The 130,334-nt window shown below is 34.3% G+C and overlaps 6 protein-coding genes and 1 long non-coding RNA gene across 8 annotated transcripts; 1 reads left to right on the forward strand and 6 right to left on the reverse strand.

The window, feature by feature from the left end:
• Window positions 1–1,408: 1,408 nt before the first annotated feature.
• Cdc45 (cell division cycle protein 45) lies at window positions 1,409–7,180 on the forward strand. The gene is made up of 13 exons (XM_065368552.1): window positions 1,409–1,634; window positions 1,720–1,872; window positions 1,957–2,094; window positions 2,173–2,268; window positions 2,341–2,502; window positions 2,571–2,632; window positions 2,705–2,914; window positions 3,013–3,144; window positions 3,216–3,420; window positions 3,501–3,695; window positions 3,769–3,962; window positions 4,047–4,123; window positions 6,802–7,180. Exons 1-13 carry the CDS (start codon window positions 1,584–1,586, stop codon window positions 6,864–6,866), a joined length of 1,740 nt encoding a protein of 579 aa, XP_065224624.1. The 5' UTR covers window positions 1,409–1,583; the 3' UTR covers window positions 6,867–7,180.
• Window positions 7,181–7,541: 361 nt separating this feature from the next.
• On the reverse strand, window positions 7,542–48,464 carry LOC135848614 (BTB/POZ domain-containing protein KCTD3). The gene is made up of 11 exons (XM_065368551.1): window positions 48,222–48,464; window positions 47,686–47,999; window positions 47,228–47,614; window positions 46,858–47,151; window positions 46,548–46,751; window positions 42,849–42,965; window positions 13,486–13,625; window positions 13,188–13,374; window positions 12,896–12,992; window positions 8,353–8,531; window positions 7,542–8,269 (listed from the first exon to the last, which is right to left on the reverse strand). The coding sequence occupies exons 1-11, from the start codon at window positions 48,275–48,277 to the stop codon at window positions 7,941–7,943; spliced, it is 2,304 nt and encodes a 767-aa protein (XP_065224623.1). The 5' UTR covers window positions 48,278–48,464; the 3' UTR covers window positions 7,542–7,940.
• LOC135848616 (uncharacterized) lies at window positions 13,639–16,982 on the reverse strand. The gene is made up of 2 exons (XM_065368553.1): window positions 14,923–16,982; window positions 13,639–14,793 (listed from the first exon to the last, which is right to left on the reverse strand). Exons 1-2 carry the CDS (start codon window positions 15,022–15,024, stop codon window positions 13,864–13,866), a joined length of 1,032 nt encoding a protein of 343 aa, XP_065224625.1. The 5' UTR covers window positions 15,025–16,982; the 3' UTR covers window positions 13,639–13,863.
• On the reverse strand, window positions 17,804–20,525 carry LOC135848620 (uncharacterized). The gene is made up of 2 exons (XR_010559397.1): window positions 18,329–20,525; window positions 17,804–18,104 (listed from the first exon to the last, which is right to left on the reverse strand). It is a non-coding gene; the product is annotated as an uncharacterized LOC135848620 (long non-coding RNA).
• LOC135848618 (uncharacterized) lies at window positions 21,455–31,642 on the reverse strand. The gene is made up of 4 exons (XM_065368556.1): window positions 30,550–31,642; window positions 29,137–30,468; window positions 22,369–23,520; window positions 21,455–21,785 (listed from the first exon to the last, which is right to left on the reverse strand). The coding sequence occupies exons 1-2, from the start codon at window positions 30,610–30,612 to the stop codon at window positions 29,773–29,775; spliced, it is 759 nt and encodes a 252-aa protein (XP_065224628.1). The 5' UTR covers window positions 30,613–31,642; the 3' UTR covers window positions 21,455–21,785; window positions 22,369–23,520; window positions 29,137–29,772.
• On the reverse strand, window positions 36,075–37,270 carry LOC135848617 (uncharacterized). 2 transcript variants are annotated; one of them, XM_065368555.1, is made up of 3 exons: window positions 36,990–37,234; window positions 36,685–36,898; window positions 36,075–36,573 (listed from the first exon to the last, which is right to left on the reverse strand). In XM_065368555.1, exons 1-3 carry the CDS (start codon window positions 37,047–37,049, stop codon window positions 36,143–36,145), a joined length of 705 nt encoding a protein of 234 aa, XP_065224627.1. In that variant the 5' UTR covers window positions 37,050–37,234; the 3' UTR covers window positions 36,075–36,142. The 2 variants fall into 2 exon arrangements, with proteins under 2 accessions (XP_065224627.1, XP_065224626.1); XM_065368554.1 differs by having other exon boundaries at window positions 36,075–36,898; window positions 36,990–37,270.
• On the reverse strand, window positions 41,715–42,842 carry LOC135848619 (uncharacterized). The gene is made up of 2 exons (XM_065368557.1): window positions 42,377–42,842; window positions 41,715–42,277 (listed from the first exon to the last, which is right to left on the reverse strand). Exons 1-2 carry the CDS (start codon window positions 42,425–42,427, stop codon window positions 41,855–41,857), a joined length of 474 nt encoding a protein of 157 aa, XP_065224629.1. The 5' UTR covers window positions 42,428–42,842; the 3' UTR covers window positions 41,715–41,854.
• Window positions 48,465–130,334: the final 81,870 nt, after the last annotated feature.

The raw sequence follows: 130,334 nt of genomic DNA on the forward strand, positions 1-130,334 counted from the left end.
TGAAAAAATACGTGTTAGAAAATTAAAAATAAAGTAAAAATTGAAACGAATGAGTTAAAAAATTTTCACATTTTTACATTATTTATTTTCGATTTTTTTTTTTCAACTTAATTTCAATTATTTTTTTAAAAAGGTAAATCGCGGTTCCGGCCTGTTAAATGAAGAGGGTCGTGGCAGGGGTGATGTGATGATGCACGACCCTCTTCATTTAACAGGCCGGAACCGCGAAATCTGGCAACAATGCTATCAGGCCCAAATCACGCCAAAGATAATATGCGTTTAAATGGGCCTGATACAATTTTAAACTGTTTTTCGTTAAATAATATTTTTGACAGCGATTTTATGACAATTTTGTTGTATAAGATCGAAAGAGAATAACATTTGCAATCGAATGGTGTACTCATTGTTGAATTTTAGTCAATTTACTATTAATCAACTCGGAATGTGTGTAAAATGATTGTTGGGTGTCCTCTTATTATCACTAATTGCACCGAATATTTTCATTCAAATTATATAAAACTATATATCATTGGAAAGAGGATAAAAAACGCTACATTTTGAAGAATACGAGTTTCCATTAATCTGTCATAGTTTTGAGAAAATCTTCGATTGAAAATTTGCATTCAATTATTTCAAATACGGTAACAAGTGACTCAACACTTATAGTGCTCAAAAGGTAGCATTTTTTATGCTCTTTCCAACGATATATAGATTTGTATAATTTACATGAAAATAATTGCTACAATCAGTGATAATAGCGGACCTTCAACAATTGTTGTACACATTTTCCCTACTTATAAGCTTACTTACGAAGTGAAATTCATAAGTACATATACCATTCGATAGAATAATTAATTTTCTTTCGACCATGCTAAAGAAAATTTTAGTTTAATGTACCCCATAAAAAGAAATTAACGAAAAACGTGAAAAATGTACATTTCGCCATAACAACAATGCGTTATCTGGGCCTGATAATCGTAAAAATGCGGCGTTGCCGTTAGCAGCGGTTCCGGCCTGTTAAATGAAGAGGGTCGTGCCCCTGCAAACTGCAAAGTGCAAATTCGGAGTCAACGAACATGTGTTGCACTCTGGCGGTGAAATGCATGAAACACATGTTATCATGCTGAAAGGGGGACATTTCCATACTCACGCACGCTTACACTCGCGCACACACGACTTGTCGAGATGCGAATGAATGTGATTCTCTGCAAAAAGTCCCCCTTTCAGCAAGTCGATGGTGGCGCCGCCACGAGATGTTAACGCCGAATTTGCAAAAAAAATATTTAAAAATAATGAACTCGCAGAAACGGTTACTTTCATAGTTTCTCGTTACGTTACGTTATTCAGTGCATCTCAAAATTCGCAACCGAGTTGTTGTGAAAATAGGAACACCTCACAGGTGTTTTCGTTTCGTTCGAACTTATGCAGCTTTCGGATGATATTGTAACAATTGATTACAGCGAACTTTCGCGCCAAGTGAAATGAACTTTAATAAAAACGTGAATTATTATCAATAAATCACTCAAGAAAACAACAAGGATCGATTAAATTCTCTATTATGTATTCAGTATCTCCTTCGTAAGATGTACGTTGACAACTTGGTGACTGAATTTTACAACGTTATTCTCAAACAAGTAAGCACTTTCATTATCATATAGCTCGAATATTTTACTCAATTTTTCACTAATTCTCTCATTTCTACTTTTCTTTCACTTCTAGAAAGTCTTAATATTCGTCAATTACGATATCGATGCGATCTGCGCAGCTAAAATACTGCAAGCGATATTCCGCTACGATTCCATTGTTTATACGCTGATACCAGTTAGCACTATTTCGGATCTGATAGTCGCCTATAATGAACATAAGCAAGATGTAAGTTGATCGTTTCTATTAATTATATATTCTAGTACTCAAGATTTCATTCTACAACAGCTGACGGTTTGTTTCACCTTATAGGTTAAATACGTAGTGTTGATCAATTGTGGCGGTACGATAGATATCGTTGAAATTCTCGAACCCGAAGAACACGTAATATTTTTCGTAGCCGATAGCCACAGACCTACGGATGTTTGTAATGTGTACAGTAGTTCGCAGGTAAATTTTATCTTATAATTAACTCTTGTCAAATGACTAGTGTAGTATACTTTCTCTGTGTACGGTTACCGGTTACAGATTCGAATGCTTTGTAAAGCTGGTACCGACGAAGAAGTGCCTAATTTCGAAGATATCTTCAAAGATGACGACGATGACGAAGATGAAGAAAACGAAGTAAGCATCTAAATACACAAACAGGATTATTATTATCGTCGATGAGATTTTTAATACGGTTTATTTGTATAGATTGATGATTCCGATGACGATGGCAACGTCGAAAGTCAAGCTTCGAAACGTGCCAGATTAGACGAACAAACGTTGATGAGAAGACGCGAGAAACGATTATGGGAAGAGAACAGAAAAAGGATATTATTCGAATACGTTCAGTTCTCCTATTACAGTCGTTCTGTAAGAATCCATTGCTGTTTTCTAGAAAGCTCGGTTTCATTCGATTAAAACTTGATTTATGTTTTCAGAGTTCGATTTTAATGTACGAGTTATCGTGGCAGATTCATAGAGATAATATAGATTTATTATGGTACGTTTGAAAGCTTCTATTCGCCACTTCGATCATTTCCAATGCTCATAGAAGTACTTCTGTTTTATTCAGGTGGGGTATTGTAGGCGTTGTCGAACAATTCATCTTAGGCAAAGTAGAAATTCTTCAATATTTGAACGAAATCGAAAGAATATCAGCTCATGTTGGCCGACTGTGTCCTCACGTTCAAGATCACGGTTCTGATATCGCATCTCAATCTCAAAGTTCCAATGCTGGTTCTACCGCTAGTCGGACATCGTTAAGGATAGATTGCGAAAAAGAGTATCCTTTTTATCTCATCGTCATCGTGCTAGATGCTCTACGAGTGTATTTTTTTCAATCACGTTGGGTGTATTGTTTTCCTTATCTTCTGTCAACAGTTTGCAGCTGGCTCTGTATAGGCATTGGACGATCGAATCTAGTCTACGTTACACTATGTTGACTGCAGTTGCTCTGAAATTATGGGCTATCAAAGGAGAGAAACGATTACAGCAGCTTCTTGCCGAAATGGAGTACGTTCAACTCAGCTTCACTTACGTCGTGAATTATTATTTTTTTTTTAATCTCAGTTTCGTTTGCGCAGGTTACCATTGGCCGAAAGTAGGCAACAATACTCAGCGATGGATTTGCATTTAAGAAAAGAATTCCATTCGATGATGGAGAAAATCTCAGTTGCTCGTAACCTGGAACATGTTACTTATCCGTCCTTTACTCTTATACAAGGTTTTAGAACCAAATACCAAGCTGCCGATTATGTTTATTCAATGCTCGCTTTATTATCGAATACTGTGAGATAACCTAATTCTTTACCCATTATGGTGAATTTATCGTTCAAATGATTTCATTCGATGTTCGTTGATTGTTTCAGAGTCGAAGTAAAACCACTTCCGAATGTTTTTACGAAGCTATGGATTGTCTATCTCGGTCGAAAAAAGATCTCTTGGACGAAGGAATAGAAAAATCTAAAAAATTCCTCGGCTATATGTTTCGTCACGTTCAAAACTCTCTCGACATGAGACAAATAATCAGCGCCGGACCTTTCCTTTATTACGTTATTCAAGAAGTAAGCTTCAGATCAACCTGTTCTGCTGTGTTACTCGACGTGTGATTAATTTTTACCTTATTCTATTTTTCAGGGCACACTGAACGCTAAATATTATTCGAATCCAGATTGTTTGTGGGTCTTGGCGAATTTCGTATTGAAAGCTTACGTGGCGTCTTCGCGAAAAAGCAAAACTGCTCGGTTACCTTTGATAGCATCAGCTCCGCTGGAAGAAGGGTATTGTTTAATTGTTGGTGTTCCTCCGGTCGCTGAAACAGCGCCGAGAAGGTATGTGGTGGATTTTATTTGCTATCTTGGTAGAAAATTTTCGTTTTTTTTTAATTTATAATTTTTGATGCATTTTTTTCGCAGTTTATTTGGCAAAGCTTTCGAGCAAGTTGCGGAGAAAACCGGATGTTCTGTAGCTTTAGATTATTTTGATTCCACTGGTAAGATAATATGATGGTCGATTAGGCCTGTGCTTTATTTCAAGTTATGTCTGATTTTCATTCGAACGAATCTCTCTGAATGTTATTTCAATGAAATTAGCTCGAATTCGGCGGTTAGGTTGGAGTTGAGAGGTTTGGTTTGGAATTTTCAATCCACTATGATAAAATATTGATCGACATGAAAAATCAACTCCGCGGAAAATGATTGGATTTGATGAGATTCGGGCATTTCCTTTCCTGGATCCAATTTGACTTAATTAGATCTGGTCAGATCAAAGTTTTGATCAGAATAGATTGATTCACATCTGACCAGATCTGATCAGATCCAGAAATTCTTTGAATTTGATGAGAATGAGATCAGTTCAGACCTGATCAGCTTCCGGGATCAAAAATCGATATTCGAATTCCAAAATTGAAAAATTAGCGATTTTCGGTCTCAAAATGATCGGACATGTTTGAAACAAAAAATCAATTCCAACCTTAAAACTAGACTTTTGGATCTAAAATCGATAAATCGAACCCAAAAAATCGATTTAATTACGATTTTTGATCCCATATTGATATGATCAACCATGTTCGAAATAGAAAATCAATTTCAGCTTTTGAAACAGCCTTTTAGATCAAAAATCGATAATCGAATAATCGATATCGATTCATTTGCGATTTTTGATCTTTAATATTAAACATGTTCGAAACGAAAAATCAATAATTTTAGCCTCAAAATTTTCTTATGATCATAAATCGATTAATCGAACCCAAAAAAATCTATTTAATTGCGATTTTTGATCCCATATAAATATGATCAATCAGGTTCAAAATGGAAAACCAAATTTCATCTTTGAAAACAGCTTTTTCAGATTAAAAATCAATAATTCATCCCAAGAATTAATTCTTTTAGATCGAAAATCGATAATCGAATAATTCGATCAATCGATATCGATTCATTTGCGATTTTTGATCTCTAATATCAAACATGTTTGAAACGAAAAATCAAATATCAATAATTTCAGCCTCAAAAATAGACTTCTAAATCATAAATCGATTAATCGAACCCAAAAATGGATTTAATTGCGATTTTTGACCCCCATATCAATATGAAAAATCAATCAGATTCGAAATGGAAAACCAAATTTCATCTTTGAAAACAGCCTTTTCAGATTAAAAATCGATAATTCCTCCTTTTAGATCGAAAATCGATAGTCGAATAATTCGATTAATCGATATCGATTCATTTGCGATTTTTGATCTCGAATGTTGAACATGTTTGAAACTGAAAATCAATTTTAACCTCAAAAATAGACTTCTGGATCAAAAATCGATTAATCGAACCCAAAAAATCGATTTAATTGCGATTTTTGATCTCATACATATCAATATAATCATCAGGTTCGAAATGGAAAACCAAATTTTATCTTTGAAAACCGCATTTCAGATTGAAAATCGATAATCCCCCCCCCAATTGATTCATTTGCGAGTTTTGATCTAGTGCAATCAATGATGTTCAAAATGAAAAATCAATTCATCTCGAAGTAGACTTCTTGGTCAAAAATCGATTAGTTTCGTGAATCATGAATCATGTTCAGTTTGATATTTTTTAAGTTTATTTTTTGACTATCGATCTTCTAAAATTTAACTCCGATTTTATTTGAAAAAAATTGAGTAAAATTGCATTTTTCCCCTCCCTCCTTTCAAAAACCGATAATTTTGAACATTTGGTATTCAATTTTAAATTTCGATCATGAGAGGTGATCGATCTTTCGAAGCTGATCAGGAGGTCTAAATTTAAGTGACAAAATTCGTGTTTTTTCATATTTTTTTTTACCCTTAAAAATCATTTTAACTCCAAAAAATAAAAATCAACTTTCGGATCAAAAATTGATCTTGATCAAAAATCAATTTACTTTTGCGATTTTCGATCTCATATAATCGATCATGTTGCGGAAATATCTTTTTGTTTTTTATTTAGCAAAAATTGCATTTTTCATCCAAAAATGTGTTTTTTTGAAAGAATTTAGTTTTCGATTTTCGATTTTGATCATAAAGAGTGATCGATCTTTTCAAACCCATCATCATTTTTGTTCTGAAAAAATTTACCCAAATCGCGTTTTTTCTCAAAAATCGATGTTTTGAAAATCTACATTTTCGATGAATCTATTTCGATCTTTGTTATATGTAGATCAATTTTTCAAAGAAGATCAGGAGGCCTAGCTCCCTAGATTTTGTGAGTTTCGACTCCCCAAACACTCCTCAACGATTTCCAGCCACAAAAAACGAATTCTCGTACTTTTTTGAAATTATTTTCAATTTTTTGTCATCTCTAAAATTTTTTAAAATCTAGGAAGCTAAAATTTGGCATGTGCCTTTTGGAGGTGGTGTCCTTGATGCTCTTTCTGGAGACTTCAAACCACGAAACTCTCCTCATTGCTTTCGAGCCACAAAACAGTGGAATTTGGAGTGTTTTTTTGGCAGTTTCTGATTTTTTTTGTCATCTCTGGAGCCCGTCTCACTCCTAAAAATTGATCTCGGAACCTGAAATTCGGCATGTGGAGGGGAGGGTTGTCCAAGTGAAGCAAGAAAAACCCAAATAAGAAAAAAAATCAGACTTTAAATTGTAACGATATACTTTATTTCAATTGTTTATATTTTATTTTCATCGTTCGTTTTGTTTTTCTTTACAGTGATGAAAATACAAACAGTAGACCGACCAAAAATATTCGACGCACTGACCGTATTGTTAAGTTGATGTTTTTAGCATTGATTTTTAGACTAAAATGTACTTACGTGAAATTTTGAATTTTTTTGTTTTGTTCTTTTCAAAGACTTCGTGTTGTATGTATTATTTCTTATTTCTACGCCTACTCTGAAAAGACTTCATTTCGAGTTGTGTTGATTTTCAAAATCGACTCGATTCTGTGTTCTTCGTTGATAACTTGTAAATTTTCTCGTTCAATTATGATTGTATCTTTGTAATTTATTTTTCTGTACTGATGAATTTGAAATTAGCAATTTTTTGTAATGTATTATTTTATTGGATGTATAAAAAATATTTACTTGTAATATTGCTGCTATTATTTTCTTACAATTAGTGATAATAATATTCAATTTGCAAGAATAAGATGCCTATCAAACACTTCGGTCAAAATCACACCGAAAATTCCAACATTTCAATTCGAGCACCTCCTCTTGAATTTGGGTCTTACATTTTAGCAAAATAGCTTTCCGAAACATCTGTTCGCTAAATATCACCAATGTTTCGGTATTTTCAATGAGGAGGTGCAGTATTTGAAAACTTTCATTTTTCATACAACTTTCACATTTTCGGTCCACATCTTGAACTGAACAAAATTCACCTCATTTTACCAAACGCGATCTTCACTCTTGGACACGACGACGAAACGAATCAAAAGAAAACAATACCTTAAAACATAAGCAATATTTATTACAATATTATAATAAACAGGATAAAAAAAATAAATAAAAGCGCGTCTATGGAATATCGACACGTTCCCATAATACTGTGCCATTACTCTGAACGTGCTATAAAAAAAGAAAAACCATACAATGGGGACTGGGAGTGAGAGAACCAGGGAGATACAATAATAAGTAAACCAAAAATAGTATATCCTCGAACACAACAAACAACAACAACAATGAAACAGGAAAAAAAACGTTTAAAATTGGTCAAATTAGGGTATAGAGGTGGTAAGGATAAGGAGATGGGGAGAGAGGGTTAAGAAAAATAGATAATAATAATAATAAGGTATCACATACCATCATCTTCGATTGATTTCAAAGATGGCAAACACGAGGCGAATAATCAAAATAACAATTTACCATCGTTACTAGTTGTTGTTGTTGTCGTCGAATTTGTACCAGAACCAGAGGCCGTAGCAGGTGCGTTCGATGTGGTGCTAGTGGAGGGTGTACTGGTGCTGGATGTCGGTGGTTGAGCGGTGTTGTTATCGGTTTGTTGAACTAGAGACTGGTTGAGGAAAGCCATGTTTGAGGCTTTGATCCGGGCTGCTGAGCCGAGCAGCGTTGGGCAAGGAGATATGCAAGGAGTAGAGCAATGACTGGTGCTGAGATCGCATTGGTCTAGTAGTCTGAGTAATTCTTCGGCGCTAGGTCCTCCTCTGTTTTGCGAGGCTGCGAAATAAGACAAACGATCGTGAGTTGAAGAATAAGATAACGAATATTTCATTCTGAGAAATAAAGAAAAAGGAGCTTACCTTGGTCCTTGGCGCATAAATCTAAAGCTGTGGTTAAATCCCACATTTGAAGAGCTCCGTTACTGTGTCCGGTGAATATGAAACGTCGAGGTCTGGAGCCCATTCTGTTCGATCCGTCGCATTCGTGAACGCAGAAACAGGTGATTGTGATACCGTCTACAGCTCGAATTACGCAAACTCTGCACAAAATCAGATCAACATTTTAATTAAACTTAGGTATAAGTAATCAGAATTTTCTCAAAATGGGATATTCTAGTACATCAATTCGACCAACAAAAAAAAAAATGTAATTTTCGAAATGTCTCAACTTCATATTGATTTCACCATTCAAAAGCACCCCAAAGAACATTTTTTTTTTTTTTTTTTTTGAGCTCCAAGTCATCTCTGGTGGACTCAGCTTCGGCTTTGAAGCTGAAAGGCTCTGGAAATCCCACCTCTAAAATCTATCTTTTAACACCCACATTCATCGCTTATTTCAATGGTCCGAAATTTTTTCACCCCCCCCCCCCCGCTTTTAGGAATTAATATTTTAGAAAAAATATGTACGTACCTCTACCTACTCAAAAAATGTAATAAAAATCCCAAAAAGTAAATATAAAGAGGAAAAGGTATTCCAGGGTACTCTCTCCCCTCCCCTCCCCCAAAGCGTTCGCAATTTTGAGCAATGAGACCGTGTAACTGCTCTAAAATTTCAATCTGACACCCAGTGCAGTAATCCTCCGCCCCCTCTAATGAGAAGTCAAATTTTAAAAAAGTCGAAGGCACTTCAAAAATTTTTTTAAAAATTGATCTCAAATTTTTTGGAGAAGAGATATGTTTGTGTACCATATATTAACAATCTCCATTTTGAAATTTATTTTTCAAATCTTACGTCGATGTTAATTTTTACGTATTTTTAATTGAAAAATCCTACATTTTTGGCAAAATTGCGCTCAAGTTTTACTTGGGGACAAATTAAAAAAAAAATCTTGCTTTGTTCTGTTAAAATTGCTCGAAAGCCCAGCTTTTTACCATCACTGCACAAAAATTCTAGCTTTTTGCTAAAATTTCTAAAAAAGGGTTTTGTTTTTTGACCTACAAAAGAAAGGGGGAAAAGTTTCCAAAACTGCAGAAAAGTACTACTTTTTGATGAATAAAATTGCAAGAAAATCTTGCATTATTTTGCAGAAATTTTCCAGAAAAAAAACCTTGCCTTATTTTGGCGAACATAATTTTCAAAAAAAAAGGTTTTTAATGTTCATCATTTTTTTTTATTTTACGACCAAATTGCACAAAAATCCTGCTTCTTGATGAAAATTAGGTACAATAAATCAAGTTTTTGTTTTGCCAAAATTTCTAAAAAGCCAGAGCGTTTTTTCTTTTTTTTTATTTCTTCAATATTGTGAGAAAAAATTCGTGTTTTTTATCAAAATTTTACAGCAAAAGACAGTTTTTTTTAATAAAATTTTTAAAAAGTGGAGCTTTTTGGAAAAATTGAAAGAAATTTCTCATAATTTTTTATCGAACTTTAAAATTTGTTATTTAGTTACTTACTAATTTGCTTTTTCCAGAATTTTTCTTTTCAATTCTCCAGGAAAATAAAAAAGTTTCAACCCAACTCCAGTTTTTTTTTTTTTTTTTTTAATATAATTTTACAAAACATCGTTTTTTGGAAAAAATTTTAAAAAAGTGCAACTTTTTGACAAAATTTAAAGAAATTTCTCAGTCATAATTTTCGATCAAACTTTAAAATTTTCTTTTTATTTGATTTTTTTAGAATTTTTTTTTTTTTAGTTCTCTTGGAAAATGAAAAAAATAATCCAACCCTGTTTTCCCCCCAAAATTTAACAAAAACACCGTTTTTTTGTGAAAATTCCAAAAAAGTACTTATTTTTTTCCAAAATTGCAAGAAATTCTTCATCATTTACAATCAAACTTAAAAATTTTTCATTCAACTGTTCGCTTTCTCAGAATTTTTTAGCTCTTTTTAAGAATGAAGAAATGTTGAACACCCCCCCCCCCCCCGGTCAAAATTAAATCATTTGGAAAAAAAACTTGATTTCCTCTTCAAAGTTCTGAATTTTGCAATAATTTTCTAGGAGTCCTTTTTTTTTTTTTTTTACCAAAATTGCAACAATAATTTTGCATTTTACAATTTTTTTCCATCAAACTGTGAAAATTTTCATTTATTCTCTACTCGTTCTGAATTTTGATTTTCCTCTTTTTTGTAGCCCTCTTTAAAAATAGAAAACCTCTAATTCAAACAAATGGCATAAATAAAATGTCACCCCGTTCCCTTCCTCTTGAATGAAAAACTTGAAAAAATGTAAAATGTCCCGCAAAAAATCCTGCTTTTGAGTCATTTTGAGCTCTCAATTTGACAAGGCTGCAAAAATGAAAAAAAATCAATTTTAATTCTTCAATTTTTTTCACTACATATTTAGGAGAAATTGAAAACTGAAACCGAAACCGTAATTGAACAAAATCTAAACTGAAAGCTGGAAATAATTACTTTGAGCTTCAGTTTTGATTTTTCAAATTTCATTTTCTCATTTTGGTTTTGTTACTTGAAAAAATTCATTTTTTATAGCTGCAAATTTTTTTTGAAGATTATTTTTTTTTCACCAGTTTTGAAGCCAAAAATCCTGCTTTTAAGTAATTTTGAGCTCTCTATTTGAAAAGGTTGCAAAAATGGAAAAAAAATAATTTTTCAATTTTTCCAATTTTTTTTTTACTATTTAGAAGAAATTGAAAACTGAAACCGAAACCGTAACTAAATAAAATCTAAACTGAAAGCTGGAAATGAATTTACTTTGAGCTTCAGTTTTGATTTTTCAAATATTTTTATTTTCTCATTTTGGTTTTGTTACTTGAAAAAAATCATTTTTTATAGCTGCAAATTTTTTTTTTGAAGATTTTTTTTCAACAGTTTTGAAGCAAAAAATCCTGCTTTTGAGTAATTTTGAGCTCTCAATTTGAAAAGGTTGCAAAAATGAAAAAAAAATTTCAATTTTTCCAATTTTTTTTTACTATTCAGAAGAAATTGAAAACTGAAACCGAAATCGTAACCGAAAAAAAATCTAAACTGAAAGCTGCAAATTATTATTTTGAGCTTTAGTTTTGATTTTTCAAATTTCATTTTCTCATTTGGTTTTGTTACTTGAAAAAATTCATTTTTTATAGCTGCAAATTTTTTTTGAAGATTTTTTTCCAACAGTTTTGAAGCAAAAAATCCTGCTTTTAATTAATTTTGAGGTCTCAATTTGAAAAGATTGCAAAAATGAAAAAAAAATTATTTTTCAATTTTTCCATTTTTTTTTTTTTACTATTTAGAAGAAATTGAAAACTGAAACCGAAATCGTAACTAAATAAAATCTAGACTGAAAGCTGGAAATGAATTTTACTTTGAGCTTCAGTTTTGATTTTTCAAATTTCATATTCTCATTTGGTTTTGTTGCTTGAAAAAAATTCATTTTTTATAGCTGCAAATTTTTTTTGAAGATTCTTTTCCAACAGTTTTGAAGCAAAAAATCCTGCTTTTGAGTAATTTTGAGCTCTCAATTTGAAAAGGTTGCAAAAATGAAAAAAAAAATTTCAATTTTTCCAATTTTTTTTTACTATTTAGAAGAAATTGAAAACTGAAACCGAAACCGTAACTAAATAAAATCTAAACTGAAAGCTGGAAATAATTATTTTGAGCTTTAGTTTTGATTTTTCAAATTTCATATTCACATGCATTTGGATTTGTTACTTGAAAAAATTCATTTTTTATAGCTGCAATTTTTTTTTGAAGATTTTTTCCAACAGTTTTGAAGCAAAAACTCCTGCTTTTAAGTAATTTTGAGGTCTCAATTTGAAAAGGTTGCAAAAATGAAAAAAAAAATTATTTTTCAATTTTTCCATTTTTTTTTTTTTTTTTTTTTTTTACTATTTAGAAGAAAATTGAAAACTGAAACCGAAATCGTAACTAAATAAAATCTAAACTGAAAGCTGGAAATGAATTTACTTTGAGCTTCAGTTTTGATTTTCCAAATTTTATTTTCTCATTTTGGTTTTGTTACTTGAAAAAATTCATTTTTTATAGCTGCAAATTTTTTTTGAAGATTTTTTTCCAACAGTTTTGAAGCAAAAAATCCTGCTTTTAAGTAATTTTGAGGTCTCAATTTAAAAAGGTTGCAAAAATGGAAAAAAAATTATTTTTCAATTTTTCAATTTTTTTTTTTTACTAAGTATTTAGAAGAAATTGAAAACTGAAACCGAAATCGTAACTGAAAAAAAATCTAAATTGAAAGCTGGAAATAATTATTTTGAGCTCAACTTTTCAATTTTGTCGTAAATTCAATTTACCAATAATTGATCCAATTTAAAAAAAAAAAAAAAAAAAAAAAAAAATAAGGTACAAAAAAAGAAGGGGAAAACTGGAGAAAAAATTTAAAAATTCAGTTTCATTTTTCAGTTCTAAATTTTTAATTTTTGCATTCTTTTTTTTTCAACGTGATTTTCATAGTTTCATCACTTTTAGTTTTGTAGCATCGAAATTTTCCAAAAATGATACACAACTAACCTTTTACCATTCGATGCCAATCTCACGTAGAGTTCTGGAGTTTCTGGAATTACTTTTTGAACGAATACTTGTTCGTCGTCTTGTTCTCCAAATGGACCTGAAAGAAAATCAATTCAAATTTCATGAAATACAAGTAAATACATTTTTTTTCCACGTTATTATTACTCTAATTTTTCTCCCACGGGGGCTGCTTTGAATTTCGTTTCACTTCAAAAATTTGATCAAATTCTCTCTATTTTAAAAATGAATATCGAACCCGAATCCAATAATTTTATAAGTAAAAATAACTCACCACAGTCGTTACCAGCAGTATAACTGATACATGGCTCAACCTCTTCCAAAGAGACAATTTTAAACGACGCTACCGGAGTCGATCCAGGTTGAGTCGATATCATTCCGCGGAATCTGGTCACACTCCAGGTACGAACGTGATTATATTCGCAGCAAACAGATACTAAATATTTTTCCGACAGTGTAACCTAATTTTTTTTGTAAAAACAAAACCATATTAATGTAAGGTAGGAAATTACTCCATTATGGATATATACTCGAAAGTAGATTTTATTATAGGCTAATAATCGTATTTGTACCTTGGTGACTGGACTCTGATGCACTGTGAATGTTTGAAAAAGCTGGGGAGCATGGCCGACGGTTTCAGGATGTTGGACTATGACTCGAACTGTACCGGAACTGGTCCCATAAGCTATTTCGATCCAATTACCGCATAAACCTGTGTAAACACGATTAATAAAAATGGAATTAATATTTGGGCAATTTAATATTTTGGAGAGAGAAAAATAATATTTTTTTTTCACAATATTGTACAATGATTCGAATTTCTCATACGAGCATTTTATTCCCTCCCTACCCTTCTATGCAGCCTTTAAAAACGACTCAAAAAACAACAACACCAACAATAAATCGACACAAATTTCATTTTATTTTATAACAATCGTCAATTTATGAACTTAAAATATTGAAAATATACTATATTGAACATCTTCTGGATCTTCACTGGTGACTTTCTCCGAATGTTTTTTCTTTTTCTTTTTTTTCTCACCATCTTCGTGATGTTCGGTATCATTTTTTTTCTTCTTTTTCTCACCATTTTCGTGATGTTCGATATCATTCTTCCTTTTCTTCTCACCATCTTCGTGATGTTCGGTATCATTCTTCTTCTTCTTCTTTTTCTTATCTTCATCTAGGTGATTCGAATTCTTCCCCTTTTTCTTTTTCTTCTTCGCCTCCTGCTCCTGCTCCTCAGCAGCAGCTTTCTTCTTCTTCTTTTTCTTTTTTTTCTTCTTCTGCTGCTCCTCCTCCTCCACCACCACGTGTTCTTCTAGTTCAAGCCCAGCCTCGTGATGAGCACCACCATCAGCTTCGGTATGCCTTTCGGATATATAATGACGATGACGATGCTGATTTTCAACTCTGCCTTGTTCTTCAGATACCTTGGCCACATCGCCCAAGACACCAGAGACCCTTTCCAGCTTATCGACGATGAAACCGCCGGTTTTCGAGATAGCATCCTTGGTCATAGTCATCAATGATTTATGCTTATTTTGCACGTGCTCCAATTTATCGATGGTTCCTCCTCCGATAAACGAGATACCTCGCTGAGTATAGCTGAGCAGTTGATAGGCGATATTGGCCAAGACACCTCCGGCTGCTACTCCGCTGTTGGCTGCAGCTGTAGTGAAATGATTCGCGGCCACGGTCGAGGCATCTTTGACTTGTTTGGCGATACCGTGAAACCCATCGTATTCGAAATCGCTTTCTGGAGTCGCAGTTTTAGCTTTGGCTTGGTTGGATTTTACATCGTTTTCGTCTGCGTTGCTCGGTGCTGTGAGAAATTCGTTGATATCGAAACGTCTGTAGAGGGTTCTCGATATAGATATCTGTATAGAATAGAAGAAAAATATCAGGAAATTAACTACTACGTTCGACTTCCCGCTCTTCCTGTAAGTACAGTTGCAGGCCGGAAGATGATGTAATGATAAATCGATAACGTTGTTTTTTTTACTTACTTCTACTAGTGTGCTGAGAAGAACTATCAACGAGCTTAGTTTATTGAAATACATCTTGAATCCATCGTAATCATCTTTGGAAACGACGAAAGGATTTAGCATCTGAACGCGATGGTCGTCAGAGAATACGCCATTCGCGTACTGCCAGCACTTGTTTAAATAATATTTTATTATTTTGCTACATCGTTAAACGAAACTGTTATTGACGTACGAACCAATAATGCCCACGAGTCGTACATCTTACATATTATTCATAGGAAGCATTGTGTATCTTAAAATTTTACGATCATTATTCTATAGGGTAGTGTCCTGCCAAGCAAACCTAGCGGTATATTGCATCTGTTCTTATGACAAAGAAGACTCGACAAATTTCAAAGGTGATCTGTACATCGCAGGAACATGAATCGTATATTATTATGGTATGGTTTGATACGTATTGAATCAGTTTTTGTTTGCATAGACATGTATGAAACACTTGTGGAAACGTCACTTTTGACAATTCAACTACCTACCTATCTATAAGTCACGTGTCAAATGGAAAAATTCACAGTGCCATAAAAGCAAAATAGTCGATTCGTTTCATTACCATATTGAACGTAAAATTTACTATCATTGCAGCGTTTTTGATTCAAAATATTCTACAGCAATCAATAATAACATATCTAGTGGTATTAATTTTCATTCAGGGAGGGAGGGGGGATTCTTCTCAGAATGCGTTTTTTGAAGGGTTTTACGTGATCTCACAATCAAGGCTGTTTATTTTAACCGATTCACTTGAAATTTGATTAAAAGGTTCGAGGTGGAAGTGCTATACAGGGCAATGACCCATCGTTTTTCAATTTTTTTCCAATTCCAATCATGAGGGCAATGCATCATTGTGAAGTTGCACAAAGATCATTAGGTACATAGACCATTTATAGACCCAAATCTAAGTAAGAGAAATTTAGTGGAAATTGATGAATTTTGATTAGGAGAAAGGGGAGGTAGGTTCGAATAATAGCACAGCGACCTAGTTCACATTTTATAATTGAATGGAACAGCGAAAACGTTCAAAGGTAACGCACAGAATTTCGTTAAATCAAATAAATCCACCATTAAGACAAAATACATCCACTTCCACGTCAAATATTCTGCAAAATTCACAAGTGCAAACCAAAATGTGAAAGTTTTCAAAAATTACACCACTTGAATAAAAATATCCCCACATTGGTAAAATTTAGCGAACGAAAAAAATCGAAAATCTATTTTGACAAAAAGTAACACCCAAATTCAAGAGGAAGTGTTGGAACAAAAATTGGCTAATTTTGACCCAATCAATCGAGGATACATTTTTCAACGTTTAATTGATGACCTCTACCGACATGCAAAATATTAAAAAAAATCGGCGACCCGCATTCGTGCCTATAAATTATTTTGACATGGAATGATCCTGAATTTTTCCCCCCAGATCGATGATTATATTGAAATAGGAAATTGGGGAGGGGGGGGGGGTCAATGAGGTCGTTTCAGGTGCCAAATCAAGAAATTAAGCTGATATTATTTTGTATTCGACTCTCCCAAAAGAATAAACCAGTCCATATATCATGCCAAGGTCATGCCACACAATTTCTTCAATTTTCAAAAATGTTTGGGGTCAGTGGTTGAGGCGTGGGGGGCGAATCAAAAAAAAAGTTGATATTCGTATTCTTCACTTACATGAGAACCTAGTATGAACCGTATGTCACACGATTTTTTAAATTTTCAGGAAATTTGGGCTATCAATTTGGGTGGGGAGGGGGGGTGTGTTGATGGGACCGAATTTAAAAAATGAGTTGAAGCCCATTCTTACTCATCACTCCCAAAAGCCTAATAAAGTAATAAACCATAAAATATCATATCATGCGACGTTTTTTTTCAATTTTTAGACAATTTGGAGGGTCAAGGGGAGCAGTGGAGGGGTTGAATCAAAAATATGATTTGCAAAATAATGACTTGAGGTCAAGTTTCCAAATTACAACACATACATCATGTGACATGTCGTATCATACGTTTTCTAGAGCGCAGAATAGAATTTATACGAATTTTACCCTTCCAACCCCCTCTCTCCCTCCCTCCCTCCCTCCCTCCCGGGGATTGGTACACCAATCTCCATGAAAATTGAAAAAATCGTCTGACATATGGTTTATTAGGCTTTTGGGAGAGCTGAATACGAATATCGACTTATTTTTTTGGTTTGAACCCTCCAATGAGCCCCTCTCCCTGCTGGCTTCCCGAATTTCAGGAAAATTGAAAAATTCGTGTGGCATTCAGTTTATGAGTTCTTTTTTTTTGGGGGGGGGGGGAATTAAAAATACCTATTTACATAATACAAAATTTGATCTCCATATGATATTTGTTGCTCTACTTTGTTATTCATAATCGATTTCGAGCTTTGATTTGAAATAAGGCCTGAAATTATTTTAGATTGTAAATTTTTTTTTTGTTTTTAAATAACATCAACAAAAAGAACATTTTACTGATTTTCTGCGCCACTTTTTTTTTTTTTGAAATATAATAACTTTTTCTCACAATTCAAATAATTTTTACAACAGATATTTTATAATAATAATAATAATAATAAAAAAAAAAAACGCTTCAGATTTCATCAATTTGATTATCATCATAAAATTAATTTTGAGAGTCGTTTTAATTTTTTCAACACTCGCAGGTCTACTTGAGGGGTGAATAAAATAACCAAACAATCGCCTAATCTTGGAACACGATATTCTGGGGAATAAAATTATAATTTAGATTGGTCTTATACAACGAATCAAATTGATGCGTTCACGTGTAGGTAACTGAAAACTGAATAAATAATTTATTGAAATACTGTGAAATACTGAAATGTTCAAAGACACGAGAGTAATTTCTTATTTTTTTATTCATAAAAAACATCAAAAATATGATACAAACATAGCAAGTAGGTACCTTACAATATGATGAGTTACAAAAAAATATAAAATTTTAAATTAATGCACACTTACTAAACAGAAACAGATACTTTTTTTAAATACACGTATGACACATCAAATTGCTTTTCGTTAACATCATTGAATAATGCTTTGGAAAACAAGTCAATTTCAATTCTTCTAATAAATTGTAGATTGTAGATGTTAAATAGTATTAACGGATGTTCCAGTTTCGGCGGTTTGATAGAATAGTCTCTGAAATTAGATAATTATGCATTAGGGTGAACCGCGGAAAAAAAGTATCACACATTTGCACCAAATTCACAGGGATGGTGCGCCTTTTGAGTTGAAAAGCCGCCAGAAAAAATAAGACCACAGAATGGCGGAGTCATAGGTCTCAAAGTAAGGGCATTTTCGAAAAAAAAATTGTGTTTTTTGATCAAGTATGTACAAACAAGAGAGCAATAAATCGCACTTACCTCATAATGCAGAATCATTCCAATAAATAGGAACGAGGTTAGCGTCGAAAAACAGTTATAGAAGAACATGAACCCTGGTCGTCTTTTCAGTTCAATCAACATCTTCACCCACCAGGGCCACGATTGATAACGCCAAAACGGATGATTTATATAATGATCTTTCACAAATGGTGCAATGAATAAAAGTATCCCCAAAACAAACGTCCCTAAAGCCAAGTAGAACACGCGATCTAAGTACTGAACACTATATAAATTACTCGTATCCATATTTTATGTAATGCAAAATTTTGTTTTTATACAACCTTAAACACCTAAGTTTCACTTCGAATGCAACGATTTTAATACCAACCAACACCCAAGAACATTAACGCATATGCCACTGCATAATGCATACTCGTAAGCACGATAAGCTATTATCAGTTTGGAAAAATTCGCCGATAAGGTCTAATTAAGGAGACTTGTTCACAACAAACTAGTCATAAAATTAGAAACATTTTTATTTTTACAACAATACACACTTGCAATGCACGTTTATACATATATAGACTGCCCGCGACATTACGCAGCCCACGATATTTCACTGACTATTCAACTGCGGATGAATTTCAGTTGGGATTTTACCGCCAATTTTCAAAAATTTGGTGATACTGCGAAGCACATCTCTGGATGGAGGTTTCAACAACATGTACATGGTCTTAAATGAAGCACATAGGATGTCTCTTTACTCCCCACAGTGGGCCACAGCCCCCCCCAAAAACGGCGATAATTCGGATTCAGCCCTCATCGATGTGCAATACGTCGAATAATACGTTTTCGAGGTCGTGGAATTCGAATCTGAACTTATTTTTTTTGTAGGGGTGGGGGGTGAGGCGTGGGGAGCGGGAAAATTTCAAATGTTGCTTATATTATCGTGTAATATATCGATTAATATGTTTTCGAGGTCGTAGAGTTCGAATCTGGCGTTATTTTTTTGGTAGAGGTGGAGGGTGAAGCGCGGGGAGGGGGGATTCCAAATTTTGCTTATATTATTGTGTAATATGTCGATTGATATGTTTTCGAGGTCGTAGAATTCGAATCTGCACTTCTTTTTTTGTAGGGGTGGGGGGTGAGGCGCGGAGAGGGTGAAAATTTCAAATTTTGCTTATATTATTGTGTAATATATCGATTAATATGCTTTCGAAGTCGTAGAGTTCGAATACGGAGTTATTTTTTTGGTAGGGATTAAAAGTGAGGCGTGGAGAGGTGAAAAATTCCAAATTTTGATGCCGTTTGTAATGTTTATGAGGTTGTTTATATCGTTGATTTGAAAACATCATTTTATATCTCAAATAATGTATTTCAATCAGAATTGAATCGAGTACCTATATCATGTTTCGATCATAAAATTGCGATATATCCGCAATTGTGAAGAAAATTGATGTATTTTTAATAGAAAAATGAACCTGCAGAGCAATGGGGCAATTTCGGGCAAAAAATCGCTAAAACATAGTATACACTACTCCCAAATACACATCACTATGCAGAAGAGAACACACGATATTTCGCGATTATATGAATTTTGTTACAAAATGTGTTCTGATTTTGTGTAAAAAACTGTAAACTTTAAAAATCAGTGGTATAAGAAAACATCAAAAATTAAATTTTGAATTTTTCACTTCCCCACGCCTCACCCCCACCCCTACAAAAAAAAATAAGTGCAGATTCGAATTCTACGACCTCTAAAACATATCAATCGACATATTACACAATAATACAAGCAAAATTTGAAATCCCCCCTCCCCGCGCCTCACCCTCCAACTCTACCAAAAAAAATAACGCCAGATTCGAACTCTACGACCTCGAAAACATATTAATCGATATATTACACGATAATATAAGCAACAGTTGACATTTTCCCGCTCCCCACGCCTCACCCCCCACCCCTACAAAAAAAATAAGTTCAGATTCGAATTCCACGACCCCGAAAACGTATTATTCGACGTATTGCACATCGATGAGGGTTGAATCCGAATTATTGCCGTTTTTGGGGGGTCTGTGGCCCACTGTGCCCCCTCAAAATTTCATTCATTTAGCTTGAAACCGAGCATCATGATGAAATAGGGAAACTTAGTTTCTAAACGAATCTCCTATTTATATTTTGCTGGTTCGTTCTAGATAATTCTATTTTCAAGAAAACCCTTCCTTCATACCCCCCCCCCCCCCCCTCCTCAGCAATGATGGTACCTACATAAAGGCCTCCAAAATTTAAAAAAAAAAATAAACAAATTGGTATTTTAAAAAAAAAGATCTCCTTTCAGAGTTCTTCTAAATGACAACTCTTTGAGAAAAACCCTCCTTACGTGTCTGATCCTGATGGAAAGTGATCAATTGCTGAAATCAAAACCATGGTCTCCCTGAGCAACAATTTCGGATAGTTTAAATCATTAAGTCAAAATAAAACTTGAAAAATCAAGGAAAATTAATAAAATAACTATGAAAATAATTGGGGGGAGCAAATCGAAAATAATAAATAGTGTCTGATGAATAAGATGGACCAAATCCAAGGATTAAAATTTTTTTTAAAAAAAGGTAAAAACATGTTTATTTTTATCTTTTTTTGATACATGGAGCACTCTACTTTTGTCATCATTCAGAGGGATCGAAAATATTCAAGAGTATATTTTCAAATGTAAATGGACTAAATCTAAGGATTAAAAACTAAAAAAAACGTGAAAATTACAGTTATTAATTTTGATTTTAAGTTTTGAACTCTTGACCCAAAATGAGCTCCAGAAGGGAAGGTTCCAAATTTGGAATTTTAAAATTGTGATGTAATGTAAGAGTTAAAATCTGAGTATGTGAGTTTACTGGTTTTCCTTTTGACTGCAATTTTAGTACCTTCGGACCCAAAAAATATGATTTGAAACGATTTTTAGCAGTTCCGAAATTTAAAACGAATTTGAAAAGTACGTATGTTTTAAACTCTTCTATAGAGTCTCCAACAACATTTCAGGAAATTTTAGTTTTCCTAAAAAAAAAAAAAAAAACACCAAAATCTGTTTGAATAAACTTAGGTACTTAGGTACCGACATATGAACATAAGTATTCAATCGACTCAGCATAAATGTATAAGAGATAAGACAAGAATAATATTATAATTCGGGTTTATTATGCGATTATTTTTTAAAATGATGAAATACATCATAAATATGATTAGATAAACATACAAAGTAGGTACCTATGTACAATCTACATAAATAGGTAAATAATTATTTACACTTATTTAAGTAGGTTTCAAAAAAAATATGTTCAAATTCAATAATCAAACTGGTTCTTTTTTTTAGGGGTAGATACAAATTTACAAAAGCACTAGATACTCAGTGGTTAATCTGCGCCGGGAAATCAGACTTCATCACGATGTCATAAAAAGCTCAAGAGCAACGGATGTTCCATTTCTTGAATTTTTGTAGACCATATTCTGAAATTACAGATAACATAAGTAATTAACGACTACACGAATAATTAAACGAGTAAAATTTGAATTTCAGTATCAAAAAGTTTGTTTTTCAAAAACGCCTTGTGAAAAAATAATCACATTTCAAATTTCAATTCGGTTTTCAAGACATATCTTAACCACCACGGAACCAATCCATTAAAATTTTGGATTTAAAGTTGAAATGCATTTCTAAAAAAATCATTTTAATTTCGGGGCCCTTAAAATAAAAATTCGTCGTTCTGTACCACGTTTTTCTGTAGTTTAAAGTATCAGATTAAAAAAAATCAGCTTTCCAGCATTAATAGGACCGAATAAGTATTTAATGAACTTTTTTCGTCTTCCCCTTTATGTAAAATGTAGAAGAGCCAAAGTAGTAAAAAGAGAAACTTCACTCGATTTTCGATATCACCAATTTATGTTTTTCGACGTTTTTCAAATGTCTTTTTCTCAAGCACTTTTCGTTATTCAGAGCTCCATACTCGTATACAAATGCATTATTTAGGTAAGTCGAATGAAAAAGAATCGAGTATATGTACAAGTCGTGTAGAATAATCATTACACTTACCTGGTACTTCTGAATTAGAACCATGAAATTTAATAAGGACACCATTGACAAACCCACGAAGAAAAGCAAAATTGGCTTCTGCGGCAGCGATAACATTCGAATTCCAATTTTTTGAAGATTTTGTACATACGAAGCGATCGTTGATGGATTCACATGCGGAGAAGGTTTAAAATTCTTTTTCAGCTCTTCCACAAAAATGAGGTACAATCCAGCGCAAAACGCCATAAGGGCCACATAGTACATTTGATTCAATTCCTCACGTTTATACAAAGGATACATATTTGAATTTGTTTTCACACGAAAATAAACTTCAAAGTTTCACTTCGAATGTAACAAGTCAATCTACGAGTAAATTACTGACATTCAGGAACCTTTATAAATTCAACTGCATATTATAACGAGTTGCTATCAGTTCGGGGAATAAAAATCACAGATAAGGTTTAATTAATAGCAAAAACAAATCGGCAATAAAAACTTCGTTATCGTTATGGAGTTGGAAACAATTTTATTTTTACACACACAACACATTTATTAAACCTACACAGATTACAAAAACAAAATATGAACTGATAATGTACGCGCATATATTCCTCCTAAGACCTCTACGTACACTTCGCGATTTTTTTTTAAAAATTTAATGCACTGATACACCCACACGAACTACGAGTATTAAATTCATCTCTGGTCATTCTGCTGCCTGAAACTCTCCTGACTCCTTAACTCGATCGACGAAAATTTCGGTATCGAAGGCAAATTCTCGGTGAAATAATTAAACGCCTTATCCGCCATCGCCAAACCCTCCGCACCCAGTTTCTTGGCACCTTTTAAATTACTCGCCACGAGATCATGACCGGTCACCAATAAATCAGCTGCTTGTTTAACGCCACTTTTCAACATATCCGTAGCTAAACCACCAACAGACGATCCGACTGAACTGGCAGCGAAAGTGATATGATCCAGGGCAGATGCTCCTAGATCTTTGGTTTGATCTAAAAGGCTAGTAAATGCATCCGGACACGGAGGACACGAGTCTTCGTACATGTCTGGTATCCAATCGACGAATTTCCCGTTACCGCTACCTTTGTTTTTGTATTTGCCACCGCCGCCGCTATCGTTTGTTCCTTCGTAGGAGGCTGGTAAGGTGTGGATTTTCTGTAGGAGAGAAAAACAAATACCAAAACGGATGATCATATTAATCATAACGCGGATTTCCGTATTTTACTATTACGTAAGGGCCCAGAGTATAAGGAATTTCCACCGTTTGTAGGTATGATGATTTTTCTCAGGAAGACAGACGTGGCTGCAAACAGAGGCGCCAGACCGTGACAATTGTCACTTTTAATGCTCGTTTGGGTTCGTTTAGTATACCGGAACAAATCAGTGGTATTGTTTTAGTGTGTCTAATAAAACAACAAACTGCAGGTGACCAGAAGTTAGGTACCTACATGTAGTTTACCAATACCAAAATTTACCTTTTTCCAAATTCAAGCAATAAAACATCAAAAGTCATTTCGAATCATTTCAAAAACTCAATTTTTTGAAAACATTTTCAAATGATCAAAATAGATTTCATATAATGATAAAAATCTAAAAATCTGCAGAAATTGTCCCACTTGAGAGGAAAGGGAGATCTCAATTAGTTCGAGTTAAAATTTTTTAGGGTCAGTAAAATATTCTAATTTCGATGATAGTCTGGAAAAATTTCAAAAAAATCAAAACCCTAAAAAACAGAAAAAATTAATCAAAAATCAAAAAAAAAAATACGCCATTTGGCAAGAAAAACACGAGAATTTTCGTCAATTTTGATTGAAAAGTATAGGAATTTTTGACAAGTTTAAAAAAGCAGAAATTTTTAAAGATTCTGATAAAAAAAAAGCAAACATTTTCTGATAACTTTGGAGGAAAAAAAAAATCGTTGGCGAAAAAAGTAGGATTTTTTGGAATTTTAGCAATTTAGATGGAAAAGCTAAATATGTAGGAGTTTTTTTTTGGAAGTTTTTGGCAAAAAAGAAAGCATTTTAGGATATTATGACAAAAAAGCTAAAATTTTATCAATTTTTGTCAAAAAACGAAATAAAAATTGTAAGTTTTTGGCAAAAAAAACACTGATTTTTTTGGGGAATTTTAAAACAAAAAGCAGGAATTTTTGGAAATTTTGGTAAAAAGATGAGAGTTTTTGGCAATTTTGGCAGAAGACTGGAATTTTCGCCAATTTTTGGCAAAAAATGAAGACTTTTTGGTAATTACAACAAAAAAAAAAACAAGAAGTGTTCACGATTTTGGCAGATAAAGTAGGAGTTTTTGGCAATTTTGGCAGAAAGGAAAAATTATTTGGCAATTTTGGAAATAATAGTAGGATTTTTTTGAAAGTTTGGCGACTAGAAGAAAAAAGACTTGGCGGTTATTAGCAGAAAAATTAGGACTTTTTGGTAAATTATGACAAAAAAGTCAAAATTGTTTACGATTTTGGCAGAGAAAGTACCTACCAATTTTTGGAAAATCTGTCAAAAAGCTAAGTTTTTTGCAATTTAAGCAAAAAACAATAATTTTTGATCATTCTGACAAGCAATTTCGCCAAAAAAAACACACTTTTTTTGAAAAGTTTTGGAACAAAAGCAGAAATTTTTGGAAATTTTGACAAAAAAGTAGAAGTTTTTGCCAAAAAAAAAAAAACATAAGATTTTGGCTTTTTGGCAAAAGCAGGGAATGTTTGCAGTCGACCAAAAGATCAAAATCAAGGGCAATTTTGACAAAAAAAGCTAGGTACACTATTTTGCTGATTATAAAGTTTTTTCCAATTTGAAACAAAATTGTTTTTAGTGGGGAGGGGGAGGGGGGGTATTAACATGAAGCGAAAATTTCTCACAATTTTGACAGAAAAATCAAAAATGTTTGATGGTAGATTGATAGAATTTTTTTGACGATTTTGGTTGAAAAATATGAGTTTTTTTTTTTTAGCAATTGAAGGGCTCAGTTCCAAGTCGGCCTAAGTCCATTTTTTCCGTTTCGAGAAAAACGCAAATAACTGTTTTTCTCGCCCTTCCGCTTCAATAATGAATGATGTGATTATATGGTTGTGAAGCTTGATCTTTCTGCTTTAAAGTACCGTATTGGTATTTTTTTAATTTTGCGTATTTTCAGCTCCAGAGCGCGTCAAAGAGTCAGAAAAAGTGGACTTAGGCCACTTTGGAATTATCTGATGTTAAAAATTTCGAAAAAGAGCTGAAAAAATGCGTTTTTTCAAAAAAAAATTCACGAATTATTAATTTAATACATTTCTGAAACAATTTCATTCAAAGCACCTTCAAATTTCGTCTATTCTGAAAAAAAAAAAATGAGTAAAATAATCGTTTTTTTTCTCCCGAGCCGGCAAAACAGCGCTCCTGAGCGAAAAAAGTAACGTCAGGTGTTGGGACAAGGTGGTAAAGGTGTTAACCGACCTGTACCACCAGATGGCGCTGCTAACTCAAAAATGATAAAAATGGACTTAGGCCGACTTGGAACTGGGCCCTTCAATTATTGGTAATTTGGCAAAAAAACAACAATTTTTGGTAATTTTGACAGAAAATTTTGAAAAAAAAAAACAGTTTTTTTGAGAAATGAACCGGCAGAAATTTTTGAGAATTTTGGCTAAAAGGTGGACGTTTTTGCCAATTTTGGCAGTTTTGACCAAAAACCAATCTGGATTTTTTTGGTAATTTTTGACAGAAAAGCAAAAATATTTGACAAGAATTTTTGACAATTTGGGCAGATTGATGGGATTTTTTTGACGATGTTGGTTGAAAAATAGGAGTTTTTTTTGAGAATTTTTGGCAGAAAAAGTAACATTTTTTGGCGGTTTTAACAAAAAAGTAGAAGTTCTGGGCAATTTTAGCAATTTTGACAGGAAGACAAACATTTTTGGCGATTTTGGCGAAAAAAGCAGGAATTATTGAGAACTTTGGCAGAACGTAAAAATGTTTTGCCAATTTTGATTGGGGGGGGGGGAGCAGAAGTTTTTTGGCTATTTCGGAAAATACGCAAGAATTTTTGGAATTTTGCCCAAATGCAGGAAATGTTTTCAACTCAAAAAATTAGAACAAAAGTGGGGGGAAGCAATAAGATCAGCTGGGCCTCTTGACTCCCCTTTCCTTTTCGAATCAACTCGTAAACAAAATTTTGCAATCAGGAACAAACCAAAAAAAAAAAAAAAAGAAATAAAATAAAATAATCAGTAATAATAATAAAAGTTCAAAATTCTTATGATTTTTTGAACACGAAATCAAATTTTTTTTTCGATTTTACGAGCTTTTGAGGCGATTTATTAAAAACTCCACAAGAAAAAAAGTCACGAACTCCCGATCATTTCTCCATAAAATTTCATATTTTTTTAATTTGGGCGTCAATATTCTAGGAATTGATGATTTTCCATTTTTTTTCTCTTATCGAAATATCGATTGATGGGAAACAACTGCAGAATTCCACGAAAAAACAAAAGAGTCGCATAAAAAGTAAACTTTTGGCAGGCAATTTTTTTCTAAATGTTTCAATTGGAGGGGGTGGAGGGAGGGGTTTCAAATTTATTCAAGTCAGCATTTTTTTTGTGTTCAAAGGTACTCATTTTTAAAACAAAGTGCGAAAAAAATGATAGAAAATTCTGAATTTAAAATAATAATTGAAGAATTTTATAATTTGATTTTTAAAAAATGACTTTTCATAATTTTGTTAAAAAAGTGAGAATATAGATCTTCTTGAAAATTTCCACAAAAATCAGATCTTTTGGCAAATTTGGCAGAAATTGCACTATTTTTGGCACCTTTGGCAAGAAGCAGGATTTTCTGACAGTTTTGGTAAGGAAGAAGGGTCATTCCATGTCAATTGGACCAAGAAGTGGTAGGGGGGTTCGGCGATTTTTTTGAAAAGTTTCCTGTGCAAAGACCTTCCGAAGAGATGACCAATGGCGCAACTCGTAGCCCTCTAGCCCGTTTTTAAAGGCAGCCAGGGGGTGTCAAAGTTTTCAGTGAACCAAAAATATCATCCATTTCAGCAGTGGATTACTCGATAAACGTGATACCTACCAAAATGGAACATTTTCCCATAGTTAGGGGTTTTGAAAGGCTTTTTGGTGATATCATAAAAATCAGGGTTGCCACTTTTTTTCGTACAAAAAATTAGCTCAAAAAGTTTCGAAACGTAGTTTTCACATCGTTCCGACTCTCAAAAATTCTGAAAAAAATATATTATGGACAACTTTTCATGCTGAACAACATATTAAAAAATTGGGATGGTAACATGTTGCAATGTTTATTTTAAAAAATTCAAAGTTTGCGAAAAAATGCGATTTTTTGATTTAAAACATGAAAAAAAGTTTTGATAGGTGAAGTTGACCTATTTGACCCCTATTTTTACGTATCTGTTGAAAAAGTTGAAAATACCCTTTCACTCGATGAAATAAACTCCTCAAAAAAAATCAAAATTCGAAAAAATTCAGTTTTCAATTTCAAACGTCAAAAAAAGTTTAAATTTATTCAGTTGTCTTATTTTGACCTCTTTCTGACGTAATTCATGAAAAAGTTGATAATAATTACAATAACAGCAAAAAAATAAAAATTCGTTCATTTTTGGAATTTTTTTGAATTTTAAATTTTTTTTGAGGAGTTCATTTCATCGAGTGAAAGGGTATTTTCAACTTTTTCAACAGATACGTAAAAATAGGGGTCAAATAGGTCAACTTCACCTATCAATGCTTTTTTTCATGTTTTAAATCAAAAAATCGCATTCTTTCGCAAACTTTAAATTTTTTAAAATGAACTTTGCAACATGTTACCATCCCAATTTTTTAATATTATGTTCAGAATAAAAAGTTGTCCATAATATATTTTTTTCAGAATTTTTGAAAGTCGGAACGATGTGAAAACTACGTTTTGAAACATTATGAGCTAATTTTTTGTACGAAAAAAAGTGGCAACAGTGATTTTTATGATATCACCAAAAAGCCTTTCAAAACCCCTAACTATGGGAAAATGTTCCATTTTGGTAGGTATCGCGGTTATCTAGTAATCCAGTGCTGAAATGGAAGATATTTTTGGTTCACTGAAAACTTTGACACCCTTTGGTTGCCTTCAAAAATGGGCTAGAGGGCTGCGATTTGCGCCATTGGTCATCCCTTCAGTAGGTCTTCCCACAGGAAAAATTTCAAAAAAATCGCAGAACCCCCTCACCACTTCTTGGTCCAATTGACGTGGAATGACCCAGAAGAATTTTGTCAAATTTGGGAAAAAATAAAAAAGAGCAAGAAAGCACAACACACAAGCTATCAAAATAAAAGCAGGAAGAACCTCAATAATGAGCCATCTCGAATATGGTTCTTTTGTAAAGTAATTTAAATCATTTTTTTTTTGAATCTTTCGAAAAAAAAATGAAAATAAATGTTACCTAGGTATTTAAGCACCCTTTACATAGGATCATCAAATTTTGCACCAATTTTGACACCATTTCTTCTCAATTTTCAACGATTTGCCGGAGCAATTTCATCTTTACCTACTCGTAATTCCAATCGTTACTCAGTCCGATTAGTCCAAACTTTCGAGCCTCATCATGCGATCATATTTTAGAAAAGACTTTTTTGAAAATTTTTCAATCCTCAACAGCATTCCAGAATCCTGAATTCGCCCCTGACTTCTCAGCCAACGCCTTCATCATCATCATCATCGTCACAAATGTGTTTACTGGGTAGATTATTGACCGAGTACACCCCAGGGTAAAAAAAATTACACTACAGGTACTTACCAGAACACAAACCAGCAAAAGGACCAGCCAAGCCAGCATCTCCACGTACCTTTACGTCAGTTCTGGAGCACAAATCAATCGTCAACCGTCAACTAAACCGTCAATAACGTCAATACATCACACGTGCACAGATTAGTTAAACCTCAGCACCCAAGTTATACGATGGCGATACGCACCAATAACATGGTTTCGTCGTCAATACACCTCTTCTCCAGCATCCAGCACTACCGAGACGAGACTACCTTTCGTCTCCGGCACAGCGGTTCATTTCTTTCGTAATACAAAATATTATCAAGAAAAAAAAAACACTTTTCAAAAGACGACTTTCGATACTATCGATTTCTTCTCAGTTCTCCCTCTCGTATATAACATAATACACCAATTTATACAAAGGTAGGTAGTTATAGCCCTATTATACATATCGTCATCTCACATTGACCTCGTTTCCAGCAGACTTATTGATCCATGACCATCACACGCACTATGCCCTCCGCAGCTGCCATGTCGCCAAATTCGCATAGGTACTCGTACAATGTACCATAAACAAAACAAAACACATGACGTCACATCGCAATCACAAACAATATATCCAAAACCTACCATAATCGATCAATATCTTTATTATTACGAGTACTATTAGCGTAAAAACTTGGAAAAATCAATGCTAGTTATAGGAGGCAAAGCCGAACTTCCCGAGGCTCCGGCAGGCATGAAATCCTTAGCGAAGCTATACATGCTGTTGATGGGAGCATCCGAAGAAGTAGTAATCGTGATACTATGAGCTTTATCAGCATTCGCTTTAGTGCCTCCAGAAAACGATCTTCTATACGTATCCAATCTGCTCATCATCGGTACGATATTATCCAATGATTTCTGAGTACCTCTCGTGATGGCATTCTGCGTACTATCGATCACTCTATCCTGCAGCATGGATACCTGATCCATGCTGGTAGATCCGAGATCAGTACCAGTTTGTACGACTGATTTCAACCCATCTGCGCCAATTTTCGCCAATCCGGCCAAGAACCCAAGGGGTGCTCGAGCTATTCCAGCATTCTGCACGAAAGGTCTTACGTCAAATCGTTCACCAGATGATGTCTTTTGACCAGACGCAGAGGTATCTTTAGAGGTATCCGAGACAACTGCCGATAAAGATGAGACATCTTGCTGCACAGGTGTTGGAGTTGCTGCCACAGGAGGAGGAGTTTCAGATTTAGTTTTGATTTGGCTTTCGTTTACGGTTGTTGTTGTGGTGCCAGTTTCAGCTTCAGCTTCTGAGCTAGTTTTTTCGCTGCTGTCGAACCAACTCCATAACGGGAACGAGTTGCAAGGCTGCAATGAGAGTCCAAAATACGAGTAATTTCGTAGAGGGTGTCAATGGAGTAAAATGAGAGAGTGAAAATCTGTACTCACCGTCCAAAGTAATGTATGCGCCAGAACACCAACAACGATAATCAATGATACTTTAGTATTCATATTTATCTATGTGACAAATTACAATAGGTACGTTAACGTTGAGTTATAGATAGTAGATTTCGAATCAACGTCGAAACCATTTTGTATTCGAGCACCTGTTCAAATACTTATATCGGTTATTATTTCATCGACTTCCAATATTGGTTGTACTCGTACGTAGGTGTAGTTGAATATTACGTATTATATGCAGAGGTGCGTATGTGTGACTATGGTCCTCCGATCGTTCAAAGGGGGTAATTAATCGACGAATGGTATTATAGCACATTAGGTGGAGTCGTTAGTGATCGAAAATTTATTACTTTTGCGTTAAATAATCACAGCAATGTGTTTAACATCACACATTTGGTAGTCATTCGTCACGCAAAAAAACACATAATTCAATTTCACCCTCGGAAAATATCGTTCGAAAAATAATTATCGTTTGGATTTTCACATCGTGAATTTTTTATCGTTAGCAAGACTAATAAATCTCCAGGAAGCAATCGATCTCTTCAACTAGAAAGGAATATTAGATTTTATCATAAAACAAAGATAATAATCAAATCCATAACAATTTGAAAATTTCATCATGTTCATTGTCCTTTTTTTTCATCGTAGCTACAACAACTTGATAACTCTATTCAAAAAAGTATTTCACAGAAAAATAGAAAGCTTATTTCAGGAAAATTTCGACAAAGAAGCAAGAATTGTTCATGGTTCTTGTCAATTTTGGCAAAATAAAACAATTTTTTAATAAATTATGTAGTTTTGGAAAAAAAGATTTTTTTGGAAATTTTGGAAGAAACAGCAGGAGGGTTTTGAAATTGTTGCAGAAAAATGACAGTTTTGGGTCATTTTGGCAGAAACGTACAATTTTTTGGAAATTTTTGGCTGCTGAAAATTCGAATTTTTTAGTTTGACCAAACAGCAGGAATTATTTACGGTTTTGTCAGATTTGTGGAATTTTGTTTAACAATAATTTTCAGGGTGTCTACCAAAATTTAATTCTCAAAAATAGCGACTTTTCGCGACTTTTAGCGACTTTTTTTCAGTTAAAAGTACCCCCCCCCCCCCCAAAAAAAAAAATTCCAACGTAAAAATGTTTTTTTCAACAGTTCCCACACCCAATTTTTCAACAAAAAAAATGGGATTTTTCAATAGTTCCCATGTAACATGAAAAAAAATTTATGAAGAACCTTTTTTAGTTTCCATGTGACATAAATAGTCATCCAAATTTTCGAGCTTTTCTTTTTCCTTTTCCATCTACTTAACTTTCTTCAGTTCTAAAATTTCAATTTCTTCGATTGTTCTTTTTCTAGTCATTTCAACCACTAATTTTTCTTTTTGTTTAAGCGAGAAGTTCATTCTTTCACTTCAAAACTTTGAAAGTTGAATGATATTTTTTCAGAAATTTCGATGTGTAAAAAGAAAAGAAAACAAGCCCGAGCGAAGCGAGGGCAAAAGCTTTTGAAAATTTGACTTTTGAAAAGTAAAAAAACACGTTTTTCTTCCATCACGGGCCCTTTCTTTATTGTCGGACCCTCCAGAATGAGCGAGTCCTAGGTAACTCTCGACGGTCCTGCTCCTCCAGCAATCTAACAATAATTTCCAAAATATTACAATAGGTACATATTTCTAAAAATACACCTACATGGCCCGTACGAACCGAGCCAACTGAGGGCAAAAGCACTGGTAACACAAAAATTCACAATTCTCCAGAAGTGAAAAAATATCATTTTTAATGTGAGAAGTCAATTTTTCTATCATCAAGACTCAACGTTTGGCTAAAGAAAACGAAATAATATGCCCGAGCGAAGCGAGGGCGAAAGCTTTTGAAATTTTGAATTTTTATGATTATTTAAAATGCTAATTTGGCAGCAGCATTAACATTGAATAATAATACGAAAAGTTTTTAAAATTTGAAGTTTGGACAATTTATAGCGACTTTTTGGTATTTTTAGCGAAAATCGCGACCTTTTAGCGACTTTAGCGCTATAGCGACCTGGTAGACATCCTGATTTTGTTTAAAAAGTAAATGGATTTCTTTGGCATAAAAAGAAATATTTTGTGGAAATTCTGTCAAAGAAAAAAAAACTCAACCAGCTCTTGGCAATTTCGGCAAAAAACGTCAATTTTTGGAAATTGTGACAGATGAGAAATTTTTTGAAATTTTAGAAGAAAAACCAGTCCAGTTTTTTTTTTGAAATTGTGGCAGAAAAATAACAGAGTTTGTTAAGTAATTTTGGCAGAAAATCAGAATTTTTGGAGATTTTTGGCTGCAAAAAAATTGGATTTTTTTAGTTTGACAAAAAATCAAAGAAGTTTTTGTCAGATTTGTGGTATTTTGTTTGACAATTTTGGTTAAATAATTGACAAATGACCATTTTTTGGCGATTTTGGCAAAAAGAAATTTTTTGCAAATCTTGGAAACTTTGGTAAAAGCAGGAGCTTTTGCCAATTTCTGCAATCTTGATGAAAACATAATGAATCTTGGCTCTTTTTAGCACAAAAGCAGGAATTTCTTGCTTCTGACAATTTTGGCAGAAAAACTGCTGCAGTTTTTTGTAATAAAACCGCCAGAAACAGCAATTTTTGTCAATTTTATCAAAAAAGAAGAAAATTTGTCAGGTTTGGCAAGAAAAGCTAATTTTATACAATTTTGAAAGAAAAAGCAGGCATTTTTGAAAATTTTATCAGGAAAAGTTTTTAGCAACTTTGTCAGAAAAGCAGGATTTTTTTAGTCACTTTTATACAAAAAAATTGAGACTTTTGGCTAATTTTGGAAAAAAACATTTTGGGAGAAAAAGTAGGAGAAAAAGGAGAAAAATCTGCCAAATTTGACAAAAAATCACATTTTTTTGCAATTTTGAAACAAAATGGAAAATTTTTTGAAAATTCTGTCAGGAAAAGTAAGAGATTTTAGCAATTTTGGCAGAAAAGCAGGATTTTTTTGTTCGCTTTTTGGCAGAAGAATTAAAGACTTTTTGGTAATTTTGGCAAAAAACAGTTTGGCAGAAAAAGTAGGAGTTTTTGGCAATTGGCGATTTTGTAAGAAAGGAAAGTTTTTATAAGAATTTGGTACAAAAAAGTGTGATGTTTTTGGAATTTTTGCCAAAAGGTGGAACTTTTTGGCAGAAATCTTTTGGACAATCTTTGGACCAAGAAATTAAGATTTTTTGATTATTTTGACAAAAAACAAAAGTTTTTACGATACTGGCAAATTGGTGATTTTTTTTTGACCATGTTGGTTAAAAAATAAATGGATTTTGTTGGCAATTTTGGCAGAAAAGCAGGATTTTTTTGTTCATTTTTTGGCAGAAAAATTGAATCTTTTTGCGAATTTTGGCAAAAAAAACTTCGACAGGAAAAAAAGAAGTTTTGGCAATTGGCGATTTTGGCAGATTTTTTTTGACAATCTTGAACCAAAAAAATCAGGTTTTTTGTTCACTTTTTGGCAGAAAAATTTACCCTTTTCGCGAATTTTGGCAAAAAACACGTTGGCAGAAAAAGTAGGAGTTTTTGGCAATTGGCAATTTTGTAAGAAAGGAAACTTTATATGAATTTGGGACAAAAAACTAAAAAGTCTGATGTTTTTGGAACTTTTGCAAGTAGGTGGAACTTTTTGGCAATTTTGGCAGAAAATTTTTTTTCAATCTTGAACCAAAAAAATCAGGTTTTTTGATAATGTTGACAAAAAACAAAAGTTTTTACAATATTGGCACATTGGTGATATTTTTTTGACAATTTTGGTTAAAAAATTTTGTTGGCAATTTTTGGCAATTTTGGCTTGAAACAACAATTTTTGAAAATTTTAGAAAAAAAAAGCCAGATTTTATTGGCAGTTTTGGGAGAAACTGCCGGAAATTTTGGAGTTGTTGGCATAAAAGTGTGAGTTTTTGCCAATTTTGGCAGTTTTTGGCACTTTATTTGCAGTTTTTAGAAAAAAAGTTGAAATTAGGGGCAATTTTGACTGAAAATCAGAAGGTTTTTAAAAGCAAATTTTTCGTAGAAAAAGTACAAATTTTTGCAAATTTTGACAGAAAAGCGAAAATTGTTCACGATTTTGGCAGATTGGTACATAGTACATTTTTTTTTTACAATCTTGGTTAAAAATGTGGGGGAGGGGAGGTTTTGTTGGAAACTTTTGGCAGAAAAAATAGCATTTTTTAGAAATTTTGTCAAAAAAGCTAGAGCTTCTAGAAATTTTGGTCAAAAATAGTTCAATTTTTGAAAATTTTGAAAAAAATTGGATTTTTTGGCAATTTTGAAAGAAAATGCCGAAATATTTGGAAAAGTGGGATTTTTTCCAATTTTGACAGTTCTTGGCAATGTTTTGCAATTTTGGCAAAAAAAATGAAATTGGAGAAAATGTTGGTCGAAAATTACAAACGGTTTTTGTTTTAGCAAATTTTTTGCAGAAAAAGACGTGGACATTTTTGGTAATTTTGTCAGAAAATCGAAAAATTCTGACAACTTTGACAGGAAAAAGCAAGCATTTTTCACAATTTTGGTAAATTTTTAGAATTTTGTTGACGATTTTTGGTTAGGAAATGCGATTTTTCTGGCAATTTGAGTTTGACTCACAAAAATGCAATTTTTACCAAATTGTGTAATTTTTATTGATTTTAATACCTACAAAAAAAGTACGACAGTTTTGCCATAATTCGCTGAAATATCAACACTTTTCGGTAATTATCTATAAGCTTAACACCCTTTTGGTGTTTTTCGACCGTTTTAAACGATTTTTATAACGTGTTTTTGCAATTTTTACCATGTTTTGTCAAATTTTATTAGAATTTCATCTGTTTTTGGTAAATCTCATGGATTTTAATGTATGTTTTAGGGAAACATATGTAGTGAAATATTGACTGTTATAAAAAATTTTCATGACTGGCTGGGCAAAAATAGTCACTTTTGGACCGAAAATTTTTGAAGGTCAATTTCTTCATCCTTAAATCTTTTTTGCATGTTTTGAGCATGTCAAAAACCTACTCTTCCAAAAATAGGTCTCAATCACAAATACATCCTGCTGTTTCTTCAAGTATCCCATGGTAAAAACCAACCATAGGAGAGTAAAATTGATCTAATTGGCTACCTTTAGAGACTGCTACCATCGCGGTATCTCATTTTGTTTACGTATAATTCAACTTTAGAATCGTCGGGTTCCCGTGAAACACCCTGTATTCGCATACTTTTAGGATACGAGTTATCAGCGCCTTTTCAAACCTCCCCCCCCCCAATTTGAACAAAAATATGAAAATGTGGTGTGACTAATCCTTTTCTACTAATTTGAGGAAAGCTGAGGACCGCGTCAGTCTACTCAAATAGTGGTTTTAAGGGATTCTTAATAATGTATTAAAAGTTGCTGAGAATTCCAAAACAGCTCAAAGCCATCATTAATCAATTCGGAAGATTCAAAATAATAAGACAGCCAACATGAAGTTCACTTCACCCTCACCTCAGCAAATCCACCTTGATAATCATTTATCTCAAAACCGAACACACCATTTATTCAATCTACATTATTTTAAATCTAGTAATTACACCACATTTAATACGAGTACAACTGTTGGTCTAAATTAGGAATACTAAGAGTACCAACTCCATCGGCAGTCTTATAAAGCTTCTCTGCAACCCACCCATTCACCGTATCCAATTTATCTCCCAAACTGCCCAAGTAACTCTTCTCGTAGTTTCCCATCGACTGAACGGATTGAGCTCCTTGTTGAATTCCTCCCTTGGTTAAATCTCTCCCTTGTCCCATACCGGACTGCACCTTTGAGTTGAGACTGCTCGATAATTCTTGTCCTTTCTCTTTAGCTTTGCCGATCAAATACTGCCCGTTTTCCAATCCTCTTTGCAAATAGTACGATCCGGTTTCTTGAGCCGATTTCAACATATCCTTTCCTTCTTCGACGCCTTTGCTGAGCATTTCGTTACCTTTCTGAGCGTAGTAGTTGGCGTAGTTGGACGTTTGTTGGGCTAAATAAGATAAATTTTGCGCATCAGGTTGCATCCACGAGGGCACATAGCTCAAAGGATTCAGGCTGATATTTCCGATAGAATTTTGAGCTTTGTTGACTAGATTTTTACCTGCGTCCACGGCTTGTTGGCCGCCTGATTTCATTTGGTCTACAGCGTATTGGCCGTTGGATTGCATCTGGTTCATGGCGTATTGACCATTGGCTTGGGCCTCGTTCATGGCGTAATTCCCGTACTGTTGTCCTTGGGATGATAAATTATTCATGGTCGATTGTCCCTGATTCAGCACCTCTTCATATTGAGCCGGTGTAGGGGCAGCGGACAGCTATAGGTGTAAATTTAATCGTTTTTTTTTATAATCATCGAAACGATGCTCAAGCTCAACGTTGCGTTCAGCAATATGGGCAATCTCTTACCTGGGAAAACAGCGTCGTAGCAGCCAAAATGCACAAAGTAAAACAACGATAACCGCTCATCTTGTGAATTTTAAATTCGCCACAGTCGTACGTGCCGTTATAGAGGTAAATGGTAAAAGTGTCTCTACTCTAAATTCGCGAAATGAGCTATGCTAACGTTATTACTTTCAGTGTCACGACATCTGAATAAATATTTTCCGTAGACGAGCTATTATATGCGTTCGGCGGTGTTGTTTTTTTCCTTCGAGGTTCCCATTTAGGTACAGAGATTATAAATTCATGCGTAAATTTGACGCGTGTCTTAAATGACATATATCGTCGATTAATAATTAAAGAATATACGCACAATCTGGCGTGTAAACAAAAGATCTCTAATCCGCGTATATGCCTATATTGCTGATGTTGCTGTCTATCTATACCTTTACACTTTGATCACTTTTCTCTAAACATGGATTAGGCCTATGCGTAAATGTCATTCGTGGTTTGTTCGATGATGATGGAAAAAACAAGTAGAAAAATACTAAAACATAGCTAAAGGTACGCAGCTTTCCATCCAGATTGGAAAACAAATTTCATATTTTGTTTATTTGGGTCGAGTACAAGGTTTTAAAGTGTACTCGAGTGTCGTGAAGCTTGTCAATAACAGAAATGAGAACACCAAACTGGAATCATAATTCATAACTTGTACATATTTCGAAACAGTTGAGGAGAGTTTCAAATCACTGGAAATTTAGACAACGAGTCGAGAAGGTATTCCTACCAAAACAGAATGGGATGGAGCCGGAGGAGGGTAAAGGGGATACATAAGATGAAAAAAAATGATTCAAGTGGAAGGGCACTGACTTGAAGAAATTCGATTTCAGGTTCAAAAAGAGAAGAAAATTCACAGGGCGTCCAATCTTTCATGGGAACTATTATAGTGTGGCATAATGACAATAGGAATATTTGCAGCCACCCCCCCCCCCTTACCAAAATTATTGGCGAATTTTTGAAAATTAAATTTAAACCAAAAATGAGGGGGAGGGAATCAAAATTTCATCAAATTGATCTAGAAAGCTGACATTTGGGATATATCCTATTTTTGACCAGCCAAATCGATTGGAAACGGTTTCAAATCGTTTTGAGTAGGTAGTTCTGGAACTTCCAGCAGATTTTTAATTTATGAAATTTCCACAAAATTTCGTTAAATTAAATTTTGGCTTTCTAACTGCATTTAATGAAATTTTGTGCAAATTTCAAACTTCAATAATCTACAGGAGCCTCCAAGAATTTTCAAAAAGTCGCTGGAGCCTCCAAAATGACTTAAACTCATCAGCAATCTACTTAAAAACGTATTTAAGTAGAAGTGTAGCATGAATTTTGGATTTTCCACTTTTTTTGAAGACATTTTAAGGAAATTTCAAGTTTCAAAAATCTGCTGGAGGCTCCAGAACTGCTCAAAATGTTTCGAAACAGTTTCCAATCGATTTGGTAGGTCGAAAATAAGGTATATCCAAAATTTGAGCTTTCTAGGTCAATTTAGTAAAATTGCGATTTTTCCCTCATTTTTGGCTTAAAGGTTTTCAAAAATTTGCCAAAAAATCGAAAATTACACTTCAGCACTTGAAATTGCACTTCACACCCATTTGAATCAAAATTGAAATCCATCAAATGTATTTTGTTTACAAGCTCTCGCGGAGGTCCAATAATTTGCGTTTCAACTTTTCAGGGAAGGGAGAGTAGATCTCCCTCGTATTTCACGACTGATTAAATTTCAAAGTTGAACTTTCACTGTGGAAGCTTTAATTTTCACGATGAATATAGAAGTTGAAGGATAGTACTTGACAAGCCTATGAAAAATTCACTAGAGTTCCAGAACATCATAAATCAAAAATAGAAAATCGATTGATTGAAAATACTTAATATCGATTTTGAAGAGATCGACTTCTAAAAAAAACCGTCATTTGGGTCCATTATTTCAAAACAAATACAAAGACAAATGTGAGAAGATTGATTAAGGCATCCATAATATGATCGAAATCGAAAATTGATCGATCAAAAATATCGATTTTGAAAAGTTTGACTTCTCGAAAAACCGTCATTTTTGGTTCATTATTTTCGAACAAAAACAAAGCCAAATTCGAGAAGATTGAGTATAGGGCCTCCATCTGATCGAAATCGAAAATCGAAAAATTAATCGATCAAAAATATCGATTTTGAAAAGATTGACTTTTGATAAAACCGTAATTTCAGTTCATCATTTTCAAACAAAATTTTAAAAAAATGATTTGAGAAGATTTACCTGTAGGAGCCTCCTTGTAATCAAAATCAAAAAATCTATCGATAAAAATTAAAAATATCGATTTCTGAAAAAATTCATCATTTGGGTCCATTATTTCCCAACAAAAACAAAGCCAAATTCGAGAACATCAAGTATAGGGCCTCCATCTGATCGAAATCGAAAATCGAAAAATCAATCAATCAAAAATATCGATTTTGAAAAGATCGGCTTTTGATGAAACTGTAATTTCAGTTCATTACTCCCAAACAAACATAAAGACAGATTTGAGAAGATTGATTAGGGCCTCCATCTGATCGAAATCGAAAAACGATAGTCGATAGATCAAAAATATCGATTTTGAAAAGATCGACTTCTGGAAAACCGTCATTTTGGTTCATGATTTCCAAACAAACATAAAGACAGATTTGAGGAGATTGATTTGGAGCCTCCTTTTGTGATCAAAATCGAAAATCGTAAAATCGATTGACCAAAAGTATCGATTTTGAAAAGATCGACTCCTGAAAAAACCCATATTTTAGGCCATTCTTTCCAAACAAAAATGAAGACAGATTTGATAAGATTGATTAGGGTCTCCACATGATCGAAATCGAAAATCGAAAAATCAATCGATCAAAAATATCGACTTCTACAATGAACCGTAGTTTTGGTTCATTATTTTCAAACAAAAACTCAGCCAAATTTGAGACGATTGATTTGAGTCTTTTTGTAATCAAAATCGAAAATCGAAAAATCGATCGATCAAAAATATCGATTTCGAAAGGATCAAATTCTGAAAAACCCCGTCATTTTGGTTCATTATTTCCAAACAAAAACAAAGACAGATTTGAAAAGATTGATTACAGCCTCCTTCTGATCGAAATCGAAATTCAAAAAAGTCAATCGATCAAAAATAAAAATATCGATTTTTGAAAAACCCCGTCATTTTGGTTCATTTTATTCAAGAAAAACAAAAATACAGATTTGAGAATATTGATTGGAGCCTCTTTCTGATCAAAATCGAAAATTAAAAAACTAATCGATCAAAAATACCGATTTCGAAAAGATCGACTTCTGAAAAAACCCCATCAATTTGGTCCATTATTAATTCTAAACAAAAGCAAAGATAGATTTAAAAAGATTGATTAGGATCTTCATCTATCGAAAATTGAAAAATCAATCGATCAAAAATATCGACTTTCGAAAAAAACCTATTTTGGTCGATTATTTCCAAAAAACAACAATAACGTCAAATTTGAGAAGACCGACCACTCCTTACCTTGAAGGTGCCTTTTAAGGAGTTCGTAAGCCTCCTAGTAAACTTTTATCGCTTTTATCGACAAATAATTTGAAAACCATAGAGCTTAATAATTGCTTATAAACTTGAACCAAAAATGACAGCCGACCTCCATTACTCACCAAGTATTTACAAAGAAAGCCCCAACTCATGTGTCAGTAAACCTCGTAAAATGATACCTAACCTAAAAAATGTTCAATTTTTCGTTCAACCTGAAAAATTGTTGAACTGTCTACGCAAAAAGTGGTTCTCAAAGCAATCGCACTATTTTTACTTCCAACAAAAAAAATAGATTGACTAGAAGCAAAAAAAATGGAAGACCACCCAAAAATACATCACGATTACAAAATTCCAGCTGTTGAATTCAATTTGTCAAATTTTGACAAATTTTAAAAAATTCAAATTTGACAAATCAAAATTTAATCCAACTGAGATAAAAAGCCGGAATTGATTGCTTCAGATCGTCGAAAATTCATTTTAAAAAACCTTCAGAAAAATTCAGTGAGCTTTAAAATTTAATTCACCATTTTCGAGATTATTATTTTCGATCAATTTTGACCAACTCGTAATTTTCAAAAATCTGTGATTTTAAATTCAAGTTTATTCATTTTTTCACAAATTGGTGGTATTAATTTATCATAACTTATTCTTAAATTTGAAACTTTGGAAAATAATACCAATTTCGATTGAAAGGTTCTTGAAAACGTTTGATTCAAATTTCATTAGTGTTAAATTTCATCAAATCCGCTTTTTGAAGTGGCTCAAGACAATTACCTATCGATCCGGAAGGTCAAAGTTAGCATGTGATTTATCAAAAATTTTCCCAAGTTTGAAAACTGAAAGTCAGGACTAGAAAATGAACTATTAGATCCTCTATCGATTTTTTTGGGACTCAATCTGAGATTTTTCATTAGGATAGAAGTAACTATTTTACCAAAAAATTTTTTGAATTCAGACTGAATTTTAAAATGTTAGGAAGTTAAGGAGTCAATTGATATAAAATTGGACTCCACAATCGACATTCTCATCAAACACACACCACTTCTCTTCGCGATTTTTTTTCTTCATTACTAAACATAATTCGCATAAAACCCTTTTCTTATTGCCTTTTGCCGAATTAACGTCAATATTACCAAACACTCGGAATTATCAACATAATAAAAATTCCATCGATGTTTAAAAAAATTTAATGCATTGCATGAACGACACACAACATTAAAAAAATATACCACGATGACACGTTGGAAACGAAAAAATTCATTTATTCCAAACATAAAGCCTTTCCGATGATCAATTCTCGTTCACATCACTCTATTTTCCAGATCCAGCTCCAGCTGCAGCACCAGCTTTCGGAAGATCGAGCAAACTGTTACCATACCCTTTGGTAGATTCTCCGGCAGCTCCCACAGCAGTGGACGCAGATCTCAGACCACCTTGGGCAGCATCGACCAAATAACCAGTTCCAGTTTCGGTGTACGATCTAGCTGCTGTTAATCCGTTGCCAGCCAGATCTAAAGTTGTTCCAAGTCCGTTAATCGATCTGCCGAGTAAATTGGTGAGGAATCCTAAGGACATTCGCAGAGCTTTGTAGGCTAATTGGTATTCTTCGTATTTGATGGCTGCTAATTCGGTGTAAGTGTCTGATAATGCAGTTCCTAGGCTGCTAGCTGCTCCTGTTAGAGTGGTGTCATCGGCTGCAGACACCGTTGGCGATTTTTGACCAGGGAATACGGTCTGGATTTAAAAAAATGATACGATTTTATGCACGAATATGAGAATATTATACTAAATTTGGTACTAATACATCTCAAATTAATGGAATTTGCAACTTACCGCCAAAACAACGGAGAAAGTGATCCATACAATCAATCGTACAATACCCATTTTGAATAAGCAGCAGCGTAACCTCGTCACAATTCGAACCGATCGATTATAAAAATGAAAAACAAATCACGTACACGACACAAACACCACACTCTTTTATGCGAACATCTTCATCTTGGTTGTTGACGTTTTCTTCGCGATATTATCGAATAATTCGACATTAATGACTTATTGTAAATAGAACAAATATCGATCAATCCACCCCATTGCAATTATCATCAAGGATAATAGCTTATAATTCGCGGGTCGATCGATTAAAACAAGAATTTCGCTATATTTATCTTTCAGCTTTTATAGCCGAGGAAATTTCCTTGACGACGTTAGTCGTCGTCCTGGGTAATCCATAATGCCCCAATTTCGAATCGATTGTACAATTTGCGACACGTGATTTGGGTTAATTGCTGATAAACTAGGTACTTACTGGTCTTCGGAGTCAAATAAACAGAAATCGCTGTGATGGGATCATTCGATGGGTCTTTGTAAAGCTCAGTTACTAACAAATCGTTATCCTTCATTCGAAGTGGAAACTTTTGCATATCTATAAAAGAAAAAAAAATAGTGAATAATTATTTTGAGCATAATACATATTTCGATCAAAATGTAAAAAATAATATTCTGTAATCGCATTAATTGAAGTTTAACCTATTGGGGGGGAGGGTCTACATGGTAGGGACCTTAGATGGCGTCCAATCAAAAAACTAAGATCATATTCGCGTTCAGCACCTTCAAAAACATGTAATTTGATATATCACACAATCCACTTTAATTTTTTGGGTTTAGACCTGAATTTGGAGAGGAGGACTTGAAAAGTGATATTTATCTTATGAGGGAGGCATCTCAGCTTTGAGAAAAATTTTCAAATCGGACGAAGCTAAATCGAAAGAACATACAAAAATATGAAATCAGCTAAAATTTCAAGCATCCTAGTGCATTTTTCAATTTTTAGTGAATTTTTGAAAATGTTTGATCCAAAAAAAAAAAAAATGTAAAAATCATAATTTTACCAAATGGACATGAGAAATTGAAATTTGGAATTTATCCTATTTTTAGTTCTCTAAATAGATTTAATGCGGTTTCGAGCTGCTTTGAGCAGTTTTGGAGCTTCCAGCAGATATTTAAAAATTGAAATTTCCAGAAAATTTTACCAAGTGAAATAATTTATTAAAAAGCTGAAATTCACCGATTTATGCTTCGATTTCAACATGTTGAGTTAATGGGAGGTGGTTTCAAACTGTTCCAGAACCTACAGCCACATTTCAAAAATTCAATATGTATTTGCAAAAAGTGTCATAAAAACTATACAAATTGATGACCTACATACAAAGGTATAAACGGGATTGCAAGACTTGTACTCATTTTTTTAAAGTACCTTTAGCAACCAAGAGTAACCAAAAAAGTAAAAAAACGAGAGCAAAACAAAAATTCATAAAAAAAAAAAAAAAAACAAAACAAAAAAACAGAACATCACAAATGGAAATGAAAAGATGAACTACGTATTTTACAACTTTTTAATGAAAAGACAAGACTTTTGGGGAATTCTTAAATGACAACCAAATGAACATTTTTGCAATTTCTGGTAAATAAAAAATAGTAAAAAGTGAACAGTTGACAATTTTAGGAACAAAAAAAAGCATTTTCGCATTTTCTGCCAAAAAAGCGAGACCTCTGGACAATTTTCGAAAAAAAAGATATTTTTTGGGATTTTTTGCAAAAAAAAAAACACGATCATTTTTAACTATTTTGATAAAAAAAGAAATATTCATTATTTTTTTAAACGAGAATTTTTGAAAAATTTTTTGAAAATTATTCGCAAGAAAGTAACAATTTTTGGCAATTAATGTGGCAATCAAAAAATGGTAAAAAGTAAAAATCTGACAGTTTTAGAATAGAAAAAAACATTTTGGCACTTTCTGCCAAAAAAGCAATAATAACTTAAGAGAAAAATGAAATTTTTTGGAATTTTTGCAAAAAAAAAACACGATTATTTTCAACTGTTTTGCTATAAAAAAAGATATTTCAGATTTTTTTTAAAACTAAAAAACAAAAATTTTTGGTAAAAAACTGAATTTTTTGAAAATTATTTCCAAAAAAGTGACACTTTTTGGCAATTTGTGACGATTAAATAAAAACGTATGCAATTCCTTACTAAACAAAAAAACAACAATAAAAAGTGAAAATTTAACAATTTTAGGAACAAAAAAGAATATTTTGGCAATTTTGGCCAAAAAAGCAAAGCTCTAGGACAATTTTTGAGAAAAATAAAATTTTTTGGAATTTTTTGCAAAAAAAACACGACTATTTTCAGCTGTTTTGCTATAAAAAAAAAGGTATTTCAGATTTTTTTAAAACTAAAAAACGAAAATTTTTGACAATTTTTGGAAAAAAACTGAATTTTTCGAAAATTATTTCCAAAAAAGTGGCACTTTTTGGCAATTTGTGACAACTAAATAAAAACGTATGCAATTCCTGACAAAAAAAAAAAAACAGCAATGAAAAATGAAAATTTAACAATTTTAGGAACAAAAAAGCGAAACTTCAGGACAACTTTCGAGAAAAATGATTTTTTTTGGAATTTTTTGCAAAAAAAACACGACTATTTTTAGCTGTTTTTCTATAAAAAAAAGTATTTCAGATTTTTTTTCTAATTAAAAAAACGAGAATTTTTGACAATTTTTGGTAAAAAGCATAATTTTTGAGAATTATTTGCAGAAAAGTGCCACTATTTGGTAATTTAAGAAAAAAGCAATACTATTGGATAATTTTTGAAAAAAAATGTGAAAATCTTTAGCATTTTTGGTGAAAAATTAAGAATTTTTGTCCAAAAGCAAGACTTTGACAATTTTAGAAAAAAGTATAGCAATTTTAAAAAATTACTAGCAAAAAATAATATTTTTTCTGCAATTTTCGGTTTAAAAAGTTATTTTTTTTTGCAACTTTATGACGTTAAAAAACAAGATTTTTTGTTAATTTTTGGCAACTTTCGTTACACAAGCCAGATATTGCAAATTTCGATAAAAAGCGAGAATTTTTGTCAATTTTTGGTAAAAAGCAGCACTATTTTGGCAATTATGGGCAACGAAATGACACTATCGCAGGTTTTGACAAGAAAGTGAAACTTTTTTTCTGTTTGTTCATGAAAGAGTGAAATTTTTGCCATTTTTTTTTTGGCAAAAAAGTAAAACTTTTAGATGATTTTCAAAAAAATGGAAAAAATTGAGACGTTCGGATTTTTTTTGGCAAAAAACGATAACTTTTTATAATTTTTGGCAACAAAACAATTTTTGAAGGAAAAGTGAGATTATGGATACAATATTTTTTTTTTAGAAATCTTTGTCGAAAAAACAAAGTCATTTTTTAAATTTTTACGTAAAAAAGCAAAACTAAAAATCAAGACTTTTTGTTTTTTTGTTGCAAAAAAGCGATAATTTTTAACAAAAAACGAGACCATTCAGTAATTATTTTGACAAAAAGCAAGACTCCGACGATGTCAACAACAAAAAGTGTACAGTTTCGCAAATTATTCACTTGGAATGTGCTTCACTAACAATTTAGTAATATTATCAACATTTTTTATCTCGAGAGGCATGAAAAAATTGAAAACCTGGAATATCAAAATATGGCTGAAGGCACCAGAACTGCTTGAAACTACTTCCAATCGACTCAGGATATTAAAATTAGGATATAGAGTCAATTTTAGCTTCACAACTTTATAAGGTTAAATTTTTCGGAAATTTCAGTATTCAAAAATCTGCTGGAGTTTCTAGAACAGCTCGAAACGATTTGAAACCGTTTCCAATCGATTTGGAGGGTACGAAAATAGGGCACATTAACTAAATTTCAGCTTTCAAGGCCACTTTGATAAAATTTTTGATTTTTTTCCTCACTTTTGGCTCCAAGATTCTTGAAAATTCATCAAAAATTTAAATCTTTAATCGGTTTTAAAATTTTCCTACCAGTTAGAATACTTTTCTCGTTAATTTAGAAGTGGGGAGGTCTTGTGAAAAAAAAATAGTGCAAAATCCAAAGACTAGACTTTCAAAATGACACTATTTTTATCGAACTGATTCTGCTTTTCTTCGAACAAACCTCCAATTTCGACCATCCTAAATTCGATACTCACCAATATAATAAATAGATCCGTTATTACATCCGAGCAATAAAAACGACCCCGCGGTATCGAACGAAGCGATCGGAACAACATCTTGAATCTGCCAATGATGAGTCATCGCATGCCACACACCAATTTTCCCAGTCGGAGACAACGCCACCAATTGACTACCGATAAAGAATAAATATTCCACTCTAACGTGTAAATTGAAAGTACCTGAATAATAAACGAGAGTAAAATCGTTAATACATCGTAATTTTTTCGTTCAAAAATTCACATTCATCGTTGAAATAATCTCGTATAATTTGACTCGTAAACTCACCAATATTGGTACGAGCACCATGCTCGGTTATACCCCATAAACGTATCTGATTACCGTACGAAATGGCCACCATTCTAGTCGAAGATGCGTCAACTGCGCCACTATTTTGACCTACTTTCGAGTTAATGGCTACCCTTTCGATACAGCTTTCTATGTACGGAGACGTGAACACGAGCTGCCATCCGGATGAGTCTTTCAGTCTGTAGCATACGACGAAATGCGCATAAGCTACCACGATCCAGTGATGATGAGCTTTGATTATCTGTACTCTCAACGGATCGGCCCAATTTGATCCTAGATATCAAAACAAAACACATCATTATATGCCACAATATACTTTGAAGATTGTTATTTCGTAATCAAAATATACCTTGGTTACAGCCAAACACTAAATTCACGTCGTTTCTAATCAATTTATTGAGATCAGCCGACGAATTCCTGGTATGTCTTAGATCGAGCGACGCAGCTCGCGAATGTCCATTACTGGAATGTCCGTTACGATTGTTATGATTACGTATGTCGGAATTACGCGAAGACATCGACACCCTCATATCGAGCGACGAATTCCTCGAATGGCATCTTTGGTATCCGTGAGTATGCGGTATAGACGAACTGGTCGAATGAGCTGTTGGTAATCCGGATGGCGAATTAGGCGGTGGAACTGGTTCCGGTATACGTACAATCGAGCCTGGTTTCGTGCCACCGTTTTCGTCCGATTTTGCAGCACTCGATGTACTCGCGTCTTGTATAGGTGGATCTGACACAAATATAAATACACAATTACGAAAAAAGTACCAAACTAGCATCTTTTCTGATACGAATACTCACTCGGAGGTGGTAAATATCCGTAGAAAAGAACATCTCCGCAAGAAGACTGATTCAGATCTTCGCACAGCACTAAACGTTTGACTAAAGGAGCGATTCCATAATACTCGGCTTCGTGTCTCAGTATACGAATATCAACGACGCTTAAATCTATATCTTTTGTCCTAAGATAATTCAATATCACTCCGAATACTTTCGGATCTCTGTCTATAAATATAGCTCCGGTTTCATCTCTCAAGCTCGATATACGACCGCTGAGTAAAGCAGTGAAAAACGAATCCGGTATCCAAGTCAGTGTCTGTCTCGATGTCGAAAACCTATATAGCAGAAAAAAGAAATCAATTCGTCAATTTAGTATTCAACATACACACACAGTCATCGTACTTTGTACACAAGATGACGTAATTATGTTCGGAATACCGAACGTTGATAACTTTGAGCGAATATTTTCGCGACGTGAATCGCAATAATGATACGTTTATGTGGAAATTTAGTTGACTGACATTCGAATATATTTGAATACTAATCACTATACTAACCTCGTTCCTCCGACATTTAGATGGATTATATCGCTGCTGTATAATGGATACATCATTGCTCGAGATGGCCACTGGGCTGTATTAATTAAGCTTCATATCGTTCTTTACCGAATATACGTGGGCAATGTCGAGAAAAATACCTCTAATGAAGAAATTACTTCCGTTTACAAACTGCGAACTTACAATTAAACTGATAGTGATAACTAATTAGTTGTTATAGTTGTTTTCCCCATTGTGATTACGATGAGATGTTTTTCAGCGTCAGCTGATTTCAAAAATGACGTTTGATGCGTTCTTCTGCCGTGTAGTTTGTTTTGGAATGCTCTGTAACTAGCGCTCCATCAGGATTGAAAAAAAATCATTCGATTTTTAATTTTTTTTTCAAATTTTTTTATTTTGCAAAAATAAATTAAATTATTGTTGAATGCTTTTTTCATAATTAATTTTCTCGCCATTTACAATTACAACAATTTTTCTTCATAAATAATTTCCATAGAAATTAGAAATTTATGGATTTGAAACTTGAAAGTTACCAAACATTTTTCTCATAAAAATTTCCTATCATCCCTCAAACTCAAAGTCTCTAATTATGTAACTCTGACAACTGAAGTCCGTGAAAAGAAGTCGAAGTCTGAAATATTAAAAACTGAAAATAGCAACAAAAAATATGAAACTGATTAGTGATTTTTGGTTTTGGATTTGGTTTGGAATAAGGACTTTTGGGTGGCTCATTTTTTTTTTTTTAATAAATTTCTCAGAGCCGAATGCTTGTCTCACGATTTTTTTTTCAATTGAGGCCACAAAATCACCATTTTAAATTTTTTTAAAAAAACGTCTAAATTCATATAGAATTGCGAAAGCAGAAACAATTCTCTCGGAGTCCATGCAATTAGCTTTATGAGGCCAATAAGAACGTAAATTACAAACTTTGAAACGCATAAATAAATAGATTTGATATTTTCGTTACAAACAGGGGTCATATTGTAAAAAAAAACATATTTAGAAAAACTGGTAGAGTGGAAGAGAAGTTTATGGTTCATGGTTCATGTGATTAATAATTTCATTGTTTACTTAGGTACTCTATTAACTGCTTATTAATGATATAAAAATGTACTTTCATATTAGGTATAGGTAGTAACTACGTATTATGAAAAAAAAAGGTAAGTACTACATACCTACAGTGGTTAAAACTTTCAAAAAGGTAGTTATTACTTACTTACTTGAATAGGATGATTTCATCATAATCTACATTTATGTATTTAGGAACTACCTACCCACTTATTATCAAATTCGCTAGAAAATATTTTTAAAAGGTAAAATGTGAAATTAGAGGGTGGAAAACCATGAGTTTATTAGGTAGTGTTTTATTGACTCACCAGTCAGCTAAAATATGTATGTACTCCCCCCACCCCCTTCAATATAATTTTTTTTAGGTAATCAATTTTTTACTGTGACTTTGGAACAAAATACTGAATACGTATTTAAAATACGTGTACCTGAATCTTAAGTTTTTCATGAGTTTATATGCTTATATTATGTAGGTTCTCTTTTGTATGTACAACCACCTCTAATCAGCGAGCCTCTAGCCTACATGCTATATACAACTCATAAAATAAAATTTTAATAACCCCAATTTTGAAGTAGGTAGATACATATCGCACCTCGGGAGTAATAAGGTCACATCTCAAAAAAGTGAAATTTTACAGGAGAGTGATTTTCTTTTTTTTAAAAACTTGATTCATTATTTTTATCAACTTATAATTAATTGTGAGGAATGAATAGCGCCTCATTTTAAAGATCTGGTATCCTACCTTCATTTAGCATAAGAACACTTTGAAAAATAAATTCTTAAAGAGGAAATATTTCAATGTTTGAAAAACATTTTAAGTTATAACCTTTCATTAAAGTTGATGTGGAGGCGAAAGGAAGCGTCAAAAAAAAATTTCATGATAACAAAGTTGTAGAGAATTGAATTTCCAATCGACGTAATGACGTTAGTTTTTTTCTGGAGTGCTTAGTTTTTGAGTTTTTCTCAAAAAACTAAAATTTCATGATACATATTTGCAAATTCATTTTTCTGAGAAGTGATCAATAATTGATCACTTTTCAGAAATTTTTTAAAAATTATTTTAAAAATTTTTTCCATTTGGTACAAACCATTGAAAAATGCACTCCTTGTGACTATTTCTAACTGTCAAACATTCAAAACAATCAAAACTATTTGTTAACACTTTGTATGTACGAAATTCGCTCAAAAAAGGTGGAGTTTTTTGAGATGTAACCTTATAACTCCAAACAACTTGCAATGTTGTTGAGATTTTGAGTTAGGCCATTTGCGTTTTTTACAAGATCTAGATAATGTACCCAACTCAAAGTGTAATTTTTGGTTGAGGGGGGTCATACACCCCTCAAAAATGCAAAAACATCAAAATCAATTTTTTTTGAGATGTGACCTTATTACTCCCGAGGTGCGATATAATGCATCACAAAAAAATTTGATGAATCTGAGACGATCATTATAAAATGAAAATGAAACATCTCTCACAGCCGATGAATTATTCCCAAAAATGTCGATAATTCTATCATAATCCAAAATCCAACTTCTCAACCAATAAATCCACTTCCATTGAAACCACCATCAGTCCTTGTAATAGACACACTTCTCTAGTGGTTGTTCATCTCGATCTATTCTTTATAAATTTTGAAAGGGAAAGTTGGAAACAATGATGATGAATACCTAATTAAAAAATTTTCAAAAACGATGCTGGCATTTGAAAATAAAATTCAATAAGAGAATAGAATATTTCTTTGTCGTGTGAAGCAATAATGTTGTAAAATTTTTAGAAAATTTCCAATTTTGTCCGAGTAAAATGAGCGTGAATTTCCTGGATGATTGTTTTACGGACTTTTCTTAAGAAAAGTGGAGTACTGTATTTGTTGCAATAGTGAGAGTTGGGCCGGGGAGTGACTTTTCTTTACGTTTTGAGGGTCTGGGATCACGATACGCTCATTCCCGCAATTTCAGGTTTCCTTATTGAGGAGCTTGGAATCAAAACTCACTTTTGCCATCGGACAAAGTTTCGAGAAAATTGAGAATAACTGATTTCGCCTAGTGCGTTGATGAAAAAAACGCCGCAAAGTGTGTCGAGCTCTTGAGTAAGACTACTAAATAGGGTTCCATGAGAATTTTTTTTTTCAAGTTGCCATATCGTTGCAGTACATATGGCTATCAAGTTTGGCAAAAGTGAGTTTTGATTCCAAGGTGGGTAATTTTACTTTCTTTTGCAAATATATCGAAAAATAAGCCTCCTAGAAGAAAACTAACGACATGATGTCGATTGGAAATTTAATTCTCTACAATTTTCCTCGACTTAATTTTTCCGTAGAATGCTTCGTTCCGTCTCCATACAGCTTTAAAAGTTTTGAGCGCTGAATTTTTCCAAAAATTATACTTTCTTTTGCAAATATATCGAAATCTAAGCACCCTAGAAAAAAACTAACGACATTATGTCGATTGGAAATTTAATTCTCTACAATTTTCCTCGACCTCATTTTTTTGTAGAGTATTTTGTTCCGCCTCCAGACAGCTTTAAAAGTTTTGAGCGCTCAATACATCCAATTTTTTACCTGCTCAGATGCATAACTTCCAAATTCAAAACTACCATTTTTGCTATTTTCACGATCAGAAAATGTTTCCGAAGTTGCAATTGAATTATTTTGGCTTTGTAGACTGCCATGCGACCTTGAAAATCCAGTTTTTTTTATAGTTTTGATTCCAAGGGCACTTTTTAACACGAAATTGTGAAGAACTGGGGCCGAATTAGGAAAAATGGATTCTGTAGGGTGATAGAGAAATTGAAGAAGTATCCGAATCCGCAAAAAAACGCATATCGATTTTTGGTGTCAAAAGTGAGTTTTGATTCCAAGCTCCTCATATAAGGTTTATATCTATATATATCGATACAGGTATATTTATAAGTTTCAGCACTTTTCAGCGTGATGGTGAATTTTTACATTTTATGACCTGGGACCTGTTCTAATTGATCAAATAAGAGCAAACTTGAGGAATGGGGTTCTTTTAGGACCTAGAATTGACCCCCGAAGTTTCAAGGGTCAACGTTGAAAATTATAGAAAGGTCATTTTTTTGGAGGGGCATATTATGGCCCCAAATGAACGAAAAGGGTCCAAAATCACACCACTGGTCAGTACCTTCATTGTGATCAACATATCTAAATTTCAGCTTTCTAGGTCATCCCTCACCCCATTTTAGGTGAGAAAACCCACATTTTACCGCTATTTTTGACCCCCTCACCCCTAAAATTGACCTAGGTGGTCCAAATTTTCAGCATACAATGATAGGGTGTCTCTTGAGTGCTTTTTGCAGGATTCAACCTTCCAACCCCATTTGACCCCTCCAGGGTCAAAAAAGTGTATTTTTATGTGTTTGACGTTTAGCCAATAGAGGGTCCAAATTTTCAAAGTATAATGAGAGGATGTACCCGAAGTGCCTTTTGCATGTTTCAACCTTCCAACCACATTTGCCCCTCTCCGGGGTCAAAAAAGTGGATTTTTCATCTATTTTACGTGTTTTTTGAAAATTTTGACGTTTATTAGCCAAGCCTACAGCCTGCCCAAATTGACCTAGAGGGTCCAAATTTTCACAGTACAATGGGAGGATGTACCCGATGTGCCTTTTGCAGGTTTCAACCTTCCAATTCTATTTGACCCCTTTCTAGGGTCAAGACAGGTTTGTTACAACATTTTTTGAAGGAGGAAGAAGAGAGTTGGGTGAAGCCCAAGGGGGGTTGTCCCCCCAAATACAGGCGAAGCACAGGAGCGAAGCGAGAGTGCGAGTAGTTCAAGAGCCCTCAATGTTTCTGGCACAAAAATTTGGCTCTTACGTGGCGGCAGACTGCTACGACTTTTTTTAATCTTTTGAGCTTGACTCACTACTCCAAATGGCCGGGCGATGATTTCTAAAGAAAAAGAAAGTAGACCTAAAGATACATATTTGACGAAGAAACCGTTTGGTACTTATGTTTTTTCGTGCCGGAGTAATGTAGATTTAATTAACATTTTCTTTTGTCCCCCCCCCTCCCACACACGATAAGAAATTCTGAACAAATTCAGGGAGGTACCCCATTTATTCTCTAACTACCTATAGGGTAAAAGCTGGTAATATGGGGTTGCTAGTAATACGGGGTACCCGCTTTTTTTGTATTCTGTGGGTGCTATCCAACAGGAAAAAATTTAAGGAGTGTTTTTAAATGATTCTAAGATGATCTGATCAGACCCGGAGGCGATTGGTCACGTGTACTCTTTTTTATTCGTCGGTGGTGACTTTTTCATGCAACCCCAAAACAGATACGTCAAGTTTTTTGAACGTTTTCGCGAAAAATACATATTTTTTTGAAATTTCAAGTAGAGTGTCGGAAAGAGCCATGATTTTACTATCTATTTCATACTTTACTTTTTCAGTGAGTCGTTTTTCTGAATTGAAAAAAAAATAGAACATTTTTGGCGTTAAAATTTTTACATGCTGGTAATATGGGGTACCTTGTTTTTTTTTGCAGATTTTTGACATATTCTGAACCAAAACACTAACAAATGTAAAAATTATGAATAAAAATAATTTTTCCTGTTTGTTTTATTCGTTTATTTTCATTTTTACAAATACTTCATGTTATCTGCCATTTTTTGGTGAATTTTCAACAATTTTTTCGAAAAATAAAAAAATTATGAAAAAAATCATGGGAAACCATGGTTTGTGCGTGAAATAAATGTAAAAACTGGAAACCATTTTTGTTTGGCTTTTCAACGGTCATTTCATTGTAGTTTTTATTGGTACCCCATATTACCTGCATTTTTTCAAAAATGTCGATTTTGAACTTTTTTTTTCAAAAAAAAAATTAAAAATAGTAAAAATGATTTTTAGTGGCCACAATTTTTATCACAGATGAGTAAATATTTGAATTTTCGAATGTCGCAAAAATTTTCATTTTTCATCAATTTCTCTCCATTCAGGAAGAGTTTGAACTTATGTACCCCATATTACCTGCACTTACCCTACATATATTCGTTCACAGAAAAAGTTTATCTCAAACACGCGCTGATGCAGAATTTTTCCCCTGAAAAAAGCGTTTTTTGGACCTCCCGACTGAGAGAGGTGGGGCCGGGGGGGCGAGCCATGTGGCCAAAATTATTTTTTGGAGGTACTAATTATAGCCTGTGAGTTTAATCAAAATCCGAGGTTGAGGGCATTTTGCCTATCTTGATGGGGGAGTATTCTTTTGCGTTTTGGGGATACATTATTCTGTTTTCAAAAATCGCCATTCAGTTCCAATCGAAATTTCAACAGGTAAGCATCATCTTCTTAAGAAAGTTGGCGTCACATTCAATTTTATAATTTTTTCAGACCTGTAAAACCGATTTTATTTTGTCCATCATTTGTGAATAGGTAGGTATAACCCTCTGGTAGTAGAGAAGGGGGTTGGGAGATTTATAACTTCAGCGGTAAATGATCATTAAGAATTGAGGAAAAAACAAACGAGTACCATGAGTTGATATAAAAAAATTAGAAAAAGTATTAAAACTTTATTCAGCGAAAATTAAAAATGTAGGTAATATAATATGTAAAACATAGTATTCGCACAGCACAACTCTTTTGTGATTAAAATTACACTGCTGTTCGTGCATTCCATACTTAAGTTCATAAAATTCTGACTTTCCATACCATTAACATGATGTTTTTTGTGCTCTGTGCAAATTCTGATTAAATAAAACATGAATTTGAAAATTTACTTCTTGTATTTTTAATATTGAGGTGTGGATAACTGGACACACCAAATACCTAAATCTACTGTGCATAACGCTAATTATCCCATTCAATGCCAATACTAGCAAGTCATTTATTTAGTGAGTCGATGCAGAATATTTGTGTAGGATACCAGGACGTGCACATATCGCGAAAAATTCTGGAACAGCAATCCGCACACTCCCAATACAGTCAAATTCTTGGGTGATTGCGTTTGACTTAACAAAATATACACCATTTTTCGTATTTTTACGGATCGATACCAAGGCGTACAGTACACAGCCAACGATACCTCAGCAACCTATTCAAAAAAAAAAAAAAAAAAAAATGTAGGTAATTGTAGGTACATACTTTTGTACGATAACATTGATAACTTTGGAGAAAACTCATTTCATGTCAATTCAACCAAGAAGTGGTAAGAGGGGGGGGGGGTCGGCGATTTTTTTGAAATTTCTCCTGTGGTAAGACCTTCCGAAGGAATGACCGATGACGCAAATCGCAGCCCTCTAGCCCTTTTTTAAAGGCTGCTAGGGGGTGTCAAAGTTTTCAGTGAACTTAAAATACGAGTATCATCCCTTTCAGCAGTGGATTACTCGATAACCGCGGTACCCATCAAAATGAAAATTTTTCCAATGGTTTTAGGAGTTTTGAAAGGATTTTTGTAGTTGATATCATAAAAATCAGTGTTGCCACTTTTTTTCGTAGAAAAAATTAGCTTGAAAAGTTTCAAAATGACCTTTTTTCATGTTTTAAATAAAAAAATCACATTATCTCGCAAACTTTCAATTTTTTTAAAAACGACTTTACGAAATTATGCCGTCCCAATTTTTCAATAAGTATGTTGTTCAGAATGAAACAAAAAGCCTTTAAACACCCCTAACTATGGGAAAAATTCCATTTTGGTAGGTATCGCGGTTATCGAGTATAAACCACTGCTGAAATCGGTGATATTTCAAGTTCACTGAAAACTTTGACACCCCCTAGAGCAGCCTTTAAAAAAGGGCTAAAGGGCTGCGATTTGCGCCGTTGGTCGTCTCTTCGGAAGATCTTTCCACAGGAAAAATTTGAAAAAAATCGCCAACCCCTCCGACCTCCCCTTACCACTTCTTGTCGAATTGACAGAAGGAAAATTTTCTTAAGGGAATTCTCTGAAGTAGGTATCTAAATAAGACTAACACTCGTGAGCTCCGCTTCCCAAACTGCTTCGTGGCCCTAACCTCCAGCTAGTGTCCTCGTTCGCCCATTGCCCCGAAAAAGTTGAAAGTATTTCCCCGGAAGATTCAAATCCTTAAAGAAAAACTTCCAACAATTCGTCCTGCACTAGCCACGTTTACAAATGAAATAGGGTACCTACTTGAAGTTAGTTGTACTTAGGTACGTGTTGCCCGCGTGTTCAGTTGAAGTACTTCAAAAATAGCGTCTTTTTGATTTTTTGGACATTTTAATCACTAAATTTTCATTTTCCCCCCTTTTATGATGGATGACACGTCCATTGGGTCGAGACGAACATTTGAAGAAAAAAATTGAGCGAAATCGATTAGCTTGGAGAGCCAGAGCTAGCGAGACAAACTTTTCTCTCAATATTCTCAGGATTCTTTCAACAAAAGGGTGGTCTGCATGTCATGTGAAATAAAAAAATTAAAAAAAAAACACGTATTCTACTCATTAAGAGAAATAAAAAATTCCTTTACAAAAAGTACCAAAAACCCATGCACTCTTAAGAGATATTCATCACTCAAAATAACTTGCATGCAGCAACGTTGCACTTGCACCGATCAATTTCACACAATTTTGATGACAGTTGGAATGGTATTTATTGATGACCAACGGTAGGTATTTTATTGTTTTAACAACGTGAAAATGTCCTAATCAAATTTGCGATGTTGCCGGAACAAACTGAAGGGTGAAATGGACTCAACTTTTTTGAGGTACCTACTCGTACAATCATACTTAATCGTTTTCAACGAACAATATTAAGGAGTTGAAAAAACATCAAAACATCAAACAACTCACTAATTTGGACAAATTTTTTAAGCTTTATCGCATTTTGAAAATCGATTATTCGGCACCTTCGAGGACTAATGAGTCGATTGATGAGTGGAATTCGAGGGTTTTTTATTTCACATGGCGTGCAAACCATCTTGTTACCGTGGTGTCCAAACGTTGCCCAATCCAGTACAAGATAAGTGCTTCCCCGACGGTAATGATGCACCCAGTGACGCATTTTATATACAGCATCAACGGCATGTCATTCTAAATTTTACAAAAATTAATGTATGCAATATAAATACATATACATCATTAGTAAATGCGGTAGATAAGTAAATCAATGGTTTTGAGAACATGGAATGGTCTGACATGAAGAATTTTAAATTTTACACATCATATTTCTTTCGAAACGCTTTTCGAAAAATTCTGAAAAAAATATATTATGGACAACTGTTCATGTTGAACAACATATTAAAAAATTGGGATGGTAACTTGTCGCAAATAGTACGGGCACCGAAACGAAAATTCCAAAAAGGGTGCAACCGGAAAGATATAAAATTTTTGCGATATATAGTCGAAAGTAGACCTTTCTCCGATCCCGAAACCACCATTACATTTTTTGAGATCGACTTGCAAAACCGGTTCAGGGGTACTCAAAGTTGTGAAAATTGCCTATTTTTTTCCTACCTATTTTGGGCTATTAGTCTTCACAGAAGATAGGTGGGGAAACGATTCTGGGCTTAAAACACTCGTAAAGGACTACTCTTCAAATAGCCACTCATAAAAAACCTCGCTCAGTGATTCTCACCCCTTCAGTGGTTTCCAAAGTGGAAATTCCGAAATTTCTTTTTTCAAGTCGCGTAATCAATCGAGTATTACTCGGAGGGTAATTTCGCAGCTGAAAAATGATCTTAGTAAAAAAGTTTGGGTATCTCATGAGGATTTCAAATATGTGTCGGTTTTTGACCTAGCGTTGATAGGGGTTGAGATAAGAGGGGTTGAAGGGGGAAGAACATGGATTTATGCAATCACAAAAAATTTCTAATTTCGTTTTATACAAGCTTACGCGTTCTCGTTTATTATTCTTAATATTTTGTAATTTCTTACCCCTGTGAGGAAACATTCCACAGAAAGTTTTTGGGGATGTATGAAGAAAGTTTTTGGTAATTTTCAAAACCATAAACTTCCATGGAATGAAGAAAAAGCAATTCAATTCAATTCAATTCAATTTATTCGGTACGTTTATGCCTTTTGGCTTTGTACACAATGTTGTGAATTGTGAGAAAATCGTAAAACTAGACAGCTAAGCAAAGCTTAGCTGCAAAGTGTGCGTAGCTAGCTGCCTTTCAACAGTTATAACCGCTATTACATAACAAAGTAGTGCATAAGTGACTCAACCATATCACAGTAATGAGAAATAATATTTTCAAAACTCTCTTTGCTTCAAAATAATAATTGTTTTTCAATTTTCAGTGTTTTCATATCTTCCAAAGTACAAAATTTCAGAATAATTTCTAAGCTCGTATTGTCTCTAAAATTAAGAAATTTCTAGTTGTTTTTCATAGTTTGCATTGTTTTAAAATTTACAAAAATTTTAAATCAATTTCCCGAATTCCGCATTGCTACAATTTCATAAAGTTTTCAATAAATTTTCAGAATTCACATCGTCTCTAAATAACAAAATTTTAAAAAGCTTTTCAGAATTTTGTATTGCTGCTGAGTTACAAAATTTTAAATCAATTTTTAGAATTCATATTGCATCTAAATGACCAAATTTCATATATTTTTTAAAAATTTCTATTGTCTTTAAATTTACAAAATTATTATTTTTAATTAAAATGAGGGGGTCAGAAGGTTCCAACTCCCGTTTATTTTTGCACCATTATCATGTACCTACTCCGAAGGATTCACCCAGGGTTGGACGTCAACTAAAAGTTTGACATAGTTGACGTCAACTATGTCAAGTCAAAAACCAATAGTTGACATGTCAACTATTTTTGACATGTCAAACTTATATTTATTCAAAAAAAAGTAAAAAACATCAAAAATTCGTCGGATTTATTAAAAAATTGAGTCAAGAAATCATACAATCAAAAAAATATTCAATTTTACATTTTTTTTATTTCATTAATTTATTTTTATGTATTGAACCATGGCCTGGTGCCTGGCTAGACTTTTTTTAAAAATTAATTTTGATTGGCCATGACGCGTAAAGGTACATCACTGGATTCACCTAACCAATATTTCCAACGAAAAATCCGTCACCTACCTATCATACCTCATGTGGATTCGAACCTGGGTCCCTACAATATTCCTATTCCTACCTACATGCCCTAACCACTCGGCTATGAGTAAATGTGGAGGGTTAGGGCATTAAAAGAATATATTTGTTTGGTAAACGCCCCACCAAACCACTCCCACTTGGAATATACAGCAAACAGACAAGGGGTGTAACAGGCTACAATGAGACAGCTGATTTGAAAAGTGGTGACCCGTACGGAAAAATACTATGGCGAACTATAGTATTTTTCCGTACGGGGATGGAATAGACTGGGGGTATAGCAGGGTACAATGAGCGGCAGGTGTTTCAAAAGTCCCCTTTACCATTTTTTAGGATTTAATGCATTAAAATAATGAACTAAAATTGCAATTACTCAGCAACATACCCATCCGAATTGAATGAAAAATAATCTATTCCCCCCGCCTTAATAATTCTCACATTCTTTCCAATACGTATAAAAAACGGTTGGATAGTTTAAGAGAACATTCATTGCCAATGAAATTTCATTTCTCAAAGCGAAACCAATAGTGTGCTACGCACACTAAAAAGGCGTTGAATAAGTAATCATTTTGAAAATATTGATAAAAGTGTTAATGAAGGCTAATTTCAGAAATTTGAAAATGATGGAAATATGTAAGTTGTAGTTGATAAATAACTTTTTCAAACTGACAAGTTTTTAAAATAAGTAGGGAGCGGGACAACCTCATATTTTGAAAAACTTAATATAAATTTCAAGAAACTTTCTGGAAATTTCCGCAAGTTTTCAGAATATTATAAATTTCTGGAAATTTATCATTTTTACTTTATGGAACGTCGTGGTCGATAAGGGAACCATCATTTTTTTCAAAAAGGTGTATTTCAGTCTGAAGTAAGGTAGAGTGGGGTAATTGCAAAGCACTATTTGATTAGTGACACTTTGAGAGGTCGCTGTGAGAAGTCTATTGCACGGATGAAGCTGAAATTTGTACCACTTATACTTCAGGGGGTTCTCTATCAATGGTAAAATTTTGGTAAAATTTGATCCATAAATAGTGGAGAAAATTGCAATTTGAAAATTTGAAAATCGGCTTTTGCATTTACCCCATGTTGGGGTAAATGCAAAAGTGGGCGATATTTTTTTTATTTTCTCATTTTTTTGCATTTTCAACGCACTCACTGTATTCTATGTGTCATTTGCTAACTTTTGATGTATTTGTGGTCTTGATTTGGTAAAAAATTTGATAACTTTTCCACTTCCCCAAAAAATGTTCAGGGGGGTGAAAAATTGTAGAAAAATTATTTTTGTGGCGTCGCTTGACAGGCATCTGTCAAGTGCCAAGTCATAGGCGCAGCTACCAAGCGCATCTGCGCGCGCAGCTAACTATGATGTAGTTTGAGGTGTTATCTATACCTCTAGCCACAGACACAGTCGTTCATTTATTCATTCATTCTGTTTTCTATCTCGCGCGCGATTACCATGTATGTTTTATGTTCCTCTAATAAACATATGTCACACACGCACCTGTCTGACATACAGGGCTTGAAAACCGGATAGATATCACTCCCGGTTTTGGTTTCGGTTTTATGTTTTTTTGAAAAAGTAAAGGTTTTGGTTTTAGTTTAGGTTTTTTAAAATAATATCTCTCTCCTTCCGGTTTTGCTTAAAGGGTTTTATTTCAAAGGAAACATTTTTGGTTTTGGTTTTGGTTTTGGTTTTGGTTTTGGTTTCGGTTTTTTCCTTTTTTCTTCATTTTTTAGAGGGAAGAAGGCCAAGAAAGTGATCACTTTTTCAAATACTTTGTGTATGTGCCTAGAAAACTTCACTTTGGCAGTGCCAAATTTGTCAACTTTTTTAGTTTTCAGGCCTTTTCACCTTTAGCATCAGTTTCTTACTTAATTTTTTACCAAAAATGCAGTATTAATTAGGCTAATTACCTGAAAAATTCCAAAACCGAAACCAATTCAGTTTTCAATCGGTTACGCTCTCAGTTTTGGTTTTGAATTTGGGAAAATAACGCTCCCGGTTTCAATTTTGGTTTTAGTTGTGGGAAAATAATGCTCCTGGTGTCGTATTTGGTTTCGGTTTTGAGCAATTTTAATCGGTTATTGGGGGTTTCAGTTTTGGTTTCGGTTTCGGTTTGCAAGCCCTGCTGACATATCTATTTATTCAAGTCGTAGCTTGATTTCGAGTGAGGCTCAGACCTCACAATTTTTTTCATAATTCGCTAAAATGAACAAAAAATCAACTATTGATCATTTATGATGTTTTTTATGTAAAAAACTCGTCATAGAAATACATTTTTCGTCAAATATATTAGTAAAACGTTAAAAAGGAGCAATAATTTGAAAATTCAGTAAAACTGTTGATCACTTCTCTAACTTGTAACTCATCATGTGACCGTGGAAGTTTATTTTTTTTTGTAATTTCGAACCATTTTCAAGTTATTTAGGGTAAAAAAATATTTGTAGTAAGCGCAAAAATAAAAAATAAATCGCTTTTGCAATTACCCCGAGTCAATTTTTTCTGAGGTAATTGCAAAAACGCAATTTACAGCCAAAATTTTAAAAAAATTTCAAATTGCGATATCTTACCTTAAACTTTAATCCTTCATGACCCTAAATCGTGAAAATTCCAGATAAATAGACAGTTTTTTCTATTTCACATGCATTTTTTAAAAAAAACACCTCTCACTTTACTTATGAGTGGTTTCAACATGCTTTGATAAAAGTGTTTGTCACGGAGAACGGAGCGACAAGTTGAACCCCGCAAGTTGTGACCAGGTGAATATGTCGGTAAAGGTTGTTGCTTCGACGCCCCTAAATTGATATTTGTTAGCATGAGGTCACAATTTTGCAATTACCCCACTCTACCCTAGTATATTACACATCAAGGGAGATAAAATAAAGGATGTTTCAGAGAACATGTGTAACGCCCTTGTGTGGCTCTTTCTTTTAGGGAGTGGGAGGTTCATGTACCCCAATTGTTTTTAGCCAAATTTTTGTAAAAAATGCTGGCTATTGCGGTAGGCCCGACTTTGGATAAAAACGTGGGGGGGGGGGGGTCAAAAATTTTGATAGTTCTCGACGTTTTGAGTTCAAACTAGACGATTCCCGGTGTGTCAGATTTTATATATAGGCATCGCGGCAGGCTTATGAGCCAATTTTTCAAAATTTCAAAATTTTTAAAATTATTTTCAATTTTTGTTCTAATTAACTAATCGAAATTCTAATTGCACAGTCATTGAAATATATAATTTATCTGTATTAAGAAACAGAATAAAAAATTTTTGGAGACAATTTTTTCAAAAAAATTTTAAAATTTTTTGAACTATATTGAATTTTGTGAAAATTGCTTGGTTGTCAAAAAGTCTGAACCACATCAAAATTTTGGTATCAACAGTATTCCCATAGAGCAATAAAATGCAGAAAAATCATTAGTCAAATTTATCATCGTGCATACCCAATTTCAACAGGGCTTTGGGTATGCCGACCAGTACTTCCTATTCTATAGGCCTCATGTTAGTACTACATCTAGCGAACATCTCTGAGAAACATTTGGTGCGCGCAGCTAACTTTGACAAAACTAGTTTGAAACAGGTGGCTCACTTGTTATGTAACTTTAGCCTTTACAAAGTGAGCCAGGCTGGTAAACCTACTGGTTCACTTCTTATGCAAGATTAACCCATACATGGGTTCATAAGTGTGCTGTCGTGAACATATATATATAGATAGATAGATATGAATACACGTACCTAGTACCTTGTGGTGCCCGGGTCTTTTATGGTAATTGTGGTGCCCGCCTACATAGAGGATCATATATATATGTATGATAAAGGTGTTTTAGAGCAGTTTATTTTTTTTAAGGTTTTTAGTCATGGTGGTGCCCGTTATATAAACTTAGTACTTGTGGTGCCTGCCTCAAAAATTTTTTTTTCACCTTAGAGTGCATTTCATCAAATTCTACATCGTTTTATATAAAAAGACCTTGTGGTGCCCGATTTGGGCGCCACAAGCCCAAAACCGGGCACCACAATGACTACGTATACTTAAAACGGGCACCACAATGACTAAGTTTAAATCTATATATATATATGGAACCTACTAGCGTTGCGAGGCCCGGTATATGTCACTGACGACCCGAGGCTCGGGCTTAGAAATATATATAGAAATAAATTGTAAGCTGATTTGTGATGTATTTGTAGGGGGTTATGTTGGTGGCTATTGAGGGGAAAGGAAAATTAATTTTTTTAAAAATGATGTATATCTTATTTTTTACCTACGTTTCGAGACCTAGTATACACTACTGACGCTACGAGGCCCTTGAGGATATCATGCCGACTGTCCGAGTCCCTGCAACGTTGCCGCGTTATTTTACTTACATTATCACGTGCTTTTACAAACTCGTGACAATTCCGGACGGTCCTTGGCTCGGATTTAAAAAATTTTTCTTATTTACATAAAAAAAATTTGTTTTATCATCACGTCGTCTGAAAAATTTGAAATGTCTCTGGTGTATGGAGATACAACTACTTTTGGGGTTATTTAAAGCAGGTAATGAAGTTCTTTTCTGTTGAGTAGAAAATAAATACAAACATAATCGAGGGGATTGGAGAACCAACAAAAATGAGTCTCTCTCTCCAAGGGCAGTTTTGAATCCCAGATACATTTCTTTTTTGCTCATGTTTATTCTCATTTTTTTTTTAAATTTTGCCTCAAAATGTCACAGTTCTTGATTAGAAACTTCGGAAAATCACTGATTTCTTTGAAAATTTGTACCATCTAACATACCTACCAAGGTATAACTAAAAGTCAAAAAGCCAGAATGTTTTCAAAAGTCAGGTCATGCACGTATAGTTCCACGTTTTTTAAAATGTCAGACATGATACATATCAGTAGAATTTTTTGGTATTTTTTGTCCGAATGCGAGACCATTTCGCGTCTTTTTTGGGGGGGGGGGGAGTGAATCTTAAGATAATTCTTGGCAAGAAGTCCAAAGAAGGCGAGAATTTTACGAATTATCTGCAAAAAAGAGGGAATTTTTCGAAAATTTTTGGCAAAAAACGAATCTTTGACAATTTTTGGAAAAAATAAAATGAAGATTTTTTGGAAATTTCAGTAAAAAACATTTTTTATAAATTTTTGGAAAGAAACGAGACCTTTGGAAATTTTGACAGAAGTCGAGACTTTCTGCTATTCTTGGAAATAAAAAATCAACAATTTAGCAAAAAATGAAGATTTTTAGCACTTGTTCTCAAAAAAGTGGGACTATATCGCAACTTTTTGGGTAAAAAACCAAGACTTTTTGATAATTTTTGAGAAAAAAGCGAAACTACTAGTCCCATCAACAAAAGTGGATATGTCATTTTGAACAGGACAGAGGGAAATTGATAGAGGATCTCACAATACACGACCAATTTGAGGTGCTAAAATTCATTTTTTGATTTTTGACGAGTTTTAAAAAATTGATATTTGGGTCAAAAATGGGGGAAAAATCAAAATGTGACTGAAATTCCAAAGGCTAAAATTTGTTCCCCGAGTCAAATCATTCAAGAGCATCCAGCGGATTTTTTAAAAAAATATCTAGGTACCTACATATACTTAACGGAGAAAATTTTGGATTTGATTTGGCACATGTTATTTTAAAAACGTGTGTCTAAATTGATCAAGAAGGTCACAAATAATGTAAGCACGAGTTTATAGTCACTGAATTTTATTTACACTTTGTTTACCAGACCTCGTCTTTTTGATAACTGGAGAATCAGAAAATCCGGCGGAGGCTCCAGAATGATTCGAAACCATTACAAATCACTTCGGAAAGTCGAAAATAGCGTCCTACATAATATAAATTAAATTTCAATTTTTTAGGCAAATTTGTTAAAATTTAGACTTGTTTGCGTTTTTTGGCTCACATTGAATTTTTAAAAATTCATAAAAACAAAAGAAATTTCGACTGATGATATGTTTTGTGGTCCTGTATTGAATTTCCTGTGTCTGGTTCGAAAATTTTTGTGCTAGTTAGGATAAGTACCTCTCCCTTGTTAGGGGACCAAACTTTTCATTCCACAAAATTTCATCAAATGGAGATAGAACGCCGAAATTTACTCTGCAAACTAACTTCAATACGCTATGAAGTCGATTGCAGGTAGATTCCAAGTCATTTTGGAGCCTCCAGCGACTTTTAGAAATTTGAAATTTCGACAAAATTTCATCAAATGGAAATGGAAAGCCGAAATTCAGTCTGCAAACTAATTTCAATACATTATGAAGTCGATTGTAGGTAGATTTCCAGTCGTTTTGGAGCCTCCAGCTACCTTTTGAAACTTGAAATTTCGACAAAGTTTCATAAAATGGAGATGGAAAGCCGAAATTTACTCTGCGCTCTAATTGTAACACCCTCTGAAGACGACATCAGATGGGTTCAAGTCATTGGAGCCGCCAGCGATTTTTTAAAAACTACTGGAGTTTCCAGCAGATTTTTGAAACTTGAAATTTCGACATAACTCCATCAAAATGGAGATGGAAAACCGAAATTTACTCAGCAAACTAATTTTAATACCCTATGAAGTCGATTGCAGGTAGATTTCAAGTCGTTTTGGAGCCTCCAGCGACTTTTTGAAAATTACTGGAACCTTCAGTAGGTTTTTGAAACTTGCATTTTCCAGATAATTTCATCAAATTCACTTTGCACAGTACCTACGTACAAAAATTAATTTGGACAGATTTTGTGGCATTAAAAAAAAAATTTAAAAAAACCAAAGTTATCAAAAAGGCACTCCTAAGCTTCAAAATGGATTGAAACTGCCTGCAATCCACTTCGAAATAATGTCAAAAGTAAGGTGTGAACCGAATTTCATCTTTTTATTTCAAACGGAGGTGGAAACGTGATTAGTATGAAATCGATGCACAAAAAAAATACACCGACTTTAAGACAAAACTGGTTAATACTTTATCGCTCGAGAAGGTCATTAACCAGCACCAATTTCGAGCACGCGTTTTAAGATTATTTGAACAGGTTTTATGGCATTTTTTGGAATATTGAAATTTCTAAAAAGAGCTGGAAGCTTCAAAATCACTTGAAACCACCTGCAGTCGACTTTTTATAGTATTTAAATTGGTTTGCAAAATAAATTTTGGCTTTCCAACTCCATATGATAACATGTTGTGAAAATTTCAAATTCCAAAAATCTGCTGGAGATTCCAATAGTTTTCAAAAGATCGCTGTAGGGTCCAAAATGACTTGAACCCAACTGAAGTCATCTCAGAGGGTGTTAAAATGGGAACGCGGAATAAATTTCGGCTTTCCATCTCCATTTGATGGAATTTTGTCGAAATTTCAAATTTCAAGAAGTCGCTGGAGGCTCCAAAACGACTTGAAATCCGCTGGCAGTCAACTTCGTAGCGCATTAAGATTAGTTTGTCTCCATTTGATGACATTTTTTGGGAATTTCAAGTTTTAAAAAACTACTGGAGGCTCCAGAACCACTCAAAACAGTTTGAAACAGTTTCCAATCGATTTGGCAGATCGAAAATAGTGCATATTCCAAATTTCAGCTATCTAGGACAATTTGGTAAAATTTTGATTTTTACTTGCATTTTTGGCGTACATTTAATTTTTTAAAAATTCATTAAAATTCAAAAAAAGACACTTTAGCACTTGAAATTTTGACAGGTGATCTAGAAGACTGCCTTTGGCAAGAATTTAAACAGTGGAAATTGATACGCTAGAGAGATGGATTATTTGTAATTTTTTCAGATTTTCTTTATTGAATAGATATAGCTTTACCTGTGTACACAAAACGTCAAAACTTGAGCAGCTGAAAATTGAGGATGATGGTTTTTTAAGGTCCTCTTTCCACCAGTTCAAATTTTGTTCCAACCGATGATTATCATGTGGGAGGTTCTCTTGTTACGAGGTCTGATCAGAAAATTCTTAGACATTTGCTCTCACGTTGCGACTTTTATAGTTAGAGAGTCCTGCGAGGTGTCATTAGATAGCTTAAACCTTCCTCTTTCCAACAAGCGGTTTGCGAACAAATTTCATGCAGTGGATTCCCAAAATAATTTGGTTTTTATGAGGTCACCTCAGGGTAGTTTTTCGATTTTTATAACAAGAAGTATAAAAATACAAAAAAAAAGTTTTTAATCGAAAATATCACGAGATTTTTTTATCCGAGACACTCTTATCCTCGTCAGAATACTCCCCCTCCGTTGCGACCCCCTTCTCCCAACGTACGATCTATTTTTCGAAGCACTTGGCGTGTTTGTCAGGTGTGGTGCCACGCATCTGTAAACTGGCGTTTCCGCGGAATCATTTTCACACAAATCCTGGTCATTTCTAAATCGTCCTTGAGAACTTTTTGAACTGTCCCATAGCTCAAATTGAGGGAAGAACTTGATTTTCGAATTGTCGAACGTCTATTTGAACGAATTGAAGTGCCTACTCGAGAAATTTGCTTTGGAGAGCGAGAATTTTGAAGTCGCCCCTTTCCGGCATCATCTGCAATCAAATCACGGCCTTTCGCGAATTTCTGGTACCAAAAATGGACAGTAGCCCTCTTTACTAAATCACTACGGAGCTAAACTCATCATTTCAAGACACTGGGTGAAAGATTTCCTGAGCGAAACACAAAATTGTGCGTGATTAGTAAATCACCATATTTGCTACGAAAAAAAAAATCGAAAAACTCTACTGACACTACCTCAATCAACCGCCTGTACAACGTAAACTAAACATCCAGCAAAGGTCGCCAGTAGCTCGTTGGAAAGAGGAAGGTTTAAGCTATCTAATGACACATCGCGCGACTCGCTAGCTATAAAATTCGCAACGTGAGAGCAATTGTCCAAGAATTTTCTGATCAGACCTCGTAGTTCGACATTTTAGAGGAAAAAGCTAGCCTATGTACACTCTTAAAGTTCGGACTAATAACAGCGTAAAGGTTTTCTTTTCTTTTCTTTTTTTTTTTTTGCTGAAATACAGTGCGAAAAAAAATTGAAAAAAATTCCATGAATTGGCCCTCAGTCCACACACCATAGGAAATTCAAATCTTTTGGCCAACGTGCAGATAAATAGAAAGTTTTATGTAAAAAATACAATTTTTCTGCATGAGGGTGAGAGAAGAGAAATGAGCGAAATTTTTTTAGCTCTCAAATGCTTTCTTAGTATGTATAATCCCAAAAGTACCCTGTAAAAATCCGAGCCAAGAGGAGATTTTTAGTTCCGTCTCAAAAATTTAGAATTTTTAGTATTCTAAAAGTGCAAACAATCAGACAAGCTTTGAAAATTAATTAAGTATGTTAGCTATTTTACGTACTTATTAGGGTGACGAAATTCAGTTTTAGTCAATTAGAAAATTTGAATGTGAGAGAAAATCGAACATGCTAAAATGTAGACCTCAATCCAACTGTTCCAGCTATACCAAAAAATTTCAACAAATCCTCACTCTGCGGCACATTTCACATGAGCATGGCATGGAAACTTGATGAGGTACCTGCCTCCGATTTTTTTGGGACCAAGATTTTAAGAAAAGTTGTCTTAACCCCCTCCCCTCAGTAATCAAAACTTCAGTTGTCCAAACCGACTTCTACATTTTTGGTGAATTTTTAAAAATTCAAAATTGACCATCTTCTGTGTTTAATGTTTTTCTTTTCAAATTCCTACTTCTTCAGCATAAATTACAAAAATCAGTTCCGAAACTAGGTAATATCAATTCCTCCAAACTCAATTTTAACATCTCTCGCCATCCTGTAGTCTCCAGCGTTATTTTCGATTTCTCCGGAATTTTAAAATTTCTCCAGAAATCGAGAAAAATAATTTGAATTTCTAAAAATTGGGCTGTAGCTTATTCTTATGCCCAAGTGAAGCAAGGGCAAAAGCCATCGAAAATTGATAATTTTTCGAAAGTAAAACAACATTAATTTTCAATGTGAGAAGTTTATTTTTTCACCCACTGATTTTTGACACAGAAAAGAACAGGAAAATGATCTATCATTTTTGAAAGATGATGCGAAAAGTTGGTTTTTATGGCTTTAGAATTTTTTGTTTGTCAGGAAATTGTAATATTTTTAAAAATATGAACAAAGTCTGAACGAGGTGAGGGCAAAACCTATCGAAAATCCGCTGTTCATTTTTTTGGGACATAGAAATTGTTTCCGAATTTTTGGTGACGAAAAATAGGATATTTTTTGACAGTTTGACTGCAATGCATTGAAGAGACCTTTGTTGAAAAATTTCAAGTAAAACCACATTATTTTAGAAAAGTCAATTTTTCTACTCTTTAACTTTGGTCACAGAAAGCAAAAGGAAAATGATCTGCACGAGCGGAGCGAAAGAGAAAGCTTTTGAAAATTTATAATTCATGAAGTAAGAACTCGTGGTTTTTGGTAATTCTATGATTTTCCCAGCTTACATAACTTTTACCCAATTTTTCCCAACTCACCCGAATTTCCTGAAAAATTCTCAGCTTTTTCCAATACTTATCTGTTTGGGGGGTGAGACAGCTCCCACTCACCCTCCCATTCGGCACGTCTCTGAATTCCCTTCAGGTTTACAGAGGAGCTAGTTTTCATTACAAAAATCTCAATTTGTTTAAATCTTATTTTTGGTGTCTAATCAGTTAATACTATGACGTAATTTTTCAAAATTTCAACACTTTTCACCAAAAAACCTTCGAAGGTACCATGAAAAATTGAAAATTTTTGAAATATCCCGGAGTCAGGAAGTCATTCCTGAAAACAACGAAAAGAAAAAAAAATCGATTGAAAATGATACAAATTTGAGCCATCACTGCTTTAAACAAATGGCGTATATGTCAAACCAACCCTTCCGCCCCCCACCCGGGAATGAGGTTACATAATTCTGAGTCATTCTAAGGCCTCTAGCATAATTTTCAATTTCTCCAGAAGGCGTGAAAAAATCGGATAGCTAAAAATTGAGTCGTGGCTTATTCTTGACCTACTTAATTAAAGGGGCTAAATCACATTTGAGTCAATTTCCGGGCAGTCCCTCCAGTAGTTTTTTCATCATACGAGTATTATTCTTAATGATATCGAAAATGAAGAATGTTGGTCAAAAACACACGAGGTAATCGTCAGGAAATCCTCAAATGTGGATTAGCCCCTTAATCAGGTCGAGAATTACGTAAGGCGAGGGAGAAACGACACCCTCACGGTGTATTTTAGAATTGCATGATAAATAATATTTTCATTTTATTTTACCTCAACATTTTTCTCTCGTGAATACTTTCGATAAAAAAAATCAAATTGCTGCTCTGAAGCCTTAAACCTTCTTCATGCTCGCAGAGGGACTAGTTTTCATTACAAAACCCCCAATTTGTTTAAATCATTCCTGATGTGTAATCAATTCATGTACGTCATTTTTTTAAATTTCAACTCAAAAAAAAAAAAAACGCAGAAAGTATAATTGGAAATTGAGAAAATTAAGTATCTTGAATTGAGGAAGTCGTTTCTCAAGAAAAAAAAACAGGTTAAAAATAATACAAAGATCCGTTGTCATTTCATAAAATTAATATGAGACATAGACTACACCTTATAGTGAATAGTTAAAACACCAACTCCCATCAACTCCACTCCAGACACAGTTGGGCTGTGTGCATGCGATGTTGCCGATGCATTGGGTCTCGTAACGTTGGTACCATTTAGTGGGTCTCGTATCGTTATATACAAGCAGGGTGGCTCCCTCTACAGAGAGACAGTGCGAACCAAATCTGTATAAGTGGTGGCACTCAACCTAAGATCCGAGTCCCAAACAAAAATTTGGCAAAAAGCATGCCTTAAGGTGTACATGATGAAAATTGTGAAAAACATGGGGAAACGTTCCGAGACCCGGGATCGGGTCTCGGAACGTCGCGTCGGGCCTCGGACCGTCAGTACCATTTCCAGAAACGGGCCAGTATAAGCCGTAGTAAGCCTGTATATATAGATATAGGTTTATAAGTTTCAGCCAACGTTTTATGACCTGGAACCTGTTCAAATTGATCAAATACAGTCAAATTTGGAAAATGGGGGTTTCTCAAAAAGTATATTTGACCCTTGGAGTGGGGGGGGTCAAAGTTGAAAATTACAGAAAGGTCATTTCTTTAGAGGGGCATAATATGGCCCCAAATGGACAAAAAAGATCCAAAAATCGCACCATTGGTCAGTACCTCCATTGTGATCAACATATCCAAATTTCAGCTTCCTAGGTCATCCCCACCCCATTTAAGGTGGGAAAAACCACTTTTTCACCCCATTTTTTGGCCCCCTCACCCCTAAAATTGACCTGGAGCGTCCAAATTTCCTGCATATAATGAAGGGGTGCCCTTTGAGTGATTTTTGCAGGTTTCAACCTTCCAACCCTATTTGACCTCTCCCCAGGGTCAAAAAGTGGATTTTTGGGCTATTTTACGGGTTTTTCGACATTTAGGACAGCCTACAACCCCTCCAAATTGACCTAGAGGGTCCAAATTTTCACAGTACAATTGGAGGATGTACCCAAAGTGCCTTTTGCATGTTTCAACCTTCCAACCCCCCTTGACCCCTCTCCAGGGCCAAAAACGTGAATTTTTGGGCTATTTTACATGTTTTTCAAATTTTGACCGACATTTAGGAAAGCCTACAGCCTCTCCAAATTCACTTAGAGAGTCCAAATTTTCACAGTACAATGGGAGGATGTACCCGAAGTTCCTTTTGCAGGTTTCAACCTTCCAACCCTATTTGACCCCTCTATAGGGTCAAATGTGTTTTTTGACGGTTAGTTAAGCCTATAGCCTCTCCAAATTGACCTACAGGGTCCAAATTTTCTCAGTACAGTGGGAGGATGTACCCGAAGTGCCTTTTGCAGGTTTCAACCTTCCAACCCTATTTGACCCCTCTCCAGGGTCAAATGTGTTTTTCGACGTTTAGGAAAGCCTACAGCCTCTCCAAATTGACCTACAGGGTTCAAATTTTCACAGTACAATGGGAGGATGTACTGGAAGTGCCTTTTACCGGTTTCAACCTTCCAACCCCATTTGACCTGTTTCAGGGTCAATACAGGTGGTAAATATGTCTTACTTCTTACTTAAGGTTTGCTAAGCAAATATATTATAAAATTAACTTTAAGCTGTATTCTTTAATAACGTTCATAAGTAAATTCATTCTCATACAATACAGTCCATAATTTCTTTAGTTATCAACCAAAATTGGTCCTCCGAGCCGGATATAGAATGTCTTCTAGCAGATGGCAATCAACGGTAAATGAGCAGTCATCCGCTCAGCAAGACGATGGTACTGGCGACGATGGAAACTCTCATACAATACAGTCCATAATTTCTTTAGTTATCAACCAACAGGTTTGTTACCATATTTTTTGAAGGAGGAAGAAGAGAGTTGGGCAAAGCCCGAGGGGGTGCTGGGGGGGACGGAGTCCCCCGCGAATACAAGAGGGAAACAGCGGAAAGAGAGAGTTGGGTGAAGCCCAAGGAGGTGCAGGGGTGACGAGGATCCCCCCTTCCCAAATACAGGCGAAGCACACGAGCGCAGCGAGGGTGCGAGTAGTTCAAGTGCCCTTAGTGTTTCTGGCACAAAAATTTGGCTCTTACGTAGCGGCAGACTGCTACGAATTTTTTTTAATTATGAACATTTTCCGGATTCGAGAATTTTGTGAAGGAGGGTTTGAATGCCCGAAATTTCAAAAAATGATTTAATGATGTAATTTTTGTACGTTTTGCCTCCGCATTACCTTCGTTGATTCTAATAACATAGGTAATATGAATGAAAAGTGAGTACAAAAGCACCAACATAAATAACAAAAATCCAATTTTCAAAATTTTGGAGAATTTAACAATCTCCCCCCCCCCCGTTCCTCTCTCTCAGCAGTCTGTCTAGAGTGCTTTATATCCAAAATGCTTTCAATCAGAGTACTCACTTCGACTTCTCAGTCAAAGAATTCTCCAATTCGACAAAATTTTTATAAATGAAAAAATTGGGGCACAGGAGCCCCCTCCCGTCCAAAAGAGGGGTCACACCGAATCAAAATTATTCTTCGGGTCCCGTATTTCTAACTCATAGGATCAAAGAAGTTGATGTGATTACAAAACGTACATAAATAACACAAATCAATGCATAGGTATGTACTTATAGGTATATTCATGAATTGTGAACAAAAGGTGATTTCGAAATGTCAGACAATTCTCAGGTTCCAGCGAGTCATACGATAAGTACTTACATTTTTTCTAAATGTGATTAATTACATACCGATAAGCAGATATACATGAAGAAGACACCATAAGAATAAGTAGTGATGAGATGGCTGGTACCAATTAATTCGACACACCCACTTATGTAATTAATCAAGCTAAAGAAATAAAGAGTTATTTGGATGTTTTTTTCTTTTCTTGAAAAACGGATTCCGTGATTGAACCGTTCACCTTTTCTGTTGAGAATAAGAAAAAAAAACTTACCGAGTAGCTATTTGAAATTCTCTGATAGCCCGTTTTAACGTACATTCGAAAATTCCTCTCCATTCTGGTAATAGTGCAACTTCGGCATCACTGTACTGATTTAAATCACAAGTTCTGGCATGCAAATTGTCCTTCACACAGGTCAACTGGCAACAGCATATGATATTCCAGTACAACATCAGAGCGAAAATCAACCACACCTCGAGTGCCAGGATGGTAAATAAAATGCCCGTGACACCAGTTACCATCATGAAAGACGCGAAGCCGCTGTACTTTTGAACCAGTGGAGGAGCATACGCGTAGTAAGCGTAACTGCTCACTTTATCCTCCTCAAAAAATAATATCACATCGAGAAAAGTGGCCAATAAAAGCACCAAAATACAAACGAAGAAAGATATGAAAGTAATCGAAAACCATTTCTTCACATCGTTGAGAACAGTGCTTTGAACAATTCTTTGATATTTGGTGACCATGAGACTATCGACAAACTCGATCATTGCTTCGATACGATCGCGGTACACATACAAAATGAAAGGATAGCTCAACGTTATCAAATAAATGCTACCAATGGACATAGCGACATTCAGCATGAGTACGAGATCGTTTTTATCACTGTACCACAAATATGACCAACCAAGTACGAACGAAAATAGAAGTTGACCGAAAACCAAACTGTACCAAAAATATTTCACTCTTTTATGAACCTTATCTGTGAAATAAATGTTACCGTTAAAACAATACAGTAAGTAGAGCTGATTCGCCACCGTGCTTCTGTAACCAAAGATATTTTCTGTTCCGAGCGACTGTCTCACAATTTTCTTCAACTCCTGCCATAAAATCATCATTTTCGAATAAATTTTTTAAATCTGTTGAGTATCACGGAAATTATACGAACAACAGGTAAGCAATAATAACTTTCACTGAGTCGATCTAATCGTTTCGGAAACAATAAACTTAATGTAAAGAGTACAAACTTTAAAAATCGATGGTGAAGAGTACCTATACATCCCTGAGGAGTTGAGGAGTAAGAGTGTAAGTAATTTTTTCCCGTCGCCTTTCGTCTCTGACAAAACCCCCACAAAGCGCTTTTGGCCAATCAGCGTTCAGTCAAATTTCATCTATTTCGCCTATTTTCTCCTTCCACGTTTAATCAAAGTCTATCTCTTATGAGAACGTCCCACAGGTTACCTGAAAATAGGAGCAAACCACTTTTTTGCGCAAAAGTAGCCGCGCATCTCTCTTTCTTCCTTTAGTTTTTTTTTTTTTTTTTTTTTTTTTTTTTGTAAAAAGAAGGAAATGTAGGTAAATGGAAGAAATACATAATATTAGTGTCATTCTATCGTTCCAGATATGGCAGAAATTCTTTAGTTCAATAATAGGTATTTCAATAAGAATTTTCATGTTTTCTCGAGGAGCTGAATTTCATTATCACACATTTTATATGTTTTTTTTTTTTTTTTTCATGAGAAATGAGCCTTTGAATTTTAAAAATTCGCCAATTTCAGCACCTGAAATTCGTTTTCTGATGGCGTAGGTATTCTGGCGTATTCGTTTGATTCTTCGGTACCTACGGTTTAAATTTTTTGGGTCAATTGGGATACTTTCCTCGTTGGTGACGAGTTGTCTATAAAGAATATTTGAGTTATGCAAATTTTAAGATTCACTATTGAAATTGGGGAGAAGTTTGAATGCTTTGAAATAATCATCATTGCAAATTGTGTCATTGTACCTATTTTTGAATGTTTGGTGACTCCTTGGTGACTCCTGGTAGAGGGTTTATTGTCTTTATTATGGCGATTTTTTGGTGAAGAAATCACCAGAATATCCTCATGGCCTTGTAAATTTTTTTTGAATGTCTGATGATTCCTTGGTGAATTCTGGTGACTTCTTGGTAGTTGGATGGCAGATTCGCCAGAAATCACCAAGTAGCTTGTTCGTCTTTCTTATTTCGTCGGGCATTCCCTTTCTCGCGGCGTGAATTTTCTATTTGTTGTTTGAGGTCTGTCGTTCAAAAACCATGATTTCGTCGTGTGGGATTTCCCCGTCGTGTAATTCACCTAATCTGCCATTCAATTAAAGTTTTCCCTCGACTTTTACGATATTGAAGGCAATCATAAAATTTCTTGAACAATTTTGTAAATTGATTTTTCGTTATTTAGGGAGAAAAAGTGTTACTTTTGCTCCCGCTTCTGATTTTTGGAAGTAAATACTGGCGTTTTTCTCCCTCATAACGAAAAATACATTATTGAACTAGGGAATAAGAGTGATTTTCGACGATTTTTAATTATTTTCCTCGCTTCGCTCGGGCAATAAACCTCACAAATCACTTTTACTCCCTAGTTGAATGAACTACTATTTTTATTCTCATCAATTCGGAAAAAAATGATTTCATAAAATGAAATTTAAAACATTTTTGAATTCAGCTTTTGCAATTTTTGGTTTTACTGAGATTTTGAAAAATGTATCCAAAATTAATTTACCTACTCACTTACTGTTCATTTTTTTTTGTTGATATTTTTGAGCAATCGAAATTTCAATTCATCTATTTTCAAAACACACAAAAAAACCAATCTGAATTTGGATATAAAATGTGTGTCGATTTGTTCCCACAAATTGCTTCATTTTCTCATATTCTCAAATAAGAAACACGTTTCTCCTTGAATTTTTGTTTTAGTGATTTTTGCCGTGATTTTTATTCAAAAAGACGCTATTTTTGAAGTACTTCAACTGAACACGCGGGCAACACGTACCCAAGTACAACTAACTTTAAGTAGGTATCATTCGTTGTCTAGTATTTCATTTGTAAGCATGTCTAGTACAGGATTTCTGACTAGATAAAGCGATTTTTCACTTCGAATTGTTGGAAGTTTTTTTTTTAAGGATTTGAATCTTCCGGGGAAATACTTTCAACTTTTTCGGGACAATGGGGGAACGAGGGCACTAGCCGGAGGTTAGGGCCACGAAGCAGCTTAGGAAGCGGAGCTCACGGGGTGTTAGTCTTATTCAGGTACCTACTTCAGAGAATTCCCTTAAGAAAATCTTCCTTCTGGGTCAATTCACGTCAATTCGACAAGAAGTGGAAAGGGGGGCGAGGTCGGGGGGTGGGGACTTTTTTGAAATTTTTCCTGTGGAAAGATCTTCCGAAGAGATTACCAATGGCGCAAATCGCAGCCCTTTAGCCGTTTTTTGAAGGCTGCTCTAGGGATATGTCAAAGTTTTCAGTGAACTTAAAATATCACCGATTTCAGCAGTGGATTACTCGATAACCGCGATACCTAACATAATGGAACATTTCCCATAGTTAGGGGTGTTTAAAGGCTCTTTGTTGATATCATAAAAAGTGTTGCCACTTTTTTTCGTACGAAAAATTAGCCGGATTCCCTAAAAACGTAAAATATGCTCTAAAAACGCAAAATATTCCTAGAAAAGGCCGATATATGTTTTTATATGCTTCTATGGTGAAATATGCCAAAATATGCTGTAACGAATAAGGCTCATTTTACTTGAAATTTCAGGTGCATTCCCCCCCCCCCACCTCCAATAAGGGTCTAAGTTAGGTCGATCGTTTGTGTTTCGTTTGTGCTTCAAGTCCGGTCGTCTGTGCTTTAACCCTTTCGGAGATATTGAGAAAAGTTTGTGGGGGGGGGGGACTGGGGAAATGTGAGCCCCTCCACCACAACCAATTGAGTTGAAAATGGTGTCAATCTATTGTGCTTCGTTAGTGCTTGTTTGTGCTTCAACTCCCGTCGTTTGTGCTTCGCCCCTTCCCAAGAAAATGAGGATAACTTGTGGGGGGGGGGGGGGCTGGAGAAATGGTTTTTGAAAGAGGGGTTAGAAATGGAAATTAAGGGGAAAAAGTTGATGAAATCGTTTGTATTTCGTTTGTGCTTGTTTGTGCTTCAGCTCATATCGCTACAACTCCCCTCCCTTTCGAGTTGAGGTTCCTCAAAACATCATGTCAAACAGGGGTTCCCTTAATAATTACAGTAGGGTCATTCCATGTCAATTCGACCAACGTTTTTGAATCATGTCGTTCGATTTCACTCAAATTTTTTTTACAATATCGCACCTCGGGAGTAATAAGGTCACATTTCAAAAAAAAATTGATTTTGATGTTTTTGCATTTTTGGGGTTTGTATGACCCGCCTCGACCAAAAATTACACTTTGAGTTGGTACATTATCTTTTATCTGCATCTTGTAAAAAACCCAAATGGCCTAACTCAAAATCTCAACAACATTGCAAGTTGTTTGGAGTTATAAGGTTGCATCTCAAAAAACTCCACCTTTTTTGAGCAAATTTCATACATACAAAGTGTTAACAAATAGTTTTGATTGTTTTGAATGTTTGTCAGTTAGAAATAGTCACAAGGAGTGCATTTTTTATTGGTTTGTACCAAATGGAAAAAATTTTTTAAATTGAACACTTTTCAGAAAAATGAATTTGCACATACGATGAAATTTTAGTTTTTTGAGAAAAACTCAAAAACTAAGCACTCTAGAGAAAAACTAACGACATTACGTCGATTGGAAATTTAATTCTCTACAACTTTGTTACATGAATTTTTTTTGGACGCTTCCTTTCGCCTCCGCATCAACTTTAATGAAAGGTTATAACTCAAAATGTTTTCCAAACATTGAAATATTTCCTCTTTAAGATTTTATTTTTCAAAGTGTTCTTATGCTGAATGAAGGTAGGATACCAGATCTTTAAAATGAGGTGCTATTCATTCCTCACAATTAATTATTTATAAGTTGATAAAAATAATGAATCAAGTTTTTGAAAAAAAGAAAATCGCTCTCCTGTAAAATTTCACTTTTTTGAGATGTGACCGTATTACTCCCGATGTGCGATATCTACCCACCCAATAAGTAAGAAACCCGCAATCAGTTTGCTATCAGCCCTCTTAGGGGGCAGGTGGGGGGGGGCCTTCCAATATTTTCACATTGTCTCGAGGTACTCAACTTCAGCAGCGCATAGGTACCTCCAAAGCTATAATACTTTGATCTAAACTGATTTCACAGCTCGAAAGGGCATTGCATTTTGAACTTTTTAAGCTTTTTGAAATGTTCAAAAGTTGAAAGTTGAACTTTCAATTCGAAATACATGAGATGGGATCTTTCTATGGTAATGGAGCACCCCCTCCCCAAATTTGGGCAAAACTTTCAAAAAAAATCTGGGGCATGTGATGCATCAAATTTTATGTTCCCTCACAAAAATGTCGATAATTCTTTCTCAACCAGTAAATCGACTTCCATTGAAATGACCATCAGCCCTTGGAGACACACTTCTCTGGTGGTTGTACTCAATCAATTCTTTATAAATTTTGAAAGGGAAAGTTGGAGACGATGAATAGGTAATGATGATGAATACCTAATTGAAAAATTTTCAAAAACGATGCTGGCATTTGAAAATAAAATTCAATAAGAGAATACCTAGAATATTTCTTTGTCGTGTGAAGTTGTTGTAAAATTTTTAGAAAATTTCCAATTTTGTCCGAGTAAAATGAGTGTGAATTTCCTGGATGTTTTCATCCTAAATTTAAAAATCCCGAAGTAAATTTTCTCCGAATGCAAAATTCTCAATATTTCTTACTTCTTTCTATGGAAACATACTATCTCAGGGCTCTTTGAGTAGTCATGGGTTAATTTTACTGTACAAGTTTACCATGAGTTTTCATAAACTTCCAGCACAGGTCGCATGGCTTGGAAATCATTAAATCAAGGTGCCAGTACTCGGTCAGAAACCCCAATAACCAAAACTTCAGCTGCCCAAATTCTTTTTTCGATTTTTGACGAAGTTTTGAAAATCCAAAATTGGCTATGGTATATCTTTAGTGATTTATGCTTTTTAAAAAACACCACACCCGTAGTGAGGTACTTACTCAGGTAGAATGATGAAAATTAGTCCTGAAATTGATATTCACACCCCTCCCCCTCATCAGTATTTTACTGTTTCAAGTCAAAACATTCTGGTGTGTTATCATTATCAAGACAGAAAATAATTAACTATCTGAAACTTATTTCCTTTCTAAAAAACAAATTTTTTTAAATTTCAACTTCAATGCAGGTATTTTGAAATTAAAATTCACTTCTTACACGACATCAGGCGACGCGGTAGTGTTGCCCCCCGCCCTCTCACGGTTTTCGAACCGTAGGTGGCCGTACGGCAACACCGCGGAGTAATATTCTCAAACTATTTTGGACAGTTCTGGACATCACGCCAATGCAATATTCTGGACAAATATGAACTTATTTAAAAAAGTAAGAAGACCGATCTTTTTATTTTTTAAAAACCTTTCAGAAAATATATATAACAATTGTTATACGACAAACAATTGCAAAGTGTTAAGCAGCATTTTCGCTGTTATTTTGGTAATTTTCTTCCTACACACTTAACTCAAGACTGAGAGATTGGTCAAACCAAATTTTATGAAATTTGAAATGTAGATTCCATTCATCATCCATTATGCAATAAAACAAAAAAAGTCGTAGAAGTCTGCCGCTACGTAAGAGCCAAATTTTTGTGCAAGAAATGAGGGCTCTTGAACTACTCGCACCTTCGCTTCGCTCCTGTGCTTCGCTTGTGTTTGGGGGGACTTTGTCCCCCCTGCACCCCCCTTGGGCTTCGCCCAATTACCTTCTGCTGATGTCTTTTTTTCGTGTTCTGCGCTTCGCTTGAACTACTCGCACCCTCGCTTCGCTCCTGTGCTTCGCCTGTGTTGGGGTACACCCCCCTTGGGCTTCGCTCAATTACCTCCTGCTAATGTCTTTTTTTCGTGTTCTGCACTTCTCTTGAGATACTCGCACCCTCGCGTCGCTCCTGTGCTTCGCCTGCATTGGGGGGGGAGCGTTGTCCCCCCTACACCCCCCATGGGCTTCGCCCAAATCACTCCTTCCACGATTTCTTTTTTATGTTCCCTGCACCCCCCTTGGGCTTCGCCCAACTCTCTCCTTCCACTGTTTCCTTTCTATATTCGCGGGGAGACTCCGTCCCCCCTGCACCCCCTCCGGCTTCGCCCAACTCTCTTCTTCTTCCTTCAAAAAATACAGTAACAAACCTGTCTTGACCCTGAAACAGGTCAAATGGGGTGGAAGGTTGAAACTGGCAAAAGGCACTTCGGGTACATCCTCCAACTGTACTGTGAAAATTTGAGCCATCTAGGTCAATTTGGAGGGGCTATAGGCTTTCCTAAATGTCAAAAAAACACATTTGACCCAAGAAAGAGGTCAAATGGGGTTGGAAGGTTGAAATCTGCAAAAGGCACTTCCGATACATCCTCCCAATGTACTGTGAAAATTCGGACCCTCTAGGTCAATTTGGAGGGGCTGTAGGCTTGGCTAAAGGTCAAAATAATTTCAAAAAACACGTAAAATTGATGAAAAAATCCACATTTTTGACCCTGGAGAGGGGTCAAATGGGGTTGGAAGGTTGAATCCTGCAAAAAGCATTCAAGAGGCACTCTCTTATTGTATGCTGAGAATTTGGACCCCCTAGCTCAATTTTAAGGGTGAGGGGGTCAAAAATAGGGGTAAAATGTGGTTTTTCCCAACTAAAATGGAGTGGGGATGACCTAGGAAGCTGAAATTTTGATATGTAGATCACAATGGAGGTACTGACCAATGGTGCGATTTTTGGATCTTTTTTGTCCATTTGGGGCCATATTATGCCCCTCTAAAGAAATGACCTTTCTGTAATTTTCAACTTTGACCCTCCCCACTGCAGGGGTCAACTCTAGCTCCCAAAAGAACCCTATTCTCCAAGTTTTATCTCATTTCATTCATTAGAGCGTCTCTTGATTTAAAAAGTAAAAAATTCAAGTTTTGGTGAAACTTCTATGTATATATTTTTCTACACATAACAAATTTGAATCGTATATTTTTATCAATCAAATTAGAAAAATTGTTTTATTTTTTTTGACACTGAATTCATCATTTATGCAGTCATTATTTTACTGAATTACATCATCAAAATAAATTTTCTTAATTAAATGATTTTGTAATGCTTTAAATGGCGGGGTCACACTCTCTTTATATCAGTAAATTTTATATTTAAATTTTTAAAGAAAGGTATATAGTTAAATGTTCTATGTTAATTTTTAAGCTCATGAATATCTTTCAAGTGGGTGGGCGGGGGGTAAGAATTCTTTTAAAAGATTTTTTTGGGGATTAACAATGCAGCATAGGAAAGCAGTTGTAGCGTTTCAGTTTTCCATTTTTAATATAGAAATTTGACACGACATGAGGCCTACTAGAGCAGGCAAATAGCGGTTTTAAAAAGGAAAAAATTGGCACATAAATTTTTTCTTCGGGAATGTGTTCAGATGAACCCCCTGAACTACCAAAAAAAACCCGAACCTCCTAACCCTGGAGCTAATTTTTTTAGGGGGCTAAAACCGGTTCCGATTTACGTTTTTTGCGATTTACTCCGAAAATATTAGGTTTACGAGAAAAACTACCATGACTAAAAATGTTCCCCTTCAAATTCTCGACAATTTGATTATACGCTCGATACCGATACCTCAAGAGGGGTGTCTGAAAAAAGGGGTGGAAAGAGTAGGTGTTTGAAAAAAAGTCAGTCCAATAAATTGATCAAAGTTACCACTTAATATCATTCGTTTTCGCTCAAATTTTTTTTACAAAGTCTACTTACCCAACTATTAGTCACACCACCATTGATTGGTCTTCATCCCTCCCAAGGGGTTGGTGGGGGATGCTTGGTTTTTCAAGTAACACACAACTGAATCATATATTTGAAAAACGAATCTGGATATGCAATATATAGAATGGTATGTTTTCGAGGTCGCTGAATACGAATACCAACTTATTTTCTGGGTCCAACTCCTCAAAGCCCCCCTGTGCCCCAAAAAGGGGGTTACAATTTTGAAAAATCGTGAAAAGTCGAGTGATATATCGAATGGTATGTTTTCGAGGTCGCTGAGTACGAATATGAACTTATTTTTCGGGTCCAACCTCACAATGTCCCTCTGGGTCCCAACAAGGGGTCCAAAATTCCAAAAAATCATCAAAAAGTTGAGTGATATATCAAATGAAATGTTTTTGAGGTCGCCATGCAGGCGCAAATTTAATTTATTTTTGGGTCCCACCCCACAATATCCCTCTGTGCCCCAAAAAAGGGGCCAAATTTTGAAAAATCATGAAAAGTCGAGTGAAATATATCTATCGAATGGTGTGTTTTCAGGATTCTATTTTGAATTTTTTTATCAATTTATGAGTTTTTTTAGCAAAAAAAGAAACATTATAAATGATTAATTTCATTTGAATTTCCCATGAAAATATAATTCGAGTGGCACCTAAGAACCTAGGCAAAATTTAAAAATATAAATTAGTTAGATGATTATACATTTTATGAAAGTCCTAGTTCCATTTTATTTTCTATTGAAAAATAATCAAAACCTGCAGGTAGGTGAGTGAGCGTTTTAAAGAAAAATCTTGAGATGTAAAATGTTTTCTTTGCAAAATGAGCGTTCAAACTTTTTGAACAGCGATCCCAATAATACCTTGGCAATGCGAGTAGCTCTACTTACATCTCCCCTCCTCCCGCCGAAAGTTAGTCCAATCAGTATTTTTGAGATGAATTTTCAGAATTTTTTCTAAAATAATGGTGTGAATCTTTAAAGAAAAAGATCACACCATGTTTTTTCGTTAACTTCTTTGGGGCTGAGAACCATTGTGCTTTGGATTCTAAAAATATGTGTTCAGCGATCTTGAAAACATACCATTCCATATATGTACTTATCACTCGACTTTTCATGATTTTTCAAAATTTGGCCCCTTTTTTGGAGCGAAAAGGGACATTGTGAGGTTGGACCCGAAAAATAAGTTCATATTCGTACTCAGCGACCTCGAAAACATACCATTCGATATATCACTCGACTTTTCACGATTTTTCAAAATTGTAACCCCCTTTTTGGGGCACAGGGGGGCTTTGAGGAGTTGGGCCCAGAAAATAAGTTGGTATTCGTATTCAGCGACCTCGAAAACATACCATTCTATATATTGCATATCCAGATTCGTTTTTCAAATATATGATTCAGTTGTGTGTTACTTGAAAAACCAAGCATCCCCCACCAACCCCTTGGGAGGGATGAAGACCAATCAATGGTGGTGTGACTAATAGTTGGGTAAGTAGACTTTGTAAAAAAAATTTGAGCGAAAACGAATGATATTAAGTGGTAACTTTGATCAATTTATTGGACTGACTTTTTTTCAAACACCTACTCTTTCCACCCCTTTTTTCAGACACCCCTCTTGAGGTATCGGTATCGAGCGTATAATCAAATTGTCGAGAATTTGAAGGGGAACATTTTTAGTCATGGTAGTTTTTCTCGTAAACCTAATATTTTCGGAGTAAATCGCAAAAAACGTAAATCGGAACCGGTTTTAGCCCCCTAAAAAAATTAGCTCCAGGGTTAGGAGGTTCGGGTTTTTTTTGGTAGTTCAGGGGGTTCATCTGAACACATTCTCGAAGAAAAAATTTATGTGCCAATTTTTTCCTTTTCGCCCTCGCTTTTTTACGTTATTTTCCTGCTCTATAGGATGTTGGCAGATGATAAACAAAAACAATTGCAAGCTTTGAATAATTTATTCGATGAGCAGTTTGAAATTACATAAACATTAAAGATCTAATTACCTACGAGTGCTTACAAAGAAGTGATGGTACTAAAAATAAAATAAATTACGAAATGTTTTATTATTTTTTTTTTTTTGGCTTGTAATGATTTTACTACTCAGAATCGATGCGTATACATAAAAAAAAATCATCACTCTGATATTAGGTAATCAGTACTACATACATTTGTGTATTGAATTAGGGTATCGATATTCGAATTGAGTCATTTTTATGCGATTAACATTGAAGCGGGTTGTGCGCCAGGAGTAATTTTTTCACAAAAAACAGAAAAAAATCAGTATCTACTTTTTGGCATTCTAAAATTTTGGACAATTTTTTAAGAAAGCGAACCTTTTTGAAATTTTTTGCAGAAAACGATAGGTAACTTTCAGCTGTTGTTAGAAAATGCACACATTTTTGTAAATTTTTTGGAGAAGCAAGATTTATTGACCATTATTCATGAAAAACAACACTCTGACAATTTTGGCAAACATTCAAAAAATTGATGGTTTTTTGAAATTTCGGGCAAAAAGGAGAGACTTTTGTATGATTTTTGGAAAATATTATACTTTGGCAATTGTAATAAAAAGCGAGCATTTTTGTTTGAAAAAGCAAGATTTTAATAATTATAGCAAAAAGCAAAACTTTTTCGACACTTTGCAATTTTTGTAAAAAAAAGTGAGTTTTGGATAATTTTTAGAATTTAGTGCACGAAAAAAACAACAGTTTTTAGCATTTACCTTATGCTAAAAAATTTTAGGCTCGCGAAATTTTGCACTTGGGCTCGCACTGGCTCCCACCGGCTCTGGAGTGAATTGTCAAATTAAAATATAGGTATATATTTTTTATTATTCAATTTATACCTAATTTATGAATTTTTTATAAATATAACTTTTTCAAACATTCAATAAAAGTTCCAGTTGCTTCAACACACTTATTCTAAAAGAATTTCTGTGATTTTTCGTTTTTTTACTTGAAGATCCCTCGAGGAACACTTGTCCAATTCCTGCGCAACCAACTGCCCAAACGATTCATTGGTGGAACCACCGCCGCCACCACCATTTGTACCTAGCGAGTTCAGGTAAGTGCAGAACATTTGACTCAGGTGAATTTTAGCATTTGCTGCGGTTTCTGTCTGTTGAGTTTTGCTCGCTTCGAAAATTCTTTTAGTACTCGAAGTGTAGTGTGACTGAGTCCTAGAAGTGGAATCCGAAAAAGATGCCATATTCGGACAAGGTGTTGGCGTAGAATTTACAGCATGAGATACTAAATTCTCAATGTCAATTGTGTCAGAATGTGAAGAGGGAAAGAACGCAGCAGCCTGAGTTTGAGGCGAATGAGTCTTGTTGGCAGTCGCAGTCGAGGCGTTATTCTCTTTGAGATTTTCATCAGAAATACCGAAGGCTCTATACAAAACAAAATAAATGAATAAACGAATACATCATTACTACCCATTTACAGTAGGTAAGGTGCACCGGGGAAAGTCCAAAAGGGGTTTTCACAATTTCAACGTTGACTGGCTGTTACTCTCCTACAAATGAACCAATATGGTTCAAATTTATTATGTAGGTTCCCATAAGGTTTCTTCACATATGGTAAAAATTTGAGCGCGATTGACGCAGTAGCTTTCGCTCAGTGGAATAAAATATTTGGGGTGAGTCAGAACAGGCTCAACTTTGCGGACGTGTGGTTCAAAAATAGAGCGCCCTATGAAAATTTCATATGAACAAAATTGCAGGGAATTTAATTCTATTTGAGATCACTGTCATCAGATTTTCACTAGGACCTACGGTTTATTGCCCAGTATATGGGAAAAACTAAAAGAAAAAATAAATTCAGAACAACAAAATACAATTGAACCAAAAACATGTGAAATGGAACTGAATTCCAAAAATTTTTATGTCATGGTGAAGAAGGGATAGCACTTCGGAATGTGCAATCCTCTAGGCACCAGAGCAGGAATTTGGACTTACCCCGAATTCGGACTTATCCCGGTGCACCTTATCTAATTAATAAATTAATAGATATTATACCTAATTTACCAACACACCTTATTGCTTAAAAACATAGGTAGGTACTTACTGACTCCCATTTATGTGATCATTCAGGAAAAGTAGTTCATCAAATGGACTCCATATGGCGCATTTTCTTTTACCACTGCCACTTGAGTTATCCCTTTCTTTTTTCTCTGCAGAGAATTTGCTTTTAAATACTTTCCAACGCTCTTGGATATCTGCCACTGGCCAACATCGACATGAATAAGTATATTATTGAATGTATAATTTTGAAGGAAAAAAAACATCATTTTTGCACGATCGCATCAAATTTTTCATTTTTATTTTTATTTTGACAAACCATGAGGAGAGCATGTATGAACCATTCTCTTGGGAAGAGCTAGATGGAGCCTTGAAAAGCTCCAGAAATGGAAAAACCCCAGGCAGCAATAAGTTACCAACAGACTTATTCAAGAACGCCACAATAACTGTTAAGAAGAGACTGCTAGCATTCTACAATAAAATACTATCAGGTGCTACCGTACCCAAAGAAAAAAGGAGATTGAAATGAGTACCGTGGAATTGACCTACTACATAAATGCTGCTTACAAAATACTTGCACAGGTGCTAGCAAGAAGAATAGAGAGCCATACGGAGACAATAATATTGGAATGCCAAAATGGATTTCGAAAGGGAAGATCATACACAGATGGGGTATATGCAACAAAGCTGCTGATGGAGAAGAGACAACAATATATGAGTAACCTAAAAACCCACATGTGCTTTGTTGATCTGGAGAAGGTGTACCTACAATCGAGTACAAAGGAAGGATTGGTTTGAAATCTTGAGGAAAATCGAAGTGTATCAAACAAATAGTACGCTTAATTGAAGAAATATACACGGATAATGTAATAAGAGTAAGATCTGGAAACATGTCGAAAGCAAAGAAGATATGAGGGATAGTCAATATGTAAGTTTCACATGGTTGAAAAATTATGAACGCGTCGACATTTTTTGACAAAAATTGGAGGAAATATAGTTCAAACATTCAACCAGATCTGGCAAAATTTATTTTGCATTTGGGTGCATTGTTCGTATTTTACAGCATGATTAGTGAAGTGCTGATAAAAAAATTCTGTCAAAATGTAGTATTTGGCCTAAAAAAAATTGTAGTTGCAAATAATGATGACTAAAATTCATCAAGAATTACTCAAAACATATCATACAGAGGGGAGGGGGCAAAAGTCACCTGGCGGTGATACAAATGGCGCATGCGTCAGTTTTACTGCTGTGGCTACATTTAACACTGCCTAGCAACACGACTGGTTGGGAATATGTTTATTGTGATTTTTTGTTGCATTTTTTGTGTTTAAATGAGATTTCTTGGAAAAATGAGTTCTTAAAAAGGAAAAATTTCAATGTTTGGAAAAAAATTTGAGTTGTTTGGTTTCATTAAAAGTGATCTGGAGGCGGAAAGAAGCATTCTACAGAAAAATGAGGTTGAGGAAAATTGTAGAGAATTAAATTTCCAATCGACATAATGTCGTTAGTTTTTTTCTGGAATGCTTGTTTTCGAGTTTTTCTCAAAAAACTAAAATTTCGTGAAATGCGCAAATTCCATTTTTCTGTAGCGTTTCATTTCATTTTTCAGTAGTGACCATTTCCACATTTCGAGCACTTACACTAAAGATTTTCGCGTTATGATTGAATAAAAGTTAAATTTTGGAATTTTTTTTCAAATTTTGCAAATTTGCCTGGTGACCTTTGCCCCCCCTGTACTAATGTTATTTCAAATTAGGGCGTTATTTAGTGCTGTAAATTATTCATGAGATGGCCGCCGGTGCTGAGTGACTCTGGACAATGTCGACATTCAGCAGATTATTACTGAACAATCTACTTCATTTGGATTTTGATTGAATCAAAATAATGTTAGTATGTTATGTCTTGAGTGGTTCTTAATGAATTTTCCAATGAACTCTTCTTTTGTTAGCTTGAAAAATCAATTTTTTCTAAAATACCTACAATTATCTTTGGAAGGCATTTTTTCATCAGTAAATAATAACGCTGTAAAATACGAACAACGCACCCAAATGCAAAATAAATTTCATCAGATCTGGTCAAATGTTTGAACTATATTTCCTCCAATTTTGGTCAAAAAATGTCCATGTGTTCATAATTTTTCAGTCATGTGAAACTTACATATGGACTATCCCTCCAAAATAGACAAAGTATCTAATTGTAAGTAGTGAATTTGCAAACAAAATAACAAAAAATAGAAACAAACAACAACTTGTTACATCAAATCAAATCAAATCAAATCAAATCAAATCAAATAATTTATTGTTGTGAGGGACCGCAAGCGGCATTTACAAGTCAGTTGAGTTACATTACATCGCACCTCGGGAGTTATAAGGTCACATCTCAAAAAAAATCGATTTTGATGTTTTTGCATTTTTGGGGTTTGCATGACCCCCTGCAACCAAAAATAACACTTTGAGTCGGGTATGCTGCTTAGATCATGTAAAAAATGCAAAGGGCCTAACTCAAAATTTCTACAACATTGCAAGTTGTTTGGAGTTATAAGGTCACATCTCAAAAAACTCCTCTTTCTTTGAGTAAAATTTGCACATACAAAGTGTCAGAAACCAGTTTCGATAGTGTTGAACGTTTTTAAGATGTAAAATAATCACAAGGAGTGTATTTTTTGTAGGTTTGTTCCAAAACAAAAAATTTTTAAAATAGAACATTTTTCAGAAAAATTAATTTGCATATATATTAAAATTTTAGTTTTTTGGGAAAAACTCAAAAACTAAGCACTCTAGAAAAAAACTAACGACATTATGTCGATTGGAAATTTAATTCTCTACAATTTTGTTATCATGAAAATTTTTTTGGACGCTTTTTTTCGCCTCCAGATCACTTTTTATGAAAGGTTATAACTCAAAATGTTTTCCAAACATTGAAATATTTCCTCTTTAAGATTTTATTTTTCAAAATATTCTTATGCTAAATGAAGGTAGGATACCCAATCTTCAAAATGACATGCTATTCATTCCTCACAATTGATTATAAGTTGATGAAAATAATGAATCAAGTTTTAAAAAAAAAGAAAATCACTCTCCTGTAAAATTTCACTTTTTTGAGATGTGACCTTATAACTCCCGAGGTGCGACATGGTATGCTTACTGAGCTAAGTACTTTACAATATCTAATAATAAATACACAATAAAATGAAATGAATTGAAATAAAATAAAATACTATTAAAATAAAATAATGAATATAAATAATTAAATTAAATAGAGGGTTAGAGTTTACTCAGGAACTCATCTACATCATAAATTGCCTTCTTTAATAGCCATTTCTGAAGAGTTTTTTAAAATAAGGTAAGAGCACCAATTATGGACCAGTCCGCAATATGGACCAGTGCCCGTTCTTGTCAGTAATTAGCGCAATCTGTCAGGAAATAATGTATTCTGATGTATTTCTCACCAAAAAAATGAATGAGACAAAAATTACAACTTTAAAGTCGAAACTCGCTGAGAAATTTACAAAAAACTGTTTTGAGACACTGACAAATTTTTTTAGTGTGTTTTTCAACTTTTATTAAAATATATAAATGTGGTGTAATTTTCTAAATGTCGTTGATGTTCATAATATCAAAAAAGGATGTAGTTTCTGCTGGTGTGATCAGTTTTTGCTACAAATGAGGGTATGTACAGAAATTTTTGGTGCAAAGTTTTTTTTATGGGGTGCGCTAATATGGACCACCTGTGATATTGAATTTTTTACTCATTTTTTGCAGCCGCTGAAAAGGGGAATGCTTGAAATACTTTTTTTGTTCATTTCTACAAATAAATATGATGTTTTGAAACGTAAAAATATGTTTATTTTGAAATTCTTTAGGTGGTCCATATTAGGCGTCCAAAATTTTGAACGGTCATTTTGACACTTGTCATTCAACAATTTTAAAAAAAATATTCAAAATTAACCTGAACTGCTTAGAATATGTTATTTTGTTCATTTCTACAAAATAAATATGACCTTTTGAGAAATGTGAAAGCATGTTTATTTTAAAATTTTATAGGTGGTCCATATTAGGCGTCCAAAATTTCGAACTGTCATTTTGACACTCATCACTCAACAGTAAAAAAAACATACTTAAAGTTGACCTTCACCCATGAAGTTTTGTACAGTGTTAGTGTAAGGATAGAACTTCATTTTAAGCCTTTGTGGAGGTTTCTACCCACTATAGTTTTCAAGTGGGAATCCTCCAAAAAAAAAGTGATCCATATTTGGTGCCTCTATCTTTAGCTTAGTATTACAAACACCTCTGATTTATGGAGGGAGACTAGCTATTAAAGATTTTGACTGCCATGCCATAGTATCTATTCCTTCCCTGTTGACTTTAGTCCTCATTTGATCGGCAAAAATTGAGTTTATCCCTCTAGTATTATAAGTATGGGTCAGTACTAAAGGCTGAATGATGTTCTTTTTTATCATTATTGATACCTGTAGTGTATTATAGGGATGGTGTTATAATAATTTTTTCATCAATGAAGGGTTGTCTACAGGATTGGGTAGGGGCTGAGCTAAACATTGTCCTAATAATTCTTTTTGGATGACATATTAGAGTAAAACAATCCATAGTAAGCTACTTTTAGTGTGGGAATGGATGCTGTTTTCTTCAATTGATAGAGAAGGTAGTTGTAAGATGATAGTTTGTGTGAAAGCTTATGTATTTAGGTACATGGTAAACATGGTTAGTCCACTTCAAGTTAGTTTCTACTGGAATGCCCTAAAATTTTGCAGTTTCATTGAATTCTGGTAAAGAGGAATTTCTAGAGTGGTGTTTTTTTCATTCATTGACAATCGGAGGGGGGGGGGGAGATATTTTTTCACATGCCCGTCTACACATCGGTGAAATATTTCAAAAATGCAAAAATATTTTCTAGATTCCTGCTTTTGTTTAAAACAGCGGCGAAATTTTTTCAACATATGTATTTCACTCTTATTGTTGGGTACCTATAGCATGAAAAATGTCATTTCTCGTCAATTCGTTGACAAATTGGGGGAGGGTGATTTTTTTCACATGTTCGTCCATAAATTGGTAAAACATTTCAAAAATGCAAAAATTTTCATTTTTTAGATTTCTGATGGTACTTTTGCAATAAGTGTAAAACTTGTAAAAATTTTTTCTCAAAAATGAAAAAAATGCCCCTCCAATTTTTTGATATGTTATTCTACATAAAAAGGGCTAAAACTAAGAATTTTTTTCATAATTTTTACTGGGGAACATCATGGTTACATTCAAATTATAAGTTTTCTAATCGATTTTTTTAGGTTTTTGAAAGTGGCGACACTGATTTTGACATTACTCGTCGATTGCCCTCTCAAAGTAACTACAATTTGAAAAAAAATCATAAATCTATACCACTTACAACCGGAGCAATTTGGAACTGAAATTTTCCATTTTCAGCCATTTTGGAGAACATTGAAGCGCCGCGCCACAGCTCCGTAAAAAAAAATCGAAAAAATGTCCGGTTTGCGTCATTCGTCATCGTTTGATGACCTCTACACATGATCTGATTTTGAAAAAAATCGCAGACCCCTCGTGCAAAAATCCGCCGATTTGGCATGGAATGACCCATTGTAAAAAAAAAACAAAAATGATGTCTAGAACTTTTTTGGTTGCTGCAGTTTTAGGATAAGTTCATTCAATCTACCTTCGTTTCGTTAAAATTGGAATAAGTTAGTTCTAAAGGAAGTAAAAATGATGAAAGTCCTGAAATCAGTACCAACCACCCTGAACATTCTGAACTGAATTTACCATTTCCGAACATTCTGGAGTTTTTTGTTTATGAACCAATTTCCTGTCATCCAAATACGCTTCGCTTTCTGCAGCCCACTTTCGACAAACGAGAAAATTATTCTCAGAAGGGTATGGTCAATACAAGTACCTAAGTAAATAACAAGTTCATAGCTCCTAATCTCGGGTAGAAAGGTTGGTAAATAAAAGTAAAAAACAGCGACGTTTTTCGATTGAGCAAAATACCCTATTACAACATGAATTTTTAAGTCGGAGTCCCTTTTAAAAAATTAGGAGGACAGTAAATTACGAGTGTGTAGGTGCAAACGGTTCCAATGATATTTTATAAAAACATCTATCTGGGTACATCGATTCCACGAACGTTTCTGCACAACATTATCGTTCGCATGTCTTTATATTAAAATTGAAGTACCTATGTAGTACGCCCAGTACTTAATAGGAAAATACACTTTGTCAGAACAAAATTAACCCGAAAAATAAAGTACCTAATCATTTTTCCTAATAAATGTTGACCATGTACCGTGAAATGGGGTAGGTACGGTATCAATTATCATTGAATTCAAGAAAAACATTGATGGCTCTGATGTTTTTATACAAATAGCGCTCCTGCCTTCCTGGTACCTAATGAATGTTTTGATGTTCTGATGAAGAAAATCACAATACATAGAGAAAGGTGGAAACCATATTCATTTTAAGCTATCATGATTTTCCTTTCTTTGAAATTTTGTATGTACCTACATAGGGTAAACGCAGGTAATATGGGGTAGTTACATAGATTCAAACTCTTCCTGAACGAAGAGAAATTGTTCAAAAAATAAAAATGTTGGCAACATTCGAAAATTCAAACATTCAAGTAGGTATCTATCCGTGATAAAAATTGTGGCTCCGAAAAATCATTTTTACAAGATCTCCTTTTATAGAGATGTGCACTTTTCAGAAAAGTAATTTTGGTGAAATGAAAAGTGTAAAAAGTAAATCGTGTGAGTCTCATTTTAAAGCTCTCTGCAAGAGCTTCAAATTGATGTATTTTTTGCCTATCTAAAACACACAAAAAAAAACAAAATCATTTTTTTCCACCCAATTAATCGAATAGTGGTAGTTTTGAGCCAGCCTCTAACATTTTTGGGTTTTTCAGTTTTGAAAAAAATGTAGTGAAAAATATCAAAAATGGGTGCTGAATTGCGAAGGTGGAGGAGTGAAGAGAGTGAAACTTGATATTTGACTTCATCAATGAGGTCAGTGATCTCTGATAAGTAAATTGATTGGCCACTCACTTTTTTTTTTAGTAAAAACTGAAAAGTGAAGTGAAAAGTAGGAACTTTTCTTTTCAACTTTTCATTGAAAGAAAAGTACTTTTCACTGTTCAGACTGCACATCTCTATCTCCTTAACTTATCACATTTTCATTTGATAAATCCACTGTCTACACAAATTTTCTCTTAGCCAACTGTCTTTACAAGAAATAACACTCTTAACGCTCATAATGACACCTTTTTGATCTCGCTACCCGCGCTATAATTTATTGCACAGATAGCGACAGATAACCCACCATAAGGAATATACAAAAAAATGGGATAAAGAATTTCAAGAATAAGCGCCCAGTTTATCTCTTTCTCAATTTTTAAAGAGAGGCGTTACTACACTAGTTTTCATTTCTTGTGGATAAATGCATTGAAAAGTATGGCAAGGTGGTCAGCAACAAAAGGAGCAGAGAGTTCAGTGTGTTAACATCAATACCAAGATGGTCTTTTGATGTGGAATTTTTAAGGGAATTTATTATGCTGAGTACTTCATACATGTTGATGGGTTCATAAAAAAAAGAGGGGAGTGTGTGATTTACTAGTGAGAGAGGGTCAAGGCCATGTGATATCCAGGGGTGATCTGGCAGTTTTGTGAAAGATGGGTTAAAAAGTTGAGCAATTTCATAGGGTTCTTTCAATTGGTATATTGCTATTGGAGATCATTTCAATGGACTGTTGATTTGGTCTATGGTTTATAATTTACCATGCTGTTTTGTTATGGTTACATGAGGCTGAGATTTTCCCATCAATTGCATGTTTCTTAGCTGAGGCCACTAATATTTTGTACTCAGTTTTTTTGACTTCATATTTTTCTCTCAAATATGATGATTTGATTATTTGACTGAATTTTTGATATCTTCTAGCTCCTGTTTCAATTTTTTTTAGTTTCTCTTTTAGAGTAGGGAACAAATTTTGTGTTCATTTTTCTGATAGGTAATTTTTAGTAACTATAGGGAAGGATTGGTTGAAATATTTTACATTTATGTATTTTGAAAATTGCTGAACTCCAACTGAAAATCATTACCCTGAAGCATGCTTTCCCAGTTTACTGTTTCAAGAGAGTTCACAAAAATAACTGCTTATTATAATTACAAAAATTACACGTGCTAAAACTAACTGATTGTGTTTTAGGTGATCTAGACTACAATGGTACAGCTAAATAGTATATTACAACACAGTAGACGAAAGTGAATGATTTCTTGTTGAGTGCGAAGATTGGCGGAACGCGCCGAAGGCGAGTGGAGCCAACGCATGAGACAAGAATTCATTCACTTTTGACTACTATCTTGTAAGATATTTTTCATTATAAATGCTACGAAAAAATAGAGCATATTTACTCCCGTTTACCCACTGTGAAAATTTTTTCCTACTGTGATTGAAAAATGTATTTTTGCGGTGTGTAAACGGGAGTAAAATGCTACATTTTCGTAGTAGGTATGTATAATGAAAAGTATATTCCAACGTTGTCAGAGATATGAGTCTTACAAACATTCACTTTGCATGACATATTCTTATCACATAAAAAGATACCTGGCTCCTTGCAGCATAGGAGTAGGTTGTGTGATATCATCATAGGTATCAAGAAGTTTTTGAGAGATACTGGACTCAACTAAAGTGTTTATATTCAGATCCCCTCCAATTACCAATTCCCCCCCCCCCAATTTTGAGATTGAAATATGGCCACTTCCATTTTATTAAAGAAGACATCCAGATTTACAGTAGGTGGCCCATGTACAGAGAGTATATTAATACCCCTACTTGCGAGATTTATCCTACAGATTTCAATGTCTCCCTCCACTGAGAGTTGACATACATCATCTAAATTTTTGTAAGCAGTTTCAAGACTATTTGCCAATAGTACACAATACACAATTACACATGCACCCCTCCCATTTCCTGAAATCCTAGAATAATACAAACCTAAAATGTAGCCATTAACCTTGAGCATAGGAATTACATTAGGACTCAACCAGTGCTCACTTATGCAGGCTACATGAACATCAAGTTCACCTAGTGTATGCTTTACTAGGGACACCTTATTGCTAATCGATTGTACATTTTGAGTTATTAGACTTATGTTTTCAATTAGTTGAAGAGACTGATCTTAATGAAAATTCTGGGGATAGATGAAGACAGGTTGATAAGGATGGCCTGGCATTCCATATCGCATCACAGGTGGACAGCTCTGGATATTCACAGTAGGATGTGGTACTGCTGAGGAGTGTACAGGAGGTGGTATCAGTGGAGGTATAAGGGGCTGTTGAGAATGATGATGGAATGTAGATGGATATGAGGTAACAGTAGGTGAGACACGATTGATGTTTTGTAGAGAACTGTGGTTTAAAGCTCGTACGCCTCTGTCCCTACTCCTATCATTGGGGTGATTATTGAAACGTGGTGTAACATTATCATACATACAACTACCTCTTAAATCGACATTAGTATAATTACCACAATGTGATTTTTAAGAGAATTTATCACCACTACAGTTATTAAAGTCAACCTGGTGAACTTGCACATTACGAATATGACTACTTGAAATATTTTTGTAAGTAGGACTAGCAGAGTGATTTCTATAATTAATACTATCAAGATGTTGCGCATACTTAATTAATTTTAAATTGTAGATGATATTACGCATATTTATACCAAGTTTAAGTTTACCTCCACTATGTAGGTGAAGACCATGTTGAACATAGTCAGTTGGTTCGGGCTTATAACACCGCCAGATTAACTGCTTACTGTTGATAGCCAATATGGTAGAACGGATGTGTGAATTCACAGCCAATATTTTCTTATCAAGTTCATCATCTCTCTGGGTAAAAGGTATTTCAAATCTAATAACGTAGGTTTTCTCCGATACTCGTAATAGAACTTGAATGTGGGCATCAGCTTCATCAATTGTGGGTGAATTGGAGCCTCCGTATATTATTACACAATCACGAGTAGTGTAATCAGCTGTTGTTGTCTCGATGTCTTCAAGAAATTCATTCAACCCACTGCCAGGATGGAAGTTGGCCTGTACAGTCGCTTTACTCCCTATGAGATTAATGAGTACACCTTTCATCTTCCTCATGTGACTATCTCCCACCAGTAGAATACGTGGCTGTGTCATTAGCACAGTATCTGTTTGTACAGGTGTAGGTTGAGGGGTATTCATAGACGCAAGCTTGTCCAATATGGTATCCACGTTATTTTTCACCACTTGTATATCGTCTATTGTCTTTAGTTTATCTGATAAATCTTGCAGATAACGCAAAATATCACGTAACAATACTGTTGTACGTTTTGCATTGTTACACAAGTTTGCGACTGATTGCTCGATATTCATTGAAGAGTGAACAAGCGTATCAAGCGATCCATTGATAAAATATATACTACCATCCGTTTCATAATTTTCAGTTTGAATGGGCTGAGATAGTGGAGTAGAAGTGTAGGATGATGCCATACTTTGCATTGAAGATGTAGATGCTACAATACAAAATTTTGGTTCAGGGGGTTTTAGAGCACAATCTTTCCATCTAACTTCGTTTCGTTCAAATCAGAGTGCCAGCTTGAAAGGTTCCAAAAAAATGATCCTTCTTGATTGCGAAATACCGAATTCTGCGGAGATAAATTACAACACGAATCAACATTCAAAAATTAAGTCTTTAAATTCAATATTTTTATAGGTGAATCATAAAACATTACACTTCGAGTATAGTTCAAAGGAACAAAATCGTAAAAATCAGGCTATTGCCATACAATAATTATCTTCTGTAACAGTTACTTCGAATACCTAGGCAACATAATTTTACGTTATACAGGGGTCGGCATAAGTTAGTATTCCGATTTGCACAAACGAAAATTTTTTCAAATGAATATGAATTTTTTTTCTGCAGTGACATATCGGGGGAAAAAACTATTATTACCAAAGTGTTGGTGGGACTTCCACGAACACAACGCACTACCTACAAGACCTTCTATCTACTCATTACACACAACAGGGTGTTAAAAAGAACGCATCAGTTTTCGAATAGGAATACTAACTTATGCCGACCCCTGTATGTCAACAGCATGTTGTAAGAACATGACAGGCCAGCACAAATAGGTATGTGAATCAACTCATTAGGAAAAATGATGGATAGTAAACTTATTTGGCAGTATTCAGCGACTTTTTTTCCCTTCAAAATTACGAGTACTTATCTATTTTAATTAGATATTGAGAACTCAACTTGTGATCTAAAACTTTATTAAGAAACCCATGTTTGTAGATAAATATGTACCAGTATTTATGTAAATTATTGACGTAGATAGGTAGGTAGGTAGGTATGTAATGTATAGAAGTTTCATACGCAAATAACATAAATTACCCTCCTAGGTAGGTACTAGGTATGTAGTATGTATGAGTCTTTTCGACGGATCCTTTCCTGGAAAGAGTATGTGTTTGTCTCGCGTTTTGGTTATTAAATTGTTTAGGTAGGTATACGAATAGTTTATTAAGGATCGTCTTCGCTGAGTAAACTTAAGGACCAGTTTAGTACTTTTTACCCTTTTTCATCCCTGTAATTATTAGTAAACTCTATCTTTGGTATCTGTATTTACACAGAATTTGGAATTGTTCATGAAATATTTAATATTCCATAAGGGTATCTAAATAAAATGATTCGCTTGTGTTGATAGGTAGGTAAATGATCCCATCGTTGAGGGTTTTTTAAGTTTATAGTTTTCGTTTATCTTATTGTTTTTTCACCCAAATAAGTTTTAATTTTTAATGCAGAAATGTCGAAGAAGAGTAATTTAAAAGAGTACTGCACTCTATTTATGACATTGACGTTTTTCTCTTCAACTAGATTACTTTGAAGTCAGTTAATGGTGTCTTTACAAACGTGGTTCTATCCCAAGTCATAAGTATAGGTACCATACCTAGGTAATATTGGATCGCTACTTTGATTTGATTTTGTGGTTGAAAATTTCCAGTGTTATTACAAGAAACATGGCAGATCGCGACGATTACACTTTGAAAAGCGTAGAAACTGATGATGAAGTTGATGTTTGCTGTAGTTCTAGCAAAGATGAATCCATTGTAGAAACACAAGGTGCCCAAGATGATAGAAATTCGTTACTAATTGATGTTATCTAGCATGTATCCACATTTATACGCGTACGATGAGTTTCATAAATATTACGAGGATCCAACCAAAATACGTCGTGGAAAGAGATTGCAGAATGTGAGAATCCGCCAAAAAATTCTCCGAAAAAGAATCGTACACCCCGCCCTTATCAGGGGAAAGAATGTAAATATTTTAGTAATAAAATGTTGTGATATAATTTTGAAAACCGCCCCCTAAAGTTCAACCAAATTTTTAAGGCTTTTCCTCCGAAGTCAAGATTATAAGTTAATTCTGAAACACCTTCTTTTTAGCATAATTTTTAATCAAAATAAGCTTTCAATTATCAATATAAAACTATTAAGTGTGTAGGTTCAACAACAAAAATTAAAAAAAAAAAAAAATAGGACAGACACAGAGTTTGAAGAAGCTTGGTAATCTAATCTGAATGTTGAACTGTATCTACCCCAATTTTTTTAGAAATTTTTTTGTTGTTGAACCCGCACACTTGATAATTTTGTACTAATAATTGGTCTAAAAAAATTTGGGCGGACACGAGTTCGAAGAAGCTGGTTAATCTAACCTGAACGTTGAACCGTGTCCGCCCAAATTTTTTTAGACCAATTATTAGTACAAAATTATCAAGTGTGCGGGTTCAACAACAAAAAAATTTCTAAAAAAATTGGGGTAGATACAGTTCAACATTCAGATTAGATTACCAAGCTTCTTCAAACTCTGTGTCTGTCCTATTTTTTTTTTTTTAATTTTTGTTGTTGAACCTACACACTTAATAGTTTTATATTGATAATTGAAAGCTTATTTTGATTAAAAATTATGCTAAAAAGAAGGTGTTTCAGAATTAACTTATAATCTTGACTTCGGAGGAAAAGCCTTAAAAATTTGGTTGAACTTTAGGGGGCGGTTTTCAAAATTATATCACAACATTTTATTACTAAAATATTTACATTCTTTCCCCTGATAAGGGCGGGGTGTACGATTCTTTTTCGGAGAATTTTTTGGCGGATATCAGTTGTTTTTCTTACGTAGTGTGTACAAATTTTGCTTTCAACTTTTAAAAAGGTTGACAGAATTTTGACAATTTATGATTTTTTTTGTTTTCAAAAGACAGACGAGTTCAATATCTCGAAACATCAAGAAGTTGTAATTTTTTTCAAAATTTTGACATGTTAGAAATTAGTTACAGTTTTTTCTTAATTCATAAAAATTGGACCAAATATTGGCAATAGGTATTGAAAAATTTCAAATTTCAAATTCATTAAACTTTTAAATGCAAACTTCAGAATGAAAATGTTGCTGTAGTGCCGAAATTGATTCTGCAAACTAATTTGGGCACACTATTAAGTCGACTGCTGGTGGATTTCAAGCAGTTTTGGAGCCTCAAGCGACTTTTTGAAAATTACTGGAGCCATCCACACATTTTCAATGCTTGGAATTTTCATAAAATTTTATCAATTAAGAGTAGGAAATTCGAAATTCAGGCTCAATTCCAACTTCAGCACGACATTAAGTTGACTGATAGTAGGTTCAAGTTATTTTGAAGCCTCCAGGGACTTTTTGAAAATTCTTGGAGCCTCCAGCAGATTTTCAAAACATGAAATTGCAACAGAATTCCACCTTTCTCACTCCATTCAATAGAGTATTATAAAAATTGATGTTTCAAAAATCTCCTGATCTCCTGGAGGCTCCAGGTATTTTCAAAAAGTCGCTAGAGGCTCCAAAATCACTTAAATCCACCTGAAGCCGACTTGATAGAGGAGTGCAGATTTAATTTCGACTTTCAAACTCCACTTGATGAAATTTAGAGGGAATTTCAAGTTTCAAAAATCTGCTGGGGGCTTCAGTAATTTTCAAAAAGTCGCTGAAGGGTCTAAAACGACTTGAAATCCAACTGCAGTCTACTTCATAGGGTATTTCAAATTGGCTTGCAGAATAAATTTCGGCTTTCCAACTGAATTTTCAAGTTTCAAAAATTTGCTGGAAGCCCCAAGAATGTTTAAAAGTTCGCTGGATATTACTCAAACAATTTTGCAGGAAATTAATTGTAATTAATGAAATCATGAAACAAATTAAATTAGATTTTTTGTAGGCTAAATTTGAATTAAGATTACGCAAAATTTTGAGTGAACAAATAGGTATTTTAATGAACCAAAATTTTCAGAGTTTTATCCATTGTTTTATCTCCTTTCGGATTGTTTTTTTTTTTTCGAAAGCACCACTGCTAGCATTTTATTGTTCAAATCTTATCGAAGCCCAAAGTTGTGAAAAAGTGCCATGCGCAGTAAACATTCAACTTCAAACTAAAATTGCACAAAATTTTCAGTGAATGCGTCGTATTTTAATAAAACCAAAATGTTCAGAATTGTATGCTCTGCAAAATGGGTTTTCATCCATTTCGCTAGTGTTTACCATTCAAATAATACTTACTAAAGCTTTGGTAGGTACTAACTTCACTATAGTAATTCTACTTCAATGAGTATTGAGTTGTGATTTTTACCACACATGGCTACTTTTCACCACTTTGAGTTTTAGTAACTTTTGAACAGTATTGTTTTGGGTAAAAAACCATCTGAAAGAAGATGAAATTTTTACATTTTAGCTCAATAAAATACGCATTTATTCACTGAAAATGTTGAGAAATTTAGTTTGAAGTTGAATTTTTACCAAGCACAACAATTTTTTACAACTTTGAGCTTGAAGTTTTGAACAGAAACGCTAATGCTTTTGGTAAAAAAAAAAAAAACAAATAAAAGAGTATAAAATTCTGAACATTTTCGTTTATTAAACTACTTATTATATTACCAATGTTTGCTAAAAATTTTGTGTAATTTCAATTTAAAGTTGGCATACAAAAAAAAATCGCAATTTCTGTATGAAATTGAGAAATAATTGCACCCACTGAAAGGAAATTTCATCCTCTTGAATTTATGACTAGACAAAAATTTCCCCAATCTCCTTCAGTTCCATTAAAAATGAAAAAAAAATGCATCAATTATTCATTAATAACACCAAGGTGAAAATATGGAAATGTCTATTTGGCCAGAACGTAAATTCCTCTATTAAAAAAATTACTCAAAAAAAAATATTAAGCATTAAAAAAAAATTGAAAAAAATATTAGAGTTGGGTGGGATTCGAACCGGGGACTTCTGGCATGGCGCTCTGACGCATAACACTTGCAGCCATGCGGCTGCGCTGCAGTTTGGGCCACTTCAACACATTACTGCTGCGCTGAGGAGCAAACCGTGCATGGGAATACGCCATTCAAAATTAACGTTCTTTCTTTTTGGAGTTACATTAATTTCAAGGAAACGAATGCGCCATATCGCTAATAAGTATTAAGTAACCATTTTTAGCAATATCTGAGAACTCTGTAGAGTAATTTGCTTCGTACATTCGCAAGATTCCCATATCATACATACTTACTATTTAATGCTGCGTTTATATCTCTACGTCTGGATTTGAACATTCAGAAAATGATCGCTATCATATCACAATTTTCTTTAATTTACGCACCTAAGAATTGAATTTATTATTATCAGAAAATATCACTGACTCAATGTTTATCAAGTTTATCATTTCCAACTCGTTCGATCGATCGATTGTGTTTAGAAATCAATAATATAGAGAGATGATAATATATATCGATTTTGAAAAAAAAACGTTATAACAAATTTTTCAAACTCTACTAAAAATGAAAAACTTTAATCACAGCTATAGAGCTTATTCGGAAAGGAAATATGTTGAAATTTTGTATATGAGTTCTTCAAACATGAGAAGAATTTCCTTTCCTATTCGCATTTTGAAATGAGTTGCCTTTTTGTTGCTTTATACATTTGAAAATAGGCGAAATCTGAAAATTATTACAACTTTGAAAGCTCATGGAGCTTCAAGTTGGTGTTCGAATTTACTCAAATTTGGCATATGAGTATATTCAACCTCAAAAAATACATTTTTGAAATAAAATTCGTTTTTTTCAAAATTTTAAGGCCCAAAATGGGGTGGTGAAGGGTCAAATTTCAAAATTTTCAAAATTTGACTTCACTAGTCCGTAATGGTTAATAAACAGAACCCAGTTCCCAAATTTCGCAAAAATACAATCAGCCGTTTTTTCTGTATAGTGTTTGAAGATGGCGAAGAATTTTACAAAAATGACAAGATATAGCCAAACTGTAACTTCGTGAATTTTCATCGTAGAAACTTCGCTATGGTCTCAAAAGAAAGCGCTTGAAAAATTAGAAAGAATGGTACTTTCAATTTTTCTATTTGACAAACGCTTTCTTAGTAAAATGAGTTGGCGGCAGATGTTTCTTCAAAGACAAGTTCCTTTCAGAATATCAGTGTCAGCTCGTTACGGTTTTTTTCGTTGTTACCGTTCGTTCGTTTTCGTTCATAATCGTCGTTTTCATTTTGTTTTTTGGGGAGAGGGGCGGGGTGGGGTCACGAGCGTGACCCTGGATATGTCAGGTAAGCTTGATGGAGGGAATGGTCAAATTATTGTGCGTTCATTTTATTTAAGACACCTCAGAGTTTTTTTCCAATTTTTTTTACAACTTTTTGTATTTTCTTTCTCTTGAAAGTTGAAATTATTTAGCTTTTTTTAAATGAGATAATTGATCATGATTCTTGCATTTTGGTAAAATACCTAACTACTTAGATTGCCCCCCGCGACTTTGCGCAGCCCATGATTTCACTGACTATTTGCGGACCAACGACGCGACGTTGGGTTTGCACTAGCAGGTGCACGCTTGATTTTTTCCTTGTGTTCTCATAGCAGCTCACTGCTGGACCATTGCAAGAGGGTATAATATATTCCTCCAGGTTGAATAAAGACTTATATATACATTCATACACACATCATCTCAGAATTGCTCATAACAGACTTGTGTGAAGTCAAAATTCAAAATCGACGGTAAATTCCAAAAGTTCATTTTCCGGTGGAAAACAATACTTCCTACACATCGCTTAGCGCTGTTCGGAAAGTAAAAAGTAAAAACATACTTCCAATCACCCAGCCTCTCCTAATGAACCTTTTTTCGTGATTTTTTTTCAATCTGTTCCTTTTGCCCTCTACATTTCGCACCTGGTGAGTAATAAGGTTACATCTAAAAAAAAAATTGATTTTGACATTTTTGCATTTTTGGGGTTTGTTTGACCCCACTCAACCAAAAATAACACTTTGATTTGAGTACATTATCTAGATCTTGTAAAAAACTCAAATGGCCTAACTCAAAATCCCAACAACATTGCAAGTTGTTTGGAGTTATAAGGGTACATCTCGAAAAACTCCACCTTTTTTGAGCAAATTTGGTACATACAAAGTGTTAAAAAATAGTTTTGATTGATTTGAATGTTTTTCAGATAGAAATAATCACAAGAAGTGTATTTTTCATTGGTTTGTACCAAATGGAAAAATTATTTTTAAATTGATCACTTTTCAGAAAAATGAATTTGCACATAATGATGAAATTTTAGTTTTTTGAGAAAAACTCAAAAACTAAGCACTCTAGAAAAAAACTAACGACAATATGTCGATTGGAAATTTAATTATGTACAACTTTCTTAACAGGACATTTTTTTTGGACGCTTCCTTTCGCCTCCACATCACCTTTAATGAAAGGTTATAACAACCTCAAAATATTATCCAAACATTGAAATATTTCCTCTTTAAGATTTTATTTTTCAACGTGTTTCTATGCTAACTGAAGGTACAATACCAGATCTTTAAAATGAGGATTAGGGTGACCCTTAAAATGCAAAAGTAAATATTTTTTCGGTCTGACCTCCTAAATTTTTTAATTATATCATAAAATTCTCTAATACAAAATTTTAGCCCATTTGGAGGTCATTAACCCGTGCGGACTTGGACTAGAATGTTTAAATGGGATTTAACATAGGTTTTTAAGTGAAAATTGCATTGAAATTCCTCTTAGGCGCCTAAAAAATAATTCCGAGGGTTTTTTACAAGAAAATGCTACAAAAGCATGTCAAAAACCATATAAAACAATAACAGGTTCATGGGGACCCCCCTACCCTTCCTTCCTGCCGTAAAAATATAGGGGAAAATTCAATATTTCCAGGGCGGGAAGGAAGGGTAGGGGGGTCCCCATGAACCTGTTATTGTTTTATATGGTTTTTGACATGCTTTTGTAGCATTTTCTTGTAAAAAAACCCTCGGAATTATTTTTTAGGCGCTTAAGAGGAATTTAAATGCAATTTTCACTTAAAAACCTATGTTAAATCCCATTTAAACATTCTAGGCAAAGTCGGCACGGGTTAATGACCTCCAAATGGGCTAAAATTTTGTATTCGAGAATTTTATGATATAATTAAAAAATTTAGGGGGTCAGACCGAAAAAATATTTACTTTTGCATTTTAAGGGTCACCCTAATGAGGATTCATTCCTCATAAGTCATAATTAATTATAAAAATATGATGAAAATAATGAATCAAGTTTTTGAAAAAAAGAAAATCGCTCTCCTGTAAAATTTCACTTTTTTGAGAAGTAATCTTATTACTCCCAAGGCGCGATATGTCAAAGAATATTTTTGGGAAAAGATTTTGAAATTCAAGGTCCAACAATCAAAAAAACACTATTTTTGAAGCGCCTTAATTGAACACGTGTGCAGCATAAGCTGTCAAAAATTGACTTCTTCACTGACGCTCCACTTGAAAATTGCTAAATCTAGATGTGGTAAATTATGTGGTAATTACCCGTAATTTCTCCACCTCGATTTCAGAATGATAGTGACCTCTTTGGAAGGGTGACTCACCCTATGAGCCTGTCAACTATTGAAATGGCCACCAAAAATCCTCTTTGGGAATGACTCAACCCCCCCCCCCAAATAAACAATTGAAGAGCTCTATACCAAAGTGAGCTAAGTCATTTAAAAAAAGGCACGTTTTACGGAGATTTTTACTTCAAAAGTGGGTTAAGTCATCGATTTTTCAAAGTTAATTTTTCTACAAGTAATTGTTCTATGTCCAAAGAAAGGAAAGGTGCACCGACCTTTGGAAACAGAACAAATTTCAGCATCAAAAACTTTAAACGCATTTTTTGGAGGAAAAAATGACTTAACCCACTTTGGAATAGAGCTCTTCAAATTATTCTTCCTTGAAACTCTGCCGTTTGCCATTTGCCTTTTAAAGTAGTAAAGTAGTAATAGTGCTCCTTTTCAAATTTTACCTTTTTTAATTACAATTTTTCAAAATTTCATCGGACAAGATGCCTGAGACTGCGGGAGATGCAGATATGGAGCAGGACAAACCAACAATGCCAACAGTGAGTTATTATTTGTATTTTCAGTAAAATTGATAGATTTGGTAGTTGTGCACATGGTGCACTCAAATTCACTAGAGGTCTTTTCCCGCTTCCTGGGTCAAGATCCCCCCTTCTGACACTTTTTGAAACTGCTTTAGGAGTAGGACCCAAAAACGCTTGCATGTAATTCCTCTGTCTTTTCAGTCTAAATTTTACTCACTTATAGTTTCAATTAAACTAATTCGGTCCTGTGTTCTTTTCGAAAAAATAGAGAGAAAAACGCATCTGGTACAGAGCCCCCTATCACTTCTTTGTAAGTAATTAGATCGTTGATGTTAATGTCGATTCAAGCGGCATCGAATAAATTATTCAAAGCTGCTGAGTGCTAATCGTTTTTGCATACCTAATTATCTGTCAACATTGTATAGGTCTCATGTCGTGCAAATTTCTGAATTAAAATTGGCAACCAGTCTCCGGCAAAGATGTGACATATGCTTTGACCCAAAGATGTTAAGTACCTATCTGGGTTACATTGATTTTATGAAAACCTGTCTTCCTATCGTAATATTAAAACGTGTAATATTAACCTGAAAGGTGGTTTCCACAAGTAATTTCTACAGTTGATTCCTATTCCGAGGTCAATTTTCAATGTATCCTTGGTATCACTAGAAGCAAATTGTAAATCTAAGAAAAATGCAAATTTGAATTTTCAGTTTGAATCAAAGCAGAAATAAGTGCGATCAAATATCTTGCGATTCGGTATGGTATGACGTTTTATTATTTTGTGATACCTACTGAATCAAAGATGTTTGGTGCTACAATATGACGAATAATGGGAGAAGAAGATTGAATTACATGTGAAGAAATGAAGAGAAGAGTACCTACATAGTTATTATTTGTACCTACTAATGTGACTAAAGGGTTCTTCGATTTGGACGACCTCGTGTTTTGTTCTCTCATGAGATCTCCATAATCGGAGATTCTTGGTTTAAATTTATCAACTCAGCCCCCCCCCCCCCCCCGCTAGCAAAAAAGTAGGTATAAATATTCACCATAGGAAAAATGACTGCAAAAGGCAAAGTGCCCAAATGTGGTCACCTTAAGACATTTTTTAAAATGAACTTTCGTTACAGTTAACGAATTCATCATGATCCAGTTCAATTCTTGGTTTTTCTGAGATTTTCTTTAAAAATGACGTAACTTGGTTTGTTTAAATTTGTATTCATTTGAACATTGAACCAATCAAAACATGGATGTCACTCAAGTCACAGCAACACAGGCATCTGTGTGTAGTCTAATGATGGAATGATCCGCAAAAGTGAGATAACTGTGTATGTACTTGTATTTAGTTGTTTTCAGTGTTGTGGTAAGTACGTCGTGTCCGCCATTGAACTCTATTTTTAACGAATTAGTTAACTTTTGACAGAAGTTCAGAATTGGTACCCAGGAACGCTTACGGTATCATGTGACCTGAGCGAGTCTGTTAGAAACAGATAGATATACACAATAGATGTTGTTGTTTTTTTCTTTGAGTACCTCCTACAAAATTGGGTTGTTGATGTTGATTTAAACCTTGAAATCTCTGATAATTTCCGCGATTCTGATTAATTAAAATTTCCATAAGAATTTCCATGATAGCCACCATGCACCATTGTATCCAAAACGATTTCCCTGACCTTGACCTTGATCTCGACCTTGAGTCCTCCACAATTATTTGGATTTGAATAACAATTTCTTTGAATATGACTGGGCTCGCCATAATCACAACTGCAACAGGTAAATTAATTCACATTTTTTCTGGCTTTTTTCATTGGAGTCACAAATTTTTAATTCTGCTTTGAAGGCATTTGACACATTTTCAAATTTTTCTTCACTCTTAATTTCTGCTACTTTTTTCTTTCTCAAAGTTAATTTTTCTTTGATATAATCGCTAGTACACTCTGCCACAGGTAGGGTACTTTTCTGATAAGCACATCATCAAAAAACTCAATTTTTTCCTCTTTGATGCATCACTGCCCACTGCCCAGCACTTTTCAATTCCCCAAATTTTTCTTTCAAAATCTTTGAAAAATTTCTTAGGATCATCATAACATTTAAAGTCCAGTGCATGAATCTGCTTCACAATAAGGAGCTGTTAACTTCTGATTTATTCATATCCTTACAAGGAGTCAATTCTGATCAATTATTTGCTTGGAATTTTCACACTCTGCTATGCCATTGGATGGAACGGCAATTGAAAAATAATAACATTACTCTATTAGTGCAGTTCTCCCAGTCTGTTTGAATAATATCAGTGGGTTTTGTCTCTGATTCCAAAACTTTTTCACTTTTTTTGTATTTCAACAGGCTTATTTTCTTTCTCCACTGATCATAGTTGGAGTCTTTCAGACTGCAATAAGTTCCAACCGTCATTTTGAACTCGTAGTAAAATACGAAATTACGAATGTACATCTATAATTGCATACATACCAGGGATGGAACAACAAGGAATTTTGTTCTTCGTTCTTTTGTTCCTGAAATGAATTTTTACAATCTGTTCTTTCTTTCCTTCTTTCTCAAAATTCAAAACTTTGTTCATTCTTTAGTTCTTTTCTTTGAAATGTTTTCTGGTTCTCGTTCCCAGTGTTCTTTTGCTCTCTTGATTTTCAAATTGTTTGAACTTGTGCCAAATTTTGGCACTTTTTTCTCAAATTTCGACCCAAAATATCCCAAAGCCAAAATGATTGAAAAAAACAACTAAGTAAATGAAACAATGAAAACAGAGTGAAAAGAAGAAGAATAGGAATAAGGTAAAAAAAATCTGAACAACGGTTCTTGATCTTCTGTTCTTCAAAGACAGATAAAAATTTTCATTCTTTGTTCTCAATGTTCTTGACTGGGAATTTTCCAGGTGTTTGATTGTTCTTTTAAAAATTTTGTTGTTCTTTTGTTCTTCATTCCTGTTCTTTCTTCCATCCCTGATACATACTATTACTACATAGGTACATATGAATGATCTGAGTATGATAAACACAAGAATGAGATTGCTTACATTATTATGCAATTTGTTTGTCAAGTGTTCAAGGTATGTGAAAATAACAACACCCTTTATCTTTGGGTGTGGGCAATCCACATTGCAATCCTAATTTTTAATTGTATAAATTGTCGTTATTTAATCATAAAATTAGTCTTTCCTAGATATTATTGTACCATGAATTTCATTTATCTGGTTGTCATGTAAAATAATTGAGGAGCTCATTGCAAAAATAGCTCTTGTCACATCGCCACTTAGACCCTATGCACTCCATTGCACCCATTGCCAACTGCAGAGATCATGTTGTGATGATGAAATGGCGGTGAAGTTGGTCTACCCAGAGTAGCCCAGAGAGGAATTGGGTTAGAGAGTTTACATTCATGATACTGGGTACGCTCAAATGAGAGCTTGGGAGTTGCACAGGTTCTAAGAGGTCATGTGACAAGGGCTATTTTGGCAATGAGATCATCAATTATTTGCTGTTCAATGTATTTTTTCATTACTTAAGGGTAGAGGCACCAAAGATGGACCACTTTTTTTTGGAGGATTGCCACTTGAAAACTATAGGGGGTAGAAACCTCCACAATGGCTTACAGTGGCGCCCACGTAGGTATTGCGCTATTGCGGCTGCAATAGGGGCCCTTGCAATGTTGGGGCCCCCAGTAGAATTTGAGGCCTCTCAAGTTAAAGTTTGATAGGCAAAAAATCTATTTAGAGCAAAAAAAAAAGAAATAACCACAACACAATGAGTGTCGTACAGTACCATAATTAATACAACAATACAACATTATTCATATGTACATCTACATATCTACCTACATATTTTATTCGTTGAGTATTTGCCTATGTGTTCAACAGGGTTTGCTGATGCTATATGCTCAAGTGAGCCCTAAAAGAAATAAGTTCTCTGGGTGGATAATGCGCCCTCTAGTGAAAAGAGGCCCCTTTTGAGCTATGAATTTTTAATGCATAGTAAATCAAGATTAGGAAAATGGATCCTTTAGGCCATAATTTTTGCGATTTCTCCGTAAATTTTTGTGAACCAAGTAGGCATGTTGTCGGTAACGCGTTTGATACTGATTTTGTGATTTTTGAAAATTTAAAATTGACAACTTTTGATGATCTGTGGAAATTTGAAATTTGCCAAACCACCAGGCAATCTATCCTCAAAATTCTCATTTTTGTTTTTTTTTTTCTATTTTTGAAATTGTTCATTATTGTGCTTGGAATGTATTTTTGTTCAAACTTTCACAAATTCCAGTGATGGAAAAACTGACTTCACTTCAAAATTACTGCTGTTTTGCTTCTTGAAAGTATAAATTTTGAAAAGTTTTTGCCATCGTTTCACTCGGGTCAATTTGATTCTCCTTTTTACGTTTAAAATTTCAAGAAACCATTGATAAAATTTAGAAAAAGAAAAGATAAAAAAAACTGAATGCTTGCATCAAATTTGATGTTGTTCTACTTTTCGAACTACAAATTCTCCACAGCATTTGCCCTCGCTTTGCTCGGGCGAATTTGGTTTTTTTCTGTAGAATTGCAATTTCAAGAAACCTATGAATGAATTTTGAAAAATGTTGAAACCAGAAAAACCCGATTTTTGCATCAAAATTGATGTTGTTTTACTTTTCAAATCACAAATTTTCAAAAAATTTGCCCTCGCTTCGCTCGGGTCATTCATCAAGCAGAAAAATTCCAGAAATACTCATAATACTCAAAGCCATTTTTTCTGAACAGAACGATCAGATTTTCAAAAAATTTACAGTGCTCAGCATTTTAAAATTTTGATTATTGCGTCAAAATTACAATTTTTTGTCGCCAAAAGAACGATGCACCCTCTCCCTCCCAAATAGCATGACTTGTCCTACCCTCAATTCGAAACACGGATTTTCTCTGCGCGACTCTGAAGACAGAAAGCTTTTGATAAAAACTTGGACATTTTTTGGAAAAGTTGGGAGAGTTGGAATAGTTGGAAATAAGTCGTGTATGCTGAAAAAAATCTAAATTTTCAAAAGCTTTTGCCTCGATTCGCTCAGCCAGATCGTTTTTTCCTTTCTCTGACCAAAGTTTGAGAGAAGAAATATTCACTTCTCACATCAAAAGTAATGTTGTTTTACTCAGAATTTTCGCCGATAACTCTAAATTTATTCTGTTAAAAAATGTAAAAATTATGTCCCCGTGAAACAAAAATTTTGAATTTTCGAGAGCTTTTGTCGTCATCTCGCTCGAGCCTTATTCATATTTTTAAGAATATAATAATTTCCTGAAAACTAAAAATGCCTAAGTCATGAAAACCAGTTCTTTTTGCATTATCAAGAATATTCAAGAATGATGTTATTCACGTTTTGATTCGAATCATCATTTTCCTGTTCTTTTCTCCGACCAAAGTTGGGGGGTAAAAAAACTAACTTCTCACGTCGAAAATGATGTTGTTTTACTTTTAAAAATTATCAAGTTTGGAAAGCTTTTGCCCTCGCTTCGCTCGGGCCTTTACCTTCCTATTTTTGAACATAGGTAGGTATTGTAATTTCCTGAAAACTATTGTTGAAATTTTTAAATGTTGAAGCTACAAAAATCAACTTTTTGCATCAGTTATTTTTGAATAATCAATTTTTTTTATCACTTTTGCCCTTGCAAATTCAAGTTTTGCTAAGTACACAATTTTTCAAAAATCAGAAATTTAATAAACATAACCAAATCAATACAGGGCTCTAAAAAAGAGTGGAAATTGAGAAATTTGAATTTATGGGATGGTTTTAGACAAGATACAACTCATCCAAATTTTGAAACCGACCCATAAAAAATTACACCATACCCATGGCAATCATTAGACCTTTTCTGAAAAAATGGGGCCCTCGTGAAAAAAATTTCGGGGCCCTCATAGAATTTCCGCAATACCACTTTTGCAACCTCTGGGCGCCACTGATGGCTTAAAATGAAGTTCCATCCTTCCACTAACACTGTACAAAACTTCAGGGGTGAAGGTCAATTTTAAGTATGTTTTTTTTATTGTTGAGTGATTAGTGTCAAAATGACTGTTCAAAATTTTGGACGCCTAATATGGACCACCCATAAAATTTCAAAATAAACATACTTTCACATTTTTCAAAAGGTCATATTTATTTGTAGAAATGAACAAAAAAACTTATTCTAAACAGTTCAGGTTAATTTTGAATATTTTTTTTCAAATTGTTGAATGACAAGTGTCAAAATGACAGTTCAAAATTGTGGATGCCTAATATCGACCACCTAAAGAATAATCTCAAAATAAACATATTTTTACGTTTCAAAACATCATATTTATTAGTAGAAATGAACAAAAAAAAGTATTTCAAGCATTCTCATTTTCAGCGGCTGTAAAAAATGAGTAAAAAATTCAATATCACAGGTGGTCCATATTAGCGCACCCCATAAAAAAAACTTTGCACCAAAAATTTCTGTACATACCCTCATTTTTAGCAAAAACTGATCACTCCAGCAGAAACTACATCCTTTTGTGATATTATAAACATCAATGACGTTTAGAAAATTACACCACAGATATATTTTAATAAAAGTTGAAAAACACACTAAAAAAAATTTTCAGAGTCTCAAAACAGTTTTTTGTAAATTTCTCAGCGAGTTTTGACTTTACAGTTGTAATTTTTGTCTCATTCGTTTTTTTGGTGAAAAATACATCAGAATACATTTTTTCCTGACAGATTGCGCTAATTACCAACGAAAACGGGTGCTGGTCCATATTGCGGACTGGTCCATAATTGGTGCCCTTACCCTTATGCAATATAAAATGCCTGTCGTTGGAGGAATTTTTTGTGGTCAATATTAAATATGTATATCAACCGTAGTGTAAGGTGGCATTATGGCCTCACTGTCTTGGCAGTGCATTACATAATGATTCTTAAGTTGGTGAAGATCCTATAGGACTTGGTTAATACCATCTTTTAGGTCTTGACAACTTTAGGATTGTTTGATTTATTAAGGTAAGATGTAGGTACTTGTGAATTCCAAGATATTATCAAGGCTCAGGGGGGTCTGCGCTAGTATTATTATATTGGCGGGGGGGGGGGGGGGTTGCATCGTAACATCGTAATATTATAGGTTATTATATTTCCCCCACCTTCTTGGTAAAAGTAGCGCTAGCCTATTAGATTTTGAGATCGATTTAAACTTTAGGTAAGTATAACTTTAGCTGGGCTCAATCTCAAAATCACTTCTTGTTCATCCGTCAAGTTCAGGGCTGTTAAATTACCGTAATTTATTCGCTGGTCAAATATGGTGGTAAAATACGGTATTTTACGGTATTTATGGTATTTTACTAATTTGTATATAATTATGAAGCGTTATTTTTTGTAGTTTGACTTAGAAGTTCTGAATTTCTGACCTGCCTCTGAAGTAAATTTGCATCTGTTTCAGGTGTTATTAAAGTTTATAGAAAATTTTCCATGGACATTTTTTGGAAATTTATGGGGAAAATTTGTGGTAACTTATGGAAAAAAGTGTTAATTTGGCTTTTTGGTAAATTATGGTAAAATATGGTAATAAACTTTTGGTAAAATACCGTAAAATACAGTAAAATACCACCATAATTTACCAACATAAATTACCTTACAGCCCTGGTCAAGTTAGATACGTGAGTTTGTCCAGACCAGGACTTTGGCAATCTATGAATTGTTGGACTTGAGCAGTTAGTCCGCTTTCTCACAACTTAATTGTGAGAAAGTGTATTTTTCCAACTTATACTCGTGTTTGCCCTCAAAAGGGGTTGGTGAATTCAAACTTACACATGATTAGGTGGTTGAGCACAGTGTCTCTGTTCTAATTTATGTTTTATATGGTGAAATTATACATTTGAGAAAACCTTATTATTAAAGAACTAATGTAACCTGACTACAATGATTACATTGGTGAAACAAAACCTATGTGTTATTATTTCACGAAAGTGAGCCTAATTTATACATTGGTTGGTTTACTATATTGACATATCCGACACTAAAGTGGTATCCACAGAGCTAGCTAGGGGTAAGTAAATAGTTCCTTCTTGATATTACGAGTATCCATATAAGGAGACTGGTAATCTTTCACTCGCTAAGGAGTATTTCTCATCCTCAATCCTATCATAGTAGTGCTTGTATACAGTCTAACAGTAGGTATTTCAATTTTATTCTCTAATTGTTAATCATTATTTGTGTCAGTGTGTATGTCAGGGTCTCTTGGCGACGTTTCAGCGGTTTTATTGCTCAACTTCCTCAAAAGATCTGTGATCTACACACTTTTAGCTTCACACATTTATGTGGGTTCTGATGAGGTTACAAGATTCTTAGAATACATATTATGTTTGTTGGTTTATGTGTTCTGCGGCTCAAGTTTAGTGTCCTTTTCAATTAAGTACTAATCCTGGCTATTATGAATCAGTATTTGAATTGTCATGCATACATTGATCTTTCATGGATGAAGACTTGGAAGTCAGGTTGTGCTTAATATAATATGTACTTACTTACCTCTCACCTTCGGTGTCTGAAACGAAAATAATTCAATTCGCCCGAGCAGCAATTTTCAACAGATTTACGCATATGTTCTGCATAGCAGAAATGCGTGCATTCTGCAGGCGATCTGCATGCGTTCTGCGTGCAAAACGCGGCGTAATTCTGGACTGATTTGAATGTTTTCTGCATGCATTTCTGCGTGCATTTCTGCATGCAGAAACACATGCAGTATGCGTGCGTTTTCTCAGCATTCACGCATGCATAAACGTGTGTGTTTCCGCGTCGTATTTGCCAGCGTTTCTGCTGCATTTACGCATCTGATGGTGCAGTGAAATATAGGCCATATTACTGGCATTTTTGTTATTATGCCTTAGGCTTAGGTACAACTACCATGTACTTGTATATGAGCCAATAAGTCTATGAGCCTAAAATGATAGAAATCATGATACCCACAATGGCTTAAAAAAATGAAAATACTGGCAGTGGCCATTGTGAGACCTTGAATGTTGGCTTCCTTGTATAGCACTCTGAAAAGTTACATTTTACAGAAAAAATGAAACATAAATGAATAAACATTTTTCAAAAATATTGTGCTAATTGAATATATTTATGAGAAAATAACAAACATACATGTACATAACTTAGGTGGTTTTCATTATCTAGTGTATTGGCTATGTATAGAGAAGAGAATAGGTACAAAAATAAGGAGGATTAACATAATTATTTGGCCGATTGATATCTTATTCATACGACTTATGAAATTTTTCATATCCTGATTTGGATTTTTGATGGCCAAAATGTGTTTTTTTTTAATTTTTTAAAACTAGACCAGTTTTTGAAATTTCGGTTTCAAGAGACCTAAATGCAATGCTCTTTTATAGAAAGTTGATTTTGAAAAAAAGAGGACAGAACCAAGCAGAGGAAGAGCGAAAACTTAAAAATTTGTATTTTGATTAGGTACGACTGCACATTTTTCAGAAATATCAAAATTATGTCTCAATTTTGTATTCAAAATCTTACAAAAATGCTTGATGAACATTTTCGTTGAAACATTGCAAAATTTCAACTCATTTTGATGTGTAGCGTTGCATTTTATTGAAAACCCCCAAGAACTATGACCTACCTAAGTTTAAACTCAAAAGTTCTTCTAAAGTGCTCAAAAAAAAAATTAACACAGATTTTTGATTTTCAGTTGTAATTTTACCTTTTTCAATAACACAGAAAATAATGACCCTAGTTTGTGTAAAAAGCTGAGTTGGTGGATCAAAATTTATCAAAGAAAGTTTAAATCGAAAATTTTGGCCAAAATTCCTCAAAAATTCTCAAAAAATGGTTCCATTTAAATATTTGAATTTTTTGTGGAATATTTATTGCTTACACTCGTATATGACTATCTGGATCTATTTTGTCATATTTATACGTGAATAGTTCTCTTTAATACATATTCAGTGTGTTTTTGATCGCGGTTGTTTTTCCATCATCCAATTTGTTGCTCGGTAGCGGCGCTTTGTTCTCCTGTGCCCTGTATCATTGTGAAAATTTTTTTTTGTGCATGAGCAGTGAATGGTTGGATAGTTTGTTCCATTTTCTTCATCCAATGGTTCGAGAAAATTGATGAAATTTAGGGTAAAGTCACCAGTAGTTGACATGATCCAGTAGTTGACACTTACGTCACAAAAATCGCCATTTTGGTGTCCCTGTGTGATTATTTAAAACACTGATTGCACTAAAAATTAATTCATACCTCGCTTATTATTGGCCGTGAGTTAGGTGATGATTATCAGTCATATACTTTTTGCGTTTTATCAACTTTTATTTTCACCACGAAAATTTTGCGAATTTTTTTTGCTGAATTTTAATGTAGCCAAGGGTTCAAAGTTTATGTGTACAAAATTTCATAAATTTTTATGCACAACTCTGGGAGCTAGAGCGTCTCAAACCTTAACCGCGTACTAATAGGCGGTCTTACCTTATGCAGTTGAGCAGCTAAAAATCGAGTTGTGTATTATACTTGACCTGTTTAACGAGTTTATCTAAATTTGAGCCGATTTTGGGAGTGACACCTCAAGAGTGCATGGTTTTTTGACCAGCTTTTGTCAAAATTTAAAAATAAAAAAAAATCAAAAGATAACCGTTTGTGAGGAAATTTTTGATACCTAGTCAACACTTTAAATCAGAATTTAGGGATAAAAAGTTGTTTTAGGTGATTTTTGTCTACGCGACGTGAAAGGGAGTGGTCTTCAACGACACAAAATTTTAAAAAACGACAATGAACCATACAGTTATGAAAATATGTACAAGTCCAACCTTACCTAACTGGGAGACCAAATCACCCTGAAAATGTAGAAGCAAATGAAATAATCAGTAGTAGGACATGATTCAGAATACATATTTTAAAGACACTGATGTCGCGTAAGAAACACTTCAAATCGGCAACTTTCCACCAAAGAAAAGAAAAATCGAGTTAGTTAAGTATCAACACACAATAGACGAATGAGGCCGGGAGGCTCATTCAGTCAAGGTATACCAACTAAAAAGTTCGAATATTTACAACTTGTTAACGAAAATTTATGCCGAAGGTAGACTTGACAAAACATCGTTTCATTATTTATTTATACTCGTACCTACGTTTCAAAAAATTCATACTAGGTATATAGATAAACATAGATACCTAAATTATATGGACCTTTTCTCCGTTTTTTAAATTGCCAGAATGATTTTTTAATAGTATCAAAAAGTCGCGTGATTTGTTTGAATAATTAATTTTTTAAAAAACTTCAAAAATTTCATCTCAGTTGATGAAAATTATTTCAGTACTCAGTAGGTCTTGGTATCTCTGCAGTTAGTAAGTTTAAAGGTAAGTAAATAGAGGCTTTACTACGCAGCGTGGAAATCAAATTTTCTCGAGTTGTAATAATGAAATCAAACAGAAATTTGGTAAGTACTATGACCTCTACCACTAGATCATTGTTGTATTGGTAATTCGGGGATAAAGAAGTGGTTTTTTTTTTTTTTTTTTTTTTTTTTTTGTTGAAAACGTTGTTTTGAACTTCTGGATTCTCTTGTGTTTCAAACGCGTTTTAAACATAAACTCATTTGTTTTGGATTCAGTTTTTCAAATATTTGTTATCCAGTCATCTACTTTGAAGATGCGACGTCATAAAATAGCTATAAGGCTCAAGAAATATTGAAAAATTGAATTTCAAAACACAAAATCTACGTATTATATCTATATTAAAAGATCTTTGAAAAAAAAACATACTTCCAATCGCCCAGCCCTTCCTGATGAACATTTTCTCGTGATTTAATCAAAATTCGCACATCAATCAGACCATGAAAAATGATTTTTTGGTAGGTAAATTTACAGCAGACAATAAATAATGATTTAGGCAAGCGACAATATCTGCTGTTTTACTGTCTAAGTAGGTACCTACCTATGTAAGTAAATACCTACATCGTTGTTACCTATTGCAATAAAGTGACAAATTATTCAACCGAAATCTGTGAGAATAAGATTTAATCATTTCATCTTAAGTAGGTAGATACATATTTTGAATGCTGAAATCGATGCAATAACCATGACATTGGCATTATAAATGTAAAACAGGGGAAGTCGCCCATGCTCCTGGAATTTCCACGTGATACGCCACTGAAGATCTCCCTACCTTGATGTAAAGCGGATATTTAATCAAAATTTGCATATCAATTTGACCATGAAAAATGATTTTTGGTAAGTAAATTTACAGCTGACAATAAAAAATAATGATTCAGGCAAGCGACAATAGGGCTGCTGTTTTACTGTCTAAGTTGGTACCTATGTAAGTAAATATCTACATCGTTGTTACCTATTGTAATAAAGTGACAAATTATTCAACCAAAATCTGTGAGAATAAGATTTAATCATTTCATCTTAAGTAGGTAGATACATATTTTGAATGCTGAAATCGATGCAATAACCATGACTTTGACAGTTTGACATTATAAAACAGGTAGATACATACTTAATATTTAATTTGACTTGAAAAATCACTTTCTGATGAGTTGGAGCAGGATGTTTGTGTAAGATACCACCCCACGTAAATACCGCGAAAAATTATTCAACAGCAATTCGTACACTCTGAATACTGCAAAAAGCCTCGCACTTTGTGTTTGACATATGAAGATATGCACCACCTTTCGTATTTTCACTGACCGATACCACGGAGTATTGTAGACTGCGAGAGTTACATCAGATACCTAATGAAAACATTTTCAATTTGATTAGGTTTAGGTACAACATTAAAAGTTAAAGCTGTTTCATTCAGACTTTTCCCTTCTCTTAAAAACAAAAGACATAAACAAGTTGATAGATTAACTGAATATTATACCGAGTTATCCAAATGTTGTCCAATCCAGTAAAATGGAAATACTATGTTAAGAGTGCCCATATAACCAGCTACACCTTTGATTTTCAGTGCCCAAGGCATATCATTCTAAAACTAGAGATAAGAGAAAGATGATATATTATTACAATAAATACACTGTAGGTAGGTAACATTACTTACCACAGGCCTCATTTTATTAAATAGGGTCATATTTAAATCACGTAAACTATACATAAGTATTTTTATAATAAACTGTAAAATTAATACATACTGAAACTGTGACATACAGTAGAGCGATGCCATAGCAAAAACAAGAAACGATTACCATGGTACCGATGAATTCAACATACTCTCTCAAAAAATTATTCAAGCTGAGAAAAACAAAAAAATTGATTAAATGAAAGTGAGGCGAGTGCTCTTTTTAAAGAAATCAAACAAAGAGCTGACTCGGAGTCGAATATAAAAAAAAAACTCTTCGCCCATCATCGCCGACATAATTTTGTTCCCCCCAAAAATAGGAAAAAAATCTTACCGCGTAAACTTCTGAAATTTCACAATATCACGTTTCAAAGTATACCGGAAAACTTCGATCGATCCTCGTGATAATTCAGCTTCCGCACCAGAATACCCATTCAAATCGCATGTTCTGGTATTTAGACCACCTTGTATGCTAGATAAGTGGGCACAGCATGCAATATTCCAATACAATATTAAGCCAATAGCAGACCACAACTGGAATGTCAGCAGCACAAACAGAATCGAAGTGATACCAGTAGTGACCATGAATAATTCGAAACTGCTGATTTTTTCAACAAATGGGGGTTTATACGTGTAGTACAAATGGCTGTTTACTTTTTCTTCCTCAAAAAACAGCATCGTATCCAGTAGAGTCAAAAATATGAACCGGAAAACAGTCACGCTGAAGGTTTTTAGAAAATACGAGATATATTTTTTCGCATTTTTAAGAACATTTTCTTGCTTGAAATCAGAGCTTGACTCGCCACTTAGTAAATTATCAACATACAGGATCATGGCTTCAATATGATCTCTACACTTGTATGAAATGAAAGGCAGTGCCATTCCTACCACTTGAATGGAGCCACATGTATTCGCAATGTTCAACATCAACACGAGGTCATTTTTTTTCCTCATATCGCAAATATGTGAACAGAACCGTGTACACAAATAGAAACTGACTTAAAACCAAACCATACCAAAAATATTTCACTCGTTTGTCCACCTTCTCTGTGAAATAGATTTTGCCGCTGAAGCAATATAGCAAATAGAGCTGATTCGCGACTGTGCTCTTGTAACCGAATATATTCTCAGAGCCGAATGCTTGCATCACGATTTTTTTCAATTGATGCCACAAAATCAACATTTTAAAATTAAAAAAAAAAAAAAGTTTAAATTCACATACAACAGAAACAACCTTCTCGGAGTCGATGTAATTTGCTTTATGAGTCCAACAGGAAGGTGAATTACAAACGTTGAAACACGAATTATTTCTGTTACAAAAACGGGTCATATTATTAAAAAAAAGTCGCATTTAAAAACACTGTCAGAGTGGAAAAAAAGTTGATGATTCATGCGATTAATAATTTCATTGTTTACTCACTTTTTTAACTGAATATTGATGGTATAGGTAGGTATTGCATATTTTGTAGGTATTATGAAAAAAAAAGGTGCATACATATAGTGGTTACCGAAAACTTTTTAAATATGTAGTTAAGTACCTACCTAGATACCTATGCACGTACATACTTAGTTGAAGGGGTTCGATTTCACCATATCCACTTGTTATGCTTGCCTCGTGATTTTTTACAATTGAGGCCACAAAATCCCCATGCTTTGTCCATTTTTATCAAAGTTGGGTTTTCAGTGGTACCTGGTAGATGAAGTATTAACTCACATTCCTACATCATATCATCAACCTACCAAAATGAGGTGTTAAACTCACCTAAATAGCCAATTCACTAAAAATTAAAAAAAAAATAATGTTCCAAAACGCGTTTTGTCCATTTTTATTGAATTTTTTTTCAGCAGTATTTAGTGGATGAAATGTATACCTACACTCCTACATCATAAATCCACCCAAATAAAGTGCTAAACTCGCCTAAAAAGCCAATTTACCCGTTTAAAGGGAAACTGTTTTCCCTCTCTCCTAAAAAGTTGTGAAAATGGACAAAGCGAGTTTTGGAGTATGACTCTTCACATATTTTCACTTTTTATAAACATATAAATTTTTTAATCTAAAAACATCGGATCTTTACTTCTCGAAACAAGCTTTGTCCTCGCTTCGCTCAGGTCTGTTTGCTTTTCAATTTTCAAAATAGAAGTTTTCAAAAACTCAGCATTCAAATTCTAAAATTTTTGAGCAAAAAAAGAAATAAATTTTCAAAAACATTGTTTCTTACCTACTTCTTGAAATTCAAATTTTTGAACACTTTTAACCTCGTTTCGCTCGGACCAATTCCTATCTCTTTCTCAAACTAATAAATTCCATAGGTATTTGAAACTTTAAATTTGGTATTTTCTTCCTCATACCGATCAGAAAATTTTCAGTCACCCTCCCCCACCCCCTCCCGAACAACCTCGAATTTTGATCCTGTCCGTTAGACTTATTTTTTGCGACATTAGGAGACGGAAGATTCTGGAGTGGATGAATACAATATCATATAGATGCATAACCTATGCGACTGAACGATTCATTCATATCTTGTTCGCTTCGCATTTTCTCAACTCGGCGCAACTGCCAGTATACTTTTTCGAAACACCCGGCGCGATTCCGGGTACACGATTTTGATGATTTGGCGCAATTGCAGGGCTCTCGTTGAAACGTGTAAGTATATCTGCTACAAAGACGGGTCATATTGTAAAAAAAAAAAAGGTCGCATTTAAAAACACCGGCAGAGTGGGGAAAAAGTTCATGGTTCATGTGATTAACAATTAAAAAGGTACAAAGGTTGGTACTTTTAAATAGTTAGGTATGTAATTCTACTCACGGAGTTGAGGTAGGTAATTTCACCATAGGTATAAGTACCTATACTTATTAACAACTTCGATGGAAAATATTTCTAAAAAAAGGTTGGGAAACCCGAGTATATTTGTGTTTTGTTGACGAGGCATGATAAATTACTAGAATATATTGTTCTTTTGACGCACCCTACCCTCCTGATGCAAATTTCACCATTTTAAACCATTCTGGAACCTCCTCGTCAACACCTCCAGAATTTTTCAAGTTTAAAAAACATAGAAACACCGATTTTCATCCTTCCAAATTGCTCTGGGAAATTTATTTTTGAATATAACATACATAAGTATGTACAACTGTTGATTTCCCATTGACTGGTTCTCAGTTGAACCTTTTTCGCCTTTTTCGCCCCTCTCTACCCCCACCCGAAAACTTGGACATTCGCGAATTTTGACCCAAAGTCATCCTCACTCAAACCTCTTCATTTGTACGTCAAATCAAGCTTAAATACCAAATTTGAGCGAATTTTGCTGAAATGCTTTCAGTTGAGATAATTTTATAGTCCAGCAAAAAAAAAAAGAAACAAAAAACAGATACTTATGCGAAAAATTGATGAATACGGACTCCTGGGGTCTCGAAATGGGTTTTGTGCTGGGCCCCTCTCAAGCTCTGAAAGTTTAGCCGTTGGTGTACTTTCAGGTCCTCTTTCAATTTCCCCTTATCCGGGTCGAGAATTTGCGTGCCATGGTTGGATACCTTCGCAGAATTTTTTGCGCATATTCTTTTTTTCCATCGATCTTGAAATAAAGTTATAGAACAACTTCTACAACGACTTAGAAGAAGTGATGAGCTGCTCGAAAAACAACGATGTTGTGTTTTTGATGGGAGACTTCAATGCCAAAGTTGGGAAGGATCATGGCAGCCAAGTTGCAGGGAGATACGCGCTTGGAGAGCAGAATGAAAGAGGTGAAATGCTCGTAGAGTTTGCAGAAAGACACGATCTAGTAATATGCAATACCTGGTTCAAACAGCATGCAAGAAGACTATACACATGGGTCAGTCCTGGAGATCGAGTCAGAAACCAGATAGACTATATACTTGTAAAAGGAAGATTCAAGAACACAGTGAAGAACTGTCACACATATCCTGGTGCTGACTGCAACTCTGACCACAAACTACTGGTTGCAAAATGCCAGCTAGTCTTGAAGAGCCGGAAGAAGAGCAAAGAACAATACCAACAACTTGACATTGCAAAAATCAAATCAAAAGAAGTGCAAAAGAAATTCCGAGAAGAACTGGAAAAGCAAAAGGAAGACAAGTTGGAAGAAGAACAAGGTATCGAGGAACAGTGGCAAACATGGAAGCAAAAAGTTAAAATAGCAGCAGAAACGTCTATTCCATTCAAAGGAAGAAGAAAACACAAACAATGGATGACTCAAGAGATACTGGATCTGATGGAAGAACGAAGAAAAGCAAACAGACCAAGTAACGAATACACGGTGATAAATAATCAGATCATGGGAATGTGCAGAATGGCCAGAAACAAGTGGTATGAGGAGAAGTGCCAAGAAATAGAAGAGCTGGAGAAAAGGCATACCAAAGTGAAGCAGATGATGGCCTCCCACGAGAAAAGGAGAAGCGGAATAGCATATATGCGAGGAAAAAACGGAAAGTACTGTGTTAACAATCAAGAAACTGAAGAGGTCTGGATCAGCTACATACAAGAATTGTATGGAGATGATACACGTCCGGCTCAAATTGAAGTTTCATCCACAGAAGAGGCACCACAAATTGAAATGTGGGAGCTGAGGAATTCGGTGAAGCGAGCCAGAAACCACAAAGCAGCGGGGGAAGATCTCCTACCAGCAGACTTGATTAAAAATCTAACACCAGAGTATGAAAATGAGCTGCTGAAGATTATGAATAAAATATACAATGAAGGCACACTGCCTAATAAGGACTTCAAAGCAGTAAATTTCGTACCAATACCAAAAAAGAACAACTCGCAAAAATGCTCTGAATATAGAACTATCGCACTGATGAGCCACGCACTGAAGCTACTACTCTCCATCATATAAATGCCAGAATTGAAAAGAAAATAGATGAAAATCTAAGTGAAACACAATATGGCTTTGTAGCGAAAAAAGGGACGAGAGATGCAATTGCCCTGTTGAAAGTGATCATTCAAAGAGCACTGAATGCAAATAGGGAAATCATTGCTTGCTTCGTCGATTATGAAAAAGCATTTGATCGTGTCAACCATGAGAAGATGTTGGAGATCCTGAAAAAATACAATATCGATGACAAAGACCTGCAAATAATCAAGAACCTGTACTGGGAGCAAAGCGCTAACATTAAGATTGGAACTGAGTACTCGGAGAACAGATGTGGAATAAAGAGAGGTGTGAGGCAAGGATGCCCCCTCTCACCCAGGTTGTTCAATGTGTATGCAGAAGAAATAATGAGGGAAGCGCGAATCGAACGAATGGGATTCGAGATCAACGGCAAGAGAATAAACGAAATAAGCTATGCAGATGACAAAGTGATCGTTGCTGGGACAGACTCGGAAATGCAGAAAATGATCGACCGAATTAACAGTGCAGGATTAAAATACGGAATGAAAATAAATGCAGGCAAGACCAAGGTGATGAGATTTACAAAAGGAGATGATAAAGTGGTCAAAATCAACATCGGATCACAAGAAATTGAAAATGTAAACCAATTCAGATACTTACCTTGGAGCGCTGATAAACAATGATGGCAGAGATAATAAAGAAATTAAATCACGGATTGGAATGGCAAAGACCGCTTTCAACAACCTTGCCAATGTGCTGAGAAATTGAACGATGAGTATAGATCTGAGGAAGAGAATTATGCGATGCTACGTATGGACCGTTCTGAAATATTCCTGCGAAACACGGACCATGAGTGCAGAATGCGAGAATAAAGTATCCGCTTTCGAGATGTGGTGCTATCGAAGGCTACTACAGATCTCATGGAAGGACTTCATTACCAACAAGGAAGTATTAGCAAGAATAGGAGAGGAGCGGAAAGTCGTAGTTGAAGATATCAAAACTAGAAAGCTAAAGTATTTAGCTCATAAAATATGAGAAAACAGTATTTTCATGCTAGCAGTACAGGGGAAAATCCAAGGAAAATCAACGAGAGGGAGGAAACGATCGGAGCTGTTAACAACAAACTCACCAGCCAACTCTCCCTGTAAGACCCTGAAAGAAACGATCAGATACGCTAGATACCGGCTAATATAGATGGACATATACGCTATCTCCTGTAAAGGAGCGCGACTACGACGACGACAACACGCGGATGAATCATTAATTTCAAGTTTTCGAAAAAAAAGAATAGGTACGTAGGTAGCTAGGTACCTATATTCTTTCTTTATACGAGTGTCTATCGATATTAACGAAAATTGGGCAGCAGTTCTTAAATTTTTAGTAGGCCATCTGGGCCTATGAAAAAAATTACCTACCTACAGTTGATCAAGGTCGTAGGTACTTAAGTAGGTATGGTTTTTGACATGCAAGTCTTAAATTAAATTCAACTTATGGGATAGAGTGAATGAATAATGGATACTTAATTACTTACCTACCTATTCTACGTAATTTAAATTTTTTTCCAACATCAAACATAAGCATTTTGAGATCAATAGGTACTTTTTTGAAGCTCATTCTCAGGACGCGAGAAAAGGGCCAGAGTATATCGGCCAAATTTAGTAGAGACCTTATTTTGAGTTGAAAGCCACTCAGAAACAATTTTGGCACCAGAGTTGATCCTGGAAGGGAGATTGAGTCCTCAAGAAAAGACGTTTTCGAAAAAATCGTGATTTTTTTCGTTCTCGTCCCTCCTTAACCCGTTTTGGGAAAATTGCCCAGTTCTAAAAGGTGATTAGATTCTGCGTCGATCTAGGCTCTGTTGCCGTCAAAATCCAAGATCACTTTTTGAGTTCTACTGAGCGGTCGAAAGATGATTTGCAAATCATTTATTATTGAGTGAATACAAGTTTTGAATATTTTTCTTTCTCGAACGCTTCTCATTAATTAAGCCGAAACATGGAAATATGATAAAATTTCTAAACTGAGGAAATATAGTACATATTGAAAAACAGTGGTGTGTTTTTTTTTTATTATTATAGTCAATTTTAAAAAACGGGAAATTTTCCCAGTTTATCCCAATTTTTGAAATTGGCAATAATGACCAAAAAATTGGCATTGCATCATTCCAAAATGTTTCCTCATTTCCAGAAATGATCTTTCCATGTTATTTTAGCATATTTAATGTGAAATATACCTACGTGTTGAAGTCAATTTAGACATTAAATCTTACCCTTTTTGAAAATTGGAAATTCTAAAAATCATTGGAGGCTTTGAGAACAACTTAAAACCCCTTCCAGTCGACTCGGGTTTGTTGAAATTATGGTGTATGAAACTTTCAGTTTTTTAATTCTATTGGATAATATGTTTTGAAAGTACAAATTACAAAAAATCTGCTGGAAGCTCTAAATACTGCTCTATTGGTTCAAAATTTCAGCTATCTAGTAATGAAATTTCAATTACTTTATATTTTTGACGTAGATTTTTTTTTCAAAAATTCATCAACGACCAAAAAAGGCACTTCAGCATCTGAAATTCTAGTCGATGATGTATTTTTTCATGCTCGATCATTATTTGCAGGGATCTGTCAAAAATCAATAGGTAGGTAATCTTCGACTGATTGAAATTTGATTTATCTTTTTTTCCCTCACAATTAGTATTCCTACACGATTGTGATGACCTCTGGCCTTCCATGTCGGTATAATGAAGATGTTTACTTCTTTCAAAGTTCAAGGTGGAATTTCTAAACAGTAATAAATAGGTATGTAGGTACCTATTACGATTCAAAAAAAGAAAATTCCATCAATGGCGTCGTTAGTCGAAATATCAATTTTCAAAAATCTCATTAGAGACAATCAAATTTCATTAAAAGCAATACGTATTAAGAGTTTCAATGTTGGAACATGAGTATCTAAGAAATAGGTAGGTAGGTACTCACTGTAGTTGAATTTTGAAAAATCATTGTGAAATTAGTCGGTTCGTGTGTTCAAAAGTTTGATCCAAAATGAGTTCTATAGGACCAAAATTTTACGTGCTTTACCAAATGATACCCAACCCTTTGAAAATATTCGAAACGTTATTTTTCTCCGAACCAGTTATCGAAAAGTTTTCATCTATCGAGTTGAAATGTTTTCTAGTCACCTATTCGCTTTCTATTGGGCATTTCGTCAATAAACGAGTAAGTGAAAAAATGCGAAGATTTTTAACAGCGGTGCATACTGGAACCCTTGCTCTTATATGGACTTCCTGTATCTCTTATCTCACTGAGTTGGAGACATATGACGTTGGCACGATTACTTTCGGAGTCATACCAATGATTATCGGTAGTGCCAAGTTCTTGTACGCGTCATCTGCAATTTATTCAGCCGAAGCGATCGAAAAATTCACGGAATTTTTCATCAACGAAGACCTTCACTCCTCGAGCTCTGCAAATTTTTCAGAAACAGTCGAAGGAACCATTAGTGTGAAAAAATGGCTAATTGTGGTGGTCACTTTTTTCGTTGGGTTTCATGTTATTCCTAATGTATTTTCTGATCCCGAAAGTCAATTGGAGATAAATAATTTTACGAAAAGGCCATATTTGATTAAATTTTTTCCAATGTGGTGCCCTTTTGAAAGCTCAAGGGAGAGATACCTTTTATGGGCTTTGCAAGATATCGCCACAGTACTTGATACAATGACGTATTGCTTTGGCACTCTGACAATGTTTCTGCCGATCATCACGATGCATAATAAGTTTACGTCTTTGCTGGGAAAATTGAAATTAATATCGGAGTATACCTTTCAACGGATTGAACGTCTGGATAAGGGGATGGAAGAAACTGTGGAGCTTACCGATGAACAACAAACCCGCTCACCGAATATTGAGGAATTGGATAGAACAAGGATTCAAACGATGGAGTTGTTCCACGAAGAGTTCGTATCCTGCGTGATACGATTCCAGCAATTGCAAAGGTAGGTACCTATCGTCAATGGTGGATGTTTTCGATTGTTTTGAAATACCTAGCTGATGAATGATGATGTTTTTGCAGAGCTCAGCTATCGTTGAAAAAATGGTTAGATTTTTGTTTCTCGATAACATATTGCTATGTACTGTCGCTCATGGTTGGATTCGGATTTTATGCAGCAGAGGTGAGAATTGTTCTTTTATGTTCGTAATTTTGATTTCAAACCCTTGATATTAATCTGTGAATCGTCGTATGTAGGTTTTCTCCAAATCCCAGCTTGAATTCGACTTGATCCTCAAAATGGGATTATGGCTTGCTGTATGCAGTGGTATATGGTTCATGTCTTGCGTCATTGGAGATCTATTTTCAAGACAGGTATTAAAATTTGGACGTTTCAAACATTTTTCTCATTTGTGTATGAATTGTTTTTTATGAATTTTATGTTTCATATAGACCGACGTGTTTGCTGATGAGGTGTATTCGATGCCCTGGTATCATTTTTCACCGACACAGCGTAAAACTGTATTCACTTTTTTGACCATAATTCAGAAGCCCACCTATCTGAGGGCTTTGAAGTTGTTCAATTTGAAGATGGAACTTTTTCCCGATTTTTTGAACACTGTGTATTCTTACGTTCAGACAATGTCTACTCTCCAGAGTGTAAAACACAAAAATATGTGAATTCTATCTCGGTTCTTTCTTCATTTTTTGTTTGATTGCGCACTTATTGCACGATTACTCGAGCGCTCAACATCATTTTATAAATTGATGTGCTCGAGGTATTTTTCATTCACAAAATCACTGTTTTTGAAGAGAATATGTTAAAAGTCACTTCATGTTTTTTTTCTTTTTTTTTTTACATTTTTTCCCCAATCAGGACCAGGCGGTGGGGGTATTTTATCAACAAATATTACCTATTCACAACTTAAGCTTAGAATTAATTTCTTAATTTATTTTATACTGCACACACCGTTGGTCATATTTAATGTACCTATCTATAACATATACCTACCTACTTGAATAGGCTGATTTCGAAGAATAAAGTACCTATAAAAATACTTACTTTACTTAATCATTGATTCATTTATAGTAGGCACCTATTCAAATCTGAAATTAGGTAGCTGTTACTTCCCGCTTTGCTCGAACCACCCCCTCGCGTCATATGAATAACATTGCTTTTTATTGGAGATTTTTCTCATTCCACATGGTTTGGCTCACTCATCAGTAGAGTACATGTGGGTCATTTCACCTCAACTCAACAAACGTTTTTGGGTCATTTGTCCTTCGATTTCACTCAAATTTTTTTTACAATGTCTACCTACCCAATAAATAAGAAACCCGCAATAAGTTTGGTGCCATCTCCCATTGGGAGTGGGATGAGGACTTCAATTATTTTCACATTGTCTTTCATCAGCATATACTTCCAAAGCTGCGATACTTTGATAAAAACTGATTTCACAGTTCGAAAGGGCATTGCATTTACAACTGTTCAAGTATTTTGGAGTAATTTTGAAGATGTGTTTCCTGTAGTAAATTTAATGACGATTTCAATGCGATAAACAGTTTTTTGTTATTTCTCAATGTAAGTATTGAAATGTTGAAAAATATACAATTTAATGACGATTTCAATGCGATAAACAGTTTTCTGTTATTTCTCAATGTAAGTATTGAAATGTTGAAAAATATACCAAAGTACCAATGTTGAAAATTATGCCACTTTAACAAAACTCTTTCAGGACTTTCACATATTTGACCAAAATGCTAAGAAATAATTTTTAGCGATGTTTTTATCAATAATTTTAAATAATTTTTTTTGGTGGTGGGGGGAGAGTGGCGGAATTACCTGCATATGTTGATGAATACACCACTTTGGTGAACAATTTTCAGAAATGGAGGGGTGGGATAGGGGGAGGGGTAATGGAAAACATTTTTTTTAGGGAAAGGTAGCCAATAAGATGCCCAAAATGCCAAATGATTTTTACCAATGTTTTCATAGATTTTAAATAGTTTTTTGGGGTGGTGGCGTAATTACCTGCACCTGTTGATAATTACGCCACTTTTGTAAAAAATTTTCAGGAGGTGATTGGCAGTATTTGGGGAGGGGTAAAAAAAAAATTTTTTCGTGAAAGATAGCTAATAAGATGTACTTTGAGGTGGTTCATTCACATTTTTGCCAAAGATGCATTTTAACCCCACCAAATGACCTGAACCTTAGGGTGGCGTAATTACCTGCACTTACCTTATCTATTGGAATGTCTTAAAATTCACAATTAATCGGTAGATAGTATTACCTGTGAGTTATGAGCAATTTTTCTGCTAAAATTTCCGCATTTTTTGTACATGTACTTTTAGTTTACTTTTAAGCATGCGATTCACTGGCTGAATAGCATGCAATTTTTTGAAAAAGTCCAAATTCACTCATGGGTGTGATATGCAAATCAGCATATATGCATTTCAACATGTTGTACGCACAATTTTTGTCAATAGGGTTATGTTCCATGTACCTCAACCAAGAATCGCACCACACTACCCCTCTGGCCCTCTACCAGAGGAACAACAACTTTGGACCATGGCTGGATCAACAACATATTATCAATT

Source organism: Planococcus citri, chromosome 5 (genome assembly GCF_950023065.1).
Source record: "Planococcus citri chromosome 5, ihPlaCitr1.1, whole genome shotgun sequence".
Lineage (NCBI taxonomy): Eukaryota > Metazoa > Arthropoda > Insecta > Hemiptera > Pseudococcidae > Planococcus > Planococcus citri.

Excerpts from the sequence above, each read along its gene's own strand:
- Cdc45 (XM_065368552.1), top strand. The coding sequence starts at position 1,584 with ATGTACGTTGACAACTTGGTGACTGAATTTTACAACGTTATTCTCAAA. Across the intron at positions 2,269-2,340 it reads ACGAAGATGAAGAAAACGAA|ATTGATGATTCCGATGACGA; the intron begins GTAAGCATCTAA and ends TTATTTGTATAG. Across the intron at positions 2,633-2,704 it reads GATAATATAGATTTATTATG|GTGGGGTATTGTAGGCGTTG; the intron begins GTACGTTTGAAA and ends TGTTTTATTCAG.
- LOC135848616 (XM_065368553.1), bottom strand. The coding sequence starts at position 15,024 with ATGCTAAATCCTTTCGTCGTTTCCAAAGATGATTACGATGGATTCAAG. Across the intron at positions 14,794-14,922 it reads TTCTCAGCACACTAGTAGAA|ATATCTATATCGAGAACCCT; the intron begins GTAAGTAAAAAA and ends TATTCTATACAG.
- LOC135848618 (XM_065368556.1), bottom strand. The coding sequence starts at position 30,612 with ATGAATACTAAAGTATCATTGATTATCGTTGTTGGTGTTCTGGCGCAT. Across the intron at positions 30,469-30,549 it reads CGCATACATTACTTTGGACG|CCTTGCAACTCGTTCCCGTT; the intron begins GTGAGTACAGAT and ends CTCTCATTGCAG.
- LOC135848617 (XM_065368554.1), bottom strand. The coding sequence starts at position 37,049 with ATGAGCGGTTATCGTTGTTTTACTTTGTGCATTTTGGCTGCTACGACG. Across the intron at positions 36,899-36,989 it reads CTACGACGCTGTTTTCCCAG|CTGTCCGCTGCCCCTACACC; the intron begins GTAAGAGATTGC and ends TTACACCTATAG.
- LOC135848619 (XM_065368557.1), bottom strand. The coding sequence starts at position 42,427 with ATGGGTATTGTACGATTGATTGTATGGATCACTTTCTCCGTTGTTTTG. Across the intron at positions 42,278-42,376 it reads CTTTCTCCGTTGTTTTGGCG|ACCGTATTCCCTGGTCAAAA; the intron begins GTAAGTTGCAAA and ends TTTTAAATCCAG.
- LOC135848614 (XM_065368551.1), bottom strand. The coding sequence starts at position 48,277 with ATGATGTATCCATTATACAGCAGCGATATAATCCATCTAAATGTCGGA. Across the intron at positions 47,152-47,227 it reads AGTGTTTGGCTGTAACCAAG|GATCAAATTGGGCCGATCCG; the intron begins GTATATTTTGAT and ends TTTGATATCTAG. Across the intron at positions 46,752-46,857 it reads TGGTGCTCGTACCAATATTG|GTACTTTCAATTTACACGTT; the intron begins GTGAGTTTACGA and ends TTTATTATTCAG.